Here is a 144,179-nt window from a genome sequence, read left to right on the forward strand (position 1 = left end):
GTATAAGATTAAGATACATTTTCAGAAATGCTGAAGGAAGTGTAATCTACTTGTCAGGAATACACAGTGATCTGGTGCGTAAGTAGACAGTACCTAACCTTGCAAACACTGGAGGTCTCCCTGATAACTTATTAAAAGACCCAAACACACCAAATTCAGTGAAAGGTGAGTATTGACTATCTATCCAGGCACACAAGGGCCCAGATTTTCCTATGTGATCTCTGGTATTTGGCAAATCCTTCTTTTAATGGCCAATTGTTATCAGTTAAAAATTGAAGAATAAAAACAAAGTGTAAATTAAACAAATTTGGTCATCAGCCTCTTCTAGGATTAGAATTTTGTTCATTCTTCACAAAGAAGGTCACTGCAGAAGGAAAAGGTGAGCCTAAACCACCTTAACTTTCATCTGTCTGAAAAAAATCCTTCAAAGAAAAGTTATTTTTAATTGGGTGTAGTTACACTATGATCTCCATGTTGATACTCACATGTCAGTTTAGATACATTTATCATACCATAATCATGGTTTAGATTGCCTACCTGATGAAATAGTTTGAAATACTACTTTGTAATTGCTGTTCCATACTAACTCCCCATGTGGACATTCCTACATCACTTAATTGACTTCACAGCACCAGGAGTGTAAGCACACCAATGCACAACCCCAGGGCAAGCTAGAGTATGATTCTGCAGCATGCCACTGACTTCAACACACCCATCCTGTCCCACGGTGCACAGAGCAGTTTACTATGATGAAATATTGCTTTACTTGATTGTACTTTCAAATATCGACCAGACCTACATCATGTAGAAGTTTCTGTAACTAATAAAACCATATTTTGTTACGTAAGATACTTCATCATTCAGCTTAAAAAACAAGCAACCTTCAATTATCCATAAACAATACACAATTTTCATAATTAATATGTGCAGTAGATTAATATAATGTAGGAATCAAAGATTCACTGAAAATCAACAGGACTTAGGCTCTTGAGTCACTGCTTCCAAAAGAGAAATCCAGCAGGGCAGACACTTTCAGTCACATACCTCTGAAACTCGAGGTATTTGTACACCTCAGCAACGCTCATGATAGTGAAAGACTGAGGTTCTGCTGACACCTGTCGATAAATGTCTGAACAGCAGAACTGCTGTCGTAATTAGGTAAGTGAAATAAAAAATATATGTAAGAAAACAGGAATAAAGGTACAGATCTACCTTCTTTCTATAGCAGAAAAGTTTTCAAGTCATTGCTAAGTTCTAATGGTGGAGTGAGGTTGGGGAAAGAACAAAAAGGAAAGGTAAAAACAAAATTTGCTGCTAGATTTTTTGTCAGATCTTGTCTGACAAGGATGATGAGGTCACTTCCTACTGAGTCAATACACTACTTGCAGTGAGTCATTGTGGAGATGCTGACTAAGCTGAAAGAAATTTGCTAATGACTGGATGATCAGCAGAAGTATAATTAATATCAGCAGAGACCGGTATCTGTCTTTCAAATGATCAGATTCATGCTAACATGGGAGTGCAGTAAGATGACAAAGACTGATGAGAGATTTTCAAACTTTTTTTTCAAATATAGGAAGAGAATTTTTTGCTTATTCAGCAGCTTATCCTCAAAACTCTGCAAATACCATACCTGAACTCTGCTGAGGTTGGTTAGGCCCAAGAAAAGGTAAAATTTTAAGAGAAATTTACTTGTTGCTGCAACACTGAACAATTAAGATAAGCTTCAAATTTTCAGTTACGGTACAGTCCTAACACTAATCACTTTTAACTTTGTGTTAAGCAAACATACTGAAAAAGGGAGAAGAATGCTACACTTTTTGTAAGTATTTCTGTTAACAGACTGCACACCGCACTCCCTTTCATCTGTACAGGGGGTGCACGGTCCCTGGTAAGAAAAACATGTTTTGGGCAGTATTTTAGACACCACGTAACCTGTATTAACTGCTTCTCAGACAAGAAAAGATCAGACAGCGTAAATTTATTTGCTCCTTTTGCTGTTGTTCAGCTGTGATCTTCCCCCCCCCCCAAAAAAAAACCCAAAAAACGAAGGAGAAATTTACAGTAAGGAGAAAATTCACTTTCCGTCCCTGGTGCTCACCTTTGAAAGAAAATTACTGCTTGTACAATACAGGCCGAAAGATCTTATCTTGGACAACCATGTACTTGGGTTTCCTTGTATATTCCCGCCTTCTCTGTATCCAGGATGAATTGGAAGGTATTGTAATGGATAATTACTGTGATTACTGGATGCTTGCCAGCCCATTTAGGAATTACCGTGCCCTGGATTGAAAGGGTTGCTGAAGCCTGAAAAAATACGGGCGCTGCTCTCTGTCAGCTGCGCGGTGGTGTGCAGTCAGGCTGCCCTCTCCCGGCACATCAGATCTTCTCATGTGCATAAAGCACATCTGTCCAAAACTTCCAGTACACCTCAGCTTGGCTACTTTTACAGCACGAAGCTGATCTACGGAGACGTTGTGGAAATGCCCAGGATATTTGGATGTACGGCCGCTCAGTCAGTGCTACTTGCAAGTCTGACCGAGCTGCTAAGCATCCAGAAATTCCGGACAAATGTAAAATAGATTCATCCCAGACAACACCTTCAGGCTGAAAAAGAAGATGTTTTCTTCAGGCAAACGGCAGCTCTGAATCCGATGCAAGGCCTTTGCTGTGTATGAAGTGAATTTGCAGTCAAGACTGCTCAAAACACTCAGACATATCGTGCACGTGCAACTTGTTGGTGTAGCACACAGGCAAGCTGAATGCTTTACAGGGTTATTGAGCTAATAATTCTCCCTATGATGCAAATTTGTGTGCATATATAATTCTGTCCGGGAAGCTCTAGACAGAAACGTGGCAGCCTTTGCCTGCCAGTATTTACCAGAGCAAGTTGCTCAGACAATTAGCAAGCTTTTATCAGCACTGGGCATGTCAAGGCATTGCCATTAACCACCTTGCTGGTTGCATGTTCTCGAGCTCCAGAACAAAAGGTGCAGTCGGCAGCTGTGCTCCTGCCTTGCAAAGGGAGAAGATTAACAGGGAAACAGGGTAAAAAGGAAAAATGACCAAAAGAGAAGGGACGAGAGACAAGAAGCCATGTAGGCGTTGTTTAGGATGTAAATGAGGCTGATGAACACAGTTATGTCACTTAGTAATAGCGATCATCACGGGGCTGGCTTATTTCCTCATATGCACACAACCTTCAACCTCCCCACAGGATGCCCAATTAGAGATGATAACTCTTTTCATTAAGAGTAAGCAATCAAGACACAGTTCTGAGCTGGCAACCATAAACGTTTGATGCCATTTCTGAAATGGTTTAGATCATTGTCATTCCAGGCGGTTACTTTATTCACAACTGTGAACGCTCTTTGGGCTGATCGAACCTTTAAACACCGCCGCGTGCAAACCTCCTTGTCTGCAGCTGGTGCCACGCACCACACGTACACACGGGTTTACCCCAGATAAGCTGTGGTGAAGTCCTCCCCAGGCTGACATGACGACTTGGTGCTGGCAGCAACTCTGAAACAACAACCGTTTGGAAGAAAAGCAGTTCAGCCGTGTCGCTATCCAAACAACAACCTGTGCTCTGCATATTTCCAGTGTACAGGGATACACTGGGTCACTATTTGGAAGGAAAAATGTTTGCAAGTTTTCTAACTCGGGAAACCCTATTGTAAAATAAACGCCTGGCGGGTGAGCCCACCCAAATCACCTTTAACGGGTGCACTTTCATCCAGACCAGCTGTGCAGGCCAGAGCCCGCCCCGGTGCCGGCCCGCAGCCCCTGACACCAGGGGTGAGCGGGACAACCACCGGCCAGCGCGCTGGGGTGGACGGCCTCACTGGGACTCAGTGACCCACTTGGGCTTCACTTTTAGGGTAAAGTGGAGTCTCTGGCAGCCCGCGGAGAGGCGTGTTTGATGGAAACGCGCTAAAGGTTTGGGTGGATGCGGCCTGGAGCCGCCCGAGCCCCCACCCGTGAAACGGCTGCTGTTTTCCAGGCGGCAGCACAGAGGGGAGCTCTCCGGGTCGGGGCTGAGCCTCCCCCCACAACCTGTGTGGAGGTTGGGGAGCTGAGAGGAAGGAAAAAACAATAAAAACCCACGAATCTTTTTTTGGTTAACGTTTACTACAAGGAGAATGAAACCCGTTGGGCGGGAGGTGAGGGGAAAACAAGCCCTCCGCCGGAACAGGCTGCGCCCGCGGGGCCGAGGAGACAGCAAGCCCTGCCCCGACGGACGCCCGCCCGCCCCCCGCCCCGCCCCCTGCGGCCAGCCGGCGCCTGTGCGGCGGCTCCCTGCAGGGGGCGCTGTGCCACCCGGCCCGCCGCCGGCGGCCCTCTCTTGGCTGGGGCGGGCGCTGTCTCCTTGCCGGGAGTGGGGGGGCGGGTCGTATGGCGGCGCCGCTCCGCCTGGGCCGCGCTGTACGCCTGCTGCCGGCTGCCGCTGCGGCCCGAGTCCCAGCTCCAGACCCGCGGCCGCCTGCGCGCCTCCCTTCATCCTCTTCCTCCTCTTCTTCTTCTTCCCGCTTCTCTCCGCCGCCCGCCATGCAGGCCTTCCAGTACCCCGACGTGTACCGCGACGAGACCGCCGTGAGTACGGCGCTCGCCGGGGCAGCCCGCCGGCGTGTGGCGGCCGCCGGGCCCGGCCGCGGGGGCAGCCTCTCTCGCCTCGGTGCTGCGGGGGGTCGCCTCGGCGGGGAGGAGGGGGGGGGGGCGGTTAGTGCTTTCTCGGCTTTCGGGGCTTTGTTCGGCTGCGGCCGTTAGCAGTCCAGCGTGCTCCGTTTCAAGGGCCCCGGGTTTTTAACGTCTGTGGGCCGTGGCGGCTGCTGGGGGCTGGCTGAAAGCGGGGTTTGTGGCCGGTGTGCCCGCGGGCACGTCCGGCGGGTGTGGGGTCCGCGCCGCCGCCCGAGGCGGGCTGCCGAGCCGGGGGGAGCTGGTCTCCCGGCCGCGGCGAGTCGGGAGAGGAGATCCCGGAGCTGTGTGTTTCCGGGAAGGCCAGGCCTGCAGCTGGGCTGGAGTAGCATGCAGAGGAACAAGCGTTCTGTTTCTGTAGGGCGGCCCATCTGTAAAATAGTCCGTTTCCTTGCGTCCCGGCCGTAACCTGATACGCAAGGATTGCGGTGTAAGTTTGGCTAAAACGGGTTCAGTTTTCTTCTCCTTCCACAAAGGACTGTGCTTTAGGCGCCAGCCCAGGAATTATTTACAGAACTAACATCACTTTTAAACCAAAATGTTTGCCCACGTGGGCCAGCGCTGGAAAAACTTCAGTATTTGCTCTCATAGTTGAGTGAAAGGCTGAACTATGCAACTCCTAACAGCACGTATCTAGTCTTATTTTGTGTACCGGAGGAAGGAAGCAGATGAATTCAACCACGTGGGTTAGTCTTTTGTGTTGGATTTTGGTTTTTTGTTTTAATTTTTATATGTACTTCACTTAACGTGTTTGTCATCATCAATAGTAGGGACGGCTAAACCAGAGACAGTTGTGTAGCCGGAAACTACATTTTGGGTGCATCCAGTCATTGGGTTTTGTGATTTGAACACCTGGATTTGGAGGAGGTTTTGGTGGTTTGGGTTTTTAGGGGGTTTGGGTTTTTGTTCGGGTTTGTTTGTTTGTTTGGTTGTTTTTTTTAATATTGTTATTACTTGACTGATCTGTTTTGTGGAAGGAATTTGTCTTCATGTTCTGCATTTCTCTGGTGCTCTGTGTTTTTTCTGAGGACAACTCTGCTGCATTGGTGCCATCACCAAAGAATGGTAGTATTAGCAACTCGCCTGGGAGCAAGGTGTTGCTTTTCTCTTCCTTTGCTTCTTAGCACTGTATGCTTTTGTGAAATTCTAAGTAGTCTTCATCTTGATGACTGTCATTCCTTGATGAATAGAGTTTGCTTGTGTGCATGTCTTTAAAAAAAGTATTGTCTTTTATAAATTTAGGTGTTGGATTACCATGGGTGTAAAATAAGCGACCCATACTGCTGGCTTGAAGATCCCGATAGCGAACAGACGAAGGTAACCTTTCTTTGCATGGGAATGGCTGTTTTGACATGGTTCTCTTTTATAAACTAGGTGCGTGGGTACTCTGTTTTTGCAGGGCCTGCCAATACTTTTTGAAAACTTACATAGTGAATGCAGGTGTAGTTCATGTGGTATCTTATGGTGCCAACAGCAATGCCATTATTTTGTACCTTTGTGTTAATGGGGGAAGGACTGGAACACTTGGTATAAGCTAGATCACAAAATTTGGAAAACTAAGGCCTTGTTTATCTTGCACCCATTTTTCTTAGACAATTCAAATGCGCAAGGTGGTGGTGTCACACTGAAGAGAAACACTGGTTTTAGAGCGCTTTATCCACTGTCCTAAGTACAGTAGAAAGAAAACTCTTTTTGGCTTGCTTTCTTTGTACAGTGACAAAAGTGTGTGAATACTTTTTTTTTTTTTGGACCCCTTTTTTAAAAAAAAAAAAAAAAAAAAACAAACCCAAACATTTTCTTCCTGAAGTTAGGCTTTGTTAGTGGCTTTTACTACAAACTGTAGGTGTTGTAGTGTTTTCCAGCCCGCAGTCTGGTATAGCGAGACTGTGCTGCTGGAACTGGTCTTTTGCTGAGAGAGAATCCTGAAAAATAATAAGTATGACTATGAGCCGATTCCTCTGATATTCATGGCATAGGGACTTGCAGGGGTGATGGCCAGAAAGTGGCAGGTGGCGGTGTGGATGGGGTTTCCTCTGTAATGGCTAATAACTTTGTGATAACTGAAGATGCCAGTGTTTTACATCTGGAACTATCTAGTACGATTGTGTCAGAAAGATAATGGAGGGCAGGATCTCCATTTAAAAATATCCTGCAGCGTGGCTTTCCATTAGTGAGATTCTTTCTAGGTTCTCTCATGTGTGTGCTTATATAATACATCTTGATGAGCTAGAGGTTGGTTGAATAGAACTTACTGTAACTGTCAAGAGCAAGATAAAATGTCTACAGTTAGGATCCCATTTCCTACTTATAAATCTATCGGCATATATAAAGACTCATGTGGATTAAAAAGGTTCATTTGGGATCAGGTTTTAGTGAAGAACTCTGCCATGGATGTTGACACTGAAAATTAGATATTTAGTAAGGCCTTACAAATACCTATTAAAGTGTTTTTTCTGGATCCTGTGGAAGAGTTGGGATTGAGAAAATGCCAAGACCTGACTTTTTGTGTCCCTGTGTTCAATACTCTTGCCACATACTGTGAACAGGTTGGGTGAGAACAGTTGGAGGAGGGTGAACCTCATTCTCCAGAGGCTGTAGTTTATATAGGAGGCCAAATAAGGAATGGGGGATTATAACATCCTCATAAAAATGCAGCAGCCTAGATGCAAGATGTCACATTGGTGGAATGAAAATATTGTTAAATCTTACTTGCCTACACTCTAAAAAACATGTGCCTTGGCAGAATTTTGCAGCGCAGTAGTACTATGATGCAAAGAGTGCAGAGAGTTCCTGTGTGTATAGGTATGAGAATACGTCATCTTTTTCCAAAGTTCCAGGAGTTACTGCACAAAGGGAATTAAAGTATTTTGCTGTTCTACCTCTTTCATAGAAGAGGTCAGAAAAAAATAAACTTGAAGTGCTAAACTCCTTTCATCTGCTTTATCACTCACTTCTTTTTGCTCTGCAGGTTGCTGATGGTCACTCTTTCTTGCTAGCTTTTCTTAATAGCTTTATCTCCAAGTTCTTGAGATAGTTTGCAGGACTCCTGCAGAGTAGCCATTCTGCACCTACCAGATCAAAGAATAACCAGACACTGGTATAGAGGTAATTGAATGACTGTGCAAGCTTCAGAGAGAATTTGGAGCATGCTTTGCAGACTTTTCAAGCCTTGAAGTCACTGGCCTTGAGACCTGTCTCCTTCCCATTCTTCCTCCAAGTTGCTCGCTCTCTTTATGCACTCCTTAATATCCCAAACCTCTGTTTGTTTTGGGGAAAAGTAAAAATATCCTGTGTACACCTCCAGCAATAGGATACCTTTTATTTTCTACATATTATATAGAACTAGAAGAATTATTCCTTGGGCATTGTCATGGTTTAACCCCAGCCAGCAACTAAGCACCATGCAGCCACTTGCTCACTTCCCCCCCACCCAGTGGGATGGGGGAGAGAATCAGGAGGGGCAGGGGGGAGGTAAAACTTGTGGATTGAGATAAGAACAGTTTAATAGGACAGAGAGGTAGAAAATAATAGTGATAATAATAAAAAAATGTTAATAATAAAAGAATTGGAATATACAAAACAAGTGAGGCATAATGCAATTGCTTACCACTCACCAACCGATGCCCAGGTAGTTCCCAAGCAGCGATTGCCCCAGGCCAACTCCCCCCAGTTTATATACTAGGCATGATGTCACATGGTATGAAATATTCCTTTGGCCAGTTTGGGTCAGCTGCCCTGGCTGTGTCCCCTCCCAACTTCTCGTGCCCCTCCAGCCTTCTTGCTGGCTGAGCATGAGAAGCTGAAAAGTCCTTGACTTAGTCTAAACACTACTTAACAACAACTAAAACCATCAGTGTTTTACCAAAATTCTTCTCATACTATATCCAAAACATAACACTGTATCAGCTATTAGAAAGAAAATTAATTCTATCCCAGCTGAAACCAGGACAGGTGTCCATGCTCATCTGTAGTAAAAGAGCCCCTATTCGGTTCCTGTTCACAACAGGCTTGCTTCATTTGAGCATGTGTAACAGTGAAAATTCTGGTTTATGCCGAGAGTGAAGACTGAATGTCATTCATTTATTAAGTTAGGAATCTTTTCTCACACACTAACAGTCAAAATTACTTGGTGTGTGCTGTTGAATAGATATACAAATATGTTGGAATTCTACTTTTCTAGACTTAGCAGAAATAGTCATGTCAAGCATTGGTGTGGTCACAGAAAATAAATGGGTAGGCCTCACTTTGTGTCTGTGTTGATGTGAGTCGGTGGAACATCAAGTTTACTATTTCTTGAAGCATAGAGAAAGAAGCACAGGCAAGTGAGATTGGTTTTAACTCTGGAATTTTCATGGTAGTTTCACCTGATGCCCACTGTAGGGTTAACAGGACTGGGACTGAAAGAAATTACCCACAACAGCTATGAGTATAAAGAATCATACTAATTTTTCCTGTGGCTAGTTCAAATAATCTTGTGGGCTCTGATAGCTAGCAGCTTACAAATAAGTGAACACAGAAGGGTGGGATTTTTTTTTTTTAATTGGCTTAATCAGTTATCCACTGTAGTTCACAGGTTTCCATTAAGTCAAGTGGTTCTGTGGTTTCTCTCCGCCCTCCCTCCCCTTCTTGCACTGACCTGAATGCTTCTGTCTCTCCCTTGCATGGGCATAGCCATCACAAGGTGATGTTCTGGGAGGGAAGCCATTGGTAGATTAGTCTTCTACTGGCACATGTGCTTAATCTAGGTCACCCCAAGGCCACATGATAGTTGGACCTAAGATGGTTCAAGAATGGTATCTTTCCTTTCCTAGCAGCCCACACCCTGCTTTTAATTAGGTGAAAGTCAAATAAGTCTAGAAGTTTTTCAGCCGGGTCACCAAGATGATCTTATTCCGTATGCAGTGTATATATCTGCTGTAAAAAGGAGTTTATTGAAATTTATGGGTGGCTAAGCAGGACTGTTTCTTGTCAGATGCACAGTCTTGGAGCTGATTAAGCCAATCATCGAGCCACACCCTCAATCTCTTGTGGAAAAGCTGTTGTTCAAGAAGTATGCGCTTCCATGTTCATGATCTACGTGCTTTTACTACATCACTTTTTTCCCTGTGTGTGCTTGATTGGAGTAGTCGTGCACAGCTATAAGCAAACAAAACTCCCTTCTCCAGGTACGTAAATAAAAACAGCCCCTGGTCAGATGGGGAAGTTCCTACCTCACTTTGGAGAGAGGAAGTGCAGAATGTGGGTTCATGCTCTGCTACTGTTTGGCTGTTGACCTTTAAGACAGGCTGAGGAAGCATCCCCGGCATAGTTGAAATGTTGTGCTACACTGGGAAAACACTTCTGGTGATGACATAGGCCACAACTGCAAAAGCACACTTTCACTGTTGTCTTGGGTTTGGCTTGGTTGGACTTTCAACTTCTTGGTTTGTTTTTATGCTTTGCAGGAAATAAGCTCTTTTTTAGACTACAGCAAAGTCTTGCTACTCCAAGTATGTCAGTCATATACAGTACCTTAACTCACTGACAGTGTAGGCAGTAATGCATAGCCTGTTTCAGACATGAGGGACGGACAAAGGATGAAAGAGCAGGGATCATGTAGCATACACAGTTGAGTTGTGGTATTATGAACAGGTGTGTGTTTGGACTAAGATTAGAATTGGAACTCTCAAAACTACAATTACATGCATTTGTAGTTATAATAGACCAGTGTTTCATCACTTGTTTGGATAAATTTCCAATTGCACTTTGAATTTTTCTTTGCTAAATACTAAAGTAAATGCGAAGAGGCAAGCCACCGGAAGTCTGCTTAGTTTTATTTTCTAATACTTAAAAAAAAAAAAGGTATGTGCCCTCTTGTAGGAGTTGCACTGAGCTACCTTTTACTGAGAAGATATATAGGAAGATTTTGGGGGTAACTATTAAACAAACTGTAAATACTTTACAGATTAATAACAGACTGGTAATGTTGAAACAATTTATATCCCAAGAGTTTTCCTTGGAAAGTATACTGTGAGTAGAAATCATTATCTTGAGAGAATAGCTTAGTGGCATGTAGAAAGCTGATAGGTTGTAACAAAGCATGATTAAAAAATTGTGGCATGTGTTTTTTAGATGAAATTTAGTTATACTTTTTTTAAAATAACAATTGGCCTGCTCAAGTAATGGCCAAACACTTCAGCCTTGAGTAGAACATCTCTAGTCTTAGTACAACACTAGAAATTCTTTTGCTTTTCAAATTACCCTTTCCTTGGACCCTTACTCTGTCCTTTCTTCTGCTAGCAAATTCTGTCCTGGTTCAAAGCTTATGATAGATTTTCGGATGCAGATTTCTACAGATAAAGTAAGAATCTTTCTCTATAGGCTCATGAAGGTGTACAGAGTTACTGTTAGCCCTGTAGCCTAGGTGGCATCTGTTTAGCTCAGCGTGGTGGATGGAGTTGTTTACTGTGAGAGTTTCTGCTGGCATCTGTTCCTGTACTTTACCTAGAGCAATATTTCAATTATGTATTGCTTTTTGAACATGAGTGCAACCTTGTGCTCAAAAGTGTAAGGACAGAGAGTTTCCAAACTGGGCTGGATTCTCCTTGGTGGAACTCTTTAAAAAACCTGTAATTCCTACCTCCTTTTTTAGATAGCAATGATACTCCCTTTTACAAATAGTCTTGGAATCTTTGGTGCGTACTAACTGGAAACAGGGAGAAATATATTAAGTCCTGTAAAAGCAAAATTACTAGTGATTCAGTTGTGAGTGCAATAGTTAGTATGTAAGCATGCTCTTGTGCAATGAATGCTTGTAAGGAAAACTTTGTATCTCCTCTTCGAATACCAGTAATGAAAGCAGATGTGGTAAGGTGTGACGGTGCAGGTAAAATTAAGTACCGCACAGTTCCAGTATACCCTTGCAGCAATGTTACCATTTTGGTAGTGTTATTGATAGATGAAACAAAGATGTGTGCCAGTTTCTGTCCACTAAATGCAACTGAAAAGTGCTTTTGCCCATCCAGTAAAACAGATGGTTTTATACATGTTTTTATAAGACATCCTTTCTCTGAAAATGTCACAGCACTTTGAGTAGTTAGTTTATTTGTGTAGCATGCACTGTCTAGATTTTTGTGTGTGTGGTCTTTGAAATTCATGTGTTTCCATTCAGAGAAAACAAATTCAGATGCACATAATTCTTGGGTAGATTTGATTTTCTTTCAATATCTGATGCGGAGAGGGGAACAGTTATAGTGGTACAACGTGGAGGCTGCATGCAGTTTTGACTTACCACTGGAATGTGCTGTGCTGGTTGTTAAAGCTATCTAGGCCAGTGTGATTCTCGAAGGGAAAACAGAAGCAAAAATTGGCCTTCCCTTGGCAATGCATTCACCTCTTTCCTTTTTCTTAGGGGATCGTTTCCTGACTCGATCCTCACTGATACATAGAGTGTAAATTTGAGTAAAGATCCAGAAGTCATCATCGTTAGCCTTCTGTATCTGTTCCTTTTCAGTGCTGTAGTGCTTGCTTTCTTGTGTCATCCTTGAGTGGTGACTTGTGTGTAACCAGCCCACGTGTTCTTAAACTAATATGTTTCAGCACTTAGTCAAGTGCTCTTAGGGCATTACTTATTCTGCACTCACATGTTTAAAGCTTATCAGTTTCTCTATGCATGAACAAATACCTCTCAAGTGGAGACTGACCATAATTAATACACTTTCTCCTTTACCTTTTGGCCTGACAAGTCTCTGAAAACACAGCTTCACATGTAATGTAGCTCTTGGCTACGCACTGCTGTGGCAGGGAGGCAAATGGGGGGGAGATTGTCTTCCTACTTGTTCCACGTGCTCACTTCTCAGCATGTGAAATGTCTGTAAAATGCTACTGAGTTTTATGTTCTGTTCTCTTCTCTTTTTCACCTGAAGAATTAATAAATGAGTAAACATTGATAGCAATTGGTAAATGTGTGCCAGGTACTCTGTACAGCAGGTGGCTTTTCTGAAGAACTTGAAACACAAGTTGTAGAATGTGGGTTGTAGCCCTGCTGTTCCTGTGGGTCGTGCCCTGTGGTGAAGTGTAGCTCAGATGTTATCATGCATTGATCTGCTTGCTATGTGACAGATTCAGGACAGCTAGAAACAATGTCCTCTTTCAAAGCAACTGGGAAAGAGACCCGTGTAAGCAAGAGATGAGTGGACAGGGTTTCAGGCTGGGGTCCGAGAGCGATACTGCAGCCGTCATTGCGACGTCTGGCTGTGAATTACAGCTACGCACGCTGTGTCCTGTCCTTCCTGCTCCATGTTAGAGACAGAAAAGCCTGCATGTCTGCTTCTTAGCCACTGTGGTTCACCTTAAGTTGCTTAGGTATTAATTTTATGTTAATGTACTGGGCTATAAGTAGGGATTGTGAAACACCAACAGAGCACCAGTTTTTCCATGCATGCCATGGGAGTGGCAAGCCTCTGACAAACTGCTGGAGTGGTAATGGTTTTGGCCACCGTCACTAAGTGTTTGTGACTGGGAAGTGGAGTGTTTTAAAGAAACTAGACTCCTCAAAGTTCTTTTCTCAGAGATAGGTATTCTTGCTTTTGTAACTAAGAACTGATCTGCGGACAGTACTTCCGCCTTTGCAGGAAATACTGGCTGGGACTAATCCTGTGTGTTATGTTAATAGGATGAACGGATGATACATGTGACATTTTGTATCATCTTCCAGCCCTTTACAGTTTCTGAAATGACAGTGCTGTCTGTGGGCAAAAGGGACTCTGCTCTTTATCTGTTTCCTAATTTATTTATCGTAGAGTATTGGAGTATCGTATATTTGTGGTGAAGTAAGGGAAGATAGTATTTCCTAGGTATATACTATAAGTTAGCTTTTCTATGCCATTTAGGCAAATATAAGGAGAGTTTTTAAAAGCATGAGGTTTGTTTGTTTTTAAAGGGGAATGGTAGGAATCTGGCTTGTCTTTGGCCAAACCAGTGGTTACCCCCCTGGAGAGTGTTCAGGATATAAGATCAGTCTTATTACAGTATTATGGCATAATGCAAATAAGTATGTAAGACTCTTCAGGTGTGACACTACACAACCTGTATGTGGGGAAAGATGTCTGTGATGTATTGCTTCAGAAAATAGTGTTTCCTGTAGGAAATACGCATTTCTACTTGAGTTCATGTCTTTTTTGGGGGGATTGTTTTCTTTCAGGCATTCGTGGAGGCTCAGAACAAGCTTACAGTACCCTTTCTCGAGCAATGTCCTGTCAGAGGACTGTTCAAAGAACGAATGACTGAACTCTACGATTATCCTAAGTACAGTTGCCACTTCAAGAAAGGAAAAAGGTATGTGAAGAATGTCTTTGTAGGTGGTGATGAATATGAAGCAAGCCAATAGTAACTACTACTTAGGAAAACAAATTATAAATTATATTTGTATTTATTTCTTTATAGTTGGGAAGCAGAAAAAGTAAGCCAATGTTAATATATATGGTTGCATGATGCAGAGCACAAGATGTGTGACCGTCTTCAGTTCCCAGTTGTATTATCATCTTCTTTTGTTGTCTTTTTCTCTTTAGAGCAAGAATTGTGAGTTTATCAAAACTCAGACAACTTCATAGAATAACTGTTCCAAAAGTAAAACTTTGAGGAGTTCCTTTCAGGGTTGGTCACTGTCAGTATAGTTAAAGGCACCTCATCCTGAAAACAGCACAAGTCTGTCATGTGCATGTTGTTCTAAATATTTACTAAAATACTGCTCTTATGTTGGTCATACTTTGAGCAGCTGGTAGGATTTTTATTTAGTTGGTAGGATTTTTGTTTAGTCATAGCCAGTGAAAAGCAGTGGGAATTTCCTTGTGAAAAATGGCTCCTGTATCTGCAGGGGATAGGGGAAAAATAATTTGGAGGACTTAAGGCAACTGATGCAAAAAGATATGTCTTCTAAGAAATAAAGAAATCCTGCTATATTCCAATACCTAGCCTTCTTGTATCCCTGTTTTAATTCTGTGGCTAGGTAAAGAGATGGTTCTTCTGTGGCTTACCCAAAGTCAGGAGACTGCAGCTGCTGCTCAATTTTATGTGACCTCTTTCAGAAACTCTAGCAATCTCCTAGAGAAAGGGAGTAAAGGGATGAAACTGCTGGTTAACTTAGTAACATCTGTAGATTGTTTTAGCAGTTGAAAAAGAGATAGTGCAAACAACCAGCCATTTTTAATCGTGGGAAACACAAATAGTCTTTTCAGTATTTTCAATTTGTTTGATCCTTCTTGAGTGGGCACCCAGATATGCCAGGTATGTTTTCACTGTCATCCACAGGAAAGAGCAGAAGGCATCTCATTGCCTTAAGATTTATGCACAGATACTGAGGGAGATCTGCTACTCTTTATTTATCTGTCCTATGCTGTGAGGAGGGTGTGGATGCTTGTTGCTAAGGGAGGTAAAGTCTGTACTATGTGGGGTTTTGTAAAAGTATATTGTGGGGAGTGAACCCACTGATGTTGATTTAAGTTGTCACTGATGTGGCACAGCACGTCAATGTATAGAGGTGTGAGGTTTAGGCCCGGAAGCAGTGCAGCTGTTTAGGACAGTGCTGCATCTGGGGAAGTAAGCCTTGTTGATTGAGTCAGGCAAAGCTTATTAGTTTGTATGTGATGCTTATGCAGATGTAGCTATGCTGAATCTGATTCTGGAGCAGGCCTGGTCAGTGGCTGCTCTGGATTCTCTGACCCATTCTCCCTGTGCAGTGCAAACGTGCCTAGATGTGGTTATCTTCCATGCTGGTGAGGTTTGATGTTGCAAAGTGCTCATGGCAGGGATGAATGTAGTGTCCACTGGAGATAAAAAGTCTTAATTTGATGCAGCTGACTATCCTCCAGGAAGAACATTTATGCCAGGAGCTTAACGTGCTTTAATGTATGACACTTTACTTTGATTTTAATAGATGTCTTTTTAGTTTTTGAGTGTTACTCTGTTTCTTGGCACATGCTGAACTTAAATCACAGTGGTTTAAAAATCATACCAAAAACCTATTTATTATGGTGTTTGAGGAGACCAAGAAGGATCTACCAAGTTAAGTAACACTTAGTAAGGGGCAGGGAGAGCAACTATTCCATTCGAAGAACTATCTAACCTTCTCATGACATTTAGAAATTCTTAAATTTGATTACTCCGGTTTTCTGCTGAAGAATAGCTGCTAAAGGACAGTATCTGAAAGGCTGTTCTGTAGAATCTGCAGAAAGGAAGAGTGCCCAGGGAGGTGCTGTGTCTGTTGTATTGTTTGACATTTGCTTCCCAGCTTACTGCCCAGCATTGCAGAGGTGAAATTGGCTAGAAAATGCATGGTCAAATGGAAAATTATGTACCTTTTTCTTGTATTCCTTTAAATCTTTCGATTTTGTCACTCGCTGAACATTATTGTTAGTGTTTGAACATATTACTAGTTCAGATTGTTAGCCAGGCCTTTTAGTATAGTTCCCCCTTCTGGGTTTACCAGGTTCCCATGCTTGTATCCAAGTACTGAACAGTCTTAGGGAATATGTGAACTTACGTTTAAGTTTGAACATTACCCCATAAATTCCCCTATTCTCCCTGATGAAGCTGCTATTTGATTTGTTAAGTCACGTGTTTGTGTAGTAAAACTCGGAAGTCCTATGAAGGAAGAAAAATGTAGTACCTATGGATTGCATAGAATACAGTTATTAATTTCTTTGAGCTCTGCAGTGTCTTATGATGTGAAGAGTATCCCTCACTGAAGAGAATTCTGTAATTCTCTGTTCCTACAACTTTTTCAAAACACATTTTTAGGGACATTGGGAAATACAGATGAAACAATTTCAGTTCTGTTCCATTTGAACATCTGTCTCTCACCTGATACAGATTGAAAGCAGCTATGTGAATGATGAAGCTTAGAACATAGGGGATGGGAAGCTGTGCCTGTATTCGTAACAAACGCTAAGGCTGCCAGAGCTGTTTAGCATAGGCAGTTATGTAGAGTTTATAGTATACTTTGTTTAAAATGCACTGTGGCAAATGCAGCTTTTATTTTTAAAAAATGGTTTTGATGCATCCTACAGTCTCTTCTGTACAATCTATATCACATTGGGATGAGATTACTCTCATTTTTAGAGGCTTAGAAATTGGTGTCTGGGCTTCCTCTGTATTAAGGGGGAGAGAAAGGCACCTACAGAGGATGGTTAAATCCCTGATGGCCATAGAGGAGGCCATGATTTCTACTCTGCTGTGAAGCTTGCGTTTCCCTTATATTTATCTGTCTTTTATTCACTTCATGACAATCTCATGCAAGTTTTTTTTGCTTGCCTAACTGAAAATCTTGAGTTCTTCCTACGTATTTTTCCCTCTTGTGTTCTTTCAGGTATTTTCACTTCTACAATACAGGACTGCAGAACCAGCGAGTTTTATATGTACAAGACTCCTTGGATGCTGATGCCAAAGTTTTTCTTGATCCAAATAAGCTTTCTGATGATGGCACTGTGGCTTTACGAGGTTAGTGAGACAGCAGTTTCTGCTGAATAAGTCTGGGTCTTCAGCAGAAGTTGGAAATGGTTTCCAGCTCTTCACCTATATAAGTATGGCTAGAGTGGCTTGTTTTAATCAAAGTAGTCACAATAGCCATATGTGGATTTGTGTAGTGTTTCAGAAGAACACTTCTAAATCTACATTGTATTCACAATTAACTTGTTTCAGTTCCTCAATGTCTTTTTTCACAACTCTGTAACAGGTTTCCACTGAAATGTGAACAGACCTTGAGGCTATCCATAATAAGGAAAAAAAGTTTATGTGCTTATGTTGACTAATTCTCTTGTAATTGTATTTTGCATCTTTAACACAAGCCAGCAAGTTAAAGAAAGAGACTGGAGGAACGTAGCATTAACTTTTATAAGAATCACAAAATTCCTTGTGTTCACTAGGGCTTTAACTTGTGTTAGCTATCCATTTTCCCACTCCCTATTGGCTTATTGTAGAAGCAAGACTCTTGGACCCAGAAGTCCTTCTAGTGTGTTCAAGGCCAGTTAATAAAAACAGAGGACAGAATTAGTGGATGCTTCTTTAAGTGTGACCTAGTTGAAAAGAATCAATATGGCTTTTTTTAGTTAGAAGTCCTGCATTAAACTGTGGATATAAAGAATCGGGTTCATATAATCTTTCTGTATTTCTAAAAAGTTTACGACAATGTCTCTTTCCAAACGCGCTTAGAGAAACAACAACTGTGGAACAAGAGGGGAAACTCCTGCTGTTGATAAATAATTGATTTAAAGGCAGCGACACGAATAACTGATTGGCTCTCAAAGTGGGAATCGTCAATAGAGTTCTGTCAGGGACTATGCTAGAACTTGGACTGTTCAGTGTGTTCATATATATTAGAAGAAAGAGTGAGCAGTGAGGTAGCAGAGTTTGGTGATGGTACAAAGTTATTCCAGGTAAAGGCTGAAGAATGACTGAAGAGCTGCAGGAAGACCTTAGCGATACTGAGTGGGCAATAAATTAACAGGTAAAAGTCTCTGTGCAGATATATTAAGTGATGCACAGGGGACAAACAATCCTAACCTCATTTGTAGAGGAGTGGCTGGAATGAACTCTGAGCTGACCATGACCACTTGGGAACAAGTCTTAGGCTGTAATAGATAGTTCCATGAAAATGTCAGCCTGGTTCTTGGTAGCAGCCAAACAAGCACATCAAATATCAGAAATGATTAAGAGGGAAATAGAGAACAAAACAGAAAACACCATCACATTAGCAACCCAGGGGTTTATGCAGTAGCATCGAGTACTAAATATAGTTCCAGTCCCCTCAGCTCAAAAGGGGCTCTGAAATACAGTTCAGAGGAGGGTGGTAGGAACAATAAAGGGTATGAAGCAAAGGTTAGAAACAATTGAGGGTGCCCAGATCAATCAGCTTGGAAAAGGGACAATTTAGCAGAGATATAATAGAGGTCTACAGAATCATTTGTGGCATGCAGTAGAATGGAGAGTGTGAATAGGGGTTGGTTAGTCATCATTTTTTCTATTGCAAGAATGAGGGGATATCAAATGAAGGCAGTGGGAGTCGAGTCCAAAGCAAACAAAAGAAGGTGATAGTTCATGCCTCAAGAAGTAGATTTGTAGAACCCCTTACCAATGGATGTTGGTGGTGCAAAAAACTTCCTGTGGGTTTAAAGGCAAGCTGGACAAGGTCAAGGAGGAGAGAAGCACTGAGAATCATTAACCAACTACTTCATAGAAGTCTTTTAAGCTAAAAATGGTCAGAGGTTGTAAGATTGAAGGAAATACTACATGTGCTTGCATTATTCTTACTCTTGTAGGCATCTTGTTGTGGTTACTCCTGAGGACAGCTAGGCGGAATTTTGTTCTGAATCAGAATGCCCACTCTTATGTTCTTATGGGGGAGAATATGTTAGGGTGGCACAGTGGTGCTTCTCAAACCTACAATTTCTATGAAACGCAACTTTTTTGTGTGGTTTTTTTCAGTAGTTACTTTCAGGTATGTACAGGCCTATGATAATTTAATCTCTTCACTTGAGTTGATTTGCAAGAGTGAATTTGATCCTTATCAACTATGATGGAAGCTCTTCTGAATTTTTTTCAAAATCATGTTTACCTCACAGCTTGCATAGAACGACATGTCTGTCAGAGGTCTTAGCTGAGAATACTGGTGATTAATCCATTTGCGTGCTAGTGGCAAATGTTTCCAGGTACTTCAGTTTTCATGACTTCGCAGGGTCTAGTTTTCAGTGACTCCAGTACTGAAGTGGTATTTGCTTTATTTCAGGATGCATTGCTTGTATCTCAATTTCTGTTGACTTCTTTGGTACTGTTTCTCTCTTAAAATCTCACTTTAAGTTCTCCACCTGTGTGCATTTTCAGTCTCCACCTCTTCCCCTCAAACTCAGGGAAGTAGTTAAGAATTATTACTCAAATCATAATTCAGATGTTAGGCATAAGTGATGTTACTGAAGATACTTACTGAGTATGCATGCCTAAACTCAGATCTGTGAACTACTTGAGAAGTCCACAGAGACTGGAAAAATGCTGTGCGTCCCAAATGATAGCAGATGTAGTTGCTTGCCCTGTGTTTTAGAAAATAAACCCTCTTCTCTGTGTTTGGTGAACACAGTTCTTTTAACTGATTTCCCAATTTCACCTCTCTCTTGTTGGGATTTGGCTAGTGTGTAATAAATAATAAAAAGCTGTGTGGCAGAATAAACACTTTTTTGAAAACACTTGATTCCTAGTGCTGGTTCTTACTTCATCTTGTTTGGTTCCAATTTCCTAGGTTATGCATTCAGCGAAGATGGTGAATACTTTGCATATGGCCTGAGTTCTAGTGGCTCTGATTGGGTTACTATCAAGTTTATGAAAGTAGAAGGTCCTGAGGATCTTCCAGATACACTGGAGAGAGTTAAATTCAGTTGCATGGCATGGACCCATGATGGAAAAGGCATGTTCTATAACTGCTATCCACAACAAGATGGGAAAAGTGATGGTAAGTATGGCAGTACTAATTGCATGCTATGTGGAAGCAAAATGACCTTTACAGTAAATTGGTGCAACAAACAATTAGCTGTACTAGTTTATATTGAAATAATTAGCTATACTAGTTTATACAGTTAGGTATCAGATTGTCTTGTATGACCAAAGCCTATACTCAGTGTGAATATCCTCTTGTCTGCCTGTCCCTGTCTTTCTCTTGAAAGTTTGCTGCTCCTTTTCTTTTTCTCTGCAATGATTTACTTAGCTTTCATACAGGGCGTTATTGGCTGGAATTTGATGTCTGGTGACAGCTTACTTGGATCTCTTCCCTTATGCCTTTGTGTGGGCATAGGTGAACTGGCTTGGGAGGTTGACCTGATGAATAGCAATCCGGGGCGTAAGGTTTTTGTTACTCAACCAGATTAATTCATCTGTGGTTCACAGCACAGCAACACAAAATGTTTATGCTAGCAAAACTCAAGGAGCAGCACACAAAGTGGAGTAAATTGCTGAGGAGTGTCAGTAGGGAAGGAATTTAGCAGCTCTTATTATAAGGCGGTGCTACTGAAAAGTTTCTTCTGGCGCTGTGCTCTTTCTTAAACGTTGGAGAGAGCCTGAATTTTGCCTCCGTATTTGCTTTTGCAACCTATCATTTTGCCAGACTTGCAAGTTAGTTACCCACCTTGTGTTTTTTTTCTTTTAAACATGTTTGCACTTCAGAAGCTGAAGTGTTGGAAAATGTTGCAAGAACAAAATTTAAAAAAAAAAAAAAAATCACGTAGCACCTCATGCAGTGCCTTAAAATACTTTTTAAAATTATTTTCAGCAAATGGAAGTATGAAGGTTTCTAGGAATGTTAATTAGCAATAACTCCCCTTAGTTGCCCAGGATGAAATGGGAGCAAAAACATTAGAGGGTGGCAGGGATTGTTGGTTTGGTTTTGTTTTTTTTTTTTTTGCTTGCTTAGCATTTCTAGAAAGCAAAGCTTGAAATGATAAATTTTCACATTTGAAGAATGTATTATCAGCAATAAAAGGAAAGGGTAGGTGAACAGGTTTGCAGTGTGGTTTGAATTTTATTTTGTTTTGGAGGGGTGTGTTTGGAGGGGAATGGTTGTAGATTTGAACCATTCCTAGTTGTCTCTGCTGAATTACTCTTCTCTTTTACGTGCAAAGGGATACAGAAGTTTCTAAGGGTTTTATTTGATTGTTGTTGGATTTCTGAGAACTAATTGGTTTAAATATCTGCATTTCACCAGGCACTGAGACCTCCACTAATCTGCACCAAAAGCTGCATTATCATGTATTAGGAACTAACCAGTCAGAAGATATCCTATGTGCTGAATTTCCTGACGAACCAAAATGGATGGGTGGAGCTGAGGTATAGTAAACACCCTGAAGCTTGTCATCATTATGTTCAGTTTTTCAGATTCTAACAACTGATAGTAGGTATAAAGTGGAAAACATTTTGTTAAAAGAACGCTTTTTATTAGTGTTGCAGAGTTGACTATGGAAGAATCATTGATTAAAGAATTGCTGAAAATAAGACTGTCATAGAATCATAGAATCATTTTGGTTGGAAAAGACCTTCAAGATCATCGAGTCCAACCATTAACCATGCCCCCTAAACCATGCCCTGGAGTACCCTGTCCACTCGCTTTTTGAATACCTCCAGGGATGGTGAATCAACCACTTCCCTGGGCAGCCCATTCCAATGTTTGACAACCCTCTCAGTAAAAAAATTTTTCCTAATATCTAACCTAAATCTTCCTTGCCTCAGCTTGAGGCCATTTCCTCTTGTCCTATCTCCAGACACCTGACAGAAGAGACCAACACCCACCTCACTACAACCCCCTTTCAGGTAGTCGTAGAGAGCGATAAGGTCTCCCCTCAGCCTCCTCTTTTCTAGACTGAACAACCCCAGATCCTTCAGCCGCTCCTCATAAGACTTGTGCTCCAGGCCCCTCACCAACTTGGTTGCCCTTCTCTGGACACGCTCCAACACCTCAATGTCTTTCCTGCAGTGAGGGGCCCAAAACTGAACACAGTACTCAAGGTGCGGCCTCACCAGTGCCGAGTACAGGGGGACAAACACCTCCCTGCTCCTGCTGGCCACACTGTTCCTGATACAGGCCAGGATGCGATTGGCCTTCTTGGCCACCTGGGCACACTGCTGGCTCATATTCAGCCAGCTGTCAACCAGCACCCCCAGGTCTTTCTCTGCCAGGCAGCTTTCCAGCCACTCTTCCCCAAGCCTGTAGCACTGCATGGGGTTGCCATGACCGAAGTGCAGGACCCGGCACTTGGCCTTGTTGAACCTCATACAATTGGCCTCAGCCCATCGATCCAGCCTGTCCAGATCCCTCTGTAGAGCCTCCCTACCCTCAAGCAGATCGACCCTGCCTCCCAACTTGGTGTCGTCTGCAAACTTGCTGAGGGTGCACTCGATCCCCTCATCCAAATCATCAATAAAGATATTAAACAGAACAGGGCCCAACACCGAGCCCTGGGGAACACCACTTGTGACCCGCCGCCAACTGGATTTCACCCCATTCACCACGACCCTCTGGGCTCGGCCATCCAGCCAGTTTTTCACCCAGTGAATAGTGCACTTATCAGTCCTCAAGCTTGTAATGACACAATCACATACCCTTTTTCTTCATTGAAGACATTCTGCCAGTACACATTCCAGGACAGAGAAGGATCATTTGATGAACAATGTGTCACTGGTCTTGTTTCATCTTAGTGTTGAGCCCCAGCCTTCACTTCCTGCACAAAAAGCTTATTCCAATAATCAGCATGTCTGAATATTCCCTGCCATGTGTTTATTTTGTTTATATTTATTTTTGTGATGTCTTTCCTGAAAATGAACTATGTCCATTCTACTTACTTGAAGAATGGAGACATACAGGTTAAAATCTGTTAACACTGTGTGCATAGTTGGAGACTTTTAAGTTTCCCTACAACAAGTTTTATCAGCACTAATATGGTGTGGACTGTGTTATTGGAGATGGAGCAAGCGACTGCTGGAATTGATTTCTTAAGCTTATTTTGTTGAACTACTACTATGTTGTGCAAAGTCCCAGCGCACCAAAATGATAGGTGACCATGCTTTGTTCTCCTTACATGAATGATTCAAAAGACCCTAAGTTGTGTAATTAACGTGTGTTTTATTCTTCATATTAGATTTAACAGTGCTTGATTGAGTGCACTGTTCTAAGTGTTGTTGGAATGTAGTGGTGGTCATTCTGTTTATCAGGGAACTGGTGTTTTTCCAGTGGTTAAACACCTGTTGTAATTCTTTGTACTCTCCTAGCTACTATGTTTAATCAGTACATTTTGTTTCTATACAGGGTCTCTTTTGGTCTGACACTTTTGATAAATATGAAATGTTTTTACCCTGATTTGGGGTATTCAGTTCCTAGAACTATTTTTCCCTGAGAGTACCTCTTTTTAAAAATTTGATCATCAGTCTGTGTCACTTTTCAATACATCAATCCATGGAAATGTTGGGGGGTTCTTTTCTGTGGGTTGCTGGAAAAGAAAAGTTCTTCCAAAGAATTTGAACAGTGGGATTCAAAATGAGACAGTGAATGAGAATGTGAAGGGCTCCTCAGCAAAGTGACCACACTGAGCTTTCTCTATACAAATCAGACTTATCTGTAGGTTCTGTGAACAAACAGAACCTTTTTTACATAATCTCATCTATTCATGAAACATACCTTTAACAACTGACCTAAATATCTGTGTAAACTTGCAAATGGGGCTTTGGAATTTTTTTTATTGTTCAAAAACTAGTCAGTTCTGTTGAGTTTAACTGGCAATAAAATGGAATTTGGAAATCATTATCCTTATTTTTCCCTAGTTCCGGAAACAAATGGGCTTTCTGTTGGTGACAGATGTCTTGTAGTGATGTATCCACTGATTCACGAGTGATGCATATTATTATTATTATTGCTTTGCAGTGTCGTGAGCTAAACTACACGTGTTGTTGTGAAGGCAAATTCATTTTCCATGGGGGAAGGCTGTTGTAGTCTGATTCATTAGAGTATACAGCTTTTTAGGGTAGTGAAAGTTTGCAGTCTCAGATGGTATTAAATCCTGTGGAAGTGGTATCTTCTGTATTAGGTATAGAGGTATACTTGTCTTATAGGTAGCAAAACCTTCTTTGAGGTAATAACACGCTAACAGAACCTTTTCTTATCTAAGTTGAAGAAGCAGGGCTGGAGCATTTCAAGATCAGAATACAAAACCAAATGTGAGGAGGACCATGGAAGAGAATTCATAGTACAGTGCTTGTAGTGAGTAGCAAAGAGTTTGCCTGCCCAGGGTATAGAGAAAGTGTCATCCAAAGAAAAGCTTGAGGCAACCTTAAATGTAAAAGAAGTATCTTTTTTTTTTTTTGATACCAAATGTTTCAGGTAATTTTTGTGATTAATGAGAATATATAACCCTTATATTAAATGATCAGAAGGTCTTTGGGGTGGGAAGAAGGGACTGGTAGTAGTAACTCTTGCTGTAGAATACGAAAATAATAGAATCTAGCACAGCTACCAGTTCTGAAACCCCTGGAACTGAAACAGTCCTGTAAGTATTGGGAAAGTGGGGAGGGTGGTGAAAAGAGAAACACCTCACTCCTGTGGGTTCTTGTTTTATAAATTAATATGGCTGTTTATGACTGTTTTCTTGACCTCTAGGAGGCATAAACTTCCAGAGGTGTTGGTATTTAAGAAGAAATGCTATTTTAAGGAGGAGTGGTAAAGCAGAAATCCACCTTGGTAAATAATCTTGAGCTTATCTAAGTGAAAGTACTTTAAAACAGCTGATATTCTGGGGTTGTGCTGTGAGTTCCAGCTGTAGAATGTGGCTCTGTCATCCTGATATTAATGAAAAATGATTTTTAATGGTCAGGAAAAAACGTATTATGCAATTAAAAAAAAACCAAAACAAAAAATGCAGTTGCAAAATGTGCTTTCATCCTTGTGCAGTAGGTCAAAAATCTTCTTTTCAGGCCATTCAAACAAGTTTTCTGGTCAATTTTTTGAAGTATGTGTTTGAAAAAGTGGAAGACCGCAAAGTAATGGGGGAAAAATTAAAATATCTTTAGTAAAAATCAAATTATATGGCTTATTGGCACTGTCCTGAATATTCTTACTTGGTGCTAATATGCTGCCACAGATTTTAAAATACAGCTTTGCACAGCTCAACATTTTGTGTTTTGGTGGGTTTGGGGGTTTTTTTGGTCTGCTTTCATGCATTCCCATCAGATTAATAAACAAATGTTTTTATTGTACAGGGCCCTGCTGGGCCAAATAGGTAGAGACATTTGGGTTCTCTTACATTTTACACAAGCTCCAGTGAAGACAGTTGGATTGTGGTGTGGGTGGTCTAGTCTCAATTACCAAACCTTTCTCTAGAGTGGGGGCAGAGCTTGAACTTCCAGACTTGGGTTTAGAGCAGAATTTGCATGTCTTGTAACCATTGGGTCGAAGGAGGGAAATACCTTGCTTGCAAGTGAAAAGCACCTGACAAGGAGATCCTGCAGAGACTGCGAAATAATAACATTGCCATGATACTTCAAAAAAATCAGTAATCTCAGGTGCACTGCAAGAAGTCAGTGTGGTGTGTATTTTTAATGGAGAGAAGAAACTAGGTCACTGATGAGGTTAAAAGAGGGTGTCCTGGTTTCAGCTGGGATAGAGTTAACTGTCTTCCTAGTAGCTGGTACAGTGCTATGTTTTGAGTTCAGTATGTGAAGAATGTTGATAACACTGATGTTTTCAGTTGTTGCTCAGTAGTGTTTAGACTAATGTCAAGGATTTTTCAGCTTCTCATGCCCAGCCAGTGAGAAAGCTGGAGGGGCACAAGAAGTTGGCACAGGACACAGCCAGGGCACCTGACCCAAACTGGCCAACGGTGTATTCCATACCATGGGACGTCCCATCCAGTATAGGAATGGGGAAGTGGGGGCAGGGATTCGCCGCTCGGGGACTGGCTGGGTGTCAGTCGGCGGGTGGTGAGCAATTGCACTGCGCATCATTTGTACATTCCAATCCTTTCATTATTGCTGTTGTCATTTTATTAGTGTTATCATTATCATTATTAGTTTCTTCTTTTCTGTTCTATTAAACCGTTCTTATCTCAACCCACGGGTTTTGCTTCTTTTCCTGATTTTTCTCCCCCATCCCACTGGGTGGGGGGGAGTGAGTGAGCGGCTGCGTGGTGTTTAGTTGCTGGCTGGGGTTAAACCACGACAGAGGGTTGTGTAAAATTTTGACAGCTTAATACATTTACAAGACAACATGCAAGAAAATAACTTCATTTTTTTTCCTCATTACACATTCAACACCAGCCCCAAGTATGCTTGATTTAAACAAAATCTGTGGTGCTGAAAATTATGTTGGCATAGAAATAGATGCATTTCCAGCTCCTCACTTGAATGGATTGCTTGTGAGGAAGAAAAAAATCTGTTTATTGTTAGTCAGATATATAAGTTTTGAAAAAGAGACTATCAAATCTTTTCATTAGTCTAGAAAAAGCACATGTATTTCTAGTACAGATTCTAGGATAGTGGGGGAGTTGGGAAGAGCAGGGATGGAGTTTATTTGAATAACATCCCAGTAGAGGGCAGCCTGGTATGCAGATTTTTAAAACCTTGACAATGTCATAGCTACTCTCTGAAAAGAGGTGCTTCCCATTCTTCTCTAAGTGGCATGTTCTTGCTTCCTCTCCAGACTCACAGAGCATATCTCTCTTTCACAGCCAGACTGTTATTCTCAAAGTTAAACAATAAGTTATATAAGAGCCTTTCACAGTTGGTAGTGTTAGAAGTTCCTGTGGTACTGGCAGGAAAATAAACAGGAGAGAAAGGAGGGGGTGAGGGGAACCCTCCCATCCCAATTCTGCCAGCAGTAAAACAAGTACAATTTTTCATGTTGTTGTCTAACAAACACTGTGCACAGTCCCTGAATTGACGATTTTTTAAATTTTTTTTCTCTGTTTAGAGCTGTCAGTTAACATCAGTGGTTCTCAACTAGGGAGGCGATCTTGCAATGAAATTCAGAGCACAGAGGAGTAAGCTGTGCCAGATGTGTGCTGACTGTGGTGTGTTTTCACTGCAGGAACGTGGAAATGCAGCATCCACAGGGGAAGAGTAAGCAGCACGAAGGGGAAGGGCTCAAAACATTGTCAGTTTGCTCAAGTGAGACTTGCTGCTGGATAAAACAGGACTGTGGAAATTTTTCTAAATCCTTACACTATCTTTGTCAAGGCTGAATCTGGAATAGAAGCCTACTGTGAATATCGTCCTACAGTCCTGGCAATAGGTCTGGAGAATTTTACCATTAAGAAACATGCAGGCAGTCTTTCTGGCTGCACCTGGGGCTATGGTAGATGGTAATCTCTTACATAGCCAGGTTGCTGATGCTTTGGTGCTTTCATTGCACTCAAAAGCAAGCTGAAAGCCACAGGAAAAATGGTGTGATGTTTGTCTGTCACCTCAGAAGGCTACTGATTTTACTCTGTGCTAGATTTAAGAAAGAGAATGCATGTAAATATGCATGTACATATTGCTGCATTCCTCTTCTGAACAAGGCTGTCTGACGTCCTGTTGCAATTGAAACAGTCATAAGCACGATGATCCAGGGTCAGAATCCCAGTTCTCTGGCTTTGCTAGGTCTCCTTCAACCCAAAGCTTAGCAGAGGCTCAGAAGGATATCATCAGAATAGAAATGCTTTTCATACCAGCACATTGTATCTGAAATCCAAGAATAAAAACCCGCCTGGAATAATGAAACTGAATTAATGCCCAAAGCAATTTTTCTAACCTGGGGAATGGATGGATAGAACACATCAGCATGTTGTTTACATATAACCAGTCCATGTCCTGCACAGAGTATGTCAGGCCTGCTCCTCAGAATGTAGTAAGTGGTTTCTGTTGGACCTGATCCTGAAATTCTCCATTCCTGTGATCACCTATCATTAGGGCTTCTGAAATCTAGTTGATTAAACCAGTATGATGCAAATAGAAAATAAAACAAAGCTTTTGCAGCCTTAGAGTACCAGCTTCAGGGGCCTTGGATTGGGCAGACAGTCCCAAGAGGTCACTTAGTGAAAGGGAGTTCTTGCCCCAATCCTCATCTTCTCAAAAGATGGCTAGAACATAAAATGTGATAGGAGCTATATGCAAGCTTCAGTGACTTTCTGGTACCACTGCAAAGATAATGTCAGAACATAGCTTTATGTTCCTTTCATTACAAAAAAACCCCCACCCCCATAAAAAAAAACCACTTCATGATCATTATATCTAATGAAAAAAACTGTTTCCTATTCTAGGAAAGGAAATAGCTTTGCTTTTTCTAATAATGAGTTAATAAAAGTGGAATTTGAAAGGCTGGCAGATTACAGTGGGGGTTCTTGACTTTGTTGTGGTGCAAGTAGAACTTTGTGGCACGGGAGCATGTGCACATCTATGATGTTAGAACACTTGAGGCTGCCTCGACAGTGTAATTGCTGTCATCTTTTACTGACCAAATGTTTTGGCAAATTTTACAAGAATTTTTACTTTTTTCACTGTAGAAGTTATGTCCTTTGTGTTTTTTGTGTTCAGTATTTTACTTTACTCATCGGATAGGAAGCTCTAAAATATTGATAAAGGCAGGTAATTTCTTCATCAATCTGAAATGTCTCTTGCATGTAGATTCTTCTTAGTCAAGTCATATTCACATTCAGTGGTGTTATGCAAAAATCTTTGTGCGGCATGTTTAGGAAGTAACCACTGTCATCAGTCGGTTTTATTGTGGTAACTAGGTACATTTCTAAATGAATTAAAAAATAAAATCTAGTCAGTCACTCTGGGTGGTTTTAAACTGTTACATACATAGCATATAGTGAAATGTTATGAGTTTTTAATTCCTACTTATTCATGCCATGCATTGCATGGTTGCATCTTTATTGCCACCCATCTTGCCTTCTCTGGATGGTCCGACTTTCCCATGACTGGGTACACAGAGTCCAGTTACTAATTTGACCATTTGGCTCTGTTTGAAAGCTTTGATTCTGTGATTTTTCTAAGCTTTGATTTTTTTGTGTGTGTGTGCATGATTCATTTGCTCTGTTTCATTGGAAATGCATTAGGTAGCAATGACAGTTGCCTTGTTCCATATGCAAAGGGCACTAGTGCATGAAGAGCAGTAGCTTGTAAAATAACTGCAGATGCAGATCAGGCTGTAGATTATAATAGTGTTAATGTCTGTAGTTAAAGGAGAAGTTGGTTTATCTTTTCCTCAACATAGGCATATTATCTATAACTGAATTTTACTTAATTTTTTAATATCTTGTTATGCAGAAACAAATTATACAGTGATTAGATTTTTTTCCATCTTGGTAATAAAAAGGGTAAAGGTGGTAAAACTTTTAATTGGTTAGCTTAAAAAGGAATGATGTGTATATATAGTTGCCATAATATAATACTATGCACTCAAAGGGCCCCTATTTGTGAACTAAAAATAGAGACCTCTTCCTTATCCTCAATCTTGCTGTGGTGACTACCCAGGTAGTATTCAAAGAACTAGCATTAATATTCACTGAGGTTGCTGTCATGCACTTTACTTGGAAACAAAGCGCTTTAATGTCTCTCCTATTGATGTTTTAGTTGAAGAGTAATACATAAATCCAGGAAGTCTGAAAATCCGACAGCCTTCTCCTGTTCATTCTTTTTCTTTTTTTGTTTAATTATGTATGATTTTTTTGGTCTGAAATGTGCTGCTAGTAGACAAAATATTTAACTTCACTTTTGCTGTGGGTACTCGTAAATGGTTACTGCTATTATAAATGCAGAACATCTAACTCTTTGGGGTTCCTTATATGGCTTGTATGGTGAATTAACTATATTTGGTAATGAAAGAAAAACTTTAAGTAGTTGGAAAGCTCCTTTTACTAATTAGGATTTAAATATTTTTTTTGTCTTTTGATATCCATTGATTTATTGAAGTTACAGGTAAACCACTTCATCTCTTAATATTTTTCTAACCAGTGGTTACTTTTCATCAAAAAGGAGAGAACAGGTAACACTGAAACAAAATTGCTAGTAAAAACCAAAAAATACTCCACTATAAACCACAACTACTCTATAAAGATTTTACTTCGAAGAGTTTGATTCTTGAAAGACTAAATAGAATAGCACTTGGGAGCACAGCTATCGTAATGATACTTCTGTATGTTTGTGTGGTGTAAAGATGGTCACAGCAAGTATTTCAGAAATAATAGATCTAATAAATTCAAAATTGCCAAGTGACCGAATGACAGCAGTGAAACTACGAACTATATACCAACATCAGCTCTTTGAAATAATCCTTCCTTTACTAGTGCTGAGTTAGGAATTAGTGCTGTGTTATACCAATAAAATCATCGCTAATGCTGAAGGTTTTTAAAAGCTCCAGTTGAAAGGCTACAGGATTTCTTCTGTCCTATTTTGACAGGACCTAAATGTCACTTTAAGATGTTCAGTTGCTTTATAAACTCCTTACCTTTTACCAGTGTGTGTTGTTTGAAATTATAGAAATTATTTTAATGAGAGAAATGCGCACTGACTAGCTTTCCAGATCTCTCTCAGAAATTCTTGAGATGAGTTTCGTTTTCAGCTTTGATGTGGGAAACCAGGAGAATTTACTTCTGATCCAAGCTGTCAGTTCTGACAGTACAGCTGTCTCCCTTATGCTGAACCATGAATGCATTCTAAGATTTGAGTGAAATACTGGTATGAAAAATCAGTTCATAAGTTTGTGGGCCAAGAGTGAGGATTGCAGTTCAGCTCATAAAGATGATGTAGCAGTGTAAGAATAACCCAAATGATAGTTGGGAAATCCTATTTCCTTTTGCCATTCTGAAACCCAAGCTCTTGTCTGTTTACGGTATAGAAGAGTCAGCGGCATTCAGGCCGTGATTATACATTCATCAGTACTGCCATCTGAGCTGCCTTAAGCAATCTGCCGGTTATTCATGTTTCCAGCTGCTTGGTGCAGTGTGTTAGCCATTTGTGCAACTGCACAGTGAGCTGAGATAATAATCTGGCAGAGGGACTACTTCTATTATTATTTTTCCTTTTTTATTGTGTGTTTTTCTTTTTTTTCCCCTTCCTGGATTCTTCTTTGTTTTGGTTTTTTTTCTGCGTTAACATTCTTTTTTTTCTTTCCCTTTTTTTCAATTTTTATTTTTTGTTGTTTTTTTGTTTAACATGCTATTTTTTCAGCTGGATCAGCTCTCCAGTCTGGTTTACTTCACAAATGGTAAATGCTTGTACTGACATGACTAGGGGAATGAACTTGCATGGATACAAGCAACCATAGCAGTAGGAAGAGCTAGAGGTGAAGACTGTATAAGCTAGTACTGCTGCCAGTGTTTGCTCATCAAACTGTAACTTGCAATGTGGATGTCTAAATCTGTGGTATAATACTAAACATTTTAGCATGCTGCAGTCAACAGTGTCTTGTCCTGTTTCTGTCAAATTCCTTTGGGTTATAGAACTCACTGATGTAAGAATAGCTTTAGTGATAGAGACAGACCTAATTGGCATCCCAACAGCAATATGCTTTGGGAATTTCTGGTTCAAATTAAACATAAACTGCTATCAACTCTTCGCTAGTCCAGCTGGGAACGTGGAAGGAAAAACTCATTAGATGTACTCAGATTTGCTGTCATCAGAGGTTCTGAATTGCGCTTGTAACAACAACATCAGAAATTTGCAAATAAGTTTTCTTCCTTAGTAAAGCGAGCACTCTTTTGTTAACTGTTAACTCGCAGCATCAAAGAACAAATTTATGTGGGTTCTGACTATGACTGAAAGAATTTTGTGTGTCATACTGTTGAATTTAACTGAAATTTATACTTGTGTATGCCACTTGCAATTATTTAACATGTTTTATGAGTTGGTGAGGAAGAGAAGGAAACTCGGTGCTTTTACGAGTATGAACAGTTACTTAAGCAGCATATTGCAGTCAGTAGTTTAAAACTGACACCTGCAATTAATATTTGTCTAAAACCACCGAAGATGCCTCTTTCAAAAAAGATCACCTAATCTTGGTTTTCATTTCTGGATATACTCCCATCTTGGAAGGAGGAGGCAAAATGTCTCAATTTTGCAGGCTGCCCTGTTAAAGCTATCTTAGCTGTTTCCTATAATGGGGTTTTTTGGTCCAGTAGGAATCTTAGGTGTTCTTTTCTATTTTGCCATGTGATTTTTCAGCTGTATGGACTTTTTTTAGTGGTATAATTAGTTGTTGACAAAATGCCTGTAAAAAGTACAACTTGGAAACACTCATTTTGTGGGTTTTGGGGGGGGGGTGTTTTGTTTTCAGGGGTCTTTGGTTGTTGGGGGTTTTTTGTTAGCTTTCACGTACTGAGATTTGGCTCTGTATTCTTTTAAGTTCCCTTCTTGTGTCTTCAAAACTGTGGATCTGTTTGAATAGCAGTATAGTTAGGATCTAATTCTTCTGAAATTTGTTTTGCTTAACTAATTCTACAGATATTTTGCACAACTAATGTTATGAATATTAACTCAGGTAAATCTAAGAAGTAATTACAATATATGAATAAGAATTATTTTGTAGATGTGTTTAGGGCCGAATAGAAAGTTTCTAGAACTCAGACTCATATTTTGTGACTAGGGCTTTAAATTCCCATTAGATGTTGTCATATAAGAATGTGGACAGGAAACAGCATTCTGTATAGGCTGTTAAGAAAACATCTAAATCTGGTAATTTTGGAAGATGCTTGAAACAGCTCAGTCAGGAGAGGGAAACTTTAAGTTGATGACTTCCTGTTACTTCCTGCCTTTCCTTGATGGACTTGCACTTTCAAAAGCTTTGCCAGGAAACAGAGTATGTTTGCAAAGCATAAATAGAAAGAAGGATTCATTGATGACTTTACCAGGAGACACCATTTTGGAAACTGTGCGTGTACATGCATGTGCAAAAGCAAACCAAGAAGCTTCACTGGAAAATTTATAATGTGGTGGTAGTTTATAACATTCATTTAACAGCAGCATTACATTTTTGTGTGTGTAAACCTAATGAAAATGGCAAAAATGAAAACTCTGTAAGCGTTACTTAGTTTGCCACAATAAGCAAAAGTACACTTAAAATTACCAGCTTGGATGGTTTCTAAGAAATTTCATACTGCTTTGTGGCAGAAAACACACCTTATTAATTCCATCACTTGAAAACTTGAGGGAAAATCTGTGAATTGTGACTGTCATTCAGATGGACTAAGCTGCCAGCCTTTTTCCAACTCTGAGGTGGACTGCTGGCAGATACCTTAAGGCAGCCAGAAATCCAAAGCTAGCCTCTACCACTTGGGTAATTTTTTCTGTTGTATGTTGTACTGTAAATAACAGTATGAAGTAGGTGAGCATTCAGCTTTTGCTTTTAAAAAATAGATTGACAGAGCAGCTATGCAGAGCAAGCATGTTTGCCATATGCCAAGTGCCGACTTGATGGTTTTCATTGTCCTGCCATTGTGAGCAACTAAATTTTGGGTTTCCCATTCAAACAACAGGTATTGTTCTGATTAAACTCTACTGCTCTGTACATAGTACTGTGATGGCGTGTGTAGAGGTGTGCATGCATCAGCAAAATGATTTTAATGGGGCTTAATTCACCAAGAGTGTGAATCTAGAGTTGTTTCATGAACCTAGATTTTGCCATATCTAGGATATTCACAGGCTCAAACACTGACCGTGTTGGAGTTGCTAGAGAGAGGAAGCATGGTGAGGAGACCTCCTCGTGTAGAGGAGGCTGCAGTCAGTTTGTGTAGACCTGTAAGATGTACTGAGGGCCTGTTCTGAGAAGTTAGTGACAAACTCTTTTCTATAGGTTCAGTTTAGCTGATAGGTTACACAGGAAAAAAGGAGTGCTTACACAGGGGTCAAAATAAAGACTTGACTGAGATAAATGCCTCTCTCACTTAAGTATTAGCAGTTTCAGCAGCACAGATTTTCTTTTGATAAGCAAGTGCAGTCCTGGTACATCTCTGCATCTCTTAAAATACCTGAATTAATGTGTATATCCCAAATTACAGATTTTTGATGAGATACATGTCACTGGTCCTTCTCATGTCACTGTTGGGCTCCATTTATTTCCATAGGATTTGGGGGAGGGGAGCTAAATTCCCTTTTGCATGGAATTGATACCTTGGTAAAGGAGTTTGGAAGTTCAGAAGTTTTGATGTCATCTTCACAAGAAACTCTTTAAGGTTTTTTTTGGACAAAAGCCACTGGTCTCTCTGTTGTGTCTTTACAAAGATGGCTAAGTTAGCAAATACTCTTGCACAATTTAACATTGGATTTGAATGCTGACATTATAGTCAGTGACGAGAGAGAAACTGGACACCTACATCACCAGACGTGGCTGCCTTGTAGTTTGTTGAGAAGTTTCTGTTGAACTACATAAAGCTGTTTTAATTGATGTAGGAGGGTTCTTTTTGAGTACTGTAGTTCAGTAGAAGCCCGGAAATCCGGCTGATCACGGGACCAAAGAGTGCTTTATATTCAACATAGTGGATTCAATTAAACTTCTCCACGTTGAAGGTATTGACTGAGATATTGAGCCCATTCTTAGTTACTGAAATGTCAGGTTAGTGCTCTACATTAGTTGTCGTATTGGTTTTATTTGGCAAGGTTTTCATACTGGGAGGGGGCTGCAGGGGTGGCTTCTGTGAGAAGAGGCCAGGGCTGCCACGTGTCCGACAGAGCCAATGCCAGCCAGCTCCAAGACGGACCCGCTGCTGGCCAAGGCTGAGCCCGTCAGCGATGGTGGTAGCACCTCTGTGATAACGTATTTGAGAAAGGGCAAAAAACACTGCACAACAGCTGTGAGAGAGGAGTGAGAACATGTGAGAGGAAACAGCCCTGCAGACCCCCAGGTCAGTGCAGAAGGAGGGGAGGAGGTGCTCCAGGCGCCGGAGCAGAGATTCCCCTGCAGCCTGTGGGGAAGACCATGGTGAGGCAGGCTGTCACCCTGCAGCCCAGGGAGGTCCACCGTCGAGCAGATATCCACCCTGACTCATTTAGACACCTTTCTAGCTGGAATACTTTTAATAGTCATAAACTTTCTTTTTTTAATTCATGGTGGAAATAAACACATTATGCTGTTCAGTTTTGACTATACTTACGTTACTTGTTGATGTAAGCGATGAGTGTGGATTCTTGGTGAGTTCTCATATTCCATGCACATCTGTTCACTCAACTAACCGTAGCATCAATTTATTTTTTGCTAGGGGTTTAGGAACTTAACTTTTCAAGTCGGATTTTTTTTTTTCCAGAGGATGAATTGTGTTCGATTTTTCTGTAACTTCTTACAGGTATCAGATGATGGTCGATACGTCTTGCTATCTATCCGAGAAGGGTGTGATCCAGTGAACAGACTGTGGTACTGTGATCTACAGATGGAGTCTCAGGGTATATCAGGTATGTGTTTTCTTGCTTTGTAAGTTTTCCTTCACTTTAAGACAATGTAAGACTTGAAATACTTGATTTATGTTTAAATATGTGTATTGCTTAACCTCCTCTCTTTTTTCTAATGCAGAGATTATGAGAAAATATGCTGCACTGCTGCTGGTAGCATTCCATTTTCTGTTATGCATCAGTAGATGGAAAACTCCATTCTTAGTTCTGTAGTTTGTTTAAAAGGTCACAAGGAAAAATTGAGATAATATAAGCAGCATTACCAGTCTATGTTCCATTTCTTTCTATACCACTAGTACTTTTCCATGTTTAATTTTTTTTTACGTTTTAAAAATCCCTGTGTCCTCCTTCAAGTGCTGATCTCCCTTTTTTGAAAAAAGTACCTGCTTTATAGGTAATATTTTTTTTTCTCCATCTGGTACTAGGAAACAAACAAAAATCATCTAATATTTTGGTAAAATAACTTTGCTTTGTAGCATCATTATTATTACAGTAGAAGTATCTACTCATATTTCAAATACACGTTCATGAAATGCTCCTTCCTTGCCTTCTAGCTGGGTTAGCCTTTGGCTTTTGTGTATTTGGCTTTTTAGCCTCAGTGGTATGGTCTGAAAGTATGGTACTTTGCTCCATATGGCTATTGTTGATGGTTGGCATAGTTAGTTGTTTCACTGATCAGTGGTTTTGTATTTCCAGAGTATTGGATTATTTGAAATCTCTTCCTCGATATGTGCTTTGCATAGAACACAACTTAGCTCTTTTTGATTCTTTGTGGCTTCTGTCTTTGAAAGCTTCAGAAACAATAAATACTGCAGTAGCTCCTTGTTAAATACTGGATCTCAAGAAACTTGTTCTCTTGCCCATAAACAGAATATTCGAGGCTTATGAGTGTGATTAGAACTGATAGCAGCTCTGCAATATGGGGTGTATAGTTCTGTTTCTCTCTGCCTTTATTACAGTATGTGGTTGTGTGGTCTTCCCTTAGTTCATCAACAAGTCTTAGTACAGTATTTTGAATTTTGGTGAGTTAAGTGTTAGTGATGATAGTTAACAGTTTTATACTCCTTTCTGGGGAATTATTAATTTTGATTTGTGGACATGTCACTCTCTCCTTTTTATAAAGGATATTTCTTAATTACTTCTAAACTTGTCTTGGACAACTGAGTAGTTGTTTAATGTCCTCTTGAATGTAGAAAATGGCAGGTCTAATCAAAATTATTACAGATGGTTTCCATGCAACTATTACAAACATAAAACTGTAGATAAAAATGTCATTTTATACAGTGAAGCATTTTCGTAAATGATAAATTGCACTGTCATTCAAGTTGACACTTTCCAGCTAGAGATAGAATACACAAAAAGCATAGCTCGCCTTCCATATTCACCCTCCTATTTATAGATACACTGGACAACCTTGAAGAGAATACTAGCATTGAGCCTTGAAAGACCGTGGCTGAGATAATGAAGTATCTGTTTTGTACTACCTGGTATAAGGTAAACCTAGAGTTTAACCTTTTCCAGGCTTGGAGATGCTGTTTTAAAGAAGTTTTTTCTCTGAACCAGTCTTTGACTCGCCTTTCTATTTGTTTGTTGTTGGGTGGGAGTTGTTCCATCCCTCCAAATTCTCCTTTTTTGCCTATAAAAGGAAAGATCTAGCTGTAACCATTTGCTTGCACAAATTCTCTATTTTATAAACTTGGGAACTCTCCGTATCTGTCTCACTACGTTGCCATGTGCATTTTCAGTACAAAGACTCTAGCTTTACCCATGTCTTTCTACCTCCATGTTAGTAAGCACTGACCTAACAGTAAACATCTGGGATGTTTCCTAGAGTTGATCTTCTATGCAAATGTAAACACCCTGAACCACTGGTCCTTCAGCCTCTGGTAGTCAGAGGCAGTAAGTTGAGCAAGCAGTAATGTATGTAAGCTTAATTCTTGGCTCTATCAATCTAGACCACAAGAGGTGTAATTTCAGTTCAACTTGTAATTTTCTGGGACAGCAAGAGGTTGGTTGTGAGGTTACAAGAAACAAATGCCAAATTTCATTATTTAAGCTGGTTTAGATAAGTAAATAAGCAGCTCTAGAATAATGGAATTTAGTGGCAACTCTATTTCTTGACTTAAGACTTGTATTTAACTGCCAGTTTGTACAGACTGCTCGGTAATATTTCAAGGTATGTTCACATGGGTTAAGATTAAGTGATGCTTAAAGAATTACGTATAACAAGCACATTCTGAAAAAAACTGAGCTACAAAAATACTGGCTCTTTTTATGCCGTCCATAGAATGCAGTGTTCAGTACGAAAGTCTAGGTAAATATCAAACCATACCACTTGTAATGAAGTGTTAAGAGCATCAAGTGTCTTGGAAAAGTATCTGTACTTTTAAAATGTACTACATTATTCTTCTGTCTTTTACAACAGACTTTATTTATGAGTAGAACTCATACCTTTGGTGACATCTAAGATACTTCTTGCCATTTTCCTCCTTCAGAACTATTCAATGTTTAATCTGAGCCTTTTTATTTGACCTGTTTACAATGATCTGTTCAAAAATCCATTCTAGTGTTCAGAATATCTCAGTTTTGAAAAAAATATGAAGGAAAGAAAGAAAAGTAGGGTAGCTAGTGTTTTTCCAGTGCCATAGATGGTACTTGATATAGATAAATAATTAGACTTTCAGGCACATTTTTTTTTTCTTCCCTACTTGCTCTTTTAACCCAGGTTGTCCAAGAACACGCTAGTTCTTTAGAAAATTTCCTTTTTATGATTTAGATCTTTTAAGTCTCAAACTTCTTTAGACTTATTCAGAGGACATCAAACACAAAAGGCAATGAGGCCTTTTTGAAAGGTACAGGCAATAATATTTTACATGGCGTCCATTATTTACACCACGTATTTCTTGGAGAGGAAGTAAAAGCAACTGCTAAGCAAAAGTTAATGGATGAGATTCTAATTCTTAGGAAGATTGTGGCAAAACCCTAGTTATAGAATGACACGCTTCAACAGATTGTTTTTAAAGTGGCTCTGTAGCATATATTGTTTATAAAATAACGTTTCAATCATGTAATCATGAACTACTCTTTTTTAAAATAGTTTCTGTCCCAAGGTAAACATACCACTGCATAGTTTGAAATGCTACATGTAAAACTGTGAGTAAAGGAATTTTCTGTTACTTAGAATTGCACAAAAATGCAAAGAACTGATTCTCATCTGTGACTTATTACCGGAAACACCTATTTCAAAATGTCATGTTAACTAACTTAGGGGCACCTTTCTTGATTTTTGATTGCTAGTAGTGAATTCTTTTCCTTTGACAGGAGGAAATCAGATTTCTTAGTTGTTTAAACCATTTTCATTAAAAAAGAACATGTTTTCATAGTCAAGATATACAACCACTGAAGAGTGATTTTTTTTTTTTTTTTTTCCTTCTGATGTACTGAGGCCTTGTGGAGTTAACTGTAACTCTGTTGCTGTTTCTTAGAGATGATTGTTGCAATGCTAAAGGCTATTTATTTGGCCCCCTTTCTAACAAATGGCTGTGAAGTCATGAAGTTCAGTGTTGCAACCTCAGTACTGACTGCCAAAATGCCAGGTGGTTGTCTGTAGGAAAACTGCAGGGATGTGTGTGAAAGGCAATTCCTTATGGTTATAGATCAATAGTGTATTCCCAAGATAGAGAAACTTACCTTTTTACTGGGAGATAAATATCCATATTTCATGATTTAGGAAAAGTAACATGGGGTAATTTGATTTGTAAAAAATTAGTGCAATTACTTGTTTACACCTGTGTGTATTTTCGTGGTTCAAAAGCAAAGAAAATGAGTTCTGAAAACTAAAAATAAATGCTGTTATTAACACTTTCTGCTTCTGAAGAAGCAGAATGAATTTCTTGGGAGATGGGAGGTGCGAAAGTGTCCCTCTTTCATGTTAGGAACTGTAATAGCCCAAAACTAGAAGAGGAGAATGTCTCCTCTATCTGTAGATTAGATGTAAATTTGTAGAGGAAGGGGTGAAAACAGCAGGGTACTTGAAAGAGTGAGTGTGTGTGTGCACAACTTTCTCTTTTTATACCTGTGGCAAAGTTTGCATTAGAAAATTCTGCATGTCTTTTTCAGTGGGAAGGATATCAGGACAAGACAACAAAATATAACCAAAAAGTTGCATCAGACCTAGGTCCAGGTGTGTTCTGATCTACTATATTGAAGAACTGGTAGTTTATTTCTTATCTAAGATGCATTAGAACTTTTAATTATTGAATCTTTTTGCAGTGTTGATAGTAACTTCTATGTTAGTCTTCTTCAGACTAATGTTATTAACATCATGAATGACTAACTTCTTGCCTCTTTATTATGATAAGGTATGTTTCACAGCTTTAAAGTTGACTTTAGTGTCACACTTCACCATTTAACTGTTACTGTACTGATGATGGTCTTTATTTCTAGACAGAGTTAATGTGGCAGTAATAGTTGTTTGTTTTTTAACTTTGGTTGTCTTAGGACTCAGTCCTCAAGATTAAAACTTGCTTTAGAGGTACTGAATAAATACCGCAGGGTTCACAATCCAGGGTCTGCTGAAGCCTTAAATGAGTCGATAGGAATGTGGCAAATTGAAAAATGTAGTTTCTTGAAAACAATACAGCCTTACCCAAAAAGAAGCACTAAGTTGCTTTATTCAGTGAAGACTGTGCAAAGAAATTTCTCTTAGCAATGACGCATCATTAACATGAAATGAGAAATTTTCTTCCTTCTCCTAAGCCTGAATGATTAGTAATTCTGTAGAACAGAATTCATTGCATAGTGTGTACAGTGGTAGAATTTATTAATATTTGTTATTTCATACTTTATCTAATAGTCTGGTTCATTAAAACAGTGAAAAAACAGTAATTATAGTCTCTTCCAAAGTTGGACCCAAATGATTGGCTTTTTCAGTATTTAGGGTGTTTTGAAAGTTCATAATTATAATTTGATCTTGTCCAATCCCAAAGTGTCTTCGTTCTTGTTTTATAGAAAATGAAAATACAAGCTGAAAAACACCACGTTAGGGAGTGTGAGAGAACAGAAGAAAATATATTTGGCCTCTTCAAAGAATAGTGTGGGATGTTTTCATAGTGTGTCTCTTAATCAGTAGTGATCTCCAAAACTGACAAAAATCTGATTTCTAGGGCAGTTGGGTTCTAATTTTCCTAATAACACTTTTAAATGCAATTAATAAACAGATTATCTCTATAGCAGCATAATTAATTATTGCTATTCTCACAGGTTAAAAAATGAACCGAAGGCAGCAAAAAGGCAACTCCCATCTTGCATCAGTGTATAATCTGTACCTTTTATATTGTATTTCCTGAAAAGGAGAAGATGAGTCTGAAATACTTGGCACCCCTCTGCGGAGGTCCCATCAACATAACCTCTACTGCCTTTTGCTGTTGCTGAAACAGACCTAGTACAGAATTCGCTCCTTCCCTGGTTTTGGCTGCAATGTAGCCATAGTTTGTATTAGTGTTCTTCTCAGTACCATCCTCCTGCTGGAAGTCCTGAGCCCTTCAGATCTTCTGGCTGATTGAAGCATGTGTTCAGGCTTCCCACTGCTTCATCGTCGGGATGGGGTATGCTGCCTGTGTAACTCAGAAGCTATGTCTATATAGTAGCAGGTTGACCACAGCCTGCACTGTGACACTGAAGCCAACAGGTACATGCCAGCTCCCCTCTGTGTGTCAGAGCTCTCTTCCTCCAAGATATCACAACTATGTCCAAGTTGCCTGTTGGGAATGATCTTGGCAAATACTGTCCCCCAAACTATGACCGCGTACTGTCTGCTAATTGGCACACACTAAAAATGTGACAGGGGATATGCTAGCAGTTAAATAGTGCAGAAGTCATGGAGCAGTGCTTCAGGCCTCTGCCCCACCTCTCTTTTATATATTTACGTATATATATAACCAGGTTGATTTCACACAGCAGCCTGTTCTGTGTCAATTTCTTCTACAGCCAGGGATATGAATTACCTGGCATTGAGTACAGACTTCTTGTCATGATGTGTTTCCAGCTGAACTATTCAAGAGCTAAGGATATAGCAATGTTGGGTGATGGATGGAAGTGAGGAAAGGAAGCAATACAGTTGCAATTTGCCCAAATGAAAGTTATGTTCCTTTAAGAAGCAGTGGTCACAAACCAGGAATGGTAGAAATATTAGTATGATGGTAATGACTAATAATTTCTATCAAAAAGTTGTCCTAAGGAAACAGAGAGGTAAACTTAAAAGATGGTCTCCATCTCTCCTTCTTTCTCTATGTCCATGTCTGATATCTTTCACCAAGCACTAGTCTGTGAGGTACAGAATTGGTTAGGTTGGGAGGGGCCTCTTGAAGTCATCTAATCCAACCCTTTGCTCAGGCGGGGTGAGCTAGAATGGGTTGCCCAGTTCCGTGTCTGATTGGGTTTTGAATATCTCTACAGATATTCTCCACAACCACTCTGAGCGACCTGGTGCCAGTGTTTGACCACCCCACATTAAAAAGTGTTTTCTTGTGTTCCAGTTGAATTTCCTATTTTTTTTTGTGCCCATTGCCTCTTGTCCTGTCAGTGTGCACTGCTGAGAAAAGTCTGGCTCCCTCTTCTTTGTTCCCTCCCATCAGGTTTTAATACACATTAAGATCGCCTCTGAGCCTTCTCTTGTCCAGACTGAAAAGTTGGAGCTTCCTCAGCCTCTTCTCATATATGCTCCAGTCTCTTAATCGTCTTCGTGGCCCTGTGCTGGGCTTGCTTCAATAAGTCCATACCTTTCTTGTACTGGGGAGACTGGAACTGGATACAGCACTCAAGATGTGGCCTCATCAGTGCTGAGTAGAGAGGAGGAATTGCCTCCCTTGACCTGCTGGTAACATTATTCTTAATGCAGCACAGGATGCTATTGGCCTTCTTTGATACAAGGGCACATTGATGGCTTATGGTCAGCTTATTGTCTAGCAGGACTCAAAGATCCTTTTCTGCAGAGCTGATTTGCAGACACTGAGCTCCCAGTGTGTACTTGTGCCTGGGATTATTCTTTCCTAGATGCAGGACTTCATTCTTCCTTCTGTTGAACTGCATGAGATTCCATTCAGCCCAATTCACCAGCCTGTCCTGATCACTCTGAATGGCATCACAGCAATCTGGTTTATCAGCTGTTCCCCCCAGTTTTGTATCATCTGTAAATTTGCTGAGGGTGCACACTTTGCCAGCATCCAGGTCATTAATGAAGATCTTGAAGAGTATTGGCCCCCGTATCAACCCCTGGGTTACACCACTAGTGACTTGTCCTCAACCAAACTTCAGCCAGGCTGCCTGCAACTTCCACATGTACAACCAGTTCTTCCTTGTTTCTAAGTATTGGGTCAAGCACAGCACTTTCTTTGGCTTCTTGATCACCTTGGGAAGTTATCATCAAGGCACTCTAGAATTCTTCTAGATTGCTTGAGCCCTGCTGCATTGTCCTTCCAGCAGATATCACAGTGGTTAAAATTTCCACCATAAGGAGTAGGGCCTGTGAACATAAGGCTTCTTCCAGTTGTCTGAAGAAGGCATCGTCTACTTCTTCCTGATCAGGAAGGCTATCACATATACCCACTACAGTAGTACCCATGTTGGTCTGCCTGCTAATCTTGACCCATAAGGTCTTGACTGGCTCCTGACCCATCCCGAGGCAGAGCTCCATGAATTCCAGCTGCTCTTTCACATAAAGGGCAACTCCCCTCCTCACCTTCCCAGCCTGTCCTTCCTAAAAAGCCTTTATCCATCCATTGCAGCACTCCAGTCCTGTGGGCTATCCTACCATGTCTTTGTGATCCTAATGAAATCTTTGTGCCCAGAAACTGCACACAGACTTCTAACTCCTCCTGTTTGTTCCCCGTGTTGTGTGCATCAGTGTAGAGGCAGTTCAGGCAGGCACCCAAGCATGCTGATTCCCCAGTACAGGTTCAAGAGCTTTCTTCCTGAGGCTGTTCTGCAGGCACTTCTTTCTTGACATGCCTATGCTTGCAGAGATTCCACTTCAGCTCTGTTCTGTTGATTGCTGTGTCCCTTCTGTTCCTATCACCTGGGCCCTTGGCTTGCCTACCCCATCGACAATTTTGTTGCTTGTTTGTTGAAGAATCTCTTTCTTCTTTGTCATTTCTAGTTTAAAGCTCTGCTTACTAGGTTGGTCAGCCTGCAAGGATACTTTTGCCCTGCTTAGTCAGGTGGATAACAGTACAACTGTAGTACAAGATGAGGTAACCTAGAATAGCTGCTGAATCATTGGTTTCTCTAATGGATGTGTATGGGTGGATGTCTTCTGTTCATGATATGCAGCCTGTTTTCTATAGAAATAAGAGATGCTTAATCCCACTTTGCTTTTTGAACCATTGGCTCCCAAATTCAATCAGTTGTGATGGAGAGGTAGGAGTCCCAATGGTGCAACCCTCACAAGAATGCATGGGAGGTCAAGTGGCCAGGGTGAGAACCTGTTATGCAAGGGCTGTAGCATAAACTTGATTGTGTTGTACCTTGAAGATTCACTCAGGTGAGTAACATGATGGACCTTGAGATGTGAAGAAGGCTTCAGAAGAAATTTTTCTCTTGTTAGACTTAAGACTTTCAGTCAAGGTTCTCTCTCATGTGGATTATCAGAGACATGAAAGTCAATGGAAGTTTGTCCTTCAACTGTGACATTCATAACAGCTCTCTTCTGTGTGAATTCTCTGATGACATTCTGCTTATGCTGAGTCTTAACACAAATTGAATTAAAATGTCAACTGACTTTAATCAAATCTGAACACCGGCGTCCATTAGTTTCAGTGTTCAGAGACTTAAGTGTCTCTTCACTGCATACAAGATTCTGTTTATGCTTTGTAGTCTTTTAATAGGACTTTTAAGAAGCACCCTTCGTGTGCATTTGTTTACTTGAATTGTTACAGTGTTCAGCAGGGCTTTGTCATTGTGTGGGGGATTGTGGTGACCTGAGATGGCACAGTTTCAGAACTGATCCATGGATTAGAAGGGGCAGTAATAAGCACAGCTAGGTTTCTAGAGAGTTCCTTAAACTTTTCCCAGAGATGACAACTGTTAAGTCATAGATCAATTCAGAGAGTGTTAGACAAGTGTGTTCTCAGAGTTGAAATAAAGTCTAACCACTATAACTGGGAAAATGCACTGGAATATCATACTAAAGGAGTATTAGCTGATGTGGTGGTGTATGGTTTAAAGAACATATAGGGTGGACAAATAGGGTAGTTCTGTTTAGTTTTAAATTTGTATGCCCATTTTCTTGAATGGGCTATTAACTGAGATGTAGGTTGAATATGTAATAACAAGGCTAAGTTGCTCTAAGCCACATGTTCACAAAGCTCATCCAACAGCTAGTTGCGTCATTGACTGCTGTGAGATCCAAAGTATAGATGAGATGGTTAATGAATTTTCTTACATTATGCAGGAATTTGGTCACTGCCGAATTCTGTGTTGGAGGTAAAGTGAGAATCACTTCCAGACCCTAGATGTGTTAGAGGAGATGATGGACTGAATTTACCTCTTTAGACCGTTAGCTGAGGCTCCTGCATTCCTGTTCTCCCCCTGTAGCTATTACGTGGAAACGGTCTGTGTGAAATGAGTCCTCAGGATGATTCAGTCCATGTGGAATACAAGTAGCCCTCTGGACAGGCCTGGACCTCCGTGCTGATTGCAAAGGGTGCCCGTGGCTGTTAGCTTATATGCTCCTAAAAATAAAGGGAGGGAAGGAAAAGGGAAAGACCACAAAACTGAAAGACACTTTCAAAAATTAAAACAGGAACACTCCTCCTGTGGCATTTGAAAGAAGTACAAAGCTGAGGTGAGAGAGAAAATGTTCTGGTTAAGACACAGGTATTCGTGAAAGAAGATCTCAAAAAAAGAGAACTAGTTGCAGGACTACTTAAGTAAGTGTTAGTTATTTCAGAAGTTGTACTGACTGGCAAAGAGGAAATGAGGGAAATTGAAAAAGGTAAGAAAATGCTAGGATAGTATAGGTAGCCTAAAATCTAGCAGATAACACATCTGATATAGATGCTTCTTGAACGTTTTAAGGACAGAGTGCTTTGACAGTGAAACTCCAGTTTAGTGACCTTAAAGAAGAGGTGAAATAACATTAGAATAGAAAGAGGAGAGGCTCCGATTATTTCGGTCAAAATGCCTTTACATCCTGGAGATGCCTGCTGAGGAAAGACACGTACAAATATCTGAATTTGTAACTGAAAGCTGAGATGATGACCATTGTATTTTTATTTATTTATTTTTTAACACCATGTTAAGGTGATATTGACTAAACTAGTAACTGGATTGAAGTTGATTGACGAAAGAAAACTTCTGTCAAATATGCCAGAGGCAGGACTATGGTTTTGTAATGAGGAGAGAAAAAATAACAGAGCTGGCGATTAAGGGAAAGGACCTAATATATGGAATGCACCTCGGAATTGAAGGGGCATGACTGGTTTTCTGGTATTATAAATGGTCTTGTAGTCATTCTGTAATTAGGTTGTCTCCCCCCGCCCTATTTTTTTTCCCTCTTCTTCTGTAATAGACCCCTGACACCCCTGTTCCCTATGACACTTGTTTGGACCTGTCCTTTAAAATCTAACAGAGGCTGGTTATAGGACTGTCCTTTATCCTGTTAAATTTCTTTGAGATACATCAGAATTTAAATACTGTTTGAGCAGTGGGTAAAAACAAGCGCATGTGCATATACTTAAGGACTAAAGCCACACTACCACTGTAGAAGCTCACATGCTCAACGTCCTGAGTATGTTGCTCTATAGCAGCATCCTGGCTGTAGCAGGAAGGCTGAAAGATGAATAGGCAGATCTGACTTCTCTTGTCTAGATGGGGCAAAACAAAAGGTAGGGCTTCCCTTAGCTACAAAGGGATCAAGGTGCTAAACTACTCCTATCCCAGACATTTTATAGGCATGTTACGTGTGGCTAGCTCTTCTCGTACTGAATAGTAATGTTCTGCTTTCTAGGTTGAGGCCCTTGTATTAAGTGAAAGACATTTGTGTTGCTGTGAAATGATTCATAGTTTGATGGTGTACTGTACAGCTTATTTAGAAATAGTAATTGCTTTTATCATTTTTCCCATTTTAAGAAGGCCTTAAGAAAAAAATTCGGAAAATTCCATGCAATATGGCAATATTACACTGGATATAATTAGAGGTTGGGAGGTGGCAGATTTCATATAAGCATATACAACTTTAAGTCTTCTCTGTCATGTATAGAGATTATGATACAGTTTTTCATTACTATATTCATCTTTGGGGGGTTGTTTTAGCTGAACTAGTCTAATTCAGCACACAGATGGGCATATAGGAGGGGATTATACTCTTGTGGAATATTTCAAGTCTGGTATCAACTAATTTCCCATAGTTTTGAATTTATATTGTAAAGTCATAGTTTAGAAAGTTACATTGCAGTTTCTCATTGCAGTAGAGTAAATATGCTGTACTTAGGGAGGGTTGTTAGAATTAAGGTTGGCTAGCTCATTTGTGGATTTGTTTCTAACTTAGTGTATACTAGAAACATGGTACAATTTATTTGAAATTTTTTTCTACCTATATGTTAAGAGACCTGCTTGCTCAGAGTAAAGTTTTGTTTTGTTGGTCTGAAAGACAAAAAAAAAAATCATTTTCCCTCAAACAACACAGTATCTGGTTGAATTATTTTGCTTAAATTTGCAGGATAGAGTGCAGGAGTGGGGCAGGGGGGATCCATCTTGGGAAAAGAAAGAGGAACAGGAATTCAAAATGAAACAGTATGTTTCATATGTGGAAATGAAAAACGCTCATCAAATATCTGCCTGACAGAACTCAGAAGATGACTGAGAATTCAGGGATGAGTCAGCTACTGTGGGAATTACTGAGCAACACAATATAGCCCATAACAGGCTTACAGGAGTTCAGATATGCCTTTCCCCAGCAGATGGAAGGAATGTGTAGTCTTCCCTTTTTACTTTTATTTACATGTAGCATGTTTTTATAGCAAGACAAAGATTTCCTTTTTAATTTCAAATTAAATTCATTAGTTTCTGTCTGTTTTGAAAAGATTAATGCAACAGGATAAGCATATCCAATTGAAAAAACAAAGCTGTAAAACCTTTTTTGCCTCCTTAAATCATGACCTTTTTTCATATTTATGCTCAATTACATGTCTATCCTGTTTTTATTGCATATTCTAGACAATACAAATAAATAAGTGAATCTGCACCTTTTCCATCTTTGACGCTGAAAGGGAAGATCCAGATTGTCCCACAAGAATCGGCAAGAACTGGAACAGAATGAAATAAAGATTTCACCGCTTTTTGCTAACAATCTGTAAGCAGTAGGAACAATGCCTTGCTTTCCAAAGCAGCAGAGTAATATTGTAACTGTTCCTCTGTCTCTCATCCCAGATGGTGGTTAGGGGGGTTTGTGCCTCCTTTAAGCTTTTCTTTTCTCCACTGGTCTTGTTTTCTGACTAAGAATCTGGTAGGCAGTGATGCTAAATCAAAATGCCTTGTTGTTTCGAGGTGCCTGACTTAACTAAAGGTAAGTGACCTAAAACCTATCTTGGTTGTTTTAAATAATACCCATTTTTTTCACAGAATGAGATGTTTCCATTTGCCAGAATGGAAGTCATCTTGCTAGTATAGCAGGATTACTGTACTGGGGCTTACAAATAAGGAACATAATATATATTTCCATGTTTTGTCCCATATTTGATAGATCTGTAACATGATCTGGACATTACAACACTGAAATATTTCAATATTTATCTTTCAGATTCTTTGCTACCCCATGGAACCTGCAGTCCAGTGCTACATTTCCATTCTATAAAATTCAGAGACAGGAGCCACAGAAACGAATGCATGATAACCTGCCTCCTGAGCTACTGAAATTAGGAAATAGGCAGTGTTGAGGTTAGAGAGACAAGGTTGAAACTACATGGGACATAGGCATTCCATGTTCAATAAGTAGCTACCTCTCTGAGATATCACAAAATGTGCAAGGAGGTGGTGTTCTTCCTGTAACGGCATAGTGTGGAGAACACATACTGTCTTTGCTTTGACTGTGGATGTTGTCTCTTGGGATGAGACTCCATTTTCACTCCATACTTTCCCTTCAGCTGAGCTTCTTGGCTTAGATATCATATGTATTTTAATCAAATTGGAATCTAAAAAGTGACATTTTAAGTACTTGGGGAAAACATGTCCCTTGTGGAAATCACCTGCTGGGACTTCTGTCACTTCTGTGCATTTTAGTACAGTATTCCAGGTGTCAACCAAACCAAATTGCTTTGATGTAGAGGGAACCTCTGGCTTAACTTTCTCACAAGTTATCTTTTTGTGAAACCTGATTTGCCCAATATTTGCCACTTCATTATTGCTTTAGTAATCTTGAGTTACAGCATTTCATTAACTTCCTGCACAGCATTTGTGGCTTCTCTTTGTCTGTACTCCGTTTAAATTATAAACGAGGAGATAATGGTATCATTAAAGACTCTGTGCAAGCATGACATTTTATTAGTTCTGCTGTACTGAGGGCAGTTCTATCTTGTGCATTCATTGATTCTTGATATGTTTCAGTGGCTGTGGACCAGTGGAAGTTAGCTTGCCCTGTGTTGGGCAGAAAATGATCTTGACTCTGAGTTGAGATCACATCTAATAAAAGGCAGTAGACTGTTTCTAAATGTTTAAGAAATTTAAAGGATTTGATTTGCTTATTTCTACACTTGAAACTTTTTAAGTGTGTCAGATAGCCCTTCCCTCTTTTCTATATGTGATTACTCATGATATTTTGTCAACAGCCATAGGTTAATTGAATTTGCAGTGCAATCTTCTGTCATAAACCTTGTCAGTTTGTTTTCCCTGGAAGATAATCTACACAGCAGTGTTTTTGTTTCTTTCTACAAACATTACAGGGAGCATCTGAGTATCTTTTCTGCTTCCCAGGTTAGCTAAAATGTTCTTCATGCTTCCCTTCCCCCCTTCATAATCTTTATACTGTATACAGACTGAGTCATTTTCCTCTTCAAATATTCAGGTTGTTTGCTAGGTTTTTAAGTGGGCCATTGTGAGCTATTTGTGCCAAGAATGCTCCTTTTTAGAATAGAAAATCACTGTGATAAGTAACTTATGACAAATATATAGCTATTTTTTATGAGAATTTTAAATTAGTCTGAAAAGATAAGAGGCTTGGGGGATATTGTTTCCCCTGCTCCTCTACTACCACATGCATCTTGTGAATCGCACCAGATTAACCCAGTTTGTGGCTTAGTTTTTACCACAAAATTCTTCGTGTTAGAAATGACCAGATCTACCAATTGGAATTTTATGTTTACAACTAACTTAACCAAATATACTTTTAAAAAAAAGCTTTTATTATCTCATATCAAAGTGTTTTGCAAATACTCCATTCCTCAAGACTAGATACCCGTGGTCATAATTCACAATATTGTGGCAAGACAATACTGGGAGAAGATACCACTGGGAGAAGACAGCTGGGCTGTTCTTCAAGGTTTTGGGGGAAATCCCTTGCTATACTCTGCTTCAAGTAGCTGTGGACATGGGGGCTTTTCCCTTCGTGCTTGCCTCTTTGGTTGCTTATGGTGTAGGGTTTAGAAAGATTAGGGAAAATTAAAATGATGTGTTACTTGTCGGGATTTCACCACTCTTTGTCAGCCGTTGAACCGACTAATACAGTTTAATTTTGCTTTATAGAGGTGTAACAGCTGCACATTGTGTCAGGAAGGACAGTACTGTGGGCTCATGTCCAGAAGGTTATCCCTCTTTCAAGACTCCAGATTTCCCTACTTAACTTGCCAAACTGCAAGTAGGATTTTCAAGCCTTGACTCTTATGACAAACATTTAAAAGTGATCTAATGCGAAGTATTTCTTTAAAAAACAAACACACACATTTTCCCAGTAGCTGAGCATTGTAAGGCACAATTTTTTAGCAGTTATTTTATCAAACTTGCCTTTCAGAATACAGACAGCATTCAAGTTTGCTTGTATGTTGAACCAGTCAAACAAGTAAACTTCTGTCATTAATCACTTTGCTTAACTGTTATTCTTGGTATATGTGAAAATGGCTCATATTAGCCAAACAGCTCGATACACAGTAATCAACTAATTATATATTAGCAAACCTTGTTGTACACTTTAAAAAAAAAAAACAACACAAAAAACCCAAAACCAAACAAAAAACCAGCAGTGCTTTTTCTGTAGCATGTCTCTTACTGCTGCTATGCCTGGTAATAATTTTGGTTTTCACCTTTCTTGAGAAATGAGATTGTTTCTTTTTGATTAGATTGTCAGCCTTGACTATTTATTCTTTTGAATGTATGGTTGGTGCAGGGAAGAGGGGATTTAGCACAAATCTGTTGGCACGCAACAAGAAATAAATGAAAGCTCTTTAATCAGTCTCAGCTATGAACTTAAACCAACATGGCATGGCTGATTGGTTTTGTTGAAGTTGTTCTTAATAATGACTTTTTTCTTTATTTTGTATTATGTTAGCAGCTAGGAAGCCTAGTAAAAAAATCAAGATCCTCTTCTTGTGAGCACCATAGAGCTGATATATGAGTCACTGACTCAGAGCTCTGGGTAGAGCCCCACTCTCCTCTTCCTGGGGGAGCTGAAGCATGAGAACAGAGGGCAAAAGGAGGGATATAAGGCAGCATGGGGAGCAGAAGAGGTAGCTCTTGTTATAACCTCTGAGCACATAGAAACTGTGAAGGGCTGCTGTGACTTCTGGAATGCAAAAAGTTGAGAGGGATGGCTAGTTGGAAAGCACAGCCTGAGTTGTTGGATTGGAAGGGATTGCACTGGCTAGAAGCTAAATGCAGGTTTGTGTAAGCTGGAGATATAAGAAGTTTGGGGAGAAAGGACAGTGGTAGGGGCTCTTATACTTGGCTACTGGGCTGCTTGGAGATTGGCAGTTTGTGTCTGTTGGGAACAGTGAGACGTGGTGGGACGACACGGGAAGATGAGCTAGTGTAAAATATTTGAGAACTACTGGCTTGAAAAGATGCAATAAAAATTGAGCAAAAACTGAAGTTCACAGCTTGCTGGTTGCTTAGTCATTGTCAGCTGGAACTGCTTCGTACTAGACTGGCACAGATGAGTTGCAAGAAGGCATTTCTGCAAGAAGGAGCAGGGTTATCAGCCATAAAAATTTTTATTTTGTTCCTTTGTTTAGAAGGTAGTTCTCTTTTTTTCCCCATGCTGAAGAAAGCATGTATGTGGCTTGAAGGCAGGTAGAAAAACAAAGGTGATGTTTGTCCACTTCCTGTTGACAATAGGATTATCTGGCCTTTTGTATTTTAGTTTAGTCTTGCAATTTAGAAAGCTGTCTTTAAAAATAAATAAATAAATAAAAAGCAATGAACAGTGCTATATACAGTAACATCAAAAGGATGAGTCAATATGTGCTGCATAGCCTGAAAAAGTGGATCAAAACCTTTGTAATGAAAATGAACAAGAGAAAAAGGGTAGTGAGGAGACAGTAGACATCAGCTAGAAAGTGGAATGTGATGGGAAGGAAAGTACTCTTCTTTTTTTTGAAAGACTTTTCTGTGATTGAAGTAACTTTAAAAAAAAAAAACCACTTTCAAAAATCAATATCGAAACAAAGCCATTATATCCTAGTTCCCTAACAAATACGGAGAAAAAAAAAATCTGTTGAGTCTTGGAAAGTATGTGGAAGCCTCAACAATAGAGTGTTTACTTTAAGAAAACGGTTTCGTGTCCCTTAAAAGGCAATTCCAAAGAGTTTTGCTTTCAGTGTCGTTTTTTTTAATTGGAAGCAAATCATTAGCAATAAAATGAAATAGCTTGCTATCAATTTGAGCAAAGAGATCTTCATGCTGCTACTGTTTGACTGGACTTTACATTTATAAATAGTATTCACAATGAAGTCGTTTTTCAGATTATGTATTTGTGCTTTTCTTTGTGTATGTTAGAGAAAGTGTGGCATGAGAGAGGGATCACCTTTTGTTCCTGTTTTTCTGTTCATGTGTTCTGCTGCATGATGACATAAGCCATAACTCTCTCAAAGCAAAGTATATGTATTCTCTTCACCTGTCTCTTGAGTGACCATCCAAATGGAAGTAAAATAGAAGCCTTGAAACTGATCGAGAAGTCTCTGCTCATAAAAGTGCTTGATTTCTTTCTTCTGGGCTAATCTTTGATATAACTTGACATGTATGAACTTCTTAACTCAAAGGAATAAATATTGCCTCCTTCCATTTATTTATTTTTTAAATTGCAAATACATTAACTTTCCATGATTGTTGAGTAGCCATCATCCATCATCTGCAGGATGAGTGGTACTGAGAGCCCTCTCAGTACAAACACAACAAAGTTGCATTCCTTTCAGGGACATCTAAATATCTCCTGTCCAGTATTCCCTCCCTTAGACATTCATAAGTGAAGTCAGGTCCCAAGAGTTTGAGATCTTACTTTCAAAGAGAGTCTAAATTGTTTGAAAATCTCTCTTGCCATTGAAGACCAGAGTGAGACACTTAAATATTTGTGGCTGTGAGGAAGAAAGAGGCAAAAAAACCCCCTGAGTTCTTTTGCATAGATGCCTGGCTCAGAGCGAGAGCTTGAGAGCAAGCTGAGTATTGCATGATTCAAAAAGAAATTAGATTCTGATGTGGAAGTAGATGTCTGAGTGAAGGGCTGTGCTCTGCCATTCATTTCCCAGGATATATTATGAACATACCATTAGGGCCCTGAAAGAATCTCTTCCAACTTGAAGCACGCTATGTACCATGAGATTATCTATCTTCTATTGAACGTAAAAACTATTGTGGATTAGTACTGTGACAAACTCTGGAGTAAATGCCCAGTTCTCAATCTCCTCTCGTAGAGGATACTTGAAATTTGGAAGCCTTTGAGTGTATTGATTTTCAGGGTCTGAGGAGTCTCTTGAATAAAAGTCTGATGGATTTGACTTGCTTTAGTGAACCAGTATTCAGCAATATAAATGTGCTTCTGCATGAAAACTCAGATACTTTTTATATGGTGACTGCACCCTCAACTGTGCAACCTTGTGCAATTAAGCTGATGACTGGTATGAGTAGCACTAGTGAAAGTTACAAGATTAACCTTCATCTGCCTGTGAACATAATTGTTACTTTTGCATGTTATAAACTTCTGTCAGTCAGCATATTCACCACTACCACCTTGTTTGTTTGTTTTTGTTAGTATTCTGGGACATCAGAAAAGGATGATGGCTATATGAATTGTTGTAATCCTAAACATCTTGTGATTCCTGTCCTCATAGGTCTTTTCTCTGGTGACAAATGGTGTGAAATTTTATAGTACGGATAAAACTTTTCTATTATTTTAAAAAAAGAAATTAAAATTTCTTTGGTATCCACAGTAACAAGTTCAGAAATTGTGAGGTAAAAAAAAAAGTTTTTGACATTGGAAACATCAGAAACAGCACTGTTTTTCCTTAAAAATACTTTTTTGTGTGTGTCCAACTGTGTGGTATGTTACTGAATTAGTTAATTGTGAGACTAACTAATTCTTCATTAGATACCAAATACAGAGAATAAAACGTAGGGAGGAATAGCTAGCTAGCTACACAAAAGCATGATCTGTCAGTCTCTTATGTTTTGTAGTTCGGTTGGGGGGGTGTTGTTTTGTTTGCTTCTTTTTTAAGAAAGCTGCTGGTGGAGCAAAGTCAGAGGTCTCAGAAGGAGTAATGTCTATAGAACAGGGTAGCTGACTCATGATTTCACGAGTATTTCTGAAGACAAGTTTTCAGCAGTTGGAAGGTGCAAATCAAGTGAAGATGCACAGTTGTAGCTGCTGCCAGGAGAGGTTGGAAGCAAGAGATTAACATCAGTGCAGTGGCTCGAGGTTTGCAGGTGAAGTAAAACTATTTCAGTTGGAGATGCTCTAGCTGGTAGAAATCTCCTAAGCACTGAGGTTCTTGGGTATCTGTGCTTTCAGGATAGAGCCACTGAGATGGACAGGAAGGATGGGCACAATGCATCAATGTATAGCCATGATCTGCTCTGCCCCGCTCTCATTTCACATAGGAAGGTGCTGTACACCACTCTTTGAAAGCTGAGTACTGTAGCTATCCTAAAGCAAATTCAAATTGTTCTAACATTGTGCTGGTTTTGGCTGGGGTAGAGTTAATTTTCTTCTTAGCAGCTAGTATGGGGCTCTGTTTTGGATTTGTGCTGAAAACAGTGTTGACAGCACAGGGATGTTTTCGTTACTGCTGAGCAGTGCTTGCACAGAGTCAAGGCCTTTTCTGCTTCTTACCCAACCCCAACCCACCAGGGAGGAGGCTGGGGGGGCACAAGGATTTGGGAGGGGACACAGCCGGGACAGCTGACCCCAACTGACCCAAGGGATATTCCAGACCGTATGATGTCATGCTCAGCATATACAGCTGGGGGAAGAAGAAGGAAGGGCGAACGTTCGGAGGGATGGTCTTTGTCTTCCCAAGTCACCATTACACGTGCTGGAGCCCTGCTTTCCTGGAGATGGCTGAACACCTGCCTGCCCATGGGAAGTGCTGAAGGAATTCCTTGTTTTGCTTTGCTTGCACACACAGCTTTTTCTTTGCCTATTAAACTGTCTTTATCTCAGCCCATGAGTTTTCTCACTTTTACCCTTCTGATTCTCTCCCCCATCCTACTGCAAGGGAGGTGAGTGAGTGGCTGCGTGGTGCTTAGTTGCAGGCTGGGGTTAAACTATGACAAACATACTCTGAAAGATGACTGCAGCCTAATACTGGATTCTCTGTTATATCTAAATATCCAGCAGTCATCAGTGTGAGATACAGGATGCTATCTGATATGATGGGAAATACAGTGAGAATCTGTTCAATAAGTACTTGTGAATTACGGCCATGTGACATGCAGTAGTTGAATGTTGCCTGTTACAGTGTATAGGGTAAATCGAAGAAAGGAAAGGAGAAAATAAAAATGGGAAAATACTAAAAGGAGATGTGACTACTAGACAGAATTTAAATTGCACCATGAGATTTGGGTTGGGTTTTTTTCCCCTGTGATGAAAGGCTTTATGTATCATGAATAAGGTTTGCGGAGGTGGAATAGAGGTTGCCGGGTACCACTAGCAAGTGAAACAAATTTTCAGTTACTGATTGGCAGTACAAGGGCAAAACATACTTCTCTGGTATAGCAAAGGTGTTCAAAACTTAACATGTATGTATATATATATGTACACAGATATACATATAAACATATATGTGTAAATATATAAAAATATATGTATACACATGTATTATAAATTTTAAGCCATTTTAAATATACTGTAGGCTATGTAGATAAGTTAATATTGGAAAATGGAATCTATAAAGGATGCAGATGATTCTTTTAAGAAAAAAAAATTTGGGGAGTAAGAGCTTTCTCTTCAGTGGGAAACATAAAAAGTAGAAATTATGAGGGAATGAGTGGTTTTAATCCATTTTCCTGAGACTGAGAAAAAAATAATAATCCACAGAGCCCTAAGTTGTAGAGTTTAACTATTGATTGTGCTAGTGAGGTCCTTCGGTCTGCCGTCTCAGTGGAGGTAGGGGGTAGACAGCCATGCGGCAGCAAAGACACAAGGGTTATTGATGTGTTAGAAACCACGGAAGCGCCTGAGAATGGTCATGTAGTAATTAGGGCTTCTCCCCCCCCCCCAAAAGGTGGCGGGATCAATAGCCCAACTGAAGTGCATCTACACCAACGCACACAGCATGGGCAACAGATAGGAGGAGCTGGAAGCCGTTATGCAGCAGGAAAACTATGACATAGTTGCCATCACGGAAACATGCTGGGATGACTCGCACAACTGGAGTGCTGCAATGGATGGCTCTAAACTCTTCAGAAGGGATAGGCAAGGAAGGAGAGGCAGTGGGGTAGCCCTGTATGTTAGGGAGTGTTTTGATTGTCTAGAACTTAATGATGGTGACGACAGGGTTGTTTATGGGCGAGAATGAAGGGGAAGGCCAACAAGGCAGATATCATGGTGTTAGTCTGTTATAGACCATGCAACCAGGATGAAGAGGCAGATCAAGTATTCTGTATCGAGCTGGGAGAAGTCTCACGATCACTAGCCCTTGTTCTCGTGGGGGACTTCAACTTACCAGGTGTCTGCTGGAAATACAGTACAGCAGAGAGGAAGCAGCCTAGGAGGTTCCTGGAGTGTGTGGAAGAACTTCCTGACACAGCTGGTGAGTGAACCAATGAGGGAAAGTGACCCGCTGGGCCTGTTGTTTGTGAACAGAGAAGGACTTGTGAGTGATGTGATGGTTGGAGGCTGTCTTGGGCATAGTGATCATGAAATGATAATAGTTTTTGATTCTTGGAGAAGGAGGGCAGTCAGCAGAACTGCTGGCTTGGAATTCCAGAGGGCGGACTGGCCTGTTTAGGACCTGGTTGACAGAGTCCCTTGGGAGGCAGTCCTGAAGGACAAAGGAGTCCCAGAAGGCTGGACATTCTTCAGGAAGGAAATCTTAAAGTTGCAGGAGCAGGCTGTCCCCATGTGCCAAAAGACGAGCCGTCGGGGAAGAAGACCGGCCTGGCTGATCAGAGAGCTTTGGCTGGAACTCAGGAAAAAAAGGAGAGTTTCTGACCTTTGGAAGAAAGGGCAGGCAACTCAGGAGGACTACAAGGATGTTGGGAGGTTGTGCAGGGAGAAAATCAGAAGGGCTGAAGCCCAACTAGAACTTAATCTGGCTACTGCCATAAAAGACAATAAAAAGTGTTTCTATAAATACATTAGCAACAAAAGGAGGGCTAAGGAGAATCTCCATCCTTTATTGGATGCAGGGGGAAACACAGTGACAAAGGATGAGGAAAAGGCTGAGGTACTCAATGCCTTCTTTGCCTCAGTTTTTAATAGTAAGGCCATTTGTTCTCTGGGTACCCAGCCCCTTGAGCTGGAAGACAGGGAGCAGAATGAAGCCTCCATAATCCAAGGGGAAATGGTTAGAGACCTGCTACACCACTTAGACACACACAACTCTATGGGGCTGGATGGGATGCACCCGAGGGTTCTGAGGGAGCTGGCAGAAGTGCTCACCAAGCCACCTTCCATCATTTATCAGCAGTCCTGGCTAACTGGGGAGGTCCCAGTTGACTGGAAGTTAGCAAATGTGACACTCATCTACAAGAAGGGCTGGAAGGCGGATCTGGGGAGCTACAGGCCTGTCATTCTGACCTCAGTGCCGGGGAAGGTTATGGAGCAGGTCATCTGAGTGCCATCACGCGGCACGTACAGGACAACCGGGTGATCAGGCCCAGTCAGCATGGGTTTATGGAAGGCAGGTCCTGCTTGACCAACCTGATCTCCTTCTGTGACAAGGTGATCCGCTTAGTGGATGAGGGAAAGACTGTGGATGTTGTCTACCTAGACTTTAGTAAAGCCTTTGACACCGTTTCCCACACCATTCTCCTGGAGAAACTGGCTGCTTATGGGGTGGATGGGCTTAGTCTTCGCTGGGTAAAAAACTGTCTGGATGGGTGGGCCCAAAGAGTTGTGGTGAATGGAGTTAAATCCAGTTGGTGGCTGGTCACAAGTGGTGTTCCCCAGGGCTCAGTACTGGGGCCAGTTCTCTTTAATATCTTTATCAATTATTTGGATGAGGGGACCGAGTGCACCCTCAGTAAGTTTGCAGATGACACCAGGTTGAGCAGGAGTGTTGATCTGCTCGAGGGTGGGAAGGCTCTACAGAGGGATCTGGACAGGCTGGATCGATGGGCTGAGGCCAATTGTATGAGGTTCAACAAGGCCAAGTGCCGGGTCCTGCACTTCGGTCATGGCAACCCCATGCAGTGCTACAGGCTTGGGGAAGAGTGGCTGGAAAGCTGCCTGGCAGAAAAAGACCTGGGGGTGTTGGTCAACAGCCGGCTGAATATGAGCCAGCAGTGTGCCCAGGTGGCCAAGAAGGCCAACAGCATCCTGGCCTGTATCAGAAATAGTGTGGCCAGCAGGACTAGAGAAGTGATTGTCCCCCTGTACTCAGCACTGGTGAGGCTGCACCTCAAATACTGTGTTCAGTTTTGGACCCCTCACTACAGGAAAGACATGGAGGTGCTGGAGCGTGTCCAAAGAAGAGCCACAAAGCTGGTGAAGGGTCTAGAGCACAAGTTTTATGAGGAGTGGCTGAAGAAACTGGGGTTGTTCAGCCTGGAGAAAAGGAGGCTGAGGGGAGAGCTTATTGCTCTCTACAACTACCTGAAAGGAGGTTGTAGCGAGGTGGGGGTCGGTCTCTTCTCCCAAGTAACAAGCAATAGGACAAGAGGAAATGGTCTCAAGTTGCACCAGGGGAGGTTTAGATTGGATATTAGGAAAAATTTCTTCACTGAAAGTGTTGTCAAGCATTGGAACAGGCTGCCCAAGGAAGTGGTGGAGTCACCACCCCTGGAGGTATTTAAGAGAGGTGTAGATGTGGCACTTAGGGACATGGTTTAGTGGTGGACTTGGCAATGTTAGGTTAACAGTTGGACTCGATGATCTTAAAGGTCTTTTCCAACCTAAATGATTCTATGATTCTGTTTCCTTCCAGAAATAAAGATGAGAAGAAATCCAGAGTTTAAAGAGTAGATACAGACACTTTGTAAAATTTACCTTAGCAATACAGTGATGGAAGGAAATAGTATGACAACTTAATTAAAATCAAGATTTTTATCTTCACAGGATTTAACACCTAACATAGAGACACATTCATTTCTATTTATAAAAAATTCAGTAAAATGTGTACTTCTCTTAAAGGAATCAGGAAAACATAGAAAATTAAAGTAAATAAGTTCAAAGTGCTTAATAATGCATGCACCTATGGGACTTCTGCTTTTATAAGGCTTTTTTGCAATGTCCAGCTCTTGGAACTGAAAGTGTTAAGGCTGTGAAGTTACTGTCCTCTTACATCCTCCTAGCATGTGCTGTTGTATAGATGTGTATGTCGATTAATTTGTCGGTAGCAAGTATTGAACTGAAACAGCATGTTTCTCTTCTGTCTCCCATGCTGGTAGTACTGAATGCATTGATCATTCACAAGTTTAGGAGGTGAATGTGTTCTAATTCTAGTGTAAAGCATACATAAAAACCATATGCTCTAAAGTTAGTTTTACATGTAGATACTCATGGTGGATGTTACTATACATATATGGAATCGCAAAACCAAAATTACACTGGTTTTAAGGCTTTTCTGTGAGCAGATTAGATTTAAATGCATTTTTGTTTTGATTTCTATTTTCATTCTGTTTTAAAAAATCTTCCTTATTGAAATGATCGAGCAAATTTTCATCTTTAAGATGAAAGGCAAAGTGAATTCCAAATAACTGATTAACAGCTATCACAATTCAATTTAGAAGGTCATACCTGTGCCTAAGTTGAAGGTTCAGTTGTTAAGGCTGAAGATGACTGGCTGGGTTTGTTCTTTGAGATCTTGTTAACATTCCAATTATGATTCAGAGACAAACACATTATATGCTTATCTTCCAGTACTTCCCTGAAAAATCATTTCAGAATAAAATCTAGGAGTTGAAAAATCAAGATCTTTCCTTGAGTAGTTTACCTGCTTAATGCGTGTACCATAATGAAATTTGGCATGGCTCTTTCGAGTATAAAGCCTGTCCCTTTGTTATGAGCCAAACATCTTGGTTCACTTCCGGAGCATTCTCAGCACTGCTCTGTTTGCAGAAAAACTGTCTTACAAAAAAATAAAGCTGACAAGTTAGAATGGAGTATAAATTTATGGAGATTAACATTTATATCTTCACCTGATAATTTTGACTGCTAGAGTACATGAAAAAAGCCAAATGAGGGTGTTCACCTTGTGAAAACTTTTTTTCACAACATCAGATAAAAAACCTACCCTTAGTTGATCACTAAGTCCTGTCTCTCCAGCCGGCACAGTCGAGAGGTTATTTGCCACAAATGGATTGTTCGCCCTTTCCGTGAAACATGAAATATGGAAGTATTGAGAACATTTTGTGAACTGATGAACATTGACTCTGAGCCACTCTATCCTTTCTGTCTGAAAAAGGGTTGATAACAGGCTTTCTGTGATCATTCTTGCTGTTATCAGTTTGTTCAAATTAGCTCTTCCTTCTCCTGTAGTTGTCATCATTCAGCTACAAATCTGCTTCATCACACAGAGAGCTCTCAGCAGACCAATGAATGTTTTGCTATGTTCAGAGACCAGTACAAGATTGAGGGCTTAATCTGTGATGCTTATTGATATAATATCCATTTTGATCTTCTATGGATCCAAAAATTTTGTTTAAAAAAATCTGTCTATATACTCTGTTGCTTTTGTCCTAAACATTGCAGAAGAAGGGCCAGTTCCATAGGATTATGATTTTCTGTTGTGTGGCATGGCTTTATTGTCCATTGAATAAAGGTTATAAATCCTCTAGCTGCAGGTCCTATTGTAATGCAATTATTTGATGATGGATAACTGGCTGGTATAAAGTATTTAGGCAAAAGTATCTATAGCTCTTCAGCAATGTTTTTTAGTGGGAGGACTGGTAGAGGAAAGGGTTAGGTTATAGCAGTAGTATACAGTAAACTGTTGACATCTTCATGCTTTTCCCATGTATAAGAAATCTGTCTCGTATGCTTATGTGGATTAACTGAAGTCTTCAGTGGCTCTGGTGTTAAGGATAAGGGAGCCTGGACTACAAATGCCACTTCTCAATGGCTCTTCTCAAAGACAGATGCTCTCAGAGGGATGCTGATTAAACCTGCAAATCTCTATCAAGATCCAGTTCTTCATGCCCCCTTCCCTCCTTTCTTGTAAAAAAGAATGAACTAAGTGCCCATACTTTGCCTTGTTTTTGGAGGACTTTTTAAAGTCATAACTTATAGATGTACTGTTCTTTTTGTTACTGAGAGGCTGTTTGTTCTGAGTTTGAGACTGAAGCAAGAATCCACCTGCCTCTACATCATGGTAACCAACCTCCCGTTCATGGGTCTTGGTGCCTTTTTCGCTAGAGTGCTTTGCAGGTGAGGAGGAACTGGTTTGCATGAACTGTTTGGGGTCAACAGACCATTCCTTGTTTTTGAGACTCTGTAGTCCCTCTCATTTCGATAACTGGATAGGTACGTGCATGCCACATGACATTGTGCACATGTTCACTTTTGGCCAGGTAGTGAGTATCCATCCAGTCATGTGATGGGATGTGTGCATGTACCTCTGGCCATTTGGTAAGAATAGATGTGCTGATCACATGTATTTTCAGTCATGCGATGGTGAACTAGCTGTGGTCTGTGACCTGTCTAGGACCAGCATCTTTGCTCTGACAGAAGGTCTGGGCAGCACAGCTCCTAATCATTCATTGTTTTATATACTTTATCATGCTCTTGTGTATTCCTCTTTTCTCTAATGTAAGGCATAAGGTATTTTCATAGATCATTTTATAGGAAAACTATGTTTTAGGCCTTTTATTGTTACTTCTGGTCTATTTTGAACCTCTGTTTCCCCCATCTTGTCTAGCTTCTGCGAAGACTGTCATCCATCCTAAATTCAGGCCAGGTGAAAGCTGCATGCAGATACCTTACCATAGTACTCAGTAGTCACACATGTAAACAAAAGACAGACATGAAGAAACAGAAGAGTTATGCTTAATCTACTTGCACAGAGTTTGAATTGGAAATGCATGTCTGTGTCTCTAGACAGACTTGTAGATGTACTGCTGATGCTTCCAGGAAGACAGAATCTTTGACGAAATATGCTTTACGCTTCAAATCGTGTTAATTCAAGCAAACTCTCCTCTTGGTGTAATGTGCTGTCTTTAATAAAAAATCTGCCTTGTCCCCTTGTACCCTGGGCGTTTTGGGTACTGGAGGGAACAGTTTGATGAGACAAGTAGAGCCAGACTAAGCAATTGCTGCCATGGAAAGGAGAGATGTTCCATCTATCTTCTCATGCTCCCATATTACCTAACACTGTCCCCTCCTGTTGAGTCAGTCAGCATCTTCACTCGTCTGACCCTATGGTTAGGTGATTGCACTCACTAATCTGTCAGAGGGGAAAAAAACCTGTAAAATAGAGACTAGTTTTCTTCTAGGTTAGCTAATTTAATCAGCTTTACTAGTCACTAGGGCATATGCCAAACCAAGCATGAAGGTGGAGATACAGTGATGGAGGAGGAGGAGGGAAAAACAGGAGGGTGCAGTTTTGCTGCAGTCAAGCTTATCTTATGGCTCATTGCTACTGAAAAATACTGCTCCTCTTCAGCCTCTCTCTCTGCCGTTGCCTTGCGCGTACTGGCTGCCTTGTACCTAGCAGCACTCCTCTGCCCGAGCAGTGAGCTGGTTCAGGCAGCAAAAGAGAAAACTTTATTTTGCAGCACAATTTTTATTTATTTATTATTTAATTTTAACTTAGACTAGATATTGGCATATTTAACCACTTCAGTGAGACAATGGTTTAGACATAATTCATCTGCAATATTTGTCTTCTAAGGACTATATAATGTCCACTTTAACAAGATGAATGCTCTGGATTTTGTAATAACAACTTAGTGTATCCCTGTAGAATATCAAGCCGCTCACTTTTTTACTAGCTGTTCATTTGGGAGTGGATGAGTGAGTTGCAAGCAGCAATGTCAATCCCTAATGTCACATTATTGTCCTTTTTCTTCACGGAATCCAACTTCTGTTGCAGTCATACAGACTACAGTTATTGTGCACATTTACCATTAAAAAAAGTGGGGTTTTTTGAACAGTCTGGGGATTGATTGCTTTTTATGAAGTCTTGTTCTTCTTTAGTAGGATGGTTTCATTCTGTCAAGTACTGAAATACAAATGTTCCAATATTGTTATGGTGTTACACCGCAGTTAAGTTTTTATTTACTAAAACGCTTGTGCATGTGATGAGATCTTAAAACAGTTTCACTGGTGTATATCAGAGTTCACTGTAGGCTGGATTTTCTTTGTTTTACTGGCCATCAAAGCAGGTTTTCTCTACAGAACTCTGAGCAACTGGAGGGACTTAGCAGGATTTTTCTTCGACATGAAATCTCTTGAGGAGGACAAAACTTTGGACCTCAGTGAACATCAAGATTTAACATGCAATTGGTTCACTCAGAGACAGGATACTAAGTTGACTGGATTGTCTGGAAAGTTTGTATTATAGCAGTATGAAAAGTAGAATTTAATTGGCTAATCTATCACTTTGCATGAAGAGTCAGGGAAGTTTTCCTTAAACCAAAACGGCAATTAAGAGATATGAGCTTTATGAATGTACTAGGCCTGGCTCTGTGCTCTTATTACATTTAATGGGCTTAAAATGACCTTGGCCATCTCACTGCTTCCTCAATTATTCTTTTCCTTTTTTTAAACTTACAGTAATTACAGCTCAGCTATGATCTACATCCATTACTCTGCTCAGCTTTTAATATTATAAAATAAGCCAATATGCTGTTTTATTGATGCAAACGTATTATAGAGTTTCATGAACAGATTTATGCACAGTTTATTTGTTTATATTGCAAAGATCCAACGTTTAGTTTTAGGAAAGAGGCAGAGAGGGTGCCAAATGTTATTTTAAGATATAAAAGCTTTAATTTCAGTTATCAGTAAGGATTCTGATTTTTCAGCATAGCTAATGTATGATGCTTATACTAGTAAGTTTGGTTGAAAGGTTGGGTTGTAGATATGACAAGCACATTACATATCTGATCTAGCCTTGCTGCTTTTTCTTTCTACTAGCCTCTAAACCTATTGCAGAACAGTAAAATGTGAATAAAAAGTAGTGGAGTCTTTCGGTCCCAGCTCCAGGTTGAGTCAATACTAAGACTGTGGTACAGAGTGAGTAAACTGAAGCAATTCATGTTTGAAAGAAGTGCATTTCTATTAGTGAGTGTGATATTCTAGAAGGCTGATAGGGAAAATGCAATTTCATTTGTCGCAAACCCAGAAGTTAACATTTTAGCTAACTGTCTGCAGTTGTCCTTTGGTGGTGACAAGCTTCTGCAGAACAACACTTCAGGAATGTTGTTTCTGAGTTCACAGGGAAATTCCTGATATTGAAGTTTATTGTACTTATTCAAATAGCATCAGTTCTATTCTGTGGGACGTTCTGGGCTTTTAAGGAGGATGGAAAACTTTCTACTTTTAGAAAAAGTAACTTTTTTTTCCAGAAAGGAAAAAAAAAAAGAGGAATTTAGTTTATAATTAAATAGTAATTTTTTAAAAAGCTATTAAAAATAAAATTGAGCTTGAAAGCTTAGTGTGGAGTCTTTTGACTCAGCTGCGACTCCTCATTCCAAGAATTCTGTAGATTGGGGGCTTGTGAGCTCTGTTGGCAAGAACCTGATGTGCTCGGCGGTGTTGGCTCCACAGCAGTCAGTGTGGTAGAAGCACCTCTGCAGCAAACATCTGAGCTTTCCAGCAGCCCCTTAGGAAAGCTGGTGAAATGCTAACCATTGTTCGGTCAGTATTCTGCATGTATTTTGCTAGAAATTCCTCAAAACCAGTATGTAACATGTCTGTGAACTGGCATTTTCCCACTGCAGGCTATTAATCTGGAGAATTCTTTATAAGTTCTTAATACTTAGTACATATTCGGCCCTTTCCATAGCTGTACCTCTTCTGCTCACTGCTGTTGTTCAAGAAAGAGCCTACAGCAATTGTCAGGAAGACCTGGCCCTCAGGTGTTAAAAAGTTTTGTTTCAGGAGATGAAGAATTTACATTATATGTTTGATCTTGCAGGAATTCTTCAATGGGTAAAGCTGATAGATAACTTTGAGGCTGAGTATGAGTATGTCACCAATGAAGGAACAGTGTTCACTTTCAAGACAAACCGGCATTCTCCAAATTACCGGTTAATCAATATTGACTTCAATGATCCAGAGGAATCCAAGTGGAAAGTTCTCATCCCTGAACATGAAAGAGATGTTCTAGGTAAGAGTAAGTGTAAAGTCTTTTACTTGACAGTAAGTCTATTCTGCTTTTTTGAAATTAATTCAGTTATTAGTCTATTGAGTGGTCTTGTACAGACCTTCTTACTTTTATCCTGTGTTTAAACGTTGTTTAGGATTTACGATTAAAAGACTTGCTGAGAGTCGAGAGATCTAGAATCCATCTCTCTCTCTCTCTCTCTCGCGCGCTCTCTCTCTCTCGCGCGCGCGCGCTCTCTCTCTCCCCCTCCCTCCCTCCCCCTCCCCCCCCTCTCTCCCTCTCTCCCTCCCCCCCCCCACCCCCCAGTTTATATACTGGGCATGACGTCACATGGTATGGAATACCCCTTTGGCCAGTTTGGGTCAGCTGCCCTGGCTGTGTCCTGTGCCAACTTCTTGTGCCCCTCCAGCCTTCTCGCTGGCTGGGCATGAGAAGCTGAAAAATCCTTGACTTTAGACTAAACGCTACTTAGCAACAACTGAAAATATCAGTGTTATCAACATTCTTCTCATACTGAACTCAAAACAGCACTGCACCAGCTACTAGGAAGACAATCAACTCTATCCCAGCCAAAACGAGGACAGTAGTAAATGTTTACTAGACAGTCAGGGATTAGAGCAAGAGGGACTTTGTAAGCTAAAAGGGGAAGAGCAAACGTGGCAGTAGTGCAGCACACTATGAACAGAGTTGGTCAGAGTTTGAGACAAGATTTTCTGTTGTTCCTGGGATAAGAGGAGTAGACAACACTTACGGGAAAAAAAGCCTCAGGAAAGTTGAAGGGCGTGGAATTCTCCAAGTATAAAAATGAGTTCAAGACATAAATCTTTGATTTTGATATAATTAAAACAAAGGTATATTTTTTAATCCCATCATTTTGGGGAAAATTCTATTAAAACTTAGAATTAGTTTCAGGTAATACAGAATAACCTCCTGAGCTGTGTTTTTTGACAGACGCTTCGTGTACATTTATGTGGTCTGTTCTCCATATAGTACAAGATACAATTATGATTTATCTGACTAGCATCTGAATACCATAATTATAGCTATTCAAAAGGACTCTGCTTTTTTTGGTTTTTTATTAATCCATCTTTATACAAATTCATTCAAGTTTTCTACTTTTCCGGTGAAGAGCTGCTTTGTAGAATGAGTAGAATTCTCTGTGTGTGATTTGATATGCATACATATAGTAACTTATGTCTTTCCTCACTAACACAAACCTATTTGCCTACTACTTCAAATTCCTCTTAAGATCTTGCTTTTCAAGACACCTAAAAAAAAAAAAAAAAAATCTTAATTTCTATCTGCATTTCACAATGTGTCCTGCATGATTCCTGCCACAGCCTAGACAAGGTACGTCCCCAGTGTGACATAAATGGTGACTCTGAGCATGCCTGGAATTATAGTGACTTTGCAAATGACTGGGGTTTACAATATTGTGAGAATTATGGTAAACACAAAAGTAGCAAATTAGAGCTTGGTGAGACACAAATCTTTTTCTTAAGATTGTGAACTCTTTGAATCAGGAGCCACCTGCATCTTAAATGAAGTACCTTTCAAGTCCTAAGCAGAGAGTAATAGGTGTAAGTGAAAAATTGCTTCCAAGTCTAATTTCTGATTGTGTGTGAATTTGCTGACAGTCTGTGAAGCCATGCTTAAGTTATGAGGAACAGCAATTTATAAAGTGGGACCAAGTTGAAGAATTGACTGAAAGGTGGTGAGTGTCCAAATAGAATCAGACAGAAACATGTGAATGACATGAAATGTGGTTACCATGTGTGGATTTACCTGAGATGTGGTCTAGGCAGCCAAAAGGAGCTTTGACCAGTGGCTATATAGGCACTGGCTCTATATTCCTTCCCAGTAAGATAAAGGCCACATCTGCTTTTCACTTCTCCATTTTGGTTTTATTCTGAATCCAAAGTCGTGCTGAGTTCATGTTTGTGTGCATGCAAAAAAAAATTTAATGCATGCAACACTCCTTTAATGGCTTATACATGACAGCCTTGACTGTACAAACATAACAAGATCTGCATTTAGAACACTGAAGGTTCGGATAAATTGATTGGCTGAGGGCACTGGCCTTCAGACTGTAAACACAGCAGGGATTCAGCTCTTAAACATTTGAAGGCAAACATAATCTGTCGTATAAAACCATCAGAGTGACTTTCAGGAGTCTGTTGTGTGTCATTAAGCTTCTACTGTATTTGCATGTGAAGCCAGAGGAGGCAATCACATGTCCACTTCTCTCTCTAGCTTTTTGGAGTGGTATGTAAAAGAATTGGATTAAATTAACAGATGAAAGTGTCTCCGTAAGAAGATGAGTTATAAGTAGATCTTAGCGCTACAGTAAATTAAGTGTGAATTGTTCAGTTGCTTCTTTGTGGCAGACACTTGCAAATTAGCGTTACATCCTCAGCACCAAGATAAGGGAGTTTTATCATGTTCAGGAGGTTGTAGCCCTCAATAAATAAAAAACCCATTGTTTCACTTGATGAAGTCAGCAAGCAAGCCAGTCTCTATGTCATGTTGTTTTAATCATTCCAAGATTTGATTTAGAAAGACATAATTATAGCAGAAGGCAGTTAATAATTCATTGTCTTGAAAACCTTGAAGTCAAGTGAATTTGATTTTGTGTGATCCTGAGATGACAATGTAATGAAACGCCTTCTGCAAAAGCTAGGACAGCAGTGATTCAAAGGGTAAATGAGTATTGCTGCTTGTTCAATTTTACATATGTGTGGGAGTGATTCTTTATGAAGATGTAATTAGCTGTATTAGAATTTCTTTATAAACATTGTAGTTAGTGATGCTCTAGGTCACAAATGTGTTTTACTGGGATATATAGTTACTTGGTTCAAAAGCCACCTACTCCGGTGTGATCTGCCTGGTAGCCGTAGCCACCCTCATTTCTATGTGTTAACTTAGATTCAGTTTCATAAAAGCTACACCATGCACATATAGAAATAGATTTATTTATGAATAATAAATTTGGGATTAAGAATTATGAAGCTCTGCCCGTGTCCATCAATGGCAAAAAGAGAAATTCCACAAAGTATAATGCATTCTTAGGAAAGATGCTGTAGCTGATATTATCTAACGAAGAAATAAACACACATGCCTACAAGGTGGTGTGAATGTCATTTGGTTTCTCAACATATTCTTCAAGACAGACTTTTTTTATTGGCTTTCACCTTTTTGTTTTCAGAACTGTTTATAAATGAGCTAATTTGGGAAATACAGGGAAAAAACCAAACATATTCCTGCAATGAGGTTGTACACAAACCTCACTTTACAAGTCTCAGCAGGGATTTCACACAGAGTTGAGGTAAATTTAGATTTCTACTCTGTGAGCTGAGGGGAAGAAATAAATGACACCTATTTTAAAAATTAAATTTAAGGGGGGCCTCAGAACATATTGGAGTGTGATGAGACTCATTTCCTCCCCTTTGGAGTTTGTTTATAAAGTGTTACTTTTAATTTTCAGGGAGTCTAAAATAGAACCATAGGAGAGATTCACATCTAATGTTGAACTAGTGCTTTAGATGACCACATAGCTGCAAGTAGGTGTGCTGAATTAGTTAAAAGGCAGCTGTGAAACCATAAATGCAGACTGATCATTACAGACACTGCAACCCTAGTTCTAAGGCATAGGATAAACCTGTCATCTTTAGAAGGTTATATAATCAATTTTGAGAATGGTGACACCCACCCCCCACCCCAAAAAATGCCCAATACTGGTAGAGCAGGGCAACTTGAGAGTAGAAGTTATATCCAGCCCTGTACTTGTGACAATGAAAAGAAAAACAGAATAGATCTCATGAGTAAGGAGGGCTGAGAAATAAGATGTATTCCTGAACGTGTCATAGATGAGGTGAGTGATCTTGAACAGTTCCTTGAATCTCAGTTGGCCATTTAACAAGCAGCAGCAAAGCTGCTGTACCTTGTACACATCTGCACACCTCAACTCAGTGCATGTAAAATGCTTCCCTTCCCTCAGCTAGAATGTGCACACCAAGTGAAAAATAATGTTTTTCTTCTTACCTTTAACCTGCTAGCTAATTCATAAATGCTTAAGAGTTTGGGGAGGGGAGTTACTGCAACTGAAATGTATCTTCTGGTACTGTAATGAAACCAGGAGGGAAAGTCTGGAATGAGTACCACAAAATTGTTGATCCTGAATGACAAGGATGTGCATGGGTGCGAGTAATCCCTCCTGTTCATCTCAGCTGTCAGGAAGCTTGTTCACTCCCTTACCCTGTGGTGTTTTTCAGAGTACCCATAGCTTTACGCACTCGGGAGTTTTGCTTGCAAAGTGGCAGCATGAAGGGTTGTGTGACTGTTCTGAGGAGCAGCTGTGTGACCTTCTGTGTATCGCCCGGAGGAAGCATCCTGTGGAGATGGCTAGTGCAGAAGTGTGGCAGAGAGGAGGAAATCGGCTGCCATGCAAAAGACCAGACTGATAAGCTTCTACTGTGAAATGTGGAGGGAAAAAAAAACCCAACCAAAACTGAAAACAAACCAACTGGGATGTGGCTTAGCTCCAGTGCTTCCCAGCAACAAAAAGCATCCCCTAAGATCTGGCCAAGCCAGATACAGTCCTTCAGTCACTGGGGACATGGGGAGAGGATGTGGTCCAGATGCATGTCCATGACTGAAAGTTTTATTCTGCTCCCCTGGTAGGGCTTTTGTGGCTCTGTTTAATTCTGTTTACCATGGAAAACCTGCGTCAGTCACAGATGACTAAAACTGTAGGTTACTTAAGGAAGCATTACTCCTGATGTTTGCAGCTTCAGAGCTTTGCCCCCCCACTGTCTCTCATTTGTGTGTCTCATACTGAGAGGATGTGGGGTATAAAATCCTTGTCTTGTTGAAATTGGTTGGAGCTTTTCCATTAACTTAAACATGGCAGGCTGTCACTGAGGATGGTGTCTCAGAGAGAAGATACATGCTTTGTGTTGCGAGAGCATATCAACATTTACGTTTCAGAATGATTCATGGTTTATTCTGTAAATTGCTCCTGCTTTGCTTGCAAGTCTACCTACCCATAAGTAGCCTTGAGTGGTTGTTATGGGTCATTTTAATTCAGATCTGCATGGATACCTGTTAATCTGCAGAGACACTGAAGTTTATGGTCACTGTCTGTGATGACCAAAGAAACCAAAATGACCTTCCAGCTCTATTTTCCAGCTAAAGCTTTGACAGTCCATTGAAATATATTCGTTATTTGAGTGGACGCATAAGCACATTGTATAGCAAGTAACTCAGTAGTTTCTGCTGAAGACTTACGGCTGCCTAGCTCTTCTAGCTTGGCATGTTCTTCTCCATCAACATTTCAGCCTGTGTCTGTCAAAGCATGTTTGTACAGTTGGACACTTCATGTGCTGTAGCTACTGCTGCAGAAATGAAAGGTCAGAACTGTCATAAGTAATTAGGGTTAGTGGCACAGATGTTTGTGAGGATTCAACCTTTCTTTCCTGAAACTGTTTCAAATGTTGTTCATAGCAATGTTGCAGTTGCCAAGTTAGTGGCATGCCTTTGCTCCTAATGAAAGCTGTCAAAGAGTTTTTGGAAAGTAGCAGTATATTCATTTCTAAAAGGTTGAACTCAAACTTCTAGAGATGGTTGAGCTCAGTTTTCTATGCTTTGTTAAGAAGTATAATTCCTCTAGCCCAAATTTAGCTACTGAAGAATTGTAAAGTATTGTAGTCATCAAGGTCTTCACTGTCATCTTCAGAGAGAAATGGGCTGTACCAAGGATAATTCTTCATACCTGCTTTCAGTACTTATTAGTGCCTCCAAGTGTGTCCATCTCTCTGATGCCTGAGACAAGAGGCTCAGGTTGGAAAAACGCAACCTCTACATGTTTATTGTTTAGTAAAATAAATCCTTTGCCTGATGGGTATTGTAAGTAGGTGTATTGTAAGTATGCTGGAGAACAATTGAAAAATTTAGGTGTAACTCTGAGAACAACTGCTCTGTTCATTGGTATTAACTGAAAATAAACTGACTCTATACATTGGAGAGGCCTCGGATGGTTAGCTTTTTTTAAAAAAAACACTTCTGTGAGTCAAACTGCTCAGCAAGGAATTCACAGTATCCCAGAACAGGGTATCCAAAATAATTGGGTGAACTGCATTCTAAAGGTGCTTATTTCTGCCCATTGTCTATAAAGGGAGCCTACAGCAATGCTGTCAGGCTTAGCTTTTAGACACGTGAAGTTTGCAAGCACACAATCTTAAAAGCTTCCAGGAAGTACAGAGGCATGCAGGATGCGTTCTGGAAAGCATGAGCAAAACCAAGGAGGCTGACTGCTAATGTAACAAACTAGACAGTATCTGCAGTTGTCAGTGCCGAGCATGGGAGTAACAGAGACTCAGCTTGTAGCTTGCAGTCAAAAAATAGCTCTTGTTAATAATTCAGCATTGTTTGAGCTTGCCATGTATATAAGTGTTCATTCTTAGTGTCTTTTTTTTCTTCTGCTCTTTCAAGTCTGCTTCAACATTCTGCTCTGTTTTGATCTTTTGCATTTCTTTGTAGCTTCCATTACTGTAAGTTTTGGAGGCAGTTAGCAATGCACTAAAACCAGCTATAACACAGGTTATTATTATACACAGAAGCTGTGTTCCTAAATCTCATGGAATGTTTTAAAAATCTTTTGTGCTGTCTTCTCATCTGTTATCTTCACCTTGCTGAAAGCATCTGATTTGTAAGCCAAAGAGGTGATGGAGAGTTAATATTGCTGCTTCCTAGGCAAGTTCTTCAATAGCAGGAATCGTCACATAAGCCAGCAGCCTTATCCCTGGGCAACTGAATCCTTTTAATAAAAGAGTAGTATCTCTTTGTAATACATAAGTCAAAGTAATAATGTACTTTGACTTTTAGTGAAAACATCCATTAAACTGCAATACTTCATCAAATGATTAGTGAGGAATTAAGGGTCATCACAATTTAATTTTAAAATAAAGATTGCTTGAGTAGTATTTTTCCTGAAGCAAAACTACATATTATATACCTTTGAGGTTGATCTGAGAATGTCTATAATCCATTTTGCGAAACTTGAAGGGTCAAGAAATTTCGAGAGTAAAACTGGACATTTTAGTTACATTTTACTGAGAATACCAATGGAGTTCATGGGATCTCATACTTATTGCAGAGCAGTTAATTCTGCAGGCAAAAATGGTGTGTTACTGTAGGGATGCTATTTTTTTAATTCATATTTTGTGTTAATAAACCAGTTATACATGTGAATGTTGGCAGATTTGTGCAGTGACAGTGTAATAAATATTTTGAATTATTGCATTTTCTCCTTGTTCATACAGCCAAGAATGATTCTATATTTCAAAATATGTAATTGGATATAACAATTAAACTTACAAAGTTTATTCTGTTCTCCAGCCTCACTTAAGAAATTTAAGTCACTCCAGAGCTAAAATTATATATCAATTACTAATTTATAGACATTGTTATGTTGTACTGTATCTTATTATTTCAGGTCATGGCTTCATGGTTGAAATTTCAGTTAGTGTTGTACTCTGGGGCTTTGGTTAGAAAATTCCCAGATTTAGGCTAGAAGCTCATGAGGGAGTTAAAGTCTGGGGATAGAAAAAAAAAATCATTGGAGGTCTTTGGGAAGTGGGGAGTAGTAAAGCTTTATTTTGGTGTTTATGTAACTTAAATTCAATTGGCTAGAAAGTCAGACTAGTGTTAAATTTCAGTGGTCCCTCAGGAACAAGCTAAAAGGAAGGTAGACTCTATTGAGCTATTAGGATTTGAAGGTCTTCGAGCTGTAGGGGGTCTTGACAGACCTGAACTGTATATGAAAGCAGGGACTGTTAAAGAGGCTAATTGTTACAGAATAATGAGTTTTGACCTTCAGTTCAGAAAGAGCTTGTTACCCTTAATGGAAGGGGCACATGTTACAACTTCGAACTTTTGTTCTGGAACCTGAATGTGCAAAGATGCATTTATAAAGCTGTCTTCAGTACAGCTCTGTGAATTCAAATTATTTGGTTTTATAGGACTTTGGGGAAACTGGAAAGAACTGTTAAAATATGAATAACATAAGAGTGTAAAACTAAAATTCAGTCAATTTTTCCTTGCTTCTGGTTTGTTTTCAATGTTTTTTCCTTCGATGTTGGTATTTTAAACTCCCCATCTCACAGTGCTACTTTGACATTACAGCGTGCCTCAGTCAGTCGTACCTGATTTTTCTTTCTCATTTGATTCCATCTTTTCGTTTTTTGCTTCCAGCAGATGAGAGAAGGCATTGTCCAGTGCTGGTACCTCGCCCACGATTTAGGTTTCCAGTCTGACTTGTCAGGGCAGAAGTTGCACATGCATAGTTGGAAGAGGACTAGAATCACCACCTCACCTAGTCCTACAAACAAAAACAAATTTCCCTCATTCCTTCCTTCCAGATATTTTTTCTTGACTTTTAACCTTGTTTGTATTTTCTCTTGTTTGTATTTGATTTGTGAGTTAATGAGAAGTTGAAATACTTTTGTTGCAAAGTAGGACAACTGGTTTCTTAAATGACAGAAATACTGAGACAGATGAAGAAGTTTCAGTCTTTTTCCTGTCTGCATAAATAAATAAATACATTTGTCACTAAAGATCGAAAGCCAATGACACAGGAGACAGGAGAGAATATGTTATGTGATATATTCTGGGTGAACTGGAGCCCTGAATAGTTTCTACATTTCATAGGACATAAAGATGGGGATCAAAGTGAGATGGTCAGTAGAACTGCAGGGATTTTTGTAGAAATTGGCAGCCCAGACCTTTTTTTTTCAATCAGTTTGGATTTTCCAGAGTTCAATTAAAAAAATTAGCATTCCATTAAAAAGTTCATATATCTCTAGTAATTCCCCTGAGGAGCAAACTCAGAATGTGAAAGGTTCTGTGAACCAGAAGCTCTTGTTCCTGCACAGCTGAGGTGGGCAGCTCTGCAGCAGCCTAGGATTGCCAGGAGAGGCATAAAGGAAATGAACCTCTGCAGAGCACTTTGTTCCTGGGTCCTTTTGCCAGATTGAGTTCACTGTGCTGCATCCCGTTTCTACTACCGTACAGTCTCAAGAACGCTGTTTAACAACATTAGCTTCTTGAATAAATGTGGGGTTTTTTAAATGGTGTGTTGAGAATATCACTTCAGAATAGCCCTTTTCTTACACCTGGTAGAGCTTGCTTATGAGAATAGCCTCCGGAATACTTAGGCAATAAAAACAAGATGAATAGTAACTTCTAGGTTCTATACTTCAATGTGCAATACAGGATCACATGTCTTTTTGTTCTTATTAGTTTAGCTTGAGTCTAAATCATAATGATTGTTTTGATTTTCATGCATTTCCATAAGTGTTGCTGGCAAAGATCAATGTTTTGCTTGGGTTTTGCATTGAAATATGTGATATTTAAGAGCAGTATTGATCTATAAGCACCTCAAATGCATAAGCGTCTTGGTTAAGCAATTCTTTATTCCTGTGTCTGCATAAATTAGTTTCAAGTGGCATGGTTAGTGCATTTCAAAAGAATGTCAGCCTTTACTTTTGGGTTTGCTTTTTTCTTTCAGAAGGCAACTGAATTCTAAAGATTTAAGAGTTAAATTCAATGCATGTTAGAAACTTTGGTGCATGTATTTAGGTATGCTAAAGAATTTTAGAATCATATTTTGTCTGATTGTTTTCTTTCTTACAATTTTTTTACTGTATTACTGTGACTTTGTTTTTCTTTTGCACACTCTACAGAATGGGTTGCTTGTGTGAGGTCCAACTTCCTGGTTTTGTGCTATCTGCACGACGTGAAGAATATCCTGCAACTTCATGACCTAGCTACTGGTGCACATCTCAAGACTTTCCCCTTAGAGGTTGGCAGTATTGTGGGATATAGTGGCCAAAAGAAGGACAGTGAAATATTCTATCAGTTTACTTCCTTTTTATCTCCAGGTAAGACTGGTTTTTTTCCCTTTAGTTGTTGTTCCTTTTCCTGGGAATAATATCCTTCTCATTTTCTGTTGTTCAGTAGTTACTAGGTATGTCTAAGATGCAGGTAAAACTGCTTCCCTCCCATGTAGTAAGTAGTGGTTGTGCACTTCAAAAAGTACTAGTCCTTGGCCCATGAAGCCTAAATAACATGCCTACTAATCTTTGGGAGACCTGCACTGAGAAATTACTCAGGACTGGCTTGTACTAGAGATGAAATTGTAGCATTCTCACAGCTCTTGCTTCATACAGCAAGATAAAAGTTTACAAATTCTGTTGAAGACAATTGTTAATGTATGTAATGTTATTTTCATCACAATTTCGAAGGACATTAATAAAAGTCACAAAAATTCTTTCTCTGACAGCTTTGTGATTCATTTATGCATAGCCTCATTAGATTATCTTTACTGTCTATGTCTTCACAACACTTGGTGTTGTTTGATTGCTGTAGGAATCCTCTTTGTACAATCCTGCAAAGCTAGAGCTGTCCAAAGCATTACGTAATACGTGTGTGGCACACCCATGAGTATTCCAGGATTTTGAAAAGGAAGGGAGTTTCTATGCAATTGTCAAGCTAATATATAGCAAGAAAATATATTTGCTGTTTGCTCTTTTTCTTTCTTTCATTCTTTCTTTATGGGCCAAACAATCAATAGCTAATACAGGACAGGATTCAAATATGGAGAGGGGACATAGGCTCCAGAATCTTTATCTTCTTCCAGGGTTGTGAGTGATCTTGAATCGTAAGATGATCAAAAATGTTCTTATAGCATCTAATGTATATTTTTGCTCTGTTTCATTTAGAGCACAGCCACATTGCAAAATGGCTGTATAATAGTTTTGATGGGTTTGCTGGTTTTGCTAGAAATGATTGTGTCAAATTGTCAAAATTATGTTTCAAGGTTAGCAGATGTGTGATGAATTTCCTATTATTATTTTACTGTTTACATAACTAGAAATAAGATATGTTTCCAGTTCCTCCTTTTAAACAAACTTTTAAACAGCATTCAGATCGTTGCAGCCATTGCAACCGGAGAGGAGCTTGAGGACACTCTGGCATTTACCTCTAACTTCATCCCAACTTGACAGTGCAGATAGTTCACTTACATCCCACCTTGTGGGCCAGAAGTTGCCAGTCTTACAAGCCAGCACAGTTCATCTCAGCTGAGCCAGTAGAGTCTCTGCAGCTGCTAAACATGTGGAGGTCCAGAGCCACGGAGATCTGTTTTAGCCCGTGGCTTGCCAGCCAGCAATGGCTGCTCTCACTGTCTGCTGGTTGCTTAGGCATATTTTTTTTTTCCTTTTCATCTATGTGCTTAGCATCTACAGAGAATTCGCCATGGTGTAGCTCTGTTGAGTTGGGCAGAGTGACCTGGAATCTAGAAGAAAGAGGAAGGGAAGAAATGGAGGTAGACTGTATGGGAATAAGGAAAGGGTGAGGAAAGCAGAGCAGAGAGGTAATTTTTAGGTAGGTGTGTGGATATTTTTTAATTTGCCTGCAACCTCCATTCACCCTATCGTGGAATAACCAGATAAAAGGCATGGTGCTGGTCCATGATTAACCTAGATCTTCCTACTTTACTATTAGAAATCAATATAATTTGCACTTGTATTAAATTGCACTATTACTTTTTTCCTAATAAGAAAAAAATTAACACATTGGTGTTTAATATCTACAACAAAAGTAATAGTAAACATATATATGAAATAATGAATAAAGCAGTTCTAAAACTGTAGATGCTGACACCATTAAAATACTTTTTGCTGTTCCCTGAAAAATATGGTTATCCCTGCTGTCCACTCCAGTGAGACACTTAGAAGAGCACTCTAGTGTTTTGCATATGTTTAGCATACAGCAAAAGAGTGCAGGCCCCAACATTACTGTGGTGTTTGATATTAATTGCCATGCCACTAAAAATATAACAGAACAAGAGATGCAGTACCAGGGGTTCAATTGCATGTTACTGTAATATTGGGTTGATTGACTCCTGAAGAGCAGTCTATGACTGTGCTTATACTTTATCATGTGGTTTCCTAATATGCAGCTATTCTGCCTGCTCTGTGTGTAATGTTTGCCAATACATTATCCAGCTTGGGCAGCTGTGTATCTGTCAAATGACTGCTCTGCCTGTTACTGCCTGGTGTGCTTTCCTTTGTGCTTTTGCATCACTTTCTGAATCCTAATCTTTAAGGGAAATGCTGCTTTAATGCTTGTTTGTATCTGTCACCCTGCATTAGGCTTGCTAGTCACTTTGTGACAAATGAAGAAAAAAAATTCCCAGCAGATTGGAGTAGTCCTACTTTTATTCCCCTATTAATTCACCATTACGGAAAGAGGCTTTATTAGTTATTAGAAGTGTTGGTTTTCATCTGTGTTCCTTTGCCAATCTGTATCTTTTTGATTTTCCATAGTCTATAAAAGTGATTTAATGCGGCAATTTCCTTGTATCAGATATGTTTCCTCATTATTTCATGTTTCAATATAATTTTTTATAGCTATAACCTCTGTAATAATTACTTCTGGTTTCCTGAAAGTATCTAAAATATACACAATACAGCAGTATTTCAATCAAGTCCTGTCCACCTTGGTTAATTTTATTACATTGAGGATCCCTGTAGAGGGTTTGTTGCCTTAACTTATGGTGTTCTTTTCCCTAATATACATTTAAAATTTTACAGAGGCCAGCTTGTTGTAAAGTAGAAAAACAAAGAATAATTAATGCTGAGGTTAGTTTTATGTATCATATGTATCTGTAGTATATCCATGAATATTAGGATTTTATAATATGCTAACCAGTGTGCAAACACAACGATAGTCACACTGTATGACAGGAAATATGATTTATAGTCTAAATGCAAAATTCTTCTTGGCTAATTACATATCTGTGTAGTGTCTAGATTGCTACACTCTCTGTGATTCTACCTCTGCTGCAACCTGAAAGTTATACTGCTTATAGACATAAATTTTCTCATGTGCACAATCCTTTGGAAATCATAGGTGCAACTCAAGCAAGTGAAGTTGCCTTCCAACCTGCAGGATCAGGATGTAAAATAAATTATATGAGACCAAATGTTGTTCAGTTACATAAGTAACTTGTGCTAGTCTGCCACAATTTCAAGTGGATGCTCAGCTCTTCCCATCGTCTAGGTGTCCATTTGAATTGTAATTTCAAAATATTTTATCATAAAGAGAAAAATATTGACTTGGGTGAAATTCTTGATATATTTATTGTCAGTCTGGTGGCTCTAGAGGAGATGTTTTAAAATTGACTTGATACTTCTTTCTTCCAACATGATCATTCTCATTAAGTGCTATGTAACTTTATGAAAACAAATCTTTTTTCCATTTTGCTTAACCCCCCTTTGGATACCTGGCTGTGTATGGGCAGTGAGAACTATCTTTCTGTACAGAAAGCCTTTGCACCCTTCCTAGATAAAGCGCATATATGTATGTGTTAAATTATATATTAACTGAAAGAATGTGTCTGGAGCTACTGTTTTCACCCTGCTGATTTACCTTTGCCATTCATTACTCCATCACAGTGCCTAAACTGGCATCGTTTTAATGATGGACGTACCCTAAACTGACAAACTTGCACTCTATTTTAGGTATTATATATCACTGTGATCTGACCAAAGAGGAACTGGAGCCAAGAGTTTTCCGGGAGGTGACAGTGAAAGGATTTGATCCTTCAGTTTACCAGACAATTCAGGTAGTAAACATGAATCCTGCTGTCTTTCTGTAATGACTTATGCAAGAGTTTAACAAGATTGCACTTGGCTAAGGGTGAGAGTACTTTGATTAGCTCCTGGGTTGCAGATCTGTGTGCACTCTGAAGGAATTCCACCAAGTCTTGTTAGAGAGATTGGAAGATGCCGCTGCAAGTAACTGGGGCAGACTCAATCCTCAGTCATCTTACATTATGAGGCAATCTGTTCTCTAATTTTTTGCCATGTTACAGTATTCTGTGATATTTGTGTTAACATCAAACTGCTGCTTTTCCATGTTTTTGTATTTCTTCCACCAGGGCAACCTGACACGGCTCCCATAGGCAAGTGTGTGATAGGGCAAGGCTTAAGGGGCAGTGGAGAAACAGGAGAAATTGGAATAGCCAGTCATCTTCCCAGAACTTCCACAGTATTCCGGGGTCCCCGTGGGAATTGGCAACAATAGATAAAACACATCTGACCCCACCACTCTTGTATAAGAATAGTGATGATTTTTGCCACAAGTTCATACTGTGGATCTCTAGTAAGACCTCAAGAAGAAATTGGGAGGAAAGAAGGAAATGCATTGATTCATTTGTAGCTGGCATCAAATACAAAATCCGCTATAGAACTATGAAAGGTCTTAACCATGATTATTTGGAAGGAAAGCAGGAAAATATCTAGTGATGTGAACAGGAAAATCATGTTCATTCATGCTGTGTAAGAATTTCCCATTCTGTCCACCTTTCCAAGAAGTGCCATAGTATGTTGTGTTCATTAATGCATCGGTACAGTTACACTTGGAACAACTCACTTTGATTTTCGTAAGAGCAGGATTTGCTCCCTTTGCTTGCGGTGCTGGAACAACTAGAACAAGGAGCAAAAGTTAAAAGCAATTTTAAAAGTTTGCACAAGTGGAGTTAAAATTACAGACATGGATTATCTACAAACTGGCTCTGTGAGACATGAACATCGAGAGAAATGAGTGAGGTCTTTCCTACCAAGGTCTAATGCCATTTGGTAAATTCCACAGGAATCTAGAGAATAAAATCTTTGCTGATAAAGTATTTGGAGTCAACAAAGACTGGCAGATAACAAAGTAAGAAGGACAGCAGGTTGCTGATTTATAAGGATGTGAACTGCTTGTTAAATGGTCCCATTATGACAATCTACATTTCAGTATAGCCAAGCAAGGGTAGGACATCTGGGAACCAGGGAGAGATTTATACCACTTCAGAATCTGAAATCAGGTAGGTTGTGTCAGCTGGTCTCCCAGAGCTCCCTTTGCATCCCTGGAAGGTCATAAGCTGCATCTACAGTAACAAGCAGCGTGGCATAATAATCGCAGGAGTGAAATGGCTTGTGCTGAGGATCCAATGTCCGTTTTGAGAGTTTTACTTTGGACTAGCTGTAGTCCTGTCCTGTGAACTGAATTTCCATTTTTGGTTGCAATACTTTTGGTGCACTCCTGGAGTGTATCTGCTGCTTGAGTTTCATCCAGAAGGAATCCAGTTTGCATACACTGAAACCTCTCTGCTGTAGGAAGTGAGAGTGGTGAGGAGACTTGCTTTAGAACCACACTTTTGTTTTAAACTGAAATGCTATTGTAGGAGCACTAGACACGTATCTCAGTTTAGCAGCATGGAGACTCCTTTGGAGGTGCCTGTTCCTCACACATAAGTGAAGGCATATAAGAATTAGCTAAGTTTAAGGCTTACAGAGTTAAGAGAAATTACTCCTATGGAAAACAGTGTAAGATACAGTTGATACGGAACAGGTTCAGGAAATACAGGCCTCTTCGTAGACAACTGCTTTGACCTCATAACAAGTATTGTGACTAAAAGGATTATGCAAAATACATATTTTTAGTAAGTGATATTCCCACTAAACACAGCTTTGGTAAGCCCCTGATAAAATACTATGCCCTGGTCAGGACTTTAAGAAAGATACAGAACTTCTAGAGAGACTTCATAGAAATTTGTTGAAATCATAGAATCATTTAGGTTGGAAAAGACCTTTAAGATCATTGAGTCCAACCGTAAACCTAACACTGCCAAGTCCACCGCTAAACCATGTCCCTAAGTGCCACATCTACATGTCTTTTAAATAGCTCCAGGGATGGTGACTGAATCAAAATAATTAGGGGTCTAGAAAAACAGTCATTATATTGTGATGCTTAGCATATTTAATACCCGCAATTTATAGAAGAAATTTATATTAAGAAATATTGGCGGGTAGATTAATTATCTTATATGTAGGATTTTGCATCTGTAGAGCAAGAGTGGAACAGAGGATTTTTCTTTCTATAGACAAAAGTATAAGAATATAGACAAAAGTATAAGAAGATCCAGTGCCTGAAGTGGAACTTAAATAAGCTTAGCCTGGAAAAAGGTGAAATGACCTAGGAGATAAAGTTAAGCAATAGTGTGACAACATGGCTTGGAGTCTTTAAAAGGAGATTAGATATTTTTCTTAATCTCTTATTTTTTATTTTGCCTCTGGCACATACACGGGGCAGATTCTCTAAAAGCATAAAGACAGTAGTGTGTGTGCATGAGGTGGTTGTAAACAGCCGCATCTGTTTGTCTCTGCATCTCCAGACAGAAGCAAGAGTGTTGTAGAGGACGGTTTGCTGGAAATATTCTCACAGAGAATGTTTTTACTGCTTCACTCAGATTCATTAAAGGACTTCTGCAGGATAACTTCAGGGTATAGTAAGCTGAAAAAGAGAAAGAAAACAGCATTCTTTTCAGGAAAGAACTTGGTACAATTGTAATACTGCCATCAAACTCAGAAGGATAATAATGGAACACAAATACCCATGTAATTAAAAAGGATTTAGAAGGGGTTGCCATAAATTAGAAATAATGTATTTTTCTAGTAAATCAAATTTTATGACAAAGATGCCTGGAAAAACAAAATCTCATTTTACATTTAAATCAATTACATGCTAAATTAAGGTAAAGTATAACAGTAATACAAATAATTTCAAGGAGGAAGCGTGCTGTTGCAATGTCCTTGGAAACCTTCACTTTGTAAACCACTGGCAGAGCTTCACCACCAGGCTGTAATGGGGTGGAAGTCAGTGTCACTGTTTCTGGTTTTCTCCTTACCCACTCCTGCGCAGTACCAGCTCTAGGGAAATATGACCTGTGTAGTTACACTGGGATCAGTGCTTATAAAGAGCACTCATGGCTCACCGCTCATCCAGTTTTGCCTTTTATCAACAAATGATCTCAGTGTGGCAACATCTTGGAAATTAGTTTCCCGTATCATTCAGATCCATGGAGAAATCTCAGCTGAGCTGTGAAAAAGGCTGTTTGTCAGGGCCGGGGCTGGGACTGCCTGGTCACCTTTGTAGTAGCTCAGCCTGCCAGTGCTACACACTTCTGCCAGACTCCAGTCCTCATTTCCATTTGTGGGGTTCCACTTGGACCCTGGATGATGCTTCTGCTTGGAGGAGGGAAAGGGAGGTAGCAGCTTATCAAAGCAGTTTATAAATGGCTGTCAACCTAGATGAAAGTCTTGCATAGCCATTGCAAAATTCAGGTGACATTGCAGGGAATTGTGAAAGAAACTCAAAATTAAGAATGCAAGAAATATACTGATACTAGGCAAAGATTGCTGATTATGGGAGAAGGAACAACATTACGGAACTTACTTCATAATTTTAATTTCCATCAGAATTACTAAGTAGTAAAGAAGAATGTTGCTGGCTCTGTCCTGATCCATGTCCTTAATGAAAGGCAGGTCTCCTGCCAAGGTTCTTCCTTTATTCTCATATAGCTGAAGAAATACCTGCTAAGACTAGCAATCTTCCTAGCTTTGTCTGTGTAGCATATATGAAACTTTAATTAGTTGTTGTTCTTTAGCAGTCTTTGAACATAACTGAGTTAAGAAGATTTGAACTGCAGTGTAAGGTATCACATGTATATGAAACCTGAATTAATGGCAATTGGAAAATGCCACAGTGCTTGTTTTTTGTTCTTTTGGATCCACTTTACAGTGTTTCATAGATGCTGTGCAGTGCAAGTGTCAACCAGTGATAAAAGTTTACTACATGAAGTAAATTTATGGTAGAACAGCTGCTTTGTAATACCTGTGGTGAAGTTACTACCCTTTGGCAGCCCAAAGTAAAAAAAATTAGCCAGCTTACCTTGCACTGAAGGTTTCCATGTACCTAAACATTTACACCAGAGTAAGAGCATGCCTGTAGCTTGTTGGCTGTATGGGACACCCTGGAAGTACATAGTCTAACTTACTGTGCAGTAGCTTGTGCATATGCCCTTACCTTGAAAGACTCTGTGACCTTCATGAAAAAGTCAGACTGTTTAAAATGCTTGCCACACATCAAAAATTTATCCTGGCTATTTCTGTTAAATGATATACTAAGTTGTGTTTATAACTTTTCCTCTGCTAAATGCTTCTTGAAATTTGTCTTTGCTTCCCTGCATGCTTGCATTCATCACAATGACAGACTTTTTCAGGAAATAACCTAGGGTGGGTTTTACAGGAGGAAAAAACACTTTTGCAGAAACTTACAAATGGCACTTGCCATAAGCTGTTTACTGCATAAATAACTCAACTGCTGCTTTAAATAAAAAGCCTTTATTTTATCTTTACAAAATTGCCAACTAAGTTCTTATACACCTCTCCTTATTAACACCTCACAGTGACACTTAATCATGGATAAACAGTCTTCTGGGCTGGCTCACAACTCACCTACTTTTAGGCTGATATGCAGGCTTATAAGTGTTGAAATTGCAACAGTAAAAATGTTGTTTGGCTCCTTTTGCCATTCTTTTAATACCTTCCAGTACTGTCCTTAAAATAGTCTGAGATGAACCAAAAATAGATGTTGCTGTAGACAGATGCACTTTGGATTAGCTCTCGCAGAAGAACGGTGAAATTCATAACAAAACTTAGTTTTACAACTTAGTTTGATTTAAAAGCAGCTGCTGTTTAGATAGTTGCAGAGATGAAAGGACAAATCTTAAAAAGGATATTTCTTTTCTTGGGGCTGGAATGAATTTCCTCCCCTTTCTTTTGCAGATATTATTTTCATAGGTGAAATAATTTTCATGAGAAGTTCATTGTTTTATTGTTTGGTCTTTTGCCCCCATCTTCAAGCCCTGATTTCAGCACTGATTTCAAGTTATGAGTCACTGATAGGGAAAATTTGTCTACGGTCTTTCTGATTCCTAGTGGAACTTTACGCTGTACAGTTTGGCACAGCAGTTAATCTCTGTTTCAGGAAAATACAGCACTGAGAGAAGATGAGTCAGGCTTGAGGTTGATTGGCAGAGTAGTGGGAGAAACTTGTGCACAGCACCTGCCCATGCTATTCCTGGATCTAGCCGTTGCTGGTGGTGTCATTCCATGAGCGTTAGATTCCCTCATAAAAATAAAAAGTAACAGAGGGCAGCAGAGGAAAGCATTGTCCTGTGAAAGCTGTAGTAAGCTTAACCTGCTTAGCAATGCAAGAGCTGATATTGTCATTGTTTATTCAGTGTAGTTACGGACATGGTCTTAATGTTGTTTCTTTCCCTTATCTACGTATATATGCATAGATCACTGGAGTTTGGAGAGAAATTCAGTAGCTTTGAACCTATCTCTGTTAAGAAAAAGCACTCTCGTGCCAGAGAAGGCATGTACTTTTTACATTGATTCTAAGCAGAGACAAAGAATTTTCTCCTTTTCTTCAGGGGAGTAAGTTGTTTTGGCATCATTTTCTTCCCCCTTCTGAGAATCCAGCAGAGCCAAAAGGGGATTGATTTTTGAGGAGTTGGACTTTCTTGCTTCTAACAGTATTTGGGGTTTGAATCCTGCCTTGATCTCACAGGATGGGAGGGTAGAATTAATACTTGGGGGAAAACAAGTTGCTTATTGTTGTTTGTTTCTATTTTATTCCTTTTATTTCCTTGTGGTTCCATATTGCAGTAAGGAAGAAAATGAAGAAATATTGGGTGGAGGAGGGAACGTGAACAAACGCACCAGTTTTAGTGCTTGCTGCAGTGTGGCAGACACCTGCCCTCTTGCAGGGGGAAAATGAGCTTTGAGCTGCTTGCATCAGAGCTCCCAGGAAGAAGACTGAAGTCTTCAGCTCTGATCTCTGCCAGTGTTTTGGCAATGGCTGTGGTTTTGGCACCAAGACAACAGTCTCGCTCTGGAGGACATCAACAAAATCACAGTGGCAACTGTGGTAGTATTAGCTGTTTGCCTATGTAAATTTAGCATCTTACACCCTTGGCATGTAGTTGTTACAACTTTAATCTGCCATTACCTCTTCGATTTGCAGGTCAGTGAAAAAACATTAACTGAAAATGTGGTCCTCTAGTTTTGAGGCCCTGTATTTCTTAAAAGCCAAGAGATTGTATGTTAAATACGTTACATATTTGCAGCCACAGTACACTCCATTTTAAGGGGGGAAATTGTCAGTATGAAGGACTTTATGTCTAGAAAAGTATCAAGTGAAGGATTTTCTGTAATGACCTTACGTGCTCTCGAACTTGGAAATCCTTATGCCTGAGCAGAGTAGCAGCAGTTGGCTCTACACCCATTATATTTAAGCAGCCCCATCCAATGCACTTCAGATAATTCACACCAGTAATTCTCACAGACCATGATATTCCTTAAGTGTCTGGAGTAGGAACCAGATCTCTCTCTTCCAAGTAAGAGGATGAAGTGATAGGACTTTGCATTGCTTTCTTCACCAATCCAGTTCAAATCCTGTTTTAAGGCCTAAATGTCTGGGGTTGGTTTATCCCCTTCTTACATACCACAGGGGATTGCTGCACAGTTTAGGATGTTGGGAGCTTTTGTTCAGCAGAACAATGGAAATGTGGTTTGGGATGGAGGAGTACAGAACTGCTCTTAGGAAGAATTAGCACAATACCAGACCACACAGCGTGGGGGATAATACTAAAATACGAGTCTCTGTGGTTATTTGGATTGTCATATAGGCTTTGTGATTCACTAGTTCCAAGGTTTAATATTAGATTGTTTATTTTTCTGCTAAGTGTGGAGGGAATTGAAGACCTTCTTAAAACGTTTGATTCTGTAGAACCTTCATGCTCAAGACATTATAAAAACATTTAAACATTCATTTGTTTTAAGCCTATGAGAGAAGTGATTGCTTAGTAGTTTAACTAAAACTCATTGTGAAATATTATTCTTATGCCTTACTCAGTAGAACTTTTGTTTGAACTTGCAGTGGTTTGTTTTCCACTTTTCTAGTGAATGGAGATGTTAGTTGGCATACTTGATCCCAAGCTGTATTCCTTGCTCCATTTCTTACTCAGAATTCCTTAAAACACAAGGTGAAATTACAGAGCTGTAACCATTGAACATACTGTAAAGAATCCCTTTTTACACACAGGAGTTTTAAACAAGAGCTTAAGCAATTGTAATGAAGCTTAAAGGATTGTTTTACAGTCTCCCATGTCTTAAATTATTGCATTGTTAATGGTGAATAAAAAATAGTTTTGATTTTTACAATAAATGGTGAAATACATTTTGCGATCAGGAAGATTTAAAAAGTCATTCACTCAGACACCTTAAATGAACATGCGTGTTAAAGCCTTCAGGAATCTCAGTAGGTAGATTCTTTGCTGATACAGAGAGATTAAAATGAGAATGTTGTTGTAGTGAAAATGCTTGTTTCTTGTCCTCTTTCTAAACAAATCACTGAAGATTTCTTCCCTTCTCTTTTTTTCTTCAGCTTTCATACTTACTCCTGTGATTGATCTCACCTCCAGTAATTAACCATGAACATATTACTGTTTTAATTAACTCCTGTACTCACAAGATAAGTAAGAATTCTATTTAATGATTCTCAGTGGGAATCTTCTTTCAACTTTTCTTCTCCCTTTTGTATAAGCATATCAGTGTTATTTCTCAAAGGTGGTGAGTATTATTAGCTTCATTCTACAGGAGCAGAAACACTCAGAATGAAATTTGTTTGTGCTTGCATGTTGATGAGGTGTTGCACTGGGGCTATGTTTTGATGGTTTGCTGTTCTAATGGCAGTGGTTTGCTACTCTGCTTTTTGCTGATCCTCAGAGTTGAGTCTTCAGATGTGTTTTGAAAACTTAATCAAGCCAGTTATTAAAGTTTTACACAAGTAGCAGCAGTTCATAGAACTTCAGCATCAACAAAAAGCCTCCACTCTTGATATCTCTAATAGTATTAAGTGCTGACAAAACACTGTCTTTTGATCAGTATGGTGTTTGTATGGCTGTATAGTGTTGACTGAACGGCCAGCTCCATCAGTGGTGGAGGATCAAATACACAGGATGCTTCCACAAAAAAACTGCTCCAAAGCTTCTTTGTGGCTGTTTAATTCCCGCTTAGACCAAGCAGTCATAAAAATGGAAAATTTCAGCACACTAAGGGCTGCATGTATAGTCCTCTACTGAAAGAAAGAAGTGGTAGCTACCACTTTTCTTTTCTCTGTCCCTTTTTGAGGCTAAAATGTCAAACTTTGGTGTGCCAGCATTGTTCAGATTGAGAGCGCTCCTCTGCAAGTGTGGGAATTTTTCTATCCATCTGCCCACCCATTACTTTGCCTCATGGAGCCTACCCAGGAGGGTGTTAAATTGTGATGATAATGCTGCATTGAGGATAGGTCTCTCTGGGACCACAGTCATTGGTTTTATTCACACAGCTGCCAGCAAAAGATCATCAGATGATTGCAGTTGTCAGTCATCACTGGTGTGGGCCAGCATTTGAGCCATTGATCTAGCAGGGCAACACACTGAATTGCTTTACCAGGCCACCAGATAAACCAGACTTTTCTGGTTGTCTTTTTCAGTACTGTGCTAGCAGTGTCGTGTAAGTCTGTTGAATAGTCATTAGGTTTCCAAGGAAGGGGATGTACATTCAGTAAGAGTTATATATGCAGGTATATATCTCTCTCTGCCACAGGATGGTTTTTAAATTCAAGCAAATTTGCAGAACAATAGTGATTATAGTTGTTTACTTGTCAGCAAAGCCCATACTACTTGAGAATAAAATATTGTGCTCTCTGTTTATAGGTGTTTTACACATCTGTAATATGTATATGGGCAAGTTTTAAAAGATTTTCTTCTTGTTTTTAATTTTAACATTTGAATTTTTAATATTTAAATATTTAAACCATTTTCTGAAATTTAACTAATACAAATTCTCAATGCAAGTGGTGAATTTTTGAATCTATCTCTGTTCTAACCAGCTGTTCCTGTAGATTTTATTATATATGTAAACTCTCTGGATGGCCTTCACATCTCTCAAACAATCATGGTTTTGTGAAAGGTAAAAGGCAGCAAGAAGCAAGGCACTTGTTCTCTTTCAGAGTTTTGTCTTCTCCGCTTCTGCTTTTGAAGCCTCTCTTCTTGAAACCGTGTAAAATATAGATAAAAGCAATCTCAAAAGCTCATCTAATCTATTGCAGTCCAAGAGGCAGGATACTGGCTTTTCCTGCAAGAAGAGAGGAACCAGCTGTTACTGCACAGCAGGTTGCAGCTGTGAACAGAAAAACCTGCAGCAGAGCTGCTGTAATAACCAAGGGATGGAAGAACTGAGAAAGAGAAGAAACTACAGGGCCTGAATGTGATTGGCGATGGTGACGACATGGGCATGTACCCATGTCCCAAAGCTGGCCATCGTGGCTACCAAGGCTAGAGCGTGCTGATGTGTCCTGGGCTCTGTGGCAGGTTGCTTCTGCCTGTACCATTCGTGACTGGCTTTTGTCTGCCTTGTGCTTAAAAGCCTTCAGACTCTCTAGGCAATCTGTCCCTGTGTCTCACTGTATTTACTGTTAAAAAGCTTTTGCAGGGAGCAGGGTGTCCGCCACAAGATCTCACCTAAATTCCCTTGCCACAGTTGAAGTGCATTGCTTTGTGTCCCTGACAGACATGGAAGACAGGTAATTCTCTTCTAGTTACAGCAAACTTCTGCATGTTTAGAGACTGTCACCATGTGTCCCTGCAATTTTTTTCCCTTTAGACTAAAAATAAACAAAACAAAAACCTGCATTCTGTTCAGTTTTTCTAGTGGATTGTATTTTCTGGGCCTCCTATCGCTCTTCTTTCTCTCCCTGGAATCTCTTTTAGATGTTCAGCATATGGTGTGCCATGGTTTAAACTGAACACAGCACTCTAGCTGAGGCTTTGCAAATATTGTATACAGCAGAAAGGGTTACTTCATATGTCTTGCAGGTGAGACTTTGGCTTATATGTCCCAGTATAGGGTTTGCCTTTTCCCTAACAATTCACTGTTTGTTTAAGTTCAGTTTGGCATGTACTATAACTCCAAGATACTTTTCTGAATTATTTCTTAGTTGTTCCCTATCCTGTATGTGATTGCACCTGTCAGAGTATAGTATGTTGCATTTCTGGCTTTATTGGATTGCATTTTACTTTTCCATGCAGTTTTGCCTTTCGTTTGTTACTCTTTCCAAAAAGCACTCCCTTGTCCCCTCTTTTCTGCAGCGTCTCAGTGTTTCCTGTTAGCAATTAAGCTTCCCTGCGGCTCCAAATACCATTTAAATAGTTTACAGTGGATGCATCTCTCATTCTGAATGGTGTCCCTGTAGGCTACCAGGGAACTGGGGTGTTTTCAGAATAGAAACAGCTCTGACAGAGCTGGGAGGTTTGTGTTTCAGAGCTGCAGTCTTCCAAGCACACACAAGTTGGTAACTAGTTTATGCAGTCATTTAGTAGGTTTGGCATGTAACTGATACAAAGAGGTTTAAGGTAGTAGAGCAGCCTGCAGAGAACAAAATAGAAGGTTGTTGCTCCTTTATTTACTTGCGTTATCACAGCACTTCGGAGTCTTAGTCATGGACCACAGTCATCGGTGTGCTGGATAGCATAGAAATGCAGGCCATTGCAGGGCCCTTACCAACCACAGCTTGAAAACAGGACAGAGAAATAAATTGTGTTTGGAAGATTAATAATAACTATGCATTAACTACATATAGGAGACAAAAACAAATTAGAATTGGTAATACTTGAAACTAATGAAAAATGCAGATAAACTTCTGAGATTGATAGATATATCTATCTCACTGCAGCCCAATAAAATTATACTTGCTGTCTTCACCCAGGGCCGGAACTGCTTGGTGGATTAGGATTTTGTTGTTGTTGTTAATTAACATTCATCAGCCTGGTGGAAAACAGATTAATAGAGTTGAAAGTGGAAAACAGCATTTTCAAATGTTAGTGAGATCTTACATAGACTTGATTCAGACTTAGTGTAACTAAGTTGTTCATAACCCCGGAGCCTCTGCAAAGTAAATGAGGCTATGTGGCCACTCCTTGGAGCAGACTCTGCCATTTAAAGGGAGAAAGGGAAGCAAATGATAGCATATGTTGTAAACTAAAGCTACGACTCTTGCTTTCACTGTGAACATGATTACCTTAGAAAAGGATGCATGTTAACCAAGACGATCATTCAGTAGTTATGAGAAGCTCAGCTTGTACTGAGAAAATAATTTTTACTAAATAGAAATGAGGAGGTTTTGGAGAACCTCTCTTATCAGTGTTCTGTGGTACAATCATGCCTCCTAATAATATGTTGGTGTTGTGGGACACTTTCAATGGCATAGTCTCCATTTATACCAAACACAGAAAAAAAATTGTACTAATAACAGGTAAGGCAGAGCTAAAAAGGGTTCTTAGCCAATAGCTTTTTATCTAGACAGATTTGGTGGGTTGTTTTTTCTTAAATTGTCATTCACTGGTGAAGAAAGAGGACAAACTAAACACAAAGTGCTTCAATAAGTATGCAGAGATGCAGTTGTGAACTTGTGTAAGTGGAACACGTGAGTGGGATCGTTCAGGAGATTACTCTCTTGTCAGCCCTCAGTATAAGATCAGAAATAGTAAAAATTTTAAAATTACAAAATCTTGGGGAATTCTGAAAGAATGTTTTTTTCCAAGGAAAAGGAAGGAAGATAGCAGTTCACTTTCTACCCAGAAAGAGTTCAGTCACTAATTATGTGAGTTTTTTTCTGTGGGCTTTTGTCTGTTTATGATTCAGTACAAGTTCATCAGTCCGCACTTTTATTAAGGGTAATCTAGTTTGCATCTTCATTTAGCAGATGATTTGATTTTATCAACACTGCCCAGAGGTACTGATAGAATATCATCTTTCCTTAGATTAATTATTTCTGCTCTGTCCTTGAGACATCTCCCAGGAAATTTATGGGACAAGGGAAGCCTCTTAGAAATACCATTATTATTCATAGTAACTAGTTTTTCAACTGTGTAGATGAATGCTATAAAGAAACAGATGATTTCCTTAGTTCTGGCTTGCTATTCTCACAGACAGGGAAAAATTGATAGATAAATTATCTCTGACAGCTCCCCGAACTGCTTGCTTTTCAGCCAATTTGTCAATTATTTTTGAAAGTAATAGTGCACAGTGATCACTGCTAACAGCTAAAAATAGAGAAAATGCAGAAAAGCTTTAAAGCATAATGGTAGAATGCCTAAAATTAGGGAATCTTTTACCAATGGGAACTTCCCTGACTTTTTCCTTCTACTTACTAGTGGTTTTTGAACTGTTAGCACTCACTGAAGTTGACTTGACATCATTAGACATTTAATCTGCTGATCTATTAGTAGTTGAATTCCTTATAGCTGATACAAGTTTGTTGAATTTTGCTGTCTTGATCACATTTTGCCCAAGAAAGAAAACTGCTGCAAGCTGTCCGTAGTCTTATGGCTTTAAAAAACAAAGGCATTCCTCTTCTGTTGTTCATTTTTCTCCTCCTTGTTCCAACAGCATTACAGGCATGCATCACCACACTTCTTGGTGTTCCTGTTATGAAGTACCTTAAAGTCTTGGTTATGACGTCTGTCTAGAAATCGCACTGTAAACTGAAATTTTTGCTGGGTTGCTTTATACCAGTTTTGGTTTAATTTTTTCCCTAAGTATTGTTACAACAGTGTCACGAAAACTCATTCTTATAATTCTCTTCTATGTCTTGCTACTCGCTGGGTGATTTTTCTTCATTGTACAATGAGTACTGCAAATCTGAAAACAATAGATGAGCCTGAAGTACTGTCTCCACAGCAAGGAGGTGGTCACCAGGACACAACTGTTGAAATCAATAGCATCTGGTTCTTAGAATTATTTTCTTCTAAGCTAGCACCCCAAATATTGTCTAGGACCTTAGTTTATCCTTGACCATTCTCAAGGTATTTTTTAGTTTCTCTTCTGCTGCCGTTTCCTTTTTTTAATCAAGTAGGGGCACAATGTGTAACTTTGAATCCAAGCTTAAATCTCAGAAATTCAATTATTTGTAGCTATAATTTGAGTGAGAAAGCACACATGGAAAAGCTTCACAATACTTTTAAGTTACCTGTTTATTCCAGTAAGTTCTTCAGAATAAATATTCACAGCATAAGTGATCTGGGACTGATTTTGAAACATGCATTGTCCAGTATAGATGATCTCCTGTTTCCTTTCAAACCAGAAAATAGTAATGAAGAGTATCAGCTGTTTTTTCAATATTGTACTAGGCACATGCAGAATTTTTGTAGGTGTTTAGTGATATATAGCGCCTCTGGTTTTGGGTAGCCAACTTGATACCTATAAACATGGTATGATTCTCCAAGGAAGAGAGAGCAGAGTGCTCTGAAATTGTCCAGCTATTGAAAGTCATAAATAAAGCTTCTTGGCAGTGTAAATGGAATACGTGGATGGTCTTCGGTCTTTGACACAAGCTGGGCACTTGACATCACCACTGTCGAGACTGAATTTGCTCTGTGCAAGAATTTTTGGATACAGGTTTACAGGTGAGATTTGAGCATCCTGAACTGTGTAGATGCCCCTGTATTGGGGAGAAAAACCAACAGTGGTTGGTCATCTTTTTGAAGCTCGTAAAAGCTCAACAACAGGGCTGTGTTGAGATAACCGAGCAGGTTTTGAGCAAGATGGAGTCAGAAACAGAAAAGCTGAATTAGCCAGTTACTGAGTGATTATATCTCCTTCTCAGCATGTTGAATTAGATGTGTGCACCTACCACAGTATAAAACCATAAAGAAGAATAGTTATTGTGGAGTAGCTTGCATAAAGTAAGTTCTCCCCCTTACTTACCCCATGGTAAGTTACCTCTATGTTTTTATTCTTAGAGTGTTTCTCATTACAATTTGAACTGATTTTCAGCATGGCGGAGTTGAGTAGTATTTACTTTCTAATGCCTACACACTATTACAGTGAGTTGTCTCCTGTCAGAGCAGTTTTTTCAGTGAAGTAAAGGTTGATTTAATCAAACAAATTGCACTAGCCAGCAGACATTACTTATGTTTTTATTTATAACGGTGTGCTACTTGCATTGAGACAGCCCTTTGCTTATCTCATGCTATACTACTTCATAGTAAATACATTTCTTGAATGCATAAGCACAGAGGTAATTCAAGAAAGAGACTGTAACTTACAAAGGCCTCTGGGACATTTTTCTGTTTAACATGACTGCATTGTATATTTAACTCAAAAGGTAAATGTTATCTATCTGATATCTGTCTGTCTCTACACTGTACACTAAGTTTTCTTTAAGGCAAATTAATGAAAGAAAAGGAATAACCCTAAGTGGCAGATGCTAATTATTCTGCTGCAGGAAGTTCTGAGATCATACTGCAAGGGGCAGAGGATAAACATTTAGAGAAGAGGCAAGAAGTCTTCCAGGTTGCAGAAGTGGAACAGAGGGGATGTCTCATTGGATCCCATTTACCACTAAGGCTTTATGTAAAGGGAATGCTGCCTTTAATCTAGAAAAGTGCGATTTAAAAGCAATTTCTGCCATGCTGGTCTTGCAGATTTTCTGAACTTTCAGCTGTATTTTTCTCTTGCCTTCCCCTCCTTCCTCCCACCACCCTGTGAGATACCTCCCTGTAGTCATTTGCAGCTAGGCAGCTGAACTTAGTAAGGAGGAATTTCTTCTAAAAGATCATCTCCTGGCACTTTGCCTCTGTCAGCATGAGACTGCTTTTTGTCCCGGTGGGTGGGTGGTGAAACAATTTCTTCTAAGAGGTTTCTTGATTATTTTCATAGTGCTTTTGCAAATGTCTGTAGTGGGTGTTCTTTCTGAGTTTTACCTGCATGAATTTTTACTGTACCGAGTTACTTTGGCCCCTGTCCAGTTCTATATTAAGCAAGCTTTGCAACCCACATAGAATTTCTTTGAAGCTAATTTAAGAGGCTTAAAGAAGATTGATGAGGATTCCCCTCTGAAGAAAGGAAACCTCGGATCCTGTGGATTTGCTGTGTAGTAGTAATAGTTCTCTATTACCTCTCCTGACTTGTGGTTCATCCTGTATATAGGAATACAAAAACTGGTGGTTAGTAAGAGCTGCTTTTACAGGTGGCCATTGGTGGGCTGCCAGAGCTGCCATGGGGCCACTGGTGGTCTTATACTTGGGTCCATGCCACTGCTGCAATAAATAAGGTGTTTTGCTTGTGATGTGCTATATAGTCTTTAGCCCCAGACTAGTATCAGGTTTTTTTGTAAGGTCAGAGGCAATGAGGGATTGAATGGGCTTTGGGGAGGTGGTGTGGAAGGCAGCACGTGATTCTGTTTGAATCAATGAGATTTCTGCCCTGGCATCTCAAGGAGAGGATTTCTCGCTGGCTGCCACTGCTGAGGTGTTCAGACTTGCTGGTGTGAAGGCAGGGTCTTTGTGACTTGCTTCCTGAAGCACTGAGTAGCAGCTATTTGGACTTGTCAGTGGGAGGTGTTGCTGTGTAGCATTGTTTGGCCTCAGGTGCCATTACCTCTGTACCTAAATACAGGTCTGAACACCCTGATGCCACCGTCTGTGTAGGAAAACTTTCTCCAGGGACTACTCCCTTAAGTTTACTCTTCCCATCATCTTTCAGAGATAGTCGTGTGGGATTTTTAAAATGGTGAGCCTTTAACAAAGTGTTTGTGATGTTTGGGAAAACGTGTGCAACGCTGCGTAATCTACTACAAATTCTATATGCTTTTCTACCCCAAATCTCAAAACACAAATGTTGGTTTAAGTGTGATGAGAAATCCTCATCTCACACTTAATGAAGGAAATACTTCATGTGAAATTGGATGCTTGAAACGCAGTTCCAGGAAATAAAAACTGAAGCAGTCATTGCCTTTGATCGGCTGCTCAACACAGCCATGCCTGCTTCACTCGTGCCTGTGGGTGCTGGGGCTGAACGGGGCGTTGTGCTTCTCTAGCACTGCCTGTAACTTTGTGGTGGACCCTAGTGAAATCACAGCAGCCGTGTGTGAGGGCAGCTGCTCTCCTCTAGAGGTAGAAAACAATTGCTAAATTTCACAAGACCACTACGTCCTGTATTTGTTTCAAATGAAAAGGAATTATCTCAATAAAACTATATAGAAGACATTGGAACAAAACTCGTTTTAAATGCATTGTCCGTGTTATTAAACCTAAATTATTGAACATGCATTTTTAATAAGAATTATTCCAGCATGATTTATATGCCTTTTTAGTTGCTCTTTGTAAAATTCTTCGGCATTTCGCACAATGGATGTCAATCTAATGACAAGTGAAACTCTTACCTGGCTTTGATCAAGCACACAAAGACATGGAAAGAATTTATATCTCTGGTATGTAGTACCTAATCTTGAAAGAGAGGTTGAGAGAGACAGTTTTAGAATCACTACTGGCTTTCTAAGAATAATTAGCCTGCTGTGACTTAGGGGGTGTTTTCAAGTCCCAGAAGTCAACGTTTCTTTTTGTATGTAAAATTCATGTATTATCTGCAGGAAATAATTCTTTCTGAACAGCCAAACTAATCACTTTTTAATTGGATTTTAATTCTCTTTGCCATTAATGGGCGAGTCAGAAAAATTATAAAAGGTTTCTAGACATTCAAATATTGTTCACAGCTTAAAAATATATGCATTAGACCTGTTTCAATAAAATTATTTTTTATTTGTGTTTTACAGCAGTATTTAAAACCCGTGTTGAATCTTACCTTTATAAGGTTAATTTTAAATCTGTACAAGTTTGGGGTTGATTTTTGCTTAGAAGGTTTTTTGATTTTGTAAAAGGAAGATGATCTCAGGTGTACGTGCAGTTTTCCCCAGAACAATTGTAATTACCTAGATCTTTTAATCTCTGTATTACATAAACAGAGAAAACATTTCTGAAAGGGAGAAAAAGTGAAACTGAATACTCACAAATTGCTGAGTTTTTTAATTTTTAAAAATGGAAGTTTCTATTCAATTTCAGTAGTTTTAAGTATTTTTAATTATGTGGCACAATGTGAGTGTTCAGGCAGATTAGTTTTATTTCTTTTTTTGTTGTGATGATTGTATCACTTCCTTTAATATTCAAAGATATGATTTCATTTTACTTACAAGGGAAGTGTCTGGTGGATGATTGCCAAAATTATTTTTATTTCTGTGTGTAAGTCTTAATGTCTGGCTATATTATCTCCATAGAAAAATGAAAGAAAAACTTTGTCTTCAACATTTCTCTTTCAAATCCTCTTATCTCTTCAAAAGCTAAAATACTTAGTTTTGCCTCCTGGTGACTTGAGATGGAGAGGATGCTTCTTGTCACTGCAGAGGCAGAAGTGGATAAACTTTCTGAATTTAGGTCTGTGTCTACAATGCTGGCTCATTGTTCCCCTCTTCCCTAAGTGAAGATTCACCTAACATAAATACTGCACATTTAAAGCAAATAATAATTAGGAGGACAAAGACCTCCCCAGGAATGAATGTACAGAACTTTTTTATCCTACTTAATTCCTAAGTAAATTTACAAATCCTATCACACAGCCATTAACTGTATTTACTTGTAAAACTTGCTCTGTAAACTGTCTTGGAAGTAAACTTCAGTTGTCTTTTTTAGGTGAAGTTGGAATGTAAATTGCTTTCAAATGCTAAGTTTAAAAAAAACAAACCCAAAACCACAAAACATGACTCTCTAAATATATATGTATGCACTAAAGCAGAATGACTAAGGTTGTTGTTTGTGTAGCTTATATAGCTTAATCTTTGTGTAGTTTATAGTAATTGTGCAAACAGTGTTGCTTTCTCCTTGGGTCATAATAATAAGAATAGGGGCTATAAATTTATGCCTCAGGTTCAGGCATCTGAATTGAAAGTGATTTTTTCTGGCACTGAGACCCCTTTGCCGTGTGACAGATAGGGACATTAGTGTGAGATGGAGTGAGGTACTACTATTTTAGCACTGCTATACTGCTCCAGTGGTATGCTCCTAGAATAGAACAGAGGGTTGCGTGCAGCAGGAGTGCCCTGTCAACCACACAGCATTGCTGTTGCATTCCTAGAGGCTGAAAATATTTATTTTTAGCATGTCCCTCCCTGAATGGTGAGTTTCAGCATTCATAATAATATGTCTGAAGCATTGTTCTCCATCCCTTTCCCTCCAAAATCCCTTTGCTAATTTGTCCTCTTCTTATATGTGCTAATGGCTGTAGTGACATGAGTCTTTATTTGAAAATATATGAGCAATGAGTAATGTAACGCAACCAGTACAAGAGGATCACTCCTATCTGTGATAAAGCAGAAAACGGTAGTACCCTTTTATGAGCATTTACTGCTGTAAAAGCTGACAGCTTCTAAAATTAGGCATGAAATACCGTCTTGGGAAATTCTTCTTTTTAGGGCTTGCCCTTTCTAGTTTACCTTAATCTTTGAGATAGAAGCGTGTCCCTTTATTGGTTACATGAATAAACCATTGGACTTGCTTCAGAGATAACACCTAATTTAAAGGTGAGATTGAATCAGTTGTTGAAAATAGTCTATTTGGAGAAGCTTAAATAGCTTCACATATCTCGGTGTTTCACTGAATTGATTTCCAGCCTGCTCCCGTTTGTTCATCTTAGAGGGAGAGGTAATCATTATTTTAGCAAAGATAGGAGTGAAAACTCTTAAATTGCAAATGTCACCTTGACATGCATATTTTTTTTCTGTTGAGTTCTCATTTAATGATATGTTATTTAATCTTAACTGATGATGATAAAAGCCCTATTGAAGTCAGGTTTTGGAGAGTTGTTTTAAAAAAAATAAAAAGCCCCTTGTTCAGAAAGAAGCAGTAAAATTAGCGGCATCCTTTCATCATCAGGAAAGGACTGGCCAACAGCAGTATGTTGCTGGAAACGTAGGAGGGCCAGGTGCTCACTTCATGTGGATTGCCAGCAACAACTGGAGTTGATGGATGGCATTTTAGAGAGGAGTCTCTCTAGAACTCCTCATCACCAGCCTTAGCAGTTCTCCTGCCCATCAGATATTTTATTTGTTTATAGTATTCAGCTAAATACTTAAAATGAAAATCCTTTGTATTCTACTGCAGTGAGTTCTGATGAGTGCTTTTCAGTAAAGATATAGTTATGGCAGTAGTTGGAAACAGTGATTTCCTCTGTGTAAAAAAGCCTTTAGGCTTTTGTTCTGAATTTTTCCATCTGCTGGGAACTGTGAAATACTGAATTTTATCTGGAATATGTCTACAGGTTTTGGTGAAGCCTTCAGAGGTAGATGTGGTTTCATTTGAAATTTCTTACATTTCCTTAGCAATGACTAAATTAAAATGAAATGTGATTATTTTGTTTTCAACATGCCATGTGTATTTACATGTTTCACATTACAGGCAGTGCTCAGAATAAATGTGTTGCACAGGTTCATATTACTGTTGAGGTTCATGTATTATAAAAATAGATTCTGTTGATCGTGTGCTTTATGAAGTGTGGTAGGTCTACTTCCTTCAAAAGCACAGAGGTTGTTAACATGCAACAAATGATAAGAATGTCATTCTTCATTTACTACTTCTTTGTTCTAATTAGTCTAGAAGCTGCAAATAATGATGCTAAAACCAAAGCAATGAAAAGTAGTCAACCAGAACTTTACGACAAGCAGCAAACTGCATTCACAGCCATGTGTTTTGCTTGACTGGCAAAATAAGACACGCTGGATACTAAATTAGAGCATGCAGGCAGATACGTGCATCAAAACAAGATATGGGAACTGTGTTAAGCAATTGCAGCCTATGTTTGTGTACATGGAATTTAGCTTTGAAGTTCACACAGTGCTGTGGCAGTAATAGAAAGACATAGGAAAGCATGTGCTGTGTGGATACTTGGTGTTTTGGGAGCTGATTTCCTGAAAGCCAGCAGGTAGTTCAGTTGTCTTGCTGGATGGGTTTGGGGGTTCTGCAGCATTACGGCTCCTGGTTCTAGCTGCTAGGTAATGCCTGAAAATGCGCCAAGTGCTGCTAAAGTTTCTGTCATGGCTTATCTTACCACCCTGATGAGGTGAAGTGGTTGTTGAGACAGCCTGGAAAGACTGGTGAATGCTTAGTCCACATTTGCTGGATACAAACTTGCCTTGGTGAATTCATGCTGCATGTACAAGTGTGGAGTGGTTAGCTTTTTGCTGTTTTCACAAGGCTTAGTAAGAAACAGTGTCTTCAGCTATTCAAAGTTTACTCTTTTGACTCGAATGCAGTGCGTGGAGTGACTCCATTGAGAAATGTTGTTAATGCCGATGGATTAATACTAAAACCGAAATACTGTGACTTATAGTATCTTTGGCTGTCTGGTTGTGATTAAATTTATGTTTTTACAACCAAAGACTGCTGCATCAACTGATAAAGGAATTCTCTCTGATTTCAGAGGTATAAGACCAGATCTTCAGAGAGTTTTACATATTCAGTTGTTAGTAACATAGCTCTCTGTTATTCAAAACAATGTAATGTTTAGTGGGGTCTCGCTAAGTCACCACTCTACCATGAGTTTGTTTCTCCTCTCTCCACTGTTCTTTAGTGTCTGAAATTTTGAATTTTTTAAAAGGAAAGATTTCTAGAAATTATAATTTTAGATTGGAAATGTGGTTTTAGTTCTGTTCATTCTCCTTGCCAGCTCAGTCTTTGCTGCTTTCATATATGATGGACTGTGCAGTTCTTGCATTTTCACAATGCCAGTCTTCCCTTGCAGAGAATTGTATTGTTTTTGTAGCATTTTCTTAAACCCCCTTTTATGTAGAATTGATGTATAAGATATGTAAAAATGGTACTGTCATACCCTTTGTATTGTCTCATTTTGATACATTTTCCCGAGCTAGTAAGCAACCAAGCAGGTGATGGCCGTTACTGAACCTGACCTGGGCAATTGGTGCAGATTGCTCAGAAAGTTTTACCCATTGGACACCATGGAAGCGATCGCCTCAGATTCTTGTTAACAGCAGTTGTGGAGAGTTATGACAACAACAGCATTTCAGATTTCTTTTTCTCTTGTCTTAGGTTTTCTACCCTAGCAAAGATGGTACTAAGATCCCAATGTTTATTATTCACAAGAAAGGAATCAAGTTGGATGGTTCTTATCCTGCGTTTTTGTATGGATATGGAGGCTTCAACATATCAATTACACCAAGCTACAGGTAAGCGGGGTAATTTATACCTTCTTCTGAAGTATCTGATATTAAGAATTGTCACAGACTGAGGGCAGGGTGGACTATGGATCTGACAGAGTAATACATTTCAGGTCGCTGAGAAGCAAGATGGGGCCCATAAGGACTGCACATCAGTGTCCAGGCACGATTTGTCTGCTTTGTTAGTTCTGAATTCAAGGGGTTTGCCCAGGGTCACAGAAGAAATCTATGTCAGAGCAGAGAAGGGCTGTGCTCTTCTGAGGTTTACAGCAGGCACCCTGCCCTTTGGATTACACCTGAACCTCTTCCTGGTCTGTCACTGAGCTCAAGAGAAAAGCATATGGACATATATTAAGCAAGCATTTGAGCCCTTTGCTAAACTGACAACATAGGAAATTTTCTTTTTTCCAAGTTGAACAATTACCTATGTCAAATTATTATAGAAAATCAAATCTTTGTTTAAATGAATGTAAATAATTAAAATTTGGCTGTATTTCCATATTATACTTTTGAGGAGTTTACATCAGAAGCAAAATTCTGCCTTCCCATAAGATGAGGAAAGACAAAAGATGATTCTGTCCTGAGATGCACAGGATATGGGCTCTGCATATGCAAAGCAATGCATTGTAAACCAAAAATGCTGTGTGCAAAACAGGATTCGTAGCCCTCAAAAGCCATAAGCTTTATTGAATAGGTGATCTCCTTAAAGAAAAGGCTTATTTCTTCATCAAGGGAATTTGAATAGACTCACCAAGAGGCAGTGATTTTCTGTAATACATAAGAAATGCTCCTAAGCAAGGCATGGGAAAACAGAAATGCAAAGGACTGAATGGAGAGCAGTTTTTCAGATGGTAGAAGAGCAGCTCACCAATACAAAAATAATCTATTATGAAACCATCCTATTAAGTTTGGGTGCTACCAGTCTTGCTTTAGAGTCAGCACATTTCAAGAAATCCTTTGTAGTGCTTGCTTTTCCAGGCCACTGTGATTGTATTTCTAGATAGCATTTACAGTTTCTCATCCTTTCTAGCAAATACCTTGTATAACAATGGACCTCCCATCTTTGTGTTCTATGATTATTTGAAAGCTTTTTATCTGCCTTGTAAAGTTACATTTTTAATTTCCTGTGGTTTTTGAGACACACAATTACATAACCAGAATAGTTTTTAAATTCCTTTTTAGATTAGACTCAAGCACTGATTTATTACAGTTTATTGTAGATGCTGAAAACTATGATAAAACTTATCATGTTTTCTTTTTTAAAGTAAATATTATGTATATATTGATTTAAGATGAAATTTCATGTACTGCAGAGCTGACATGAGCTGGCTGTTGGCAAAAGGAGAAGGTATCTCACAGTGCCACCTTCGACCTCCCATCCATTGTCCCTGGTGCTTGCTAGAAGCTTTGCTAAGCTGGTTTACCGTGCAAGAATGGCAGAAAACTATCCTAACAAAACGGAGTGGGTGGTTTTCTGCCATTTTGGCAAGTTAAAAATTGACTCTTATAGGAGTCCTGCAAACAGCAGCGAGAGGGTGCAGCTGACAGAAGAGAGGAAGATAGGAGGTGAGAGCAGTGACATGTCTTCTGAACCCTATGAAACCTTAATTATACAGTTCATAAAATAAGAATATGAATCTGTAACAGTTCCTTAAAAGTAAATGCACAGAGAACTATCAGTCACCTCCAGATCAAAATACATCATCCCACTGACAACGTAAATAAAACACAATTGGCCACACCTCTCTCCTCATTCTCTCCCTGTAATATCAACATATCCCTTCTCAGCCTTTCTCTTTCTAAAAAAAAATGAGAAAAGCCAAAACCTTCAAATGCATTTTTATGTTTAATAACCTTAGAATTGAGTACTTGGTGAGGAAGTGTGTTCCAGGAGCAGGCAGGCAAGATCAGGGAAGGAGATTGTAATAGAGGATTTATGTCAGAAAGGCAGGATACCCAGTTCCCTCTTTACCTGGCAGATCCAAGTTAATGTTTGATTATATCCCCGTTACTATATACTGCAATATTCCACAAGGAGTTTCCAGGTCCAAATGCTGTTCCAGCCACAGCCCAACACCACAATTCGGTCATTTTTTTTCTTGTAGACGCACGAGTGCTAGAAAGCAGCCACAGGATGGTCAAGGCTGAGGCTTGCCACATCGTTCACCTGATCCTGAGCCGAGACATAGCTATGGAAATGCAACCGAGTAGTAGCCTGCTTACTTTTAAAACAAACAAGTTCCTGGATAAATATTCCTGATTTTTTCTTTGAACTTAAGGCTTTTAGAACTTTTCACAAAGCACTCCATCTTCTCTTTTCCAGTGGTTCATGTCTGTCCTGTATTTCTTCAAGCCAGTACAATGTTTTCTCACTGGTATTTTGCAACCATTAATGTGAACCAGCTCTCTGGCTTGGGGAGCTTATTTCTGCTTAATTCACAAACCAATGTTGCTTTTCATCTTTTCTTCAACACAAAAAATGAAAATAAAATCTTTTTCATTGAAAGCAGTAGAAACAAACCAACAGGTTAGAGGATCCAGAAATAACTATGAGAATGATAGGTCAAAGTCATTAAGTCAGTTACAGTAGGGATTTATTTTTGAATACAAGCATGCATCTTTTATATGCTCCTCTGGACTGAAGAGCTGCATTTGGTAGCATTTTGAGTGCCTGCTAGAGCACTGTCATTAATTATACAGCCTGCATAGCGAGTGCAAGCGAAAGCTGATGGAACCGACACCAGTGGCTTGGCAGAGCTGCTGGGGAAGTGCCATCACAAACCCACCTCTAATGCCTCAGATTCGGCTAATTACCCTGCAGGAACCAGCGTGTTTCCCTTCACTGTTCTGTATGTGCCTGTGTGGGTACAGGAGAAACAATTTCTAATACATCCTGGAATACAGCTGATTGTGAACCAGACTGTGAAATTGCATTTCACTGGTACAGGGCCAGCTTGTACCAAGACCTTAAGCAAAGAGGTGGTGCAGGGAGAGACTAAGCCCAGAGAAAGGTCAGGCAACACAGCAACCTGGGGTGCAGAGTGCAAGATTACTCTTTTCAGTTACTTTTTTACCACTCCCTCCTGCTCCACCAAAGCCAAGAAAGCAGCCAAGTCCAGTGACTCAAGTTTTTTTCCCTGTCAGCTGTAATACCTGACAGCAGATCAGTAATTCTGGGAAAGCATTCTTGCTCCTTGAATCACAGCTCCTCACATTGTTCTATATTGTAAAAAACAATACCTGTTTTCTTATTTTTGTCTTGCTCCTTAAGAGAGAGAGGTCTGGAAGGAGTTCTCCAGGGAATGAACTATCTTCTGCTCCCTCCACTGGCTCCTTCCTGACCTTGTTGCCCTTTCCTTTACTCTTTTTCTTTAGCCTGCTCCCAGGAGAGAAGGAAAAACAGGGGTAATGAGCAAAAGGCTAGCAAGACTGTTGGGAAGGGCAGGGAGCCAGACTTTCCTCTGCAGAATGAGACATTTCGTAGGCATCCAGGGCAACTGGCCAGTTTGCTGTGACTCAGACACCAAGATGACTTGAAATCAGATGTGGAAGCAAGAACCCACCTTGAAGAACACAGGGTTGTGTAAGAAACTTAAATCTTGTGCTGTCTGATCACTTGGAATTTTCACTTTTTAAAAAAGTTAATGGGTCCTGATTATATACTTATAAAACCTGGTTCCCTGAACTTAAAAGTCACTTTGAAAAAGCTTGTTACAAGCTCTAGGCACATCTACCTCAAAGTATTGGTCAAGTTAGGGTTCTGACTCACTTTACTACTGACCATACCAGACTGGGTGTTAATTAATAGTCGTTGGTAGTGACATTACTAGATGTATATGCTGGGATATATGGGGTAATGTTTTCTGAAGTGCCTAAATCCCAGTAGTATTGCTGAGAGTGAGCACAGATACACTAAACCTTACTTATAATTTGAGCAGTACAATGATTGTTACCAAACTCTGGACTTTATCCCATTGAGGTTCTGTGTGACAGAAAAATTGTTTGCTTGTGGAAATGTGGACTAGCTTCCTGTAATGAGAGTACTGCATATCCTATGAGATCCTAAGTCACTTAGACCCCTCCAAAAATTATCATTGAGGTACCATCTCTGTTAGAGGAGTCCACAGACAAGATAGGATGCACTCAATACTTTGTTTTTGTATCGTTCACATATTCTTTGCTGGTTAAATATGCTGATCCTTCAAATGGGCATAGTTTCTTTCAGCAGATGGAAGAGGATGGACTTTGTTCTGGAATTTTTTATTTTTTAAATATTCTCAGGCAATATATTTGGGTAGCAAGCTCTTACCTTACCTGCAATTCCTATACTTGCTACGTTTGATCAAGTAAGTTTGGACTAAAAAGTTTCTATTGATTTTGTTTGCAACCGAGACAGGGAGAAGAAGTGCAGAATATTCTGGGAGGTTTTGTGGTTCTAACATACCAAAAACTAAGCAGCCACAAAATCATGAGGCAACCTACTGTCAGGCTACTCCACGTTAGCTGTGTAGCAACCTGTCGAAATTAGGCATCCTGGATTTTGACAGAATAATGCTCTCTGACCTTTGCACAGTGTGCTTATAGAATATCAATCTTGCATCTGATCAGCAGGTCACAGCAATCTAAGGAAAATACAATTCACAGTGATGGACTTCAGAATTGATTTTACAGAAGCAGAGATAATTCATGCCTCCTGAGCCATCTGATGTCCAGAGATAACCAGGCTAGGTGGAAAGTTTTTCCTTTGATGGATTATGAAAATAAAGAAATCTCTTATCAGTTATCCTTCTGCTTTTCTTTTTGTTTCCTTAATCCTTAGTATATATTCTCAAGAACAAGTGCCAGTACATAGATAATTGGTTTGGGAGGTACGAAAGATTTACCTGTTTTGATACTGCATCCACATGAGACACACTGTAGGACTACCATCTTTCAAGGCATTTCTGATAAGCAGTAGAGGGACTTAAAGGTAAAAAGGCCCAATCCTTGCTCTTGTGGTTTAATAGGATTCATTTCTGCAGGCAGTGGTTTCTTGCATGAGCAAAGATTCTAAGTAAATAAGAAATTTCAACCTGCTAGAGGAAAAAAAAGACTTGTTGGGATTAAATTTTAATATTTTACTTGTCTCCTTGGCATATGTGTGGTTTGCCATCTGCAGCTTCTGCTATGTTAAGCTACTACCTCAACATATCAGAGATGTATTTCTCTTCTTAATTGTTAAATATAATTTAAATTACTTCAGTCCCTTTTAAAAAGATAGCAATAGCTTTGATACTTTTGCAATTTGCCATTTAAAAAAATTTATGCTACATTTAGCATTTTAGTCCAGAGAAAAGTCCATTAAGCAGAAGTTGAAAATACCTGCTCAAAAACAAAGATCAAGTACTGATCTTAAGTCTTACTTCTTTGCTTTCTTCATTTGGGCTAAGCCTTCCTTTCCTTTGAAAAAGTGGAGGACCCATGGAAAAGGAACAGTTCAGAAAGCTAAGGGGGTTCAGTGGTACTGCATAGCTCTAGTCCCCATGCTGAAGGCTTTGAAGATAATAAAAAAAAAAAATGGTGACGTGTCCTATGGGGGGTCTTCTGTTAGGCAGAACCACTGGCCACTCTCCTCTGAAGTACAGAACGAAAGGAGGAAGAATGAACCAGCACTGGTTCCTTCCTCTTCTGCGGCTGCAGAGGGTTTCTTTTCCATGGATAACCATTGAAAAAAGCCTGGCTACTCGGGTTTGCCATCAAGGGGGACTTCATTCACAATTTCATCGTTCATTTTGGGAGAGATATTTCCCTCAAAGTATTTTTGTAAAAGTGGTAGGGATATAAAAATTGGAAATTAAAAATAATCCTCTATCTGTTTGCTTTTTCAGTGTGTCAAGACTTATTTTTGTGCAACACCTAGGGGGTGTTCTAGCAGTGGCGAACATCAGGGGCGGTGGTGAATATGGAGAGACATGGCATAAAGGTAAATCAGTCCAAGTAGAGGAAAAAAACTGCAGGCTTAATGAAAATTACAACATTTTCTCTTCACTCCCTCTTCCATACTCACATCTCCTTTTGCCTTTTGCTTATTCTATAGAAAAGTAAATTTTTTCCTTACTCATACGTTAGAGCTGTACGTTGTCTAGTGTTATCTGATGGCTTTTGTTAGATTGTTTTAATTTTTGCAACCTCCTTAAAAATAGCTTTGTACAAACACAATATTTTCCAAGAAAATGACTGCATTTTTTTAAGCAAGATCAAGTTCCCTAGACTTAAGGATTTGAAAATGCAGCTGTTGATCTTGAACTGATTTTCAAAAAAATGTCTGTCTATATTGCAGGGGAGCTGGCTTTCTTTCACATACCTCTTTCATTATTTGCAGGTGCACATGACCCCACAATTCTAGATCCCCAAGACAACAGCACTGACTATTTAGATTCTATTGGTATCACACAAAAAAAAACCCCAAACCATTCGCAGAACCGTACAGAAGGTGTGAACTTTTGAATTCAGAATTTAACTCTTCTAGATTGTTTTTGCACAACTAATGAATAGACCCTTCTTTACATTTCATGAATGTGATTGAAGTTCATATGAAAACAATCAGCTCCAGAAGTGCAGTGATGTGTCTTCCCCTCCACATTCTCTTAGGGGTCCTAATTCTTGGAGGCAGGCATTTGACCTTTTGGGGTTTTTTAAGCTGACTTTTATGCTGCAGGGAAACCAAGTCACTCACTACAAAACCTTGTCAATCTCTTTTCCCCTTTTCTTACTATGTATTTCTCTCCACGTTTTTCCCATCCAATCCTCATCTTAATCCTTTGATTGTCCAGTTACCTTATTGTTGACAATTTTCTGCATCCCTTCACCAGAGGAAAAAGCTGGAAAAAGTCCTACTCATCTCTGTAACTTACCCATCATTATTTAATGGTGACGCCTTATTCATATCCCAAGAATCTGGTGGATAAGTTGCTGGAGATGTTGTGAGCAAGGCAAATGCATCAAAACAGTGGTGTTTATGATGCAGCAATTTGCCATGGGAGTAATCCATAATAACTTTTTATCAAACAGAACGGTATTCCCAGATCATTACATCTTGGTTTTACTATTTCATCTGCAGTAACTTTTTGTCTGGGTCATTTCCTCACAATTGAGTTAAATATGTAATAGTTTCATAAATAGAAGCGATATATGCTTGCAGATACAGGATATTATTGCTAAAGATGAAGTATCCTTCATTAATTTTAATTTGCCAATTGGTTTGTAATAAGTTTTAATAAAATTTATCTTAATATGGTAATGCTTCTTTGGTCCACCTATTTCCTGCTTAATTTTTACCCAAGTCTTTTATTGCAGATGCATAATAAGATACATATCTGTTCTTTGTTAATTCCAGAAGCAATTACAGAAGTCTGTTTACTTAGGTTTAATTGTATAGATAAGATTCTGACCTTACACCAGACCAGAGCTTTGAGCAAAGAGCAAGATTTATTTCTCCTTTATTGCCACACGTTTGAAGACTTTGTTGTTGTCCCAGTATGTCTCTTCAATTGTCTTGTTAATGTGAGAATGATGTGTATCTGTTAAAAAAAATAAAAAATCAAAAAAGGTACTGGTCCCAGTTCTACAAGATCTGTGTGGCTAAATGTCTTACCAAACTTTTGCAACATAGAAATGAAGCATCCAGTGTAAACTGGATGGACAATGGAGATAAAGACACCCCTCCAGGTTATAGCTCCTCTCAACTTATTTTAGGGTAGAATTCATTGTCCTGGAGGTTCCTGAACCATAGTGGGAAGCTTAGGCAATTAGCTTAAAATAAACATCCAGCTTTTAAACAAAGTAGAGGGAAATGGAGTTCCACTTCTGCATCCACTGAGCCCCTCTTACCTGGCTGGATCACAGCCTTTGCGACATGAATATGAGAATTTTCTTTCTAGTTCCCATTTCTTACTAGCATTTAATTGCCTGAGAAAGAACATACCAGGTCTTAAGGTAGAATAACCTTCAAGGAGAAGCCAGTTTTAGTCTCTTGCCAAACAAGCATCTAAAGCAGGAAGATTATGAGATTTGGTCAACTGTGAGTTCTCTAGGCTGATATTCTTCTGCTCAAATAGTTGAAAGATTGTAGGGCAAAACCATCCTTTTTCTTCCCTATCCTGCCCTGCAAAATTTTTTGTTTTGAGAACTGGAAGTCTTACCAATGATGGCATCTGGACCTATATTTTCAGTCATGATTTATTCCTCGTACATCTGACCATATTTGGAATTTTGTTCAACAGGATGGCAGCATCTTAAGCATTTCCATATTGATAGTTAATTAATAAAATTTCAAACCAAGATGCAACTCTGAAGTCCCTTTTTGACTGTAGATATATATCATCTGATTTGAAAACAACTAATAGAAAAAAATTACCAGCCACATATTCTAAGTCCAGGAAATTAGAAGTGCTTATTTTATATAGCTTGTTTTGTAAGCTGAAGCTTTATTGCCTTAAGAAACTGTCACTGAGTTTAATGCTGTTAAAGTCCCATTAGATCTAACCTCAAGTGGATTGTATGTGGTCATTTTATACATATTTTGCAATGCAGAGCTTTTAGCTTTAATTTTACTGGTTAGGAACATTACCTGGCACTCACTCTACAGTATAGGTATGTATTATTCAGAGTTTCTGAAAGCATTAGAATTATCGACAGAACCATCTTATACCCTCTCTGTGTTGAAAGAATCTTTCATTTTTGCTGTCTTTCTGAGCTGCATCAATTATTAAAATGTTCATGAAACTGGAATTGTTCCCAGGTATTTTTGCACACATGTTTTTCTGAAGAGATGGTATCAAATGGATTTTATGGCATCAACTGATTTGTTTTATTTGTGTGCTAGGTGGTATCTTGGCCAACAAACAAAATTGCTTTGATGACTTTCAGTGTGCTGCCAAATACCTCATCAAGGAAGGCTACACATCTCCAAAGAAGTTGACTATTAATGGAGGCTCAAATGGGGGCCTCTTAGTTGGTAAGAACTGCTCATATTATTTCCTGGGTTTGGTGCTGGGTTTATCAAAGTAACCAAATAAAAATTTATGAGATCCTTTTTTTCATAAGTTGCCAGAATGTCAATGCATTATTATATACCAGGTGTTAAATATATACAATTGTTCTTCATTTGCTGTTTGCATAGGACATAGGGATTCTGCAGTCTCTGGCAAAGGCTGACTGTTAAAAGCCATACTTAAAATTACTGTCTTGTGTGGTAGAGCTAACCCTGTGGTAGAATCACACAGTAAGTAAGAATGCTTTAAAAAACATTCATGGTTTGATTTTTCTTTCTTAAGGCTAACCATTACAAATCACTGAATAACCAGAAATCTGTTATGTAGCATTGGGAAACTTTGTGTGGTCTGTAGCATAAGCCAGAATCCCATGTCCTGCAATCCTTCCGTCAGAGTTTCTTGATCACTCTTTCTGTAGTCATGCATTCTTGTTCTTAGAGGACAAATGAAAACATGACAGTTCTGTGTTTAAAGTGTTTGTACAGGGACACGTAACAATTTGACTCTAACTTTCACTGTGTAGTTAAAGCATGACCACAGATAAAATCATTAATTTCTCTGGTGAGAAACGTAAAATACAAGTACAGCTACTTGAAAAAGTCATGAGCTTTTGAGGGACTGTGTAAATGTAGTACTTTTTTACAAATGCATCTTGTTCACGTATAATTCACTGCTGTGTTCTTAAATTCAAGGAAATTAATAGCCTCCTTTCAAACAGAAAAGCTTGTCACAAAAATGTCTCATAGTCTAAGCAGTATTTAAAGAGCTACAAAATTTATTCCTGATTAAATCCCTGTATCTGACAGCAGTAGAAGAAAAATGAAGGTGATTTTGTTCAATTTTGAAAGGAGAAGGAAATGCAAATGAATAATATTGGGGTTGGTTTGTTTTTTTTTTAAATAGCACAAAAGGCATGTGACAGTATGACAGAGTTGAGCTACTCGAGAAGAAAAAAAAAGGCATTTCAAGTTCATAAACCACTGATTTGTAGAAAATAAGCAGGTTTACTAGGCCCACTCTTTGCTTGCTCTTCTTTTTATACTCTTCCCTATTTATCTGCTGCTGAATGCTGGCTCTATTGATTTTTTTATTTTTCAGTGAACTAGCATCCAGCATAAGAAACAGGATTTGGACTTATACAGATCTTTGGTCTAAGCCATCTTGGCTATTCCTGCATTCTTATATTTAAAAAGCAATTGTTTTAAAGATAAATAACAAGTACATGTAAAGTTGTATTTTTGCTTTCTGCTTATATGCTTCTTGGTTACAGGTGGCAGGAGGTATTTGTGCATTGTAAATAAGAGCAGCAGTAGAAATGGATAAATATGGTAAAGGATTAAAGGGTTTGCACACCACTGGGAGTGCAAGCATTGCCCAGGTCAATTTTATGTGAGCGTAAATGTGTATTTGGAAATGCAGTTAAACTTTCAACATGTTACATAGCTTCTGAAAATACTATTTTATGGTTACATGGACTTCAGTTTCAGTCAGGATGAGATTCATACTACCCAGCTTTAGTCATAAAAAACCTCTGTTTCTGGCTGAACAAGTCAACTGGGCTCCTTGTTTAGGTAAGGGGAAGCAAGTGACATCTGCAGAGCATACATCATTCCTGTAGGAGGCAGGTGTTAGGAATCTAGACCTCCCTGCTCTGAAAAATCTCTTGTTAGAAACCTTCCCTTGCACTTGCAGATGGATTACAATCCAGCTGGATTTCCATGCTCTTGATGAGCCAGATAGGGATTTTCCTTGACTGGGTGGCATTAGGTGAATTTAGGAAATTCTTGTAAGTGCTGTTTCATCAAAGCAGAACTAAATTTTGCAGTAGTTGTTCATGCAACACTAGAGAGCATAACTCATACTTTAAGTGCAAGGACCCACTGCCAGATTTCCTCAGTTCTCATTTATTGAAGAAAAAACTGACAAGGAAGAGTATTGTCACCCTTCCAAAATGCTATTTCCTTTTAGTCTGACTAACAGGAGGTGTCTCTGAGGAGTGCCTCATTCAACTGAAAAACAAGACTTCCTTGTCCTGCAGTGTGATCCCAAAGCTAAGTAGAACAGCACAGCTGTGAGCTGAAAACCTCCTTCATGCAAATACAGTGTTTGACCTCTCATGTTTGCTTAGGCAAACAGTTCTGAGGTTTTGAAATCTTGCTTTCGTACTGAATTTTAAAGCTCAAAGTATGTGTAAAGGAGTAGAATTCACGAATAAATTGTTGTTCCAGGTTACAGTTTATTAATGCATATAATTAAGTATTATGGCTAATTAAAGGGGTGCAGTGGGAATGGATGAGTGTCTCCATAAGTGGTTTCTTACTGAAGTAACTATTTGGGGAACTAAGAGCAGCAATTTTTTATAAAAACCTGAGCAACAAACAGTGCTTCAAGAGACACTCTGCAATAAAGAGTATTAAAATTAATGTTAATGATAGTTGTTTTGGCTTTCTTTCCTACCGGAATATAATTTATGTTCATAAAAGGAAATGACGTGAAGGGGAGGGACCTGATCAAAAGCTTCAGTTAAAAGGATAAAGAGCCTGTACGCGGCAGCTATTTAAGGCACTGTATATACCTTATGAAGATGGCTCAGAAAGGACCCAGGAAGAGTTAGCATAGCCACATATCAGAGATAACCAGAAGTAAAATCGCATGCTTCAGAAAGTAGAAATCATGTTCAAATGAAGAAAATAGGGTAGAGCGTAAACTCTGACAGGGACTGACGGACCACAGGAGACTGATGAGCAAATTGCTTCCAATATAAAGATTAGCAATGAAAGCTTTCTATGCACATCAGAAGCAGGAAGCTGGCCAGAGGATCTGTGGGACTTACAGGTTAGTGAGGTGTAAAAGCATCACTAAAGAAAGATAATGGCAAAACAGAACAACTAAATGGTCTATTTGTACTGATGTTCCCTCCTGAAGAGCATGGGGAGTTCCCTTGCACCAGAGTCTCTCTCCATGGGGAATACTCTGAGGAGCTGACTCAAGCTGAAGCATCAGCAGAAGAGTTTTGGAATAAATCAATCAAATGAAAAGTAGTGTGTTGCCAGGACCAGATGGTGCACATGCAAGATCTTAAGTGAGCTCCAATATGAAATTGCAGGCTACTAAGCCTGAATATGTGAGGAACAGAAGGGGGCAAGTATAATGCCAATTTTTAAATGGTTCATGGTGATCCACAAGCTGCAGATGAGTAAATCTCACTTCTCTAATGGGCAAACCTATTGAAACCAATAAATAATAGCTGACATATAAGGAAGAGTTTTGCAGGCTGAAGTTACATCTTGCACATCTATTAGAGCTATTTGAAGGAGTCAGGCAGCATATGGTGCTTGTGACAGTGATCTGGGTGAGGAGTTATTCTTGGATTTTCAAAAGCTTTTGACAAGGTCCATTGCATAAGGCTATGCAAGAAAGTTCTTGCTGAGCTGGCAGCAAGGTTGTGTCATAGCAATATCCTGGTTAGCAGGAGGCAAAGAATGGGAATAAATGATCCATTTTTGCAATGGGCAAAAATGAGGAGATACAAGAATTTGGGAAAGAGTATACCTACGTCTGGATGCACAGTGATTAGTTCTGAATTAAGAAAGGCATTCTGGGATCCGTTGTAGTACTTATGTGAAAATCTCAGTGCTCTTATTTCTTAAAACTAAAAAAAAAGCAGGGGAATTTGTAAAATCACCAGGCAACAGATTTAAATCAAGCAACAGAAATTGGAATTGGAGAACTTACTGCTACAGGGTATGATGAACACTAGATGAATAAACATTAAGAAAGGAAATAGATGTATTTACGGAGAATATGTGTTTTGATGGCTGTTCAACAGAATGGCTGGAGATAACTCCAGCTTAGGGAAAACCTAAACAACTAGTTCAAAAGCTGATAATGTACAGCAAATATCTCCCAGTATTTGCTCAATGCCTTTTCCCAGAGCATTTGTCAATTGCCACTCTTATAAATTGAACACTGAGCTAGATGGGCCTACTGTGGTTATTTTTAAAACATGAGGCAAGCATTATTCTTAAAGGAATTGTCCCTTCCAGTAGTAGGAAGGTGGAAATCATAAAAAAAGAAAATACAACAGTAATTTGCTTTATTAAGATGAGGTTATTCCTCTAATTTTGTAGTAGTCTGCTTTTATCAAAACTGTTTTCATAGGGGTTTACACAGTAATTATGGAAGAAAACTTTCATCAATAAATGGAGGGCTTTTGCTCCTCAATGCCTTTTTCTTTGTTGATACTAATATTAAAAGTTTAGACAGTGAATGGTTTAGGAAACTTCAATTCAGTAGTCCAAAAGCTCATGTATTTTAAAATTGCATTTCTCCTCTAAACCCAATTTGCTAGTTTGGAAGGCAGTTTTCAAAGAACAGCATGTTTCCCTGAAGAACAGGGAAATAGCTCTTTAAGTTCTTTTGAACATACCATCTTCGGGAGTTATAATTTTTATCCATTTGTTTATTTGCTTTCAGTTTTGCTTAAAAGCCTATTTGACTTCATATTCACTGGCAGTCTTCTCCCAGTGCAATTAGGTTTATATCAGATATTTTATACTGAAGTTTTCTGGTATTATATGGTAATCTGTATTTCTTCTCACATTGTTTTAACTTAACAGTTTTACCTCGTTTATAAAAGACAGCTTTTTGGAAGTTGGTCTTTCATGAACTGGGCAGTGGACCTTTCACTGCTGAGCTGAATTCTTTAAAATATGAATACTAATAGAGTTGTTTTCCTGTTGAAGCTGCCTGTGCAAACCAGCGCCCTGACCTATTTGGTTGTGCTATTGCCCAAGTGGGAGTGATGGACATGCTCAAGTTCCACAAGTACACCATTGGCCATGCGTGGACCACTGACTATGGTTGCTCTGACTGTAAAGAGCAGTTTGAATGGCTGTGCAAGTAAGTGCCTTTAAATACTTCTGTGGTTGTTAAAATGCATAGTCTGCTCAATGGTTCCAGGTTGTCATGATCAATAGCTATTCTAAGAATTATTTCATCCTTTCCCACACTGGATTTGGGGAGTTCAGCATTTCCTTACAAGTCAGTTTTGCATGAAAGACTTATCTTCAAAGCCCTGTTGAGTCAACTGGTCATATTTTCTAAGACCTTGTTGTACTAGCAGCTTTAACAACTCATAAGGTTTTCTTTCTGAATAATGACTCCTTTAGACTCTCACAACAGCGTATTCTCAAGTGAACCACTACATAAATTGTATTTTTTATGATGGGGGAGAGACAATCAGCATTGTGAATTATATTATACAATGTGGATGGGATTTATCTGTAGGAATTGAATGGCAGTAGACCATAACAGGATATTAATTCATTTCTTAACTCCTTGCTGAAATGTCTGGAAAGATTATTTAAAAAAAAAAAAAGAGAGGGAGAGACAGCAGTGCAAGAACAGAAATGATCTGCACATTGGATATGGCTAATAATGAGTGTGTTAGAATAAGTGCCATCATTTAAAAACATTTTTCTGGAACCTCATTTTCTGTTATTGCATTTGTATTCCTTTAATAATGAAGATTGACATTCTAGGAGAATGCTTCAGACACGCTAAACAATTTGGCTGGTCTGAAATTTAATAGAGTGTTTAGATATTAAAAAGTACATGTGCTACAAGTACACTGAGATCTAACTTGATCTAAAGCTTTATTAAAAAAAAAAAAAAAAATCAATGTCAAGTCCGAATACTAGATGATCAGTTGGGCCTGTTGTAATTAGATTGTTTCAAAACCTCCAGTTGTCCAATTTATGCTTTCAGTGGCAAACACATTTTTGTAAACACAGTGCACAAAACAATTAACAAATTTCATAATTCATCTTTTATCAATAGATAACTTAGATAAAAGATTAACTGTTATAAAAATGATCCAAATAATCTCCATGATTTTGGACACTGCCTGCACATCTGTGAATTGAGGTATTCTGAAGAGGTGAAGTAGAAGCAAAGTTTTAAATTCATTCTGTGATTAGGAGAAATGCATCTGGGGGAAGTAGTCACTCCATACCTACTTACACACATGCTTACTCACAAAATCTCAATGCATAATTTTAGAAACATCTTATATGGCAATACCTGAAGTATTTCTGTGCCTCCTTTTGAACAGCTGGCAATTGCTTATCCAATGTAGGAAGATATATCTGTAATGTTGCTTAGGTGTTGCCTTTAGAGATACCCAAAAAATGCATAAGGCAAATGGTAGTGTGTAGTGACTATCATTTAACTTCTTTTCAAAATGAGTCATAGTCTGCAAATTCACTTACGTTGTTCCTTAGATGAAAATGAGGAAGCCAGGAATCTGTTAGGCTAGACGTTCAAATATTGTCATGTGTTCTTAAAAATAATTTTGGACTTACTTAATGGCTACCTCTCCAAGTGGGGAAATTCATTCAAAAATAAAGCAAAATTTCCTTCTGTATTTTCTGTCATGAAATAGGGGGAAAAAATAGTATCCTATTCTTGATTTAAGGAATGTAACTTTCTTCCTAGGTGTAGCTTTTCTAAATGAAGTATGAAATGGTTAGATGGAATTCTGTGTAACTTACTATTATGGTTAATTTCTAATGCTAGAGAGTATTTTGTGTTGAGATATGTAGATACACCTTTTATGTTACAGCAGCTAAAAGATGTAAATTCTCCTGCAAAGAAAGCAAATTTTGAAAGTTAGATTATTCACTGCTCAAAAAATAGGAATCAAGGTCATCTATTGAAAGCAGGAAAACTTACAGTTCTCCTTTCAGTTTCCTGCATGTTGTTCCCTCAGAGTTATGTTCGTGTCCAAAGGTGGCCTAAATATTGGAGGGAGCAAATTTAATAACTGTACAGCACTTCTGGCTTACCATCAGAGACTGTTTCCAAATTTGCATGAAGAAGCCATCCACGTGCAGACCTGGACTATATACATACGCTGGGAAAAAGTCTCAATTTCGCTGTTTCCCAGCAGGATGGATCCTGCTGTGGATTTGACAGCTTTTGCTGCAGTTTCCCTGTTGCCCGTTCCTGGTATTTTTGGCATTTCTGTGAGACGTATGCATATGCTTCTCTGAAATTAAAGAAGTGTACTTGCTTCACATTTGAGAGCCAGAGATCTGTGGCCACTACCACGTATCAGTTGCCAGTAGTGCAATTCTGATTTATGCAACTGAGAACTGAGTATTCTGAGTGCTATCAAATGCCACTGTGACGATTTCTCTATGAGAGAACCTTCTTGTTGAGTCTTGAGGAAAAAAAGTGTAAATACTTGCATGCTCTTCTCAGGTACTCTCCGCTTCACAATATCAAACTACCAGAAGAAGATGGCATCCAGTACCCCTCTACGCTGCTTCTCACAGCAGACCATGATGATCGTGTGGTCCCTCTACATTCACTGAAGTTTATCGCTACTCTGCAATATGTTGTGGGCCGAAGCCGTAAACAAACCAATCCACTTCTCATCCATGTTGACACCAAGGCTGGGCATGGAGCAGGAAAGCCAACTGCTAAAGTTATAGAAGAAGTGTCAGATATGTTTGCTTTTATAGCACGATGCCTAAATCTTGATTGGATTGAATAGGCAAAATGCTTATTTCTGTCTCCTTTAGAAAACAAGGGCTTTAACACCATTTAAGACCAACCAGACTACTACTTGGTGTAGTACTTACATTTAAGAACTGCAGTTTAATATTTTATTGATCCAGCCTGCTATGGAGTTTTGATCTTCTGTGCTTCCCTCTTTTTGGCATTTCTTTGAATTTCATTTCTACTGCGTTCCAAAGTACATTTTGAAAAGCATGTTCAAATAAATAGCTGAGCTCCTGTTGGTGCTGTTGTGAACATTTAGATTCCAGAGTTAGTGCTAGTTAAGCTTATTTCCTGTAAACAATTTGAATGTATTTTGCACCTATAAACATATCCAGATCATCTGTAATTAAATGTAAGTACTGTGCACATACAAGAACTCTGAGCATACTTTATTTACACAGTAACTTATTTAAGAATGTAAATTGAAGGTGTTCAGTGATAACCATGAAATACTGAAGAGACAGTAATCTGGGTAATTAAGTCAAATATTATTAAAAAGCTTATATTACATGCTGTTCGTAAGTGTGTTACAGTCTATAATAATAATGTTGCTAAATTGTTCTTTCTTTCCAAAGAGACTTCAAAATGTCACCAGTTTTCTCTTCTGTCATTTATTTCCACACAAAGAGAAAATTGGAGGCCAAAAAACTTGAAAAATTCTTAGATTTTCACTGTAATCTCAGTCAGGCTACACAGATATTCTTCAACAACCCGTCTGCTGTTAGCTCTGTAACTATTTCTGAAGAGTAGACCAGATACTGGTTTAAAAAAAAAAAAAGAAAAGAAAAAAAATCACCCCAACCCAAAACCACAGCTTTGTCCAGATTGTTCCAAGTTCAGTTTTTCCTGATGCCTTTGACAGAACATTCTCTAACAAGCCAAAATCTAGACATACATATATAACCTAGTTCTGGCTGCAGAACAACAAGAGCTCATAGTCACACTCCCTAATGATTTGACGCAGACACATTGTTTGAACTGCCATTTCATATCTTTTCCATGTAGGCTGTAGAGCTATAAAGTAGATGTGAGTATTTGCCTACTAGCTATCTAAACTCTGATGCACTGCAGCAATTAGGGTTTGATTTTGCAGCGCAAAGAAGTATTCTACCAATTATTATTAGTCTTGTTGCCCCTCCAGAAAACACTGCTGCTTCTCAGTTTTGGATAAACTGATATATTCTTCCAGAGTCACGCCTGTCATTTCTTTCATACTTAGACCCTAAGGCCTGTATTTTAACTCTGGGCTCAAGAGTTTCATCTCTAAGCAAATAGTGTCTCAGCCCAGGAAGAGGAGGGAGTGGTAGAAAAGGAAGGAGTATAGCAGCAAAATTAAAAATAAATTTGCACCATATTCACTCAGTGTTTCTCTCATGCTCTGGGGCTTCTGCTGATTCCCTCTGCAATCCAGGAAGGATCATGCATCCCAGGCCCTTATGCATAATTTGATTTTAGGAGGGGGAAAAAAAAAAGATTTCTGCTTTCCTATGAAATACCACACCTAAAACCTGTATGTGATCAGGGGTTTATTTGTGATGCACAGGTATTACAGTTTTACCAGATACTTTATAGACTGGTGCATTCTGATCACAGCATTGAATTTAACAATCAGAATAGGGAGTTGAGGGATGATTGGGTTTTTTTCCCTCCACATTGTGAAAACAGGGTTCAGGTTCAGCACCCCCCTTTTCCCAGAGGTATGTGAACTGCTTTCCATGATCATCTGGGAATTTTCAACAGCTTCCCTGTGAGGCAGAAACAAAGCACACAAAGCACTGTCATCTCCACTTGTAACACCTTAGGGTTGCGGCATCTGGCCTTTTCCTGAATGTTACAGGTATCATCAAGAGGACAGAGCTTCACCTCTGAGACGAGAGCTTTGCAGGACAGTGTGTGTGGAAAACATGGCCCTCAGGCGTTCGTGAAATAGAGCTGAACTGTGTCGGCGCATTGAACTGCAAAGGCTTGGGCACAGCCACCTCAGTGATCTCTTCAGGTCTTTGTTCCTAAAAATGCTTTTCCTTGTTCTCCAGCTGCTCAAACACAAAACTTCTGGCACGGGTTAAAAATCACTTATTTTCCTCCTGAAGCTTTCTGCTGAAGCTGAGTTCTCTGGCTCCGTATCAGGGCAGATGACCTGTAATGTGGGGAGTTTGGAAACAAACATTTCCCTTTGAGTGGCAATCAAAATAGTATTGAAGGTGAAGCTGGCTTGCTGGAGACACCACTCACGAAATAAGAAGTGTTCGAGAGTAGAACTGTAGAATGCTGCTACCTCTGTTGGGAAGGCATTGTGTTTCTGTAACAGGGTCTTAATGTCAACATTTTAATCCTGGCCAAGTCCAGGATTCAGGTGCCAAAAAAGTGATGATGCAGAGCTGTCCTATGAGCTGAGTTGCTCCTTTTGGTACAGAAAGGGTCATGCTCCAACTGGAATCTGTAATTAACTCTGAGCGAGTAATGCTCTTGTAATATAGTGGGATTTAAACCTTCAGGGTTTGGATTAAATAGAGCCAAACCATTCCTGCTGTATAAAACCTAATGAAATCTCTGTTAGTCTGGTTTCAAGGTTAACTTCTTTTCTCTGCAGTGGAAATACTGTTTTATCAAGAAGCTCTGTATATTGTGCCTTTATTTCCAGTACGTGAAGCAAAATTCACTAGCTGGGCAAGGTAACCTCCTCACAACTATCTGATTTTTCAAAATCATGTTTCTTAGAAAAATAGATACCAATGTTTTGTGCCAAGATCAAAACCAGAAAAATCTTTAAAGTCCTGTAAGAGGCTTATGCTACATGAACCAAAATCTGTTTTTAAGTGGAAATAAATGAACTTTTTACCTATTGCTCCTTCTGATACTCTTCACAACTAATGTAAAGATCTTAGTTGTCTTTGCTCCCATGAGAATACATTTGCATCAGAGTTGATTTATGTGAAAAAGGTCAGAAGTATTTTTAAAAGCTGAGTCTTCATATTCTTCACAGAAAGAGATATTTGAATTCCTTTGCATCAGAGTTAATTTACATTTCAGTAGCTGGGAAAAAAAAAAGATGCTGACTTTAGATAGGTGCTGCACCTTCCCCAGCAATGTAACCACCAAGATCTAAGGGTGGAAGAAGGGCAGCTGGCCTGTGGATATGTAAGAATAAAGGACGCTCAAGACAGAGTTTGGAGACACCTGTTCCTGGCACCTAGGACTTCTCCTGTTTCACCAGGATCTTCTTGACTTGACTCTACTTTGCCATCTGTCTGTAGGAAGGCAGAGACATGAGCAGCAGTACTTTTGGATTTGATATGGCAAGAAACAGCTTTCAAACATCTATGTTGTCAGGTCATTTATTTATTTTTAGCCTGAGGTAGCCCCTCAGGATTGCCTAAAGATCTGCTTATAGACTCTTCCTGACAGCCTCTCCTATGAAAGGGGTTTTCCAAGCTGAGTAGGATTTAGGGGGGAGGGCCAAGGGAGGGACTTGGAAGCCAAGCTAATAAGCAACCACCCAATTTTCTGCCAAGCTCTTCTACTTTGAAAATCTTTAGTAGACAGCTTTTGTGCAATTGCCTCTCTGTGCAGGCCTCTCAGGATTTGGATAGTCCATGCTGTTTGAACAGCCAGGTTTGGCAACTTTGTTCATTTCTCTGTATGTTCTTTTAATTACTTCTGCCTTACTGTATTGCATGCCAGGAAAAGAAAAAGCATTCCTCTGGCTTTTTTTTCCTTGCCCTTGCAGGAGGGGAAGGTGGGGTAGACTTCCAATTCTCAAGTCTGAAGATAAACAAGGTGTGTCCTCAAGATAACATTATTCCGGAATAGCCATTTCTGAATAAGCTCATGTCTTCAGTTTATTCATGGCAGAGAAATCCCAGTGATGGGAGTCCCTCAGTGGAAGCTGGACTAGCCACTGGCATCTGCAGAAATGAACTGAAATTTGGGACTAGGAGAAGGACTGTGATTTGGCTATTTATCCTAATTTACCATAGGAAGATTAAGTGAAAATTCAGTATTTAAAATGAAAGCTGAGCAATAACATGTCTCTTTCTGTAGACATCCCCCTGCCTTGCTAGCAGGAGTAAGAGGCAAGGAACAAAGTTGGTGCTCATGCCCTTACCCATAGCAGGGTAAGTTTAATGCTGAAAGTCTGACTGGCAAGAGTTGATCTGTGATTTTCAGTAGAGGTTTCTAGCTTCCACAGCAGATGCAGCATGAGAGCTGGAGTCAATGGATGGATGACATCTGCAAGTGTGACGTTACTAGCCTGCCGTGTGCTGTTCAGAAGACTACAATTTGTGCATGTGCACTACATTCAATGCTTCTCAGGCCTTCTGTCTGCAAAAAAGGAAGGAGACATTATCCTTGAACCCCTTAAAGTGGGGGCGTGCATGCTGGCTTAACTAACATGCCTATTAGGTAAGTATCTGACAGTGCTAACTGAAGCATTAAATTAGATATGTATCTGTAACCTAAACAGGACAATATTAGGCCCAACATATTATCTACAGTTTTCATCTTAGCATCACTGTCAAAATACTGAGGAAACACTCAGAAGAATAGAAAGGGCTTGATTTTGTAGTATTCATATTTATTTGACCCTTTCAGTACTTCAGGAGACTGGATGAACATTCACTGAGTGGGTTCCAAAATAAGCATTCCCCCAGACATGGAGCGGGGAGGAATTTCCTGGTTTTAGGAAGCAAGGTTGTATTACAAATGTAAGATTGCACACAATGAAGCTACAGACCAGCTGTAGGTTGAGCTGCATGAAATACCTTAATTCAGCAGGAGCACCTGGACTCATAGGTGGTAATTCCATTTAGTTCTTAGCACCATCATTTTCATGGTACTTTTCTTTCCCTGCAAAGAGCTGTACTTAACCTCTGACACCTCCTCAGTAGAGGAACAGGTGAACATTAAGATATATTGCATTTCAGTGATGCCATCAAATATATTCTCTTCTCCTGTGGGACTTTGAAAGTGTCAGAAGACGAGAGCAACAGCGAAAACACTGATGTTTGCTTTGCCACCTAGCAGTCATTGAACAACCGTGAACATACTAAATAACAGAGAAATTTATTTATTAGTTATATGCCAGTTAATGCAATTTTTTAGAAGTTTGGATGAGAATGCTTAGCTGGTGAAAAACTGCTTTCTGTGCTGCTTTATGCTTTTAGGTCATTTCCTGGTGTGCAACAACAGCATGTCATTTTGACAGCAAATGACAAAGTGCTGTAACATGGACTGTTGTTTGCTTCCTGGGGAAAAAAAAAAATTAATACAAGGTTCAGGCATGTCACTATTCAGAATCCTTTGGAGCTGTAAGAGGAGCAGATAAACAATACTTAGTGTCTTCTAATTATTTCAAATGAAACAGTGTCATTTCTCAACAGAATATGAGGTTTTCTGGTAATGTTATATTACAGAGGAAGCTCTGCTGTAGTAGAACAAGCTTTGAAACGTAGGTATGTGCAGGTATCTTTCAGTAGCTTAGCCAAGCTGTTAAGCACTTCCAATTTCATATATTCAGTGTTAATAAATAACATTCTGCTCTGAAATTGCATTTCAGTTTTAGTTTAAAGCTTTTCAGTATGAAAAATGTGTTTTCACCATGAATGGCATAAAACTGTAGACCTGAGACCATTCGTAGGGACCCATGCTTCACCTCTTGTATGGTTTACCTTTCGTCTTGCATTTCACTAGGTAGGCACAGGTATTAGGAAAACTGCATTACTGTAAAAAAGTGAAATAAACATTCATGATCTCTGCCCATAAATTGCAAATCTTGGGAAACCTCTGTTGTTGACTGTACATAAACAAACCTCTAGCTGTATTTTGAAATTAAAGGGATTACTTTTCCTGATTAGAGATGCTCAGACCTCCTTGAGCTTTGAGGAAGTGCAGATCCAAATCTCATCTTTGCAAGAGCAGCCATCACTCAAAATGCCTAAAAGCAAAAGTTCTTGAAATTCCCTGTATTCGCAATGTGGTTATCCTCCAGCAAAGCTTCGACTGGCAAGGACAAACTGGAAAACATCCTCCTCTCACAGATGACAGTCACTCGCACAACAACCCAGTCATTAAACAGTTTGCTGCCGTGGGCCAGCTGCCTATTCTTCCTGCTCGGTGGAGCCTTCCAGGGCCTTTGTGCTTGCCAGAGGAAGTCGATTGAGGGGGAGGGCTATCAAAGTTACAAAATCGCTTCCAGCTAATGAATTGGAGAGCTTATTGAGACCATTTCATTAGAGGTTTTGGACAGCTTTCATTATTTCCGATGCTTGTTCCCTTTGGTGAGAATTAGGCAGCCTGGTCTGCCAACTGGGGACAGCAATGCTGGGTCAGAGAAGGAATCACCCTGACGGCAGACATCACCTGGAGAGGCATTCCGGAAAACATGCTTTCTCTTCATTGGGGTTTAACACTAATGTGCAGTGATTTCTGCTTTACTGATCTAATTAATCCCTAATTAGGATAGGGAATATTGATCAGAGCATTAACTGCAGAGGGGTATTGTGGCCTCTTCAGTCCCTCAGAGTGGCTGTGGGGGGCAAGACACCCGTGGCAGCAGGGCCTGTCAGAAACACAGGAGCAATCACCAGCCAAATACAGGCATGTCTTGTCTCTCCGTGGATGACAGGATAAGAACTGTGTATCTTTGTTTTCGGATGCCCAGGCCTACGGAGCTCCTGCTTATGGAGCTGAAGGAAGAGCCGTTCCCGCCAGCTGTCAGAGGCTGGTTTTGAGACATGTTGGCTGTAGCTCATCCCAAGGTCCTACACCAGCCATCAGGCTGGTGCTTAGCTCTAGTCACCAAACCATGAAAGTTCTCTATTTGGCTGTTATTTTGGGAGCCGAGGATGACGTACCAGTGACTTGGAGGGATGTGATAGATTGAATCGTTTAAGCACTCGGCCACCTCACCCTCCTCTGCAGGCCCTGGTGCAGATAGGCTTTACTGGGTTGCCTACAGGCCAGAGTGCCACAGGGTGACCTCCACTGGTGGCTGAGGGCAGCGGAGTTGAAATGGAGGGCAGATTTTGGTCAGGGGAGTGGGCCCTTTCTAGCCAGCTGGAAAGGCATGGCAGCCTCTAGCTGAGCCTCCCTTTTGGCCACCACCAAATAGCTGAGAGGGATCTAAACCCCTGCAAGGGGGGAATCCTTCCAGACTGGGACAGTGCCCAGGTGCCACCCCATCTCAGTGTCCCCTGAGGGTCCTCTGTTCAGCGGCTCCCTTGTCCTACCTGCCAGCTGCAGCCTGTGCCATGTGATGTGGTCACCAAGGCTAAGTCCCTCTGGACAGCCCGGTTTCCCTGCGTGGCAGCTCGCAGTGGCCTCAGCTGTTAGCTGAGGGAGCTGGGAGCAAGGGGGACGCCAGTACAGACCATGCCCTTACCAGTGGGTGCAGTCCCACAGGGCCAGACCATGGTGGGCGAATCTGGGGGCTCGTAATGGGGCCCATCAGCAGCCCCCGTCACGGCAAGCAAGGTACCAGGTCCAGGGTCCAGCCATGGGCTCCAGACAGGAGCAAAAGGAGAGGGGGCCGGAGACAGGGCTGGAGAGAAGCTACAGTGCCCATCCAAGGGGTCCCTGCAGGAGGCAGGCTGACCACAGCGCAGATACAGTACCAGGGGCTACCCAGCACTTGAGATGAACACTTGCAGGGTTAGTTTTAGAAATAAAACTGAGATTTATCTCCTAGTCACTGGATAGGTAGAGGCCCCTCCTTTCCAGGAGCAGGCATCGGACCCTCTCCCAGGGAGAGAACATCCCAAGATGGTGGTCAGTGCCCTGGGTTCTGCAGGACTTCAGACCCCCAGGTGCCTCGCATGCCCTGTTCATACCTGCTGTGACTTAATGCTTAACCCGACAGCTACTCTGAATCCTGTTTTGAGATCTAGGGTTACTTTCCCCCTGCTTTTGTAGAGGTCTGGCAGACACTTTGCTGAATTTTGACATCTCTTTTGGAAAGCCTAGCTCCTAAAATTAGGTATTGATACACCCAACTTAACTGGCATTTAAATCCCACACCACAGTTAGCCTGAGGCATCTCCACTTGACTGCATAATCCTCTGGGGGCTTTTAGTAAAGCCTCTGTCTGGGCTCAGTTTACTCAATTCAGATAACTCAGCACCTCACTTGGGGTCAGGTACTAGCTGTTTGCTCTGATTTAGTATTTTGGGGGATGTGATTCAACAGGCATTTTCAGAGCAGGTTTAATGCACAGTCTGCCGGGACAAAGCTCCCTGTGAATCACAGCTTTCCCCTCTTTCCCTTTTCAAATGCAGCAGCAGCCTCATGGCTGGGACCCTCCCCAGGGAGAGGAGTTTGGGGTTGAGTGACCCTGAAGCCCGCCCTGGCTGGGCAACACCAAGCTGCAATGATAAATGCAAGAGTCGCACCCCAGGCAGTGCACAACAGCAGCTTACCCTCCATAGGGATGTCCTGGGCTCTGGCACCAGCATCCAAAACTGTTGCACTGGTTTATCCCATGATGTGAATATAAAATGCCAATATGGGCTAAGGCAAATTCCAGGGATCTCCCATTTCCTGGTAAATATACAGAGTTGGGGTCACTCTTTTTTTTTTTTTAATCCTTCTGTGTCCTGAAATCCTTCACTTTTCTCAGACCAGAGGCAACTGCTTCTTTGAGTAACAGGGAAGAAGGGGGGATCTGCTCAGGCTGCACACACATGGAGGCGAGTGCTCAGCCTGGCAGCTAAAGGTTGTGCCTTGCAGCTCCTGACTTGGGCCTGTCTTTAGCAAATGTGGCCCACCGTGTAAAGTTTTGTAACTCTTTAAATAAATAAATCGCTCTTCCTCAAGACAGCTTCTAGTGTTGCAGACATCTGGGCAGACTCAAACAGCTGGTGATAAATCATTCTGGGGAAAAAAAAATTTATTTTCTTCTTCTCCTTTGTCCCCAAGTGTGATATTCTTCCAGCTGACACCAGCCCCAAGGCAGAAGTCTGGCGTTAATCATTTTTGCCTGGCTGCCATGGTAAAATTCAGAGGGTTTCACAGGGCTGGGAGCACACAGCCCCACACAAGCATGACGCATGCCCCCCCTGCCACAGGCAATCCTGGTGACACCACGCCGGCAAACCTCTGAACAGGTGAAAACACCGTGTGAGGTGGAAGTGCTAGGAGGGTCGTGCCTGCCTCCGCATCACAGAACCCGAGGAAGGCTCCTCAGAGAAGGGCTGCCGGCACCGCGGCCCCATCTGCCAAGGCTGGAGGGACAGCTGCTGCTGCTGCTGGTGTATTTAATACCTCTGTCGTCATCCAGACTAATGCCCTGGCTCACAGAAAGACTGTGCTGTCTGTACGTGTGCCAGAGCAATGCCGACGCTTGACGCAGGTCTTGGCTGCGGAGGAAAATGGGCTTACATGGGAACTCGGGAAATATTTTTGGAGTATGAGGTCTCTAGGGCCACCTGCCCTGCCTCAGCAGAGAGCCTGAACGCTGTCAAATTACAGGGGCGACCTTTCTCTTCCTTTAAGTATAAACATCTCCTGCACTCAAAGCTTTTTTTTTTCAAGTTTATTAGCATACTCATCTCATTTGGGGGTTTTCTCCGCTATTCAGGATGACAACAGATGTCTAGGGAAGATAATAACTCTTACGTTCAACCCCTAGAAGGCTGTGCAAGCCTTTTGGGAGAGCACTTCATCCTTATCTCCAGCACAAATTTTGTTGAAAATGCCAGTTTAGCCTAGAAGCCAGCTTCCCAGGAGTCTTCCTTTTTACAACCAAAACATGGAGTTGATCTCCTTGGCTTGCCAACCCAAGACCCACACGGACCTATAGATAACTGAAGGGAGATGCAGCGAGCAAGGAGACCCCTTGAACCAGCAACGGCAGCCAAGGCAAGGGAGCTGGGGAGCCCCAACCTCTCCAGGACTTAGCAAAATCCTACCACTGGCTCGTTTGTTTGAGCTGTCCTGCTGTACTGTAAAGCATGAGGCAGGAGAAAAGGCATACAGGAGCCTAACCCTGCCATTGAATAACCAAGGCCTGTCATTAAGTGCAAAGGAGAAGTCCAGCTCACATCAGGGCTTGGGCGCAATGGAGACCTCTAGCTATCAAGGGAGGTTTCTGGCCCGCATGAGAGACATTTCTGGAGGGAAGCAATGAATTGACAGGGTTTTCTGAATCGCAGTTTGAGACTTAAACACCTAGAGCCTGTCTGACATAGATCCTCCTATTGACTCTGAGCCCATATCTTACAGCAGCAGCTTCATCCTTCTCATTCTCCCATCCCATTCTCTCTACACTGTATTACATGTTACAGGAATATCTTATTTTCTTTACCTGCTTTAAGCTCCACAAGGTGCTCTCATCTTTCCTAATCACACTATGCCTGCTCATTTTTCATTCTTTGACCTTCTTGCTGTTTTAACCTTGTCTACTCCTTGAATTACCTAGAGCTTCAGCATGCAGAAATCACTACAAAGCTTATGGCAAAACCAAACAAGCTGCAGGCTCACACACACACACATGCAGAGAGAGACCTTTCTTTGGGGCTTTGCTTAATTTTCTCCCTGCTTTGTTCCATATCGCTTATTAGAAATTCAGAAATCCCTCGAGTCAGTTTCCAAAGACGAGCTGTTCTCCTTGGGTGACATATGTTCCCACATACACGGCCCTCCAAAGGACTATGCTTCACTCAAATCTTATTTCTGGGATGCAACGGGGACTTGAGACAGTGCGCTTATTTTCCATGGACAACTGAATCTCACCCATTGAGAATGTTTGGTACCAGCGTTACAATTCCCATTCTGCCCTCTGGTTTTAATCCCTACTTTCACTGCGCTTTCACCATCTGCTGCTAACTCCAGCTGTCGGCTTTTAAAGAAACACTTTTAGAACATTAGTTGTGGCTCTGACAAACCTCTCCAGGTGCTTCTGTGAGAATCGGATGTCTCTGGTTAACAGTCAGCACTACCAAATGCTGGAGACATAATGCTGCTCTGAACTTCTCCCTGGTCTGTTTAATTAGCTCCTCTAGCTGGAACTAGCTGTGGTTTAGCTTCTGTTGTTTTTTCCTTTCCTTTGTGATTTCACCAGGGCAAGCTGTCTCTACAGACTGCTGCCACCTCTTGTGCATGTCCTTCATCTTGTTCCTTGAAGTTGCCAACAAAAGCACTTTGTATAAATTTTGCTTTCCACACTGGAAGACAGGCAGCTCACAGAGCTTTCTGCCCTGATGGTGGTTTCACCTCTACAGCAGCCACTTGTCCCAGTAATTGTCTCAGAGGCATAGGCCCCCTGAGATGATGTGGTCTTCTCCTGCAAACTCCGTGCCATTTGCATTACTGCATCTTTTGTGGAGACACAAATAATGTAGCTGGTGCTACATTTCCCTATTCTCATTTCAGGTAAACACAGCCAGCAAGGTCTAAATCAAACAAAATCCAACAGAATGGGGGAATTTGGGGATCCCTCAAAGTGAACCACCGTCCCCCCACCCCAAGGTTTTCAGTGCCGGAAGCTGAAAACTGATTGGCAGCAGAAGTCAGTCTTCATCCAAAACACAACAATCGGTGCGAATCTTCCCATTTTGGCAATGAACTTTCAGATCAGACCCAAAAATAGCAGGGAAATTTTCATACTAATGTAATTTTGAAGTTGCAGCATAGGTGGTGCAAAGACCCTCAAATACCTTTTGAGATACTTCAATATAACTTACTAGGCAGTTCTGCCGCTGCTAATTGTGTGCCTATATTTAACCAAGTCCTTGAACAATCCTGGGAACTGCAGGTCATTAATCATCACGGCCAACCTCAGTGACGGGCGGGCAAGAGCATGCATTAGGGGACGGCCGGAGGAGCGTCTGTGCCACGGGGAGGAGGCCGGGGAGCTGTGACCTGTCCCCAGGATGCTCCCCAGCTGGCCCCATGCCGGCAGCTCACCCTGGGGAGTCCCGCAGGCTTTTCTAAAATAGCAGTTCCCTCTCAGCCCTGCCCCTGGGGGAGGCTCAGCATTAGAAAAGTGGCAGCCTGACACCCTGCTGTGCCTCCTCACTTCAAGCCCTGGGAAGTCCTAACCTAAACTATGCGCTATCCAGTAAAAACATATCTGCGAATACATTTAGAATTAAGCAAAGAAACAAACAACCCCAAACCCCAGCACTGATAAGGAAGAGGAGAGACGCGGAAGATAATAGGCCCCCTCTGAAATTTAGCATTGAACTGTGTTAGTTCTACATTGAAAAGATGGAGCAAAAGTAGGAAAGCGCATATGAAAACGAGTCAGTCAGATGCCTGTTAGGAGATACTGAAAAATCAGGAATTTTTCATTCAAAGAAAAGTGAATGGGGAGGCATTGACAACAAATGCTGTCGAGATGGTAAACTGGATACTGAAATCTGCACTTTCTCTAGGAACAGAAAGACATTAGAAGAAAATAAAGAGGCAGAGATTTTACAAACAGTGAAGGGGAACAGTTTCACACAATGCATGATTAATCTGCAGCACTGCCCGCCAGAAGATGTTATTAGGATTGAGTGCTTAGCAGAATTTGAAGAAAAAAAAAGGCATATTACGTGCTAATAAAAACATGCAATCAACTGTGATAGCTGAAAATTAGGGAAAAAAAACCTGCAGAATTTGTAGAAGAAAGCACAGAAAGTAGATGACAGTGCATGGGTTCATGGAGGTAGCTCTTACCACAAAAGTGTGGGCAATCCCCTCTGAACTGGAGCCAATCAGTTTTACATACAATTTACTGTTGAAAGAGGAAAAAAAAAAGCATGAGCATTCTCGAGTCTCCATGGTGCATCCTGAGGATTATTCAGGATAGAGAGATGGTGGGAGAAAAGCAAGGAAGAGGTTGTAAAAAGGAAACACTTTGCTTCATTCTTAAAAACCCTTTCAGCCCTTGCGATCTCTGCCGGATAAAAGGGCCATAGCAGAAAATGACTGAAGCCATTTAATATTTAAAAAGGAATAAGATTAAAAGTAGTAAGCTCAAGTTTTCTTTCAGTGGGTCGCCCCACCACTGATGAGATTTTTCAACCAAAGGAATTCACTTCTATGCTCAGTCCTTGTGTTTCTTCATCCCCTGGGATGATCTGAGGTAGCTTTGCTGGCCTGTGGAAGGTTAAGCAGCACAGTGTTTTGAGAGAGAGAAACAGGTAAAATGCTCAGAGATGGTTTTATGCAAAGGGCTATGTACATACCTATGCATTACTGCTACCTTACCACTTGGATTCATGCAAGGGTCTATCAAGGAGTTTCCTGTGCTCTTTGCTTTCTGAACAAGACGGAACTAAGCTTTTGATGCCAGCTCTTATTACCAGAAATGCGTTTAAACACCTACACATCTTTTGCTCCACTCGCACTTAATTATGAGCTCATTTGACAACTGACACTTAATTAACCTGATTTTCTTTCATTCTTTTTCCTTCTCTCTTCTAACTTAACTGACTGTGCTATAGATGCTAACATTGATGCCAGTGCAGTCTTGGTTTCTGCCTTTTCACTTCCATTTTCCATCTCTGCTACTTGTGCAAAACATGGGTTTCAGTTTCTGGCCAAACTTAGAAATAATGGGTTCAATGTCTTTTTTTTTTTTTCCCCCTCACTGAAAGGCATGTCTCAAAATTCATTTTTAATTGAAGAAAATGTGCCATTTGTCCAGGAAAAAAAAATTAAGCACATCTACCCCAAAAGAGAAGCAATTTGAAAATGAAATGACTTGATTTTGCCAACATTTTGTGACTCTTTTCCAACAATTCACTGAGTTTGTCATGAACACATCACTGTGTGGTCCTAAAATAAGGGGTCCTGTTTGCTCATAGTGTTGCCCTTCACAGTCCTTCATGCACTAAACAATCCCACATTACCATAAGACTCCCAAGATTTTTCTAAAGCATTTGTAAGCTTGTGAGAGATTTTTGGTGTGGTTCCACCTTTACTTTTACAAAGCTTTCTCAAAGAATAGGTCTGCTTCTGGTCCTCTGTTTTTTCCTACCAGGTTGCTGCTAAAAACATATAAGCTCTCAGCAGGAGCTAGTGCACAATATCATTAATCAGTGCCACCTGCCGAATTCTTGCCTGTATCTCAGAGTAGCATGTGGGGGAATATTTCTTAGCCTCCATTCGTAATCAGTGACCTCTTGCTTATTATTTTTACTGCAGTGACAATTTTGCTGGATCAAGAGACTTCCCCGTGTGTCCTCTGTTGGATTTGCAGCACTTACATTTTAGTCTTCCTAAATTCATATTTGGCTGCAAGTTTCTTCCCTGTTGTAAGTCTCATCTTCAAATGCTTCTGCCCAGTGGATGAAAACTGGCTTTCACCCCTCTCAAGCTACTTTGTGCAATGGGTCTGCATCACAGGAGCAGCAGGCTTTCTTCTTTTCCCCCTTCTGCATGCTTTTGTTTCCCTTACCCTTATGGTCTCAGACAGAGGCAGCAGGTAAAACTCTGATCTTCAAGGAGGAGTCTGAAATGGTAGTGAGAAATTGTGCGTTTCAGTCTCCTTCATCATTTTCATTTTTCAGAAAACAAAACCTGACTCACAGCTATGCAGCAGCAGCAGCGCAGGAGCCACCAGCCTCCCAGGGCTCTGCAGTCCCACCACGGCGGCTGAGCCCAGCTGTGCTTAGGCATTGTGTCCAGGGCCTGCGTACGTCACCTCCCACGGGTGACACTTTCCACCAGTGGCCACCTAACCTCATCAAGGAAGGGCCACCTTTCCTATCAGAAAGTGTGGTGATGCTGCAGGTGCTGTGAACACGCAGGGAAAGGCAGGAATAATTCCAGCAGTAAAATGGGCAATGCGATGCTGTTACCGCCACACTGCATTTCCCAATAACGTTACTGGAAGCCATGTGTGCAGCAAGCTCAGTTTAAAGAGGCTCAGGACAAAGTTATGAGGAGCTTACAGGAAGATTTCTCTTAAGCCTTTCAGACAATTCGGGTTATACCATCCCCTTTTTAGCTCACTCTTGCCTGCTTACCATAGTACGACAATGAATCTCATAGACACATCTTCAGAGGGAAGTTGAAAATATCTTTTAGTTTGCCAGCAGCAATAAAGAAAAGTTAAGATTAACTGCTGTTGTCAGCTCTGTTAACAATGACTTTTGCAGATTTGTCCAATCTTAGTGTTATTTTCACGCATAGTGAAGTATTAGCTATTGTCTCTGTCATAAGCAAAAAATTTCATTTCTTTAGCAATGTGCTAAAACCTGAAAAAGAAAAATTGTCCTTCATAATTCCTGACAAGATTCCATTATACTGAAAGGGAAAAGTGATCTTGTATTTTACGTACCCAAAAAATGATGTCTTAAAGGCTGTGATGCCTCTGTTACACGAAGAATATTTTTCCACATCAGTGCAGTTACTCTTAGACAACACATCCATTACTCCCCTCCAAGACTTTATTTCATATAATATGGGAGTGTGTTCTGTGGAAGACACACAACCACTTTCATGTTACATCAGAATTAATCAAAATATCACACAGAAAATACGTATTTTTTCCCTCAAAATCTTTAAACCTAATAAATTCTCAACAGAAATCTGTTAATAATAAACAGATAATTCTTAACTGTCTGAATAAACTACACAATAATGTTTCAGCATATAGTTTTGCACCTCTGGGGTATTACAGCAAAGAGAGCTGGAGGAATCCATGACAGCTGAAGATGAAAAGACAAAATCCTTCCCTAATATAAATTCTCCTAACTTCATCAAATTGAAGCAAGCTACAATGAATTATGCTTCTCTGGAGTGTTTTCAGCACAGTTTCTTTCATAAATATAAGGGTGAAAGTGGGAATAAGTAAAGGTAGAATTATGGATAAATAAAACAGACAATGGAGACTGCATGAAGTCTGCTAGGGACCCCTGTTCAAATGTAATTCAGCTGGGAAGTGCATGTGCTTTATAGCTCTGTGTTGTACAGAAAAAATAAAGATACATTTTTAAAAGATCTTTAGAAAAGTAACCTATTATGTCCCACACAGCTCATCTGTGTCAGATGTGCTCATCCGTGATTGCTAAGAAATACCAGCTCAATGGAATGTCATTAGGGGAGCAGTGTAGTTGCCCACACATGGATGTCTAGTGACATTTGAGATGCTCTCGGGCATCCCCTCAGCCTCCAGATGCTCTTCCAAAGGGTGCAGGTTTCCCAGGTCTTGCGTGGTATGTGCCAGCCCTGTACAGGCATGGCAGACACCCTTGGGCATCTCAAACTGAACAGCCTTCTTACATCTCAGCACCTGAAACCTGCCCCTGGCAGGGAGCCAGCTCTAGATTAAAACACCTAAATTTAGATGCCTACATGTAAGCCGTCTGAGATGCCCAGGGGTGTCTGAGGGTCCACACAGGGCTGGTGGATACAACCAAGGCTCTGCAGGAGACCCACAGCCCACTGGAGAGGTAGCTGGAGCTGGCCAGGATACTCCTGGACACCTCAGATGGCCACAGGTGCCCACGTTTGGGCACTTGGATGCAGCTCTAGGTCTCCGCTGACCATAACGGGAGCCTGACCTCAGCTCATACAAGTGCACTACATGTACACTCACAACATGGACAGTAAGGCTGAAAGACTTCTGCAAGGAAAGCCTTGAGTTGCCCAAGTATTAGCCACCCCCAAAAAAGCTTAGTTATTTTTGCCTCCTTTGCCTGAGCAGGGCTTGAAAGTGGATGCCCAGTCACACCTCTGCCACCCAATATCCCTGTTCTGAGGAGATTACTCATAACTTTACAATCCAAGTTTTTAAATATGTTTTAATACTACCCTGCTGCCACAAATACAGAATTTATACTCTACTCACTCCTTTGGCTTCAAAAATAGAAACTGTCCAGCAACTACAAATATAAATATAGCCTTTATCAGATAGCATTTTGTTATTTTCAAATGGTTTTTTGTCCTGAGATGACAATGAATTAAACTTGGATACCAAGTTAACTTTTTTCAAGGGTGAGGTCTCAGCAGCTGCAGCTTTGTAGTGCAAAGCTTTCTGATTACCCATGTGTGTATGGACTTCAGGGTGGTTTTGGAGTTACTTCAAAGTTTGGCAACTTAGTTCATCCATTCAGATGCTGACTCTTTGCTCTTGGAGTTTATTTCACATGCCCATTTTTCAGTACAAACCATTTATGAATGCTCTCAAGACCTGAAAAGTGGAGTTGTTCTATATGGCTTCCAAGTGATACTGGCTTGGTTTTTTTGAACTCATGTTTTCTGCATTCATCTGTTCAATCAAGAAAATATTTTCCACTGGTTCAGAAGAAGTGGAGATCTCATCCTACGCATGGTTAAAAGTCTCCTGCACTCCCTCCACACCTGCTCTGATGTACCCCAAACAGAGAGGGCTGCAAAAAGGATTTGGGCACCAAGCTATCACTGCCTTGTCTCTGCAGACCCCTAAGTCTAATGCTTAGACATAGACTCTGGAAGTTTTTATTTGGATAATTTCCAATTCTATCATACAAGCATCTATACATAAGTGTCTAAATTTCTTAAATGCCATCTTTTGGACATGCAAACACATGTTCTGACTGAGTTTAGCAATAAGGTATCCAGCCATCCATACTTAAACTTCATTGTGTCCTACAAGCCAGACGCTCAATAACTTGCATATAAAACCCATCTGGGACATGCTACGAGAGCACACACCCACCCCGTCCCAGGCGTAACATGGGTGAAGGCAGCAATGCTTTCCTTCCAGGTACTGCCTGAGAAGGGCTGGGGTGGTGTCCCTGCCCCGCTGACTGATGCTGGAGTAAGCAATAGACTAAAAAGTCCTGGTCACTCGCTCAGTACTCCAATAAATAACAGCATTGTGTTCAGCTGGAGAAAGGGTGGGCCACACCTCTTCTTCCTCCAGGCTACCCCAAAATCTGTGAGTGAAATAAGGATTGAATTCATGTCCAGCCATATCTCACAAGCGCAGGCAAGCAAGGGCCAGTGGGTAAGAAGAGGACCGATGCCACCTCCTCACTCGGCTGCGAGGCAAATGCCCCTGTTTTGAGAAGGGGCAAGCTCTGGTGCTTATCGCAGCCTCATGGCAGGGTAACCCAGCCACAGTCAGTTGCCTTTTTGGAGCCCTAAATCCACCTAGGTCCCAGGGAAGAACGTGGCATTTCTGTCAGCGTTTCTCAAACGGTTCAGGCAGCTTCCCAGGCAGCATGCTGGGCTTCGCCGGTGGCTTTCCCTGGTGTCTGTACAGACAGTGGGCACCCACAGAGTCAATTCCAGTCCCAGAAAGTGCTGAAAAGTCATGAGCCTCAGTGGTTTGCTATTTGGGATTGCTGCCCTGTATAGTTATTCTTCTACTGGTATATGCAGCAGTGATCTAAAAGAAGGCTTTTTCTCTCTTTTCTAAGAGATTATTTCACAGAGGAATGATTGGTCTATTTAACAAACAGTGCAAAGAGCATCTGGTCTATACAGAAAAAATCAACAAGCTAATTATAAACAATTCTGTCTATACCTCCTATTTCATATTTTTTTATTTCCTTCTCTGATTTAATTTCATTTTAGTATTGTTTCAGGGAAATAAGATCTTTTGCTTTAAGACTTCATCTGCTCTCGCTTGTCATAATTTAGGAGCTAATAATCCTCCTCATGACATCACACACACTCACTGGAACCCATTATGCCAAGGACAAAGTATGACAGTCTCAGGCATGGGGAATAAGAACAACAGATGAGAGACAGCAACAGATGCAAATTAACTGTTAAAGACAAAGAATTATATTGTACCCTTCCACAAGAAAACTCCGGGAGGAAGGCAAACAGCCCAGTAGTGCTGTCTGTACCCCAGGGATGCTTTCTAAAATCCCTTGCCCATCATTAGCAGCGATGGAATTGATCAGACCAAAGCTTCTCTTCTTTGCAAAGGAAATGTAGCGGACTAAAAAGTGGCAGCTAAAACACGGTGTTAAACACAGCCTAGCACTTAGAGTAACCAACTTATGGTTAGCCTTAAGTTGCTTTTAGTACTAAGTAAAAGCACGGCTTTACTCCAAATCACAGCGTTATCTGTTTTCCCATGCAGTTTGAAATTATGTTTGGTATTTTTTAAACAATTGTATTTTCTTTGATTATTTGTAAAGGATAGACAGCACCGTGAGCTGAGCTGGGTAGGAGTGATAAAAATGATTGGGGCGTTTGGATAGCCCCCAAGCCTATTCAGTCGCACATTTAATGTGGTTTTGGCCAAAGGAGTCCCATGTTTACTGAAAAACCTAATGCTGTTAATAGCATTGCATTGTACTACGGTAGAATGGTGGAAACATGTTCAGAGACCGTGGTGGTCACAAACATGGCTTTTACTCAAACAAGGGGTTCCCTGTGAGTGCTCCCAACTGGGAGAGAGAAGGAAGGAAGGAAGGTGAATTGGAAGGGTGCAACACCAGGCTAAAATGTAAAGGGTCAAATAGCATGTCTGTCTTTTCACTGTAGGTTTCTGTTTCCAAATTGCAGATCAGGAAACACTTATCCTTGGCCAAAAAAAGTTCTGCTTTTTTTTCTTTTTTAGGTTTAAAACTACTTTTTAAAACATAAGACCAGAAAGGTTCTTTAAGGTGGTCACTTGCAGCAGTGACTGCAAGTGGGTGTACTCTGGAGGGGGAGAGTATAAGAACATGGCAAACACACATGGTCCTGCTACCAAGTACATTCACAGCATCCTTTAATCCTCAGCAAAGCTCTTTTCCATGAGCTTGTCCTGTGCCCCTTGAGCCCCTGCAATCTTTGAGCATCCATGAAGTCTGCGAGCAGGAGTTCACAGCCCAAAGATATACTGAGGGTGGAACAACCTCCTGTGCTGTCAGCTCAACCTCCCACCTACTACTTTCATCTGCCAGTGCCCCATGCCTCTACCAGAAGGATTGTGCTGTTGATCCCCTCTTTCAATGCCTTTCATGATTTTGTAAACTTCTGTGAAGCCCCCCTGCCATTTAGTTGTCTCTTTTTCAGACTATTTTATTCCTTCTCTCATTCCTCATACAGCAGCAGTTTCATACTTTTAATCATCCTTGTTGCCCTTTTCTGAAACTTTTTCAGCCTTTCTACACCTTTTTGAGAAAGAAAGACCAGAACTGCATCCAGAATTGAAGGGATGACCAAATCATGGACCTATATAGTGGCATGATGATGACGTCCAGTTTTCTCTTTCTTTCTTTCCTAGCGATTGTTAATGCTTGCATTGCCACAGACTGCATACTGATAGCATGCACGAAAAGTTTTCATGGAGCTATCTATCATAACCCAGAGCTTTTGCTGCTGAGGGAAGCAAGCAGCCCATCTTTTTATATATGAAATTAGGATTGTTTTTCCCCCACCTTCATATTTGTCTACATCAAATTTCATCTGTCATTTTATTGCCCACTCAATCTAGCAATCTCCTTCTGCAACTCTGCACAATCATCTTCGCTATCCTGAATAAATGATTAACTTCGTATCATCAGCAAACCTCACTCCTCACCCCCCTCCCATGTCATATATGATGGTGTTGAACAGCACAAGTAGTCCTGGTACAGATTTTCTTGCAGGATTCCCCTTACAATCTCGCTTCATCATGAAGAATGACCATTTGCTCCCACTGTCTGGTTCCTTTCTTTTAATAAATTATTTATCCACACACAAACCTTCCCTTTTGCCACATGGCTGCCTTGCTTCCTTAAAAGCTTTTGGTGAAGGCCCTTGCTGAAACCCTTTTGGAAATTCAAGTAGACAGCATAGCCAGTTTTTTCTTACTCAATTGCTGTTGATATTTTCAAAGAACTGAAGGTCTGAGAAGGTGATGTTCATCTGTAAAAGCTATAATGATCATTCCCTGGCAAAAGGGATTACTGTTATTCCAGCCAGGAAAATTTCCTCAGTGAAATGAGAATGCAGGGAATCCAGCACTGATAAAATGGATAATCTTCCATATGACATATTACCCAGCACTCATTTCCAGAGGAAATCACCCAGGTCAAGAAGTTGGCAGGATTCAAAAGAAGGTTGGGCAACCACAATCAGAGTTCTCCTGGCCTGTTTTCCACTAGTGTAAGAAGGGATATTGAAACTCATGAATCAGGGCTTAAATGATTGTCTCAATATAAAAGATCAGGATGAAATCTAATGAAGCTTAGTAGATGATCCTCTTATTTTCTGAATACTCCCTCATTTGAACCTGATCTGACAAAAAGAGGCATAAAAATTAAAGGGTACATTAGCAGGAAAATCAGCCGCTCATCAGACACGGAGCTGCAGGCTACAGAGCTGGTCAGAGGAACTGCCTTCCTGCTGATCCCCAGGCTGCAGCACCACTTGCTTGGCCTGCACATGAGGACAGAGACCAAGTCTAAAGTATCGGCAAAGCTTTTCAACGACTTATTGATCTTCATTTTAATGCTGATACTTGGGCTACAATACAAGCTATCTATCTGAGCTCTCAAAATCTTAATGTAAATGACAAAATAGCCCATTTATAATTCTCATCAAATAACTTGTGGCACTCTAAACCCAGTCTAATGTTTGTACTTGGTATGTTTCTCATGTTGGTTTCCCCCTCCCTTCCCTTCCCAGCAATTTGCAGCAGGATGAGATTCTCACACTGTTCAAGCTGGATCTTGTGATATTCAGTGTATTACAGCCAGTGCTACAGCATTTCTTAATGATAAACATAAGAGCTGTTCAGCACATTGGGAAATATTTTGGAGCTCTGCAGACATAACATTCTTTGGGGTTTTTTTCTTTGTTGTTCCTTTACTTCACAGACCATATGGTAAAAGGTAGTATGGTAAATGATGTTTCCATTTTTTTTCTGTGTAATACTTTGTATCCAGTGCAAATAATAACCAAAAGTAAAGTATTAACCCTCTAGGTTCCACCTTGCTTCTCAAAAACTTGTGGTCATGATTTCTAGTGCATCTTTGTGCCTCCGGGACTGAGCTAGCACACACAGCTCTGAGCTAGCTTCGCACTAACTAGATATGTCCGCTTTACAACTGTTGCATAGAAATACCCTAGCACAGTAAATTAGTATGCTCAGAGGGCTCTGATTTTAAAATTAGCTTGGATAGCTCTCTGATATGTATCTGTCCACACATATTTACTTCAGAAGGGTATCTACTCCTTAGCACAGAAGCAGGGAAAAGAAATTAGCACAAGGTATTTTTTATTTACTCCCATTTGATGTCCATATGCAGCTGATCACTGTAGTATCTGAGCATGTCATCCATGTTCAGATACGCTAGACATAATTTTCTGTGTGTGTAATAAATGCAAAAGCGGTGCAATTTTTAGTAGCATTTATTCATTATTTCTGTGCAGTGATATATAGTCTATTGGCATTATGGCAGGCAATCTACATGAATAAGCAGAATGACCGTCCCAAATTTCCAGTCTTCAAGAACACAATTCAATTGTCATTTTCACAAATACTTCCTAACAGCTTCATTTTTGAGAGCAATCCCATTGATGCTGCATTTTAGCCTATGTGTCTGCAATTAGATCCGTGTTACTCTCTTGGCTGAATGTGTTTAGCCAAAACATACACTGCAAATTGTAAAGATAATGCCAGAAAAGACTAAAGAAAAAAAATATTCTCAGTTGCTATAAATAAGTGCAGTCAAACATGCCCGAAAACAGATTATGAAAAGAGTAATTGAGATACTCTGTTAAAGTAATTAAGCAACTAAAAGAGTTAACTCAATTGAAAGACAATATCCTTATTAAGGGCGAACAAGATAAAGCAATATGTTGAAGTGGATGACACTTTCCAGAAAGAATAAGCTATTTCTGAAGTCCCTAAATTGAATTTTGATTGTTATCCATTTTCTTATCTAAGCTTGTATATGTGTGCCTGGTAGGAGTACAGGTACTCTGAACTCCATCCTCCCTTAATGTATTGATTTTCCCTCCCACCGGGCTGGCTCGGTAATATATTTGTACTGCTAATATACAGCAAAGGTGCCTCATGTACATGTTGTTCAGTGAGAACAGCATTGTGCTCCCGTTTGGGGAGAAGAAGTCCCCAAGCCCTGATGTACCAATACTCACTAATCTTTCATATTCTGTTGCATGTGCATCCCCCTGCTGATTTCCATGGCATAGAAATATGCTTTCACAGTCACAGTGGAGCTCACTAACCCCGTAATTGCTTCTTTGCCGACTGTTTCCCTCAGTCGTTCTGGTCCTGCGTACAGGCAGAGTCTGGGCGAGCATCTGGAGGTGAGGAGGAGGGAGGAACCTGCAGGGACGGTTCAGAAGCCAGGTGCTCTCTGGTGCCACAGAAGCCTCAGGTGAGGATTTTGGAGGAAAAGGCAGCTGTCCTGATGCCACACCACACAGACAATGCACTAGCTCTTCATTGCTTACATCTTTTTTCATCCATACCTGAATGAATGAGGAAGGCACAAGCAAATTCACATGTCAGGAAGCTGGTCATGGCTGCTACTTCAGGCTAACGAGCCTGGCAAGCCAGAGTCTTCTTGGCAGTAACAGAGAAAAATGGATTTTTCCAAAAGTGGCCAAGTAGCTCTCGCAAGGACTGCTCTGCCCAAGCAGACCAGGGAGCTGGTGCCAAGTCAGGGCCCGGCTCCGGGAGGAGATGGCTGCCTCCCTGCAGCCCGCACCCCTGCCCTCCCTCACGGCTCAGGGGGAGCAACCGTACCCCGCTCTGCCCAGACAGCCTGACTCCGGCCGCCTGCGAGGAGAGAGCGAGGGAGGTCACAGTCTCCCCGGGAGCCTTTACTTGGGTTCTCCCTCCCTCCCTGTCGCACGGCCCGCGGGAGCCGCTTGCCCTGCACCCCACAGGACTTGGAGGCACCCACCGTCCCGGCCCGCGTCCGCCTGCCGCCGTGGCTGCCTCGGCCCGGCCGACCAGGCTGTGGCACCTCACGGCTGAACGTGGCGAAGTCAGCGCCGCAGCCGGGGTATGGGTCTTGCCCATGCAAGGATTTTCCACAGTAGGACCTACCCCAAATCTGTCCTCATCCAGAGCTACACCTCAACTCCCCTGAACTCAAGAAGAGTCTCCTTTGCCATGGTGGATTTGGAGAGGGCTCGCCCAGAGGGCCACTGACTAAACTCAGTCAGCTGCATGTGCAAAAACAGAGGCAGGTTTGAACCAAGAAAGAGGCATATTAACGGGTGAAGGAAATTGTGTTCTCTTTGCTGTTGTAGTTGGGTTTGTTTTTTTAAATGTCATTTTTCCCACATGTAAATGTTGCACTTTGAAGAAAAAGAGCACTATCAAGTGCAGTCAGCTGTGATTCAGGTGCTCTGCCTTTTCTTTGTCATCCAAAACATTTACAAAATATTCACATTTTAAAAACCTTTACTTTCCTCTTCTGTAAGTTACTGATTTTGTTTTGCCACAGCCTACGTACAAGATAACTCTGAGTATTTCTTTTTACTAAATTTTCACTCAAATCAAATTTTTTTAATACGGAGAGTACATAAAGGATGGATCCTTTAAGTCTGGATGTTCTTCATAATGGATTAATTGTATTTTGGTCTTTCCTTTAACTTTCATTGATTTTAGCTAAACCATACACCCTGAAGGCATTGCATCCGACAGCCAGGTGTCATACATTCCTACTTACTTCTACCCCTCCTCGTTTCCCATCACTGTAAATTGGTCACTTCACATCATTGTGCAAGATAAACCATACTAAACTAATTCTCCGGTGCTGCTTTCTTTCCGTGTAAATGCACGTGTTGACTTACTAGATTAAAGTAATCTGCTTACTGACACCTAAGTAGTTGAGTATATGAACCAACATCATTATCTTCACTGACATGAAGCCCATGGTGCCAAGGACAGTTGGCAGTCAAGGTTTTCTGTGTGTCTTGTGCTAGGAAGCCAAAAAGGAGTACCTTTTTGGTAAGCTCAGGATTTACTTAGTCAAATTCAGTGTGGAAATGTTTTTCTCTGCCTGTGACCGCTTTCATTAAATCAATCCTAATCTTTCAACAATGATATGAATGCCATTATGCAAATAAGCAACTGCTTTTCAGACTTGCAGAAATGATGACACCTACACAAAGATTTCTGAGGCTTTTTAATAGTGACAGTCGCTGAACTTCATAAATACAGATTTCTAAGTATTGCATTTCGTGAGAATGATTTTTTCTGTGAGGCTGGCCACTTTAAAAGCAGTATCTCGAAGCTGAGAACTAATGAAATGTTTAATATTCCAGAATAATTCACCTCCGCGCATCAGAATGTTGCAAAAAGGCTCCCATATGATGACGCTTGTAGCTGGCATGGTACACTCTGCATTTATCACAGTGCTCCAGATAATATTAGTATTTAATGACTGTGTACTGATAAGCCGAAACCAGATGAATAGACTCTCTTCCATCTCGTTCTGCTTAAGGTGACATGAACTTTCATTTATGTCACAGCCACTTGCAGCTGTTCAGATACACTCTAAAAACACTGAAAGGAATACTCTATCAATCCACAGCTGAATGAATGACCATAAGAATGAGTCTGTTGTCTTACTGTCTTTGGATTGCTTTAACAAAAGCATTTGTATTCCAGGAAGGAGGCAAGAATATAATTAATCATTGACACAACTGAATAGGCACATTGTCTAAGTAAGTGATTCATTAGGAAGCAATTTCAAGAATATTTATTTTGATGATATACATTTTATAATTCGTTAGCAACATGATAAAGTGAACACTCAGAAGAATCCATTTCCTATTTTTATACCTTTGAATTAAATATAACTGCATCCTTGCTATCTGCAGCTCCCTGCAAAGCTTTGTGTCTGAAGCAAAATGCAAGAACAGGGATTGTGATGGATATAGTTAGTAATACCGGGAACCTGTATTTACAGGGGTGAAGTCCTTTTTGTATTGATGACCACAATTCAGACGAGAAATATGATATGCATGGTGACATTCAGCCCCACGATTCAGTATTACTGATAACAACTTCGGCAGATAAGTCTAGAACTAAATGAGTGCAACCACGTGCAAGAACAGGTATTTGCAATGATTTTTTCCATACTCCAGCTGCACTTCAATGTGTGCAGAATATGGGCAGAAGGTGGGAAACAGCCATGCAGAATTCCCCACACCACTGTGCCACTCTCCTGTTGCTAGAGCTATACTACAGCAGCTTGGTATGCTACATGATTTTTCTCTCTTTGAATACTTCAAGATAAAATGTTTGGTTTGAAGAAGAGGCTTTTTTGACAAATGTTTGAGTAGTATTTCTTAAACTCCATAAGCCTTCCTGGCAAGTCTGCCCACTAAGGCTTACCTTGGTTCTGTTCGCTGCTAGGGCTCAATGACATATGTTACCCATAGGTTCCACCTGCAATTAATCTAACACTTTTTTGTAGATGCATCTTCCTAACACCAAGAATAAGAGCTACAGTCAATGAAATAAGAGCTAAATAACATTGTATGTGTGTCAACTGAAACTGGTGCAACTCTGAGCTAGTCCAAACTTGTTTTTAACAAGAAGACAGGCTCCCCCAGCCAAACAGACCTCTTGCATTGGCCGGGACATCTGGTCATCTAGATCTTTCTAAGCAAAGATAATAATTTATTTAAAAGACCTCTATCTATTCTTAATGACAATGCTTGTGGAAATAGCTTGATTGGTAAGGACTGAGACAGAAGGCTTCTGGGAAGAGATGAAGGGTGAGCTGGAAGAAAGTGAAAAAGCAAAAGGAACAGCGAGGGTACAGAGTTAAAAATAAGAAGTGTAAATCTAAAAGCTATTGAAAACATTATGTAACTACTAAGATATTTGACATGAAAGCTTAGGCTGGGAATTACAGGTTTCCTTCCTTTTTCTAACAACATCTAGTAGGAGGTTGATGACAACTCAGAACTTCAGCAAGAGAGAGTATCAGATACGGGTAATAGAAACCATCTCCATGCCTGAAGAGTCTTTAAACATTTGTGATGGAAAGCATCTGCTTTATTTGCCTGACTATAACATAACCTTTTCATTTTCACAGTTGATATCTTCCATAGTTACATAATGCTTTGAAAAGCTTTTAGATTTACACTCTGTATTTTTAACTTCATA

General features: G+C 40.1%; 1 protein-coding gene across 2 annotated transcripts; it reads left to right on the top strand.

The window, feature by feature from the left end:
* Window positions 1-4,387: 4,387 nt before the first annotated feature.
* Window positions 4,388-117,692, top strand: PREP (prolyl endopeptidase). Of its 2 annotated transcripts, none has more exons than XM_052781412.1 (15): window positions 4,388-4,593; window positions 5,938-6,012; window positions 13,877-14,010; window positions 17,039-17,169; window positions 19,958-20,167; window positions 21,413-21,534; window positions 35,508-35,613; window positions 65,325-65,516; window positions 75,254-75,451; window positions 79,097-79,200; window positions 100,447-100,583; window positions 106,442-106,536; window positions 109,438-109,569; window positions 114,352-114,508; window positions 116,873-117,692. In XM_052781412.1, exons 1-15 carry the CDS (start codon window positions 4,396-4,398, stop codon window positions 117,165-117,167), a joined length of 2,286 nt encoding a protein of 761 aa, XP_052637372.1. In that variant the 5' UTR covers window positions 4,388-4,395; the 3' UTR covers window positions 117,168-117,692. The 2 variants fall into 2 exon arrangements, with proteins under 2 accessions (XP_052637372.1, XP_052637373.1); XM_052781413.1 differs by lacking the exon at window positions 4,388-4,593 and adding an exon at window positions 5,107-5,125.
* Window positions 117,693-144,179: the final 26,487 nt, after the last annotated feature.

Source organism: Harpia harpyja, chromosome 3 (assembly GCF_026419915.1).
Source record: "Harpia harpyja isolate bHarHar1 chromosome 3, bHarHar1 primary haplotype, whole genome shotgun sequence".
NCBI classification, from domain to species: Eukaryota; Metazoa; Chordata; class Aves; order Accipitriformes; family Accipitridae; genus Harpia; species Harpia harpyja.

Bases quoted from the DNA above. Each gene is read 5' to 3' on its own strand.
- PREP (XM_052781412.1), top strand. From the start codon at position 4,396: ATGGCGGCGCCGCTCCGCCTGGGCCGCGCTGTACGCCTGCTGCCGGCT. The intron at 65,517-75,253 runs GTAAGAGTAAGT...CACACTCTACAG, and splicing joins ACATGAAAGAGATGTTCTAG to AATGGGTTGCTTGTGTGAGG. The intron at 75,452-79,096 runs GTAAGACTGGTT...ACTCTATTTTAG, and splicing joins TACTTCCTTTTTATCTCCAG to GTATTATATATCACTGTGAT.